This window comes from Echeneis naucrates, unplaced genomic scaffold (genome assembly GCF_900963305.1).
Source record: "Echeneis naucrates unplaced genomic scaffold, fEcheNa1.1, whole genome shotgun sequence".
Taxonomy (NCBI): domain Eukaryota; kingdom Metazoa; phylum Chordata; class Actinopteri; order Carangiformes; family Echeneidae; genus Echeneis; species Echeneis naucrates.
Genome location: NW_021780168.1, coordinates 12706 through 124824, shown reverse-complemented (window position 1 = coordinate 124824; position 112119 = coordinate 12706). Strand labels below are relative to the sequence as shown.

Below are 112119 nucleotides of genomic sequence, written 5' to 3'. Positions count from 1 at the left end.
GTCAATTTACCAGCTGAATATTATTGTGAAATATTGTGTGTGTGTTTGTCCTCTCATGTGATTGGCCTCATGGTGTGTCCATCAAAATAACCCCCCTGTCTGCACGGATTCTCTGAAGATTCGGCTCTCCTCGACTAGACTCGGCTTTTTTCGACCGAAAGAGAGAATAATAAAGTGAAAGGTAACTTTGTCATCCATAGAATAAAACCACATATACTTCTCACATTTTTTTGGTGTCATGATTTTCCGCCGCTGTTCCCTGTTGTCATCTGTTTTCATAAGAAAACATCAACGTTATCTGAATATAAAACAGTTGAAGCTGACAGTAATTCTTTAAAACGACCTGACAGACTACAGACAGCATTTCACCAAGTCACATGAGCCCTAATGAGACTTTGTATTCCCCCGTATAAAGAATAAGTGTAAAAAGCTCAGAAGTTATTCACTTCTTTTTATTCTGCCCTCCCTGAACGTGCAGTGTTTGATGGGCAGATTTCCCCAAATGAGGGAAATGTTCTTCATTCAAGCTGAAAGCCTCACTCTTAGTCTCTCCCACTCGGACTGGAAAGGTGAAAAACCAGTTCTGTTAGTTACAGTATACGGTCCACCTGGTCCGTACTCAGAATTCCTATCAGAGTTTTCTGAGTTTATATCAGAGTTAGTACTTAGTACAGATAAAATCATTATTCTGGGAGATTTCAATATACATGTTGATGTAGAAAGCGACAGCCTTAGTTCTGGGTTTCTTTCCCTACTAGACTCAATTGGCTTTTCCCAGCATGTGAATGAACCCACTCACTTTTACAATCATATCCTTGATCTTGTTCTAACTTATGGCATTGAAATTGACAAGCTAACAATTCTTCCCCAAAATTCTCTCCTGTCTGACCATTACCTTATTACATTTGAGTTTACTTTAATGGGCTCCACAGCATTGAGGAATAAATTCAGCTATAGAAGATGTTTACCTGAAGCTGCTGTGGCTAAATTTAAAGAGAACATTTGGTCATCATTCCCAACAATGCCATATCTAAATTTAAATGAGGATTTCTCCCATACGCAGGTTGATGACCTTGTGACTAGCACTATGGCCACACTGCGTTCGAATCTTGATAATGCCGCCCCTCTCAAAAAGAAAGTATTCAATCTGAGGAGGATGGCTCCCTGGTATAGTTACCAAATCCGTACCTTGAAGCAGACATCAAGGAAATTAGAAAGAAACTGGCGTTCCAGTAAGTCAGAAGAGTTTCACAGAGCCTGGAAAGACAGCCTAAAAACGTATAAAAAAGCTCTCCGCAGTGCTAGAAGTTCATATTACTCAGCACTCATAGAAGAAAACAAGAACAACCCCAGGTTTCTCTTCAGCACTGTAGCCAGGCTGACAGAGAGCCATAGCTCAGTTGAACCAGTGATCCCCTTAGCTCTAAGCAGTAATGATTTTATTAGTTTTTTTTTCAGACAAAATTCTCACGATCAGAGAAAGAATTTATCAGCTCTTGCCTACGTTAGATAAAAATCCCCTTCTGAAGACGGCAACTGCTGAATCAGCTGCGGCGCCTCTTTTACATCTGGAATCATTCTCACCTCTAAATCTCTCAGAGCTATCTTCTATAGTTTCATCATCCAGACCGTCAACCTGTCTATTAGACCCAGTACCAACTAGCCTCTTTAAAGAGATCTTTTATGTAATTGAGCCGTTCATTCTAGATTTGGTTAATCTGACTTTATTTCTGGGTTATGTACCTCAGGCACATAAGACTGCGGTCATCAAACCCCAGCTTAAAAAGCCTAATCTTGATCCAGATGTTTTGGCAAACTATAGACCCATATCGAACCTTCCATTTATTTCTAAAATCATTGAGAAAGCTGTAGCAAAACAACTACACGAGCATCTGGATGGGAACAGTTTGTTTGAAGAGTTTCAGTCAGGATTTAGAGCCCATCATAGCACAGAAACAGCGCTGGTTAAAGTCTCCAATGACATTCTAATGGCCTCAGACGATGGATCAGCCTCCATACTTCTCCTTCTAGATCTTAGTGCTGCATTCGACACCATAGATCATAATATTTTACTACAGAGACTGGAACATGAAATTGGAATTAAAGGAACTGCACTAAAGTGGTTCAAATCCTACTTATCAGATAGACATCAGTTTGTTCATGTAAACAACAGCTCCTCCTCATGTACTGTAGTCAGTCATGGAGTCCCGCAGGGTTCGGTACTTGGACCAATCCTCTTTACGCTTTATCTGCTTCCTCTAGGCAACATTATCAGGAAACACAGCATCAATTTCCACTGCTACGCAGACGATACTCAGCTGTACCTATCAATGAAGCCAAATGAAGTCAGTCAGATAGTCAGACTGCAGGCATGTCTTGAAGACATAAAAGTCTGGATGACTGGAAATTTTTTACTTCTCAACTCTGACAAAACAGAAGTTATTGTACTCGGTCCTAAGCACCTGAGAAAAATACTATCTAATCATCTCATCAGTTTGGACGGCATTACTTTGGCCTCCAGCTCCACTGTAAGAAACCTTGGAGTAATTTTTGACCAGGACATGTCCTTTGTCCCTCACATAAAACAAGTTAGTCGGGCAGCTTTCTTCCACCTGAGAAACATTAGGAAAATCAGAAACATCCTTTCTCAGGATGATGCAGAAAAACTAGTCCATGCATTTGTAACTTCTAGGCTGGACTACTGTAACTCATTACTATCTGGATGTCCAAACAAATCTCTAAAAGGCCTTCAGTTAATTCAGAACGCTGCTGCACGAATATTAACAGGAACTAGGAAAAGAGATCACATCTCTCCCGTGTTAGCTGCTCTTCATTGGCTGCCAGTAAAATATAGAGTAGAATTCAAAATCCTTCTTTTAACGTATAAAGCTCTTAATGGCCAAGCTCCATCGTATCTCAGAGAGCTCATAGTTCCTTACTGTCCTAGCAGGCCACTCCGCTCTCTAGATGGAGGTTTACTTGTGGTTCCTAGAGTCTCCAAGAGTAAATCTGGAGGCAGATCGTTTAGTTATCAGGCTCCTCTTCTATGGAACCAACTCCCAGCATCGGTCCGGGGGGCGGACTCTTTAGTAACTTTCAAGACCAGGCTTAAAACTTTCCAGTATGACAGAGCGTACAGTTAAAAAGTCCTCTACTCTTTAGGTATGCTGCTATAGGCCTAGGCTGCTGGGGGAAGTACTGAGCTTCTCTCTCTCTCTCTCTCTCTCTCTCTCTCGCTCTCTGTCTCTCCCTGTCACCCTCTCTCCCTCTTTCTCTCTAACTCCCTCCTTGCATGCGCTGATAAAAACCATCCTTCTTAAAAAAAAAAAAAAAAAAAACAGTTTCACCCAGTTCTAAGCATTTATACTGCATTTACTAACCATGCTCTGCCAAAGTCTCTGTCTCTCCCAGTTCCTCTCCTCTCTCTCCCTGTCCTCATGCTGCAGGTGGTGACTCATCTCCATCCCATGTTCCTGCAACACCTGCTGGTCCCATATAGCATGAATTCTGTATTACAGCTCAACTCCATGAACTTCATGCAACAACATTTTCCTGCCTACACCCCCCCCCCCCTCCAATGCCTGCCTGCCTGTCTCTCTCTCTCTCTCTCTCTCTCTCTCTCTCTCTCTCAACCCAACCGGTCGAGGCAGATGGCCGCCCCCCCTGAGCCTGGTTCTGCTCGAGGTTTCTGCCTCTTAAAGGAAGTTTTTCCTTGCCACTGTTGCCAAGTGCTTGCTCATCGGGGGATCTGTTGGGTCTCTTTAAATAAATTTATAAAGAGTTTGGTCTAGACCTGCTCTATATGTAAAGTGCCTTGATGTAACTTTGTTATGATTTGGCGCTATACAAATAAATCTGATTTGGTTTGTCACTCCCAGATGAAGCTTCCTGTAAAACTAACAAATAAGGATTAAAGATCATACACCATGTGCACACAAATGACTGAACACCCACATATTTAAAATAGCAAACAAAGTCATTTTAACCCAGAATTACTGCCATTATTTTATCTTAACATAAAGTCCGTTATGTCCGATTAATGCTAACATACTGTAGCGGAGTGGTGTAGATGTAAGTACTGGTTGAGACAACGCCAACGCCAAAAACCCGAGATTAACAAAAGAAGGCACAAACATATTCCTTGTTGAATAAAAAAGTACAGAGACGTGTTCTCAACAAATAATGATAATTTTTATTTAAAATAGCAGGCTTAAAAGGGAAAAAGCCTTAAAGCACGACAAAAACCAGGATGGCAGTTAAAATATATTTATGAAATTTCTTTAAAACGTTATCAAAATATTAACACTGTCAAAAGTAAATTTTAAAAAAGTAAGTAAATTACAACAAATGTAAAATAAAAAATAAAAAAAGGGGGGGGGGGGGCGGAGCTGAGGTCACTGAGGAAGGCGGTCTACAATGAGGAGTGCCACCAATACTTATCACCTTTAGTGCAGCACATCAAACAAGGCGGAATCCACACGTGCCCCTGGTGACCACACCCACCCACACACACACACACACACACACACACACACACAGAGGGTCGTGTGACTTCCAGTAACGCAGCTGAAAGTAAAAGTGTTCAGAGTTCAGCCTCCATTTTGAAGCTGTCGGAGCAGAAGCAGGGAAACTGAAGGCTGAGGCCGGTGAGTGTTCACATTATTATTATTTCACTGTCAGTTTGTCCCTGTGGACTGTGGAGGGACGAAGACTCACAGTGGACTTCTGTAACACTGAGACACTGAGACATGGAGGTCAGAGTTCACTTTGACGAACAGAGAAAAACTCCAGCTGAGCTGAGAACAGACCGTATTAACAGTCAGGGCTCTCAAGTTTTGAAGTGAGTTCAGAGTGAAATTGAGCTCTGACAAATGACGCATAAATTCATACAAATAAAGATATTTATTGAATTCAGCATTTTAGTCATTTTAGTGCAGGTGTGTTTATGTCTTTTTTTTTTTTTTGAGGCCGTCAGCACGGGGGTCAGTGGCTCCCATTTCTCAGAGTGTCTGTCTTCTTCTGTAGCATATGTGCGGAATATCAAAATCTCACCCGGATACAGCAGTAAAATTTTTTTGATTGGCTGTTCGGTAGATACACTCTCTTTGATTGACTGACAGCGGGTTTGTGATAACTGAGTGTGTTAACCCTGAGATAAGGGGAAACTGAGTTATCGGTTCCTGAAACAGGGGTATTTAAACTTTGAGACAATCACCATGGTAACAGACTCTGTGGACATCACCTGCCCGCTGGTTTTCTTTAAGAAACCCTGAGTTTCTACATGTCTCCTCCCACACAAAGACAGCTGTTGGATATGGACTGTCCATTCATTCACTGATTGTATTTTTTTTGTTGTTGTGTGTTTTAGAAGAATTAATATAATTCTATCCTGAGTAAATGTCACTGTATACGTTAATAAATCTAAAATGATAAGGATCTTTATACAAATAAACAGAAACGTGCATGATCTACATCAGTCAGATTATTATTCTGTGTGATTGGGATAGATCATCAAGTGTAGAGAGCAGCAGGGTCCCCTCTCCTCCTCCAGCAGCATCGCACACTAATGTTGTGAGCAATGTTGATGGAGGTTCCTCAGAACTGGTCAACTGGCTAAGAGGCCTCTGAACTCGGTTTGGCTTCAGTTTCCTCGGTTCATTTGTCTTCCAATACATTCAGAAACAATAAGAAACAAAGGCAGCACTTTAATATGACCAGTATGTTCAGCACAAACTGTTTGATTTCTCCACGCTGTGACTGATTTAAGGTAAAATGTTCCCACATTGTTTATCACCATCTAGTAGACGGATAGTAGAACTTCATCACATCTTGTTTGTTTCCTGTAATGAAGAAGAAAACTGTTTCAGTAACATTTATGTCAAATCTTTCCATTTTGTTCCAGAGCTAAGATGAGCCAACAATATTTTTTTGGAAAATAATTTTTATTGTTTATCATTTTAATCCATAAGAACACTGATTGAATATATGTAAAATTCAAGGTCTGTATCTCCTGAAAACATTGTCTCAGCTCTGTTGCTTATTAATAACAAAACCAAATAGCGGCACTCCTTGTTTTTATGAGTTGTTCGATCAATAAGGTTACATGAATTAAATCACAATTCCATCAACACATCCTACAGTCAGATACCACCATCTACTGGACAGACAGAAGAAGCACCATCAGATCTCAGATACATTTCTCTGAAACTTCCTGATGACTGACAGATTAGACTGATTTCTATGTGAAGTTGTGGAGACACACTATTTAAATGATGTGTCAAAGAAACAAATGTTTAAGATTTATCATATTCATCAGATGAGAGAACCACCTCCTCTGGTCTGGCAATTCCTGACAGGTCAGACTGGTTTAGTTGTAATTGTTCTTTTTGTTTTTGTGTTGTTTTTATTTTTTTACTTGGCTTCTGAAGGAAAGATTTGGCCCTCAAAAATGTATTTCATTAAAATTGTATACCCCGAAATGTGCCAAGTTATGGTGATCATAACTGTGTCAAAGATCCATAATTCTTCAACTTGCACTGTAAAAAGTAAATGGTGATCTGAGTTTGCTTGAAATAAAGTGTTAATGCCAATGTATAACATTGAAGATCGGGATTAACATGAATCAGGAATGTTCTCTGTTTATAACACAATCTGACTGAAATCAACACAGAGAGAGAAAAGTCAAACAGTTTGTTGTTGGGAGTTAAAGGCTGAAGTTATGGTGATGATTGTGTCCTCTGATGTAAATCCTGTGTTAATGAATCTTTTTGTTGTGTTTGTGTGAAGGTGGAGGCTCAGCTATGAATCAGTGTGAGGACAGAGAGGAGGGAGCCCCTCCCTCTAAAACCACTCTGTGTGGGGAACATGAGAGTCAGACCAAAGCTCAGAGGTGAGATGAGGATCTCTAACTGTCCATCTGTCAGAGCTCAGCACTCAGATCACTGTTCCATCATTATTTTGTGTATTTGAGTGTTTTAATAGGGAGGTCAGCCAGCATGTGGAGATATTATTATTATTATTATTACTATTATTATTATTATTATTATTATTATTATTCGTCTTGGACTTTTCAACTTGAAAATTCCTTTGCAGAAACTTTGAGAGTGCTTCAGGGGGCTGCTGTCAGGATGAGTTTGTGATTTATTTCCCGTGTTCAAAAGTCACCCCGATCACATTGTGGTTTGGGGAAATTTCTTGTTATATTGTTGCTATAGTGTTGCCAACGCCTCAGGAAGGAAAGTAGCTATTGGATGTCTTAAAAGTTGCTAAATGGTGCCATTGCTTAATTTGCATAATTTATTGACAATAGTGTTGTGTTTTCTGTTGATCCTTTCTTCTTTTTGCCATTGAAATAGGCCATCACTCCTCTAAATGATATCAAGACTGTAATTAATGCTGGTGGAGAGCCACATTAAAAAGGCTAAATAAATTTTTTAATGTTAGAATATAGGGAAACCAAATGTCCTTTCAAAAAATTTAGCAAATTTACATCTAGAGTGAGATCAGCGGCAGCTTTGATTCCTTTGTTGTGCAGACACTTTCTCCACTGCTGCAAAGAAAAATGACTCACCATGTTTGGATTCGATGGTGTTAGTAAGCACGTTTACATGCACAGTTAAGTCGAGATGTGGTTATAGCTCGATCAAGCCATTTCATCGGACTTCTGTCCTTGTCCCAGTATAAATGCACAGGAGTGGGATTGATTTATTTGTTCAAATCATGTAGCCTCAGACAGACGCTGTAGTTCAGTTTTTTAGGTGTCAAGTAGACGTGCTTACTGTCGTTCCAAGTATCACACTACTTACCTGCTTTACATTTAATGGTTTTGTTTTGGTCCATCTAACTGATATATACAGACATTGCTGAACACCACAATATGGAACACAACCTTGCTTTTCACAATTTCAATTCAAAAATGAAAATGGTAAGTCCAAAACTGACTCATATTTTCAACGCCCTAAAATGGCTTGAAGAATGAACAAAAATCACAACCTCTGTAATATAAAACATAACAATAACAACCAAAGAATAATGTGGCTACACTCATACAGTGGCATGCATTCAAAATTGCTCCCATATTGACTGGTACTCCGAGTTTGTCATGTTTTTTTTTTGTTGTTGCTGTTGTTGTTGTTTGTTTGGTTTTTTTTTGTTCTTTTTGGACAGGCTGTCTGATCAGCCGATCTTCTTTTGAGAATCCAGTTTCGAACACATTTCTCTGGATTCCACTGTTTACCAGGAGGCCCAACCAAAAAAAAAAAAAAGATTATGGTAACAAACACCTTTCCGATTTTTAGTTGAGCTTTATCTGCATGTGTGAAGCATAAAATAAGACAAAAAAAATGCATATTTTAAAATAGGTTTGTCATAATTGATTGTAACTGACAGACTGGACAGGGAAAATATTTAAATATTGCAGCGAGGCAGTAGTGGTGATTGACTTGCCCCCTTCTTCTTCTTTTTTTTAATCTGTTTGGTTACCTTGATATTTTCTTTGGTACCGTGCTTGGTGTACTGGAGGTGTGTGCTCTTCTAACGCATCTTTTTATCCAGGAATAATAATTTTTCCACAGCAGAAGGGCCTTTCTCTATCATGTTATTTCCCTCGTAATACTCATCTTACCTTACCTTTTGTTTGTTCTCAGTATGAAAGGCACCCCTTGATGATGTGGTGCTGTGAGTTTTATATTTAAATAAACACTGGGTCCACTTATTCTTTATTCGGTGGCAACAACTGAAAGATTCCCACACTTGGGAACTCTTTCTCAATGGCACCATTATTGAAAAGTCAGAAATTCAAAAAGTGATGGCTGTTAGTAACACACAGTTAAACAGGCTGAGTACAGCTCCAAAGTTTCAAAGTTCCACCTGTCAACTCAAACCAATCAGGTGACTCAGTCTGACTGAAGCAGTGACGTGTTCAGATATAATCAGTGACATCAGCTGAGTTAGTCTTCTGTCCACTGTGGAAGAAAAAGAGTGAATGAAGCTCTGTCCACAAAAAGACACTGAGACAGAATGAGGACAAAGAAGTGAAGTGAGGTACTTCCTGTTCTCCTCATTGACAGTTTGACCCAACATCATGGTGAGCTGGATAATACACATGAAACCAACAAAACTGACCGGTACTTTATTTTTCTGTCTGACTGCGTACTGAAGATGAAGGTCTGTGTGTGTTTGGATTTGCCTGGTATTTTTGGGTGTGTTGCTTTGGAACAAACTGTTTGTCCTGTTTCTTCTTTTGTCTTCTATCAGTCAGAAAGTGTTTCCCTCTCAGACTGTCTGCGTCCTGAAGATGATGGACTGTAAGAGCCTATAAAGATGAGAATAAAAATCTGTTCATAGATTAATATTCATGATCCTGAATCATTCGTGCAAATACAGGAAGACACTGAGATGGATCTGGAGTTTTATGACCCGAAAGTCCTACTTGTGAGTGCTTTCCTGTTTGTACCATTTCCTGCTGCACCAAAGAGGTCAACTATATTCAGGAAAGAGCATGTCTTAGATTTATTGCTCGGCCTATCAGCCAGGATTAAAAACTGTATGTAGTTTGAAGCCCACACTTTGGACACAAGGTGAAATAGAGACTCAGTAAGGCTGTGTTTTCCTGCTACTTCATCTTAAATTGGTCCTTTGGTTTGGACGCATCGTCAGCTCCAAAGAGTTACATGTCTAAAACTGAAGAAGGAAATATTAGTCAAAATTACACCCACAACAGAGGAAACACACACACTAATAGCCTTTTTCATACACCCCTTCACTTGTACACTACCTGGAAAAACTCCTTCCATAATCATTCAACACATTAGACATGCTGACCCCTCATGTTAGGGACATCCCATTAACTCAGGCTCAAGGAACCCTTCCTGAAGCACTCTTATTTATTCTCTGGTTGTAATAGATTGCCAACTATGAATCAGTGACAAAAACTCAAAATATCCAAATGGATGATTTATTTAGAAATTTAAACTAGCTGGCATTTTAACCTTTTCAGTTATTTAAGACCATCACTACCAAACTTATGATGAGATGCATCACAGTTGTATGATTTTGTGGACAACCTGAAAATGGTGTTTGCACAACCTCTGTCAATGTAAATACAAAAATTAAAAGACAGTCACATTATTCTGAAATTTTACTAAATATATGCAAGTATTGATTTTCTATGAAGTACTGAGAAAAAAGTTTTCCAGATCAGAATATGAGAAAAGAGCTTTTTCATATTTGCGGCGTGATAATAGTAATCTGTTAATACATTGAACTCTGAGTACTCAAGACAAAATATAACATTTATTTTAAACATGGCTCTCCCTGCTGCATAATTGACATATTTACACCAAACAATAAGCCCACACAAATATAATCTTGCTGTAAGTAATCAACCTCAGAGGTTTTATGGAAATATAATTTAGCTGACATTTTCCTCCCCTGTTCATCTTTAGTGTATATGCTATGTACATTGATAGCAGCACATTACACAACAGCAGAACATTGTGTGGGTACATTCCTCAGAAAAAGTAGATTAAAATGGCCAACATTATGAGCCAGAACTAGCGTACTACAGGTGACGGAGAAGAGGTTGTGTTGCTGCAGCAGCACACATATTGATATTGAGATACAAAACTCCTATGTAGGCTACATGAAGCAAAAAATAAGCGTGTAACATGACAAACTTTAAAAAACTGTATTCTTTGTGTGCTGGCGAAAATCATAGAGTGTTGAACTAACACAGAGAGTTAAGTTATACAAAAAACAAAAAGCTCTGAATGTTAGACTGAACAGAAACATGCCAAACGATTCCTGGTTGGAAATAAATGTGTTACAAATATTGAACTATCCAATTTGGTTGCTTACCTTGCTGTGAAACAACCTCCTTGACAGGTCCGGACAAAACACTAAACACCCAGTCCAATCTGCACTACTGCGTGTTTTGTGTTGTGGTGAGTGCATGAAGTATGTGTGCTTGTAGTGCGAAAGAGTGCCAAAACTGCAAAATACAAATTACAAAATAGTGTTTTGTATTCAAAATGCATGTATTAGAAATATTTCCCATTCCTGTCAGTTACATGTTCTGTCCACTGTGGAGAAAGTTGAGTCTGAATGAAGCTCTGTCCACAAAAAACAATGAGACAAAATGTGGAGACACAGTGAAGTGAAATCTGACCTGGATTTTATTTTTCTGTGTGTGTTCGTGTGTGTCAGAGATTCTGGTCTTCTGTCAGTTTCCCTCTCAGACCGACTCTGTCCTGAAGAAGAAGAAGGACTGTGTGTGTTTGGATTTTCCTGGTATTTTTTGGTGTGTAGCTTTGGAACAAACTATTTGTCCTGTTTCTTCTTTGTCTTCGGTCAGTCAGAAAGTGTTTCCCTCTCAGACCGACTCCGTCCTGAGGATGTTGGACTGTGATGAGGAAGAGGAGGCCAGACCAGAGTCTCCAGGATCAACCTGTCTGTCTCTGAAGTCTGACTGTTCCAAAGACTTAATTCCTCCACACTTCAGTAATGAACTTGCCCCCTCCGAGACAAAGTAAGAGAATGTGAAGATGAGAGAAAAAATCTGTTCACAGATTAATATTCATGATTCTGAATCATTAGTGCAGATACAGGAAGACGCTGAGATGGATCTTCTGGGTTTTATCACCAGAAACTACTGATGATTTTTTTCTGTCAAAACATTTTATTACATCAGTCAGATCATGTAAGTTATAAAGAATTTTTTTTCACAGAGACAGGAAGGGGAAAAGACATGTCTCTGAAGAGGAGCAGCCGTCCCACTGTGCTCTGTGTCAGGACGTCCTGAAGGATCCAGTCTCTACCAGCTGTGGACACTGGGTCTGCAGACAGTGCTGCACCTCACACTGGGACCAGTCTGCTTCTCCAGGAGACTCCTCCTGTCCCCAGTGTGGACAAAGATCCAGAGCCAGACCAGGTCTACAGACCAGCCCTGAGCAGAGTGAGACTGAACTTCTGACTTTTTCATCAGATCCTCAGACTCTCTGTCTTCAGTCTGACGTTGTCTCTTCTCTGTCAGCAGATCGTGTTCTACAGGAGGTTTTAGATCAACATAAGATCAGTCTGAGGACCAGATGTCAACATGTGACTGAAGGAACAGGAATAGGAAGTGGAACCCTCCTCAACAGGATCTACACTGAGCTCTACATCACAGAGGGACAGAGTGAAGAGGTTAATACCCAACATGAGGTGAGGCAGCTGGAGACAACTTCTTAGAAGAAGACCCTCCATGATGCTCCAATCAAATGTCACCACATCTTTAGAGTCTCACCTGACCAGCAGAGGCCCATCAGACTGGTTCTGACCAACGGTGTGGCTGGAGTTGGAAAAACTTTCTCTGTGCAGAAGTTCAGTCTGGACTGGGCAGAGGGCTTGGAGAACCAGGATGTCAGTCTGCTAGTTCTGCTTTCATTCAGGGAGCTGAACCTGATCAGAGATCAGCAGTACAGTCTTCTCAGGCTGCTTCATGTTTTCCATCCAACATTACAGAAGGTCACAGCAGAGCAGCTGGCTGCCTGTAAAGTTCTGTTCATCCTGGACGGCCTGGATGAAAGCAGACTTTCACTGGACTTCACCAACAGGGAGGTCGTGTCTGACGTCATACAGGAGTCATCGGTCCACCTGCTGCTGACAAACCTCATCCAGGGGAATCTGCTTCCCTCGGCTCTGGTCTGGATCACTTCCAGACCTGCAGCAGCCAGTCAGATCCCTCCTTCATGTGTTGACAGGCTAACAGAAATCCGAGGCTTCACTGACGCCCAGCAGGAGGAGTACTTCAGGAGGAGGTCCAGGGATGAAGAGCTGTCCAACAGAATCATCTCACACATCAAGAAGTCCAAGAGCCTTCACATCATGTGTCAAGTCCCAGTTTTCTGCTGGATCATCGCTACAGTTCTGGAGCACATGTTGACTACAGACCAGCAAGGAGAGCTGCCCCAGACCATGACTGACCTGTACTCACACTTCCTGCTGGTCCAGACCAGGAGGAAGAGGATCAAGTACCATGAGGGACATGAGACAAGTCCACAGGAGCTGATGGAGGCTGACAGGGAAGTTCTTCTGAAGCTGGGGAGGCTGGCGTTTGAACATCTGGAGAAAGGGAACATCATGTTCTACCAAGAAGACCTGGAGCAGTGTGGTCTTGATGTCACAGAGGCCTCGGTGTACTCAGGACTCTGTACTGAGATCTTCAAAACAGAGAGTGTGATCTTCCAGAAAACAGTCTACTGCTTTGTTCATCTGAGTGTTCAGGAGTTTCTGGCTGCAGTCTACATATTCCACTGTCACACCAACAGGAACAAGGAGGTCCTGAAGAACTTTCTGGGAAAAAAACGCCAAGTTTCAGCCCTGGAGGACTTCCTGATCACAGTCCTGGAGAAATCCCTCAAAAGTAAAAATGGTCACCTGGACCTGTTTGTCCGCTTCCTTCATGGTCTCTCTCTGCAGCCCAACCAGAGACTCTTAGGAGGTCTGCTGGGTCAGACAGAAACCAAACCAGAGACCATCCAGAGAGCCATCAATAACCTGAAGAGGATGAACAGTTATTTTACCTCTCCTGACAGAAGCATCAACATCTTCCACTGTCTGATGGAGCTGAACGATCACTCAGTTTATCAGGAGATCCGGGAGTTCCTGAAGTCGGAGACCAGATCAAAGAAGGAACTCTCCCTGATCCACTGCTCAGCTCTGGCCTACATGCTACAGATGTCAGAGGACGTTCTGGATGAGTTTGATCTGGAGAAGTACAACACATCAGAGGAGGGACGACGGAGACTGATCCCAGCTGTGATGAACTGCAGGAAGGCTCGGTGAGTCCACTCTCATTCTCATCAATCCTTCTGAAGGGAAGTGAAGATGTTTTTAAATCAAATCTGATTCAGATGGTGTTTCACTGTCAGCTGTTTGTTTTCAGATTATTCAAATGCTGCCAGAGATAAATATAGTTAGTTGTGTTTCTAGTGGAAATCCCAAAGACCGATGACATCAGCAGGTATCAGTGACTGATCATCTTCAGCTTCACTGTTCACTGATCTCAAGTCAGTGAAAATTAAATCAGTAGACAGTCAAATGTTTTCAGGTCAACATAGCCTCATGGTCCCTCAGAGGAGACAGACCTGGATCAGGTCCCTGACAGACTGAGGACCTGATGGAAGACCAACTGACCGCATTTTGTCTCTTCATCTGAAAAATTTAATCTCTGATGGTGTGAGAGAGATGAGAACAACAGTTTCACGTCAGAGAGAAAAGATCCAGTGAAAAGAGAAAATCTGAATCCACACAGGAAGTCTTGGCGTCTTTAGTCCTTGAACCCTCCAGACAAATTTGTAGTGTCGTCTTTCACAGTGACATATTGTGTAATATGTGTCATCACAGACTTGTTGGTTGTGGACTCACAAAGACAGAGTGTGATGTCGTGGCCTCAGCTCTAAAGTCCAACCCCTCCCATCTGAGAGACCTGGACCTGAGTCAGAACAACATAGAGGATTCAGGACTGAAGCTGGTGTGTGCTGGACTGGAGAGTCCAAACTGTGGACTGGAGACTCTGAGGTCAGTTCACTGACTGGACCTGCTGTAGTTTGAGTGTTGTGTTGTTGTTTGAATGATGTGTGTTGAGACATGATGATGACCCACAATAACATAAAGATCATTGAGGACATTTCTTATTGATTATTAATGATTTGATTGTCATCTTTTATTCTTTACTCAGGTTGGAGCGCTGCGGTTTGTCAGAGATCAGCTGTTCTTCTCTGGTCTCAGCTCTGAAGTCCAACCCCTCCCATCTCAGAGAACTGGACCTGAGTTGGAACCACCTGAAGGTTTCAGACCTGAAGGATCTGTGTGATCTTGTGAAGAGTCCAGACTTCAGACTGAAGACTCTGAGGTCAGTGGAGTTGGACTCAGTTCATGTTCCTTTCAGTAATATTGTTTAAATCCAGTATCAGAGCAAAGACTCAGTGTTTCCTTTGAACCTTCAAACTCCTCAGTGAAGCTGTGAGAGGAGAGCAGAAACAGATGTCATAATTAGACAGAAAGACAGAGAGAAAACAGTCAGCCAATCAGATCAGTCAGAGGACTGTTGTGATCATGTGACCATCAAATGAAGCAGATTCCAGCTGAAGAACTCAGAGATGTTCAGATTCTGGTCCTCGTCCATCAAACTGTCAGATCTGAGCTGAGTCTCTCAGTTTAAATGGACCTTCAGTAAATCATCAGTAAAGTGATGAACCTTCATGACTCAGCTCTTTATCTCCACTGTGGACTCAGAGAAATGTGCTGAGTCAGCAGACTTGAGGTCTGTGAGTTTCCAGCTCAGTGTGTTCACTCCAACACGTTAACATGAGCTGAGAGGAAGCAGCTGCTGCACATCTGGACTGAACAGGACTGAAGTCCCTGCAGGTCTTTATGCTGGATCTGCATCACTGACTGACAGCTGATGGACAGAGTCACGAAACACTGATGGATCTGCTCTCTTCTTCTCTACACAGCTGGAAGTGGAGTTGGTGAAGAGGAAGGTGTGTGTTGACGGAGGATCAGCTGCTTCATGATGATCCAGATGTTGCAGCAGCAGCTTGTCCAGACTCTGGACCATGTTCCTGGGAGGTGGAGAGGAGAGCTTCATCCAGCAGAGACTGACAGAGGAATCAGAACTGGTCTGAGAACAGAGTCCAGTCCACCATGATCCCAGAGACTCCTCAAGTCCTCCTCTCCTCTCAGCCAGCTCCTCCAAACTCCACCTGGGGTTTAGGTTCAGCTTCTTCTGGACCCTTTGGGATGCTTTGGGAACGTTTCCAGAAGCATTTTTTTTTTTTTTTTGTTCGTATGAAACATTTCCTTGTGAAACATTTAACTGTCAGTTGGCACTGATTAAACTTTTAAATTGGCCCTTTCTTCACTTCATAAAACGTAAATGTTTTTTTTAATCATTATCTCAAATAATTATTATTTTTAACATGTTCCAAAAAAATTTATCTAAATAAATAACAAAGGACACTGCAATTTTTATTTCATGTACTAAAAGACCTTTGTAAGATAAACAATGTCCTGTTTTAATCTCTGTGATGGTGGTGATGATGCGGCCTGGGTGGGGATATTGTTTATTTTTGTATTATAATGTTAAAAACGCTTTGTGCAACATTCCTATTAGTTTGAAAAGTTTTGTATGAATAAAATTCAAATGATTGATATAGTTCTCATATCAAGCTCATGTTCGCCTTCTTTCTTTCACAGGGAGAACATGAAAGAAGCTGAAGCTGAACTCAGCCTTCCAACTTTAGTGCTCTGTGTCACAGACTGATCCATTTTCTGACGTTATAGTCCACACCAGGCTGCAGCCTCTCTGTGTGACACTTTGTTCATCATTATTTTCACACTTTAGTTCCTGCTTCTTTTCATTTAGGCTCCATGTAGGCTGTTCATGATGATTTTGTTTGTGTGTGGCTGTTTTCTTCTGAATGTGGGATCTCTGTCTGAATGAAAGTTTCACAATCACTGCCTCAGACTGCATTCAGAAGGAATTGTTGAAGTCATAGAAGCTGAAGAGTTGATGATCAGAGGCTGACAGCTAAAGGAAGCTAGAATGCACACTGCTCTCTGACAGAGTCGGCCTCCCTCCACATTTAGGAGGCTTTTTCACTTCTTACAACAGCTGACAAAGGTCTCATCTGGGATTTGAACCCCGGACCTGTCACACCGTGAGCCAGAATCATCCTGATTGTTCCTGGAATGGTTTGGTTAGTCAGAGTGTGTCTGTGTGTGTTCTTGTCTCTCTGAGTGGTTGGAAATGAAAATGGAGATAGGTAGAAGCAGATGACTCTGAGGATGAATGAATGTTTCACTGACATCAACAACTGTTTACTCACCTCACAACGAGACTGTGTGACGTCACTGGAGATCAAAGACGGAAGCGTCAAAGAGTCAGACGGAACGGCGCATGCGCACAAATAAGCTCACACTTGTCTCGCGAACGAATGAAGTGAAACACAAATCAGCTGTTATTAGACAAATAAGTAGCGTTAAATTGAACTAAAACCAAATCTGTTGGTTTGTTCCGCCTTCTACTTATTAAAATGCGTCTTTTGCTGCTTTCGCTTATTATTGCAATCACAGACTGAGCGAAGCTGCGCACCTCGTCCACTGTGTGTGTGTGTGTGTGTGTGCTCTCTCTGCTGGTCTGAGTTCATTGAAATACTTTGTTGGATCTGTCTGTCTGTATCATGTCAGAAACTTTGAAACACTGAACTTCTTTAAAACACGGTGGATTTACTGATATGAAAGAGTCCAGCGGTCCATGATGGATTATTATAGAAAGATATCAACTTTAATGTAAATACATTGTTGCATATAAACACAGAAATTACAATAATCATCTGTAAAACTTGTAAAAAAATGTTGCCGTCTCACTCAGCGGAGGAACGAAGGAGGAGCTTGTGTTTGAACCTGTGTGAGAAAAACAGGAAAAAGAAGACTCTCCCTGATCGGGTTAGCTGCCACGTTATAAAATGCAGGAAGTTCTTCTGAACATGCCAGCAAGTGTTGAAGGCTGCTGACGCATGGAGATCCGTGACGTCATGGTGAAAGGTGTTAAGTAAGCATTGGTGGTTCAGTGGTAGAATTCTCGCCACACGGGAGGCTCTGGTTCGATTCCCGGCAAATACAGAGTAACTTTTTACCAACATCCAGATGTTAGAAACACAGTGCTGCTTGGAAAATACCCTGATGGACTCCAACACACTGTGACTTTGTGAAACAACCAGTGGAGCCCCCTGGTGGTCAGTAGAAGTGCAGCCCCTCTGAGCTGGTGGCAGACCAAGGCTTCAGTCTGCACACATCTTCCACATGTGATGGCACACACACTGTGTATTGTGGCAACATCCGTCCCCTCAGAGAGAATCTGCTCTTTAACCCTCCTGTCGGTTTCACCCCCCGCCCCTTACTTTAGTGTTCCTGCTCTGTTTTATACGGTGGCCGGTAAGTCCAAAACTAAATTACAAAGTGCCAAATAATTTTACAAAGCGTGAAACTAATTCACATGTTGGGAAACATGATTACATTTTATTTTTAAAAAATGACATAAGAAAAAAACTTTTACCCCGGACAAAACAAATTTCCAAAAGAAATCTTCCGGAAGGGGAATGTACCAAATGCCGGAAGCGATCCAGAAGAAGATTGACTGTGAGCTCAAAAAGTTTGTATCGGTTTGTGTGGCGGGAAAAGTTTGCAGAGTGAAAGTTTATGGCAGCATGGAGTAAATGATGTTTTGGCCGTTTTGTGGAAAAAACTTGAGCCAATTTACGCGGTTGTGTTTTCCGTGCGGACGATCTGTAGAATGTTTAACGTTGATGAACGGACCAGACTGAAGGAGCACGCGCACAGGAGACATCTAATAAACAGCCGGAAAATGCTAAACAAGCTAAGTGTAGCATCGCGCTAACTAGCTGAAGCCGCTGTCACACATGCAGTGAATTAAAGTGCGCCGTTTCATTTTGCAGCCAATCGTTGTCTTCACGGAATAGCAACGCGTTTAGTTAGTAAGTAAGTTTTTATTTTATTTTTTTTATTATAGGCTTATAGTTATGCTAAATGCACAATTGTTGCTGATTGTTTTAGCTGCTAACTTTATGTTTTGATACAGAACTCCGTTCATTCCAGCAGAACAACCATGAACATCATATAAACAATTCATGGAGGAAAGAACTGTGGGCCGAAAGGAAACAGGTCCAGGTACGTGTGTGGATATATCTGTAAAATATTGAAGTAAATATGTGTGTGTGTGAAATAAATGATATCTTTTTGTTATTTTAGCAGATAAACATGGATTGATGGCGCCACATGGAGCTGATTTAAAAGCTCAGAGAGGGAAAACACTCCCATTATATACAGATCCGGAGGTAGCAGCACCTGATCTACTGAAGCATGATGTGAAGTTTACACGGTGCAAACATCAGCCTGCGGACTCTTAAAAGGATGATTCCTCTCCAAACGCCATCAGGTTGGAACTTCGTGGACCTGGACAACTGTTTGGCTATCGGACGATGTGGCAGGTACTCAGACAAAAGTCCAATCTTCGAGTGAAGAGAGATGATGTGATTAATGAGAGAGCACGCAGAAGGTTTCTAAGAAGAAGCTGCTACTCAATGGGAGCGAACTGTATGTGGCATGCAGATGGTTCTGATAAACTGGCTCTCTCAGGACGCATGGATGGATTTTTTCACCTAAAGTGCTGACGCTCCAATGTGGACCGACAAATAACAAGAAGCCAACAGTGATCGCTGAGAATCTCCTCTCATGAGACTGAGGACTGATTGTGGCACGGAGAATGGCATTATGGCTGCCATTCAGTCTCCCCTACGCCTCCATCATGATGACTGCTGCTCTGGGCCGTCCAGCCACATGTATGGCTCATCCACGAATAAGCAGCGTGTTGAATCCTGGTGGGCCATATTTAGAAGGGGAAGGTAAGTGGCCTTCATGAAGTCATTTTATTATGACGAACCTTTCATTTGATTTTTATCTTTATTTTCTATCGCAGATGAACTCCTCTAAACATATATAATAATTGAGGCTGGGTATTTAACGCGTTCATTTCAAAGCCTTTAATGAATTAGATTTTTTTAATGGAGTCCCACTTCTACTAATAATATAAATTTACTTCTGATTCTTTCCATTTCCACAGGTCTCAGTTCTGGATGGAGTTGTTTGCTGGATACTTCAACGGGAGCCATGAGCATCAGTGCCTTCTGAGATGTTGCTATGGTGATGTTGGATGAGTGTGTGAGACTGTGGAACAGTCACAGGATTCACACTTCCAGAACAGCGTCATGTCCAATGAACTGTGCTGCTGACCACACAGGTAATATTGGTGATGATTGATATTTCCACGTTTTCTTTTATTATATTGATTGAATATAAAATAATATAAATGCTATTTGTTGTATCTAACACAGATTTGGCTCCACAGACTGGATTTGAGATTGAACCAGCTGATTTGGATGCTGTTCCAGAGGCGAGCCTGTCAATAGCTCCATGTGGGGACTCAAACATGCAGGAGGACTTTGTTATGGAGCACAAACAACTACAGAAGCCAGAGAACTGGGAGTCTGCAACAGAACTGTACATGAAGCTGAAAGAAACTGCTCAGCTGTGAGTCAGGGAGAAAGGGAATTTTCCCTTCCACATTATCAAGTGCTTACTCATTGGGGTTTCTGTCCTATTTTTTGTCCTATTTTTAATTAATTATTTTTTTAGTATACATGTCAAGTGCCATGAGATGACTGTGCTGTGATTTGGTATTAGACAAGTAACAGAATTTAATCAAATATTGCCATGACTGAAAAACATGCAATTTTTCTGTTTTAAAATAGTTTGGAAAAAACTCATAACCAATCTATCACAGATGCAATCAGAAGGAAATATTTGTAATTTTTTTATTGTTTGTCAACATAACATTTGCATTCCCATTGTTTAATTTCTTCAGATGAACAGGTACCAGAATCATTTGGAAACATCACAAGGAAAAGTGAATGACAAGCTAAGAAATCTGATTTGGAGTGGTGGACAAAGACCACTCAAAGACACAGTCCGCCCAGTCGCCCAAAGTTTGACTTTCTGTAAGTCTCCCGTTTCTTCCTGATGGACTGAGGTCAGGTTTGAAGAGTCTCAAGTTCCAGACCAGTGAGTGGCTTTTCAGAGTGGCACAGGACAGGGGCCAGCAAAGTAGGCTGTTGCTGCAGTGCAGTCAGAAACTGAAGAGCTGAAAGACCATCTTTGAATCTAAAAAGTCACCACAAACATTGTTTCACATTTAAATGACCTAAAGAAACTTCAATGTTTTCTAAAATGACTATCCACCCAAACATATAGAAATGAGTAAAAATGGTTGTGTGTTTAACATTACTGATTTAAAGAAGAACTCTGTGTCTTGCTTTGCACTTGGCAGGGTAAATGTTACTCTACACACTGCAAGAATTACGCACACAAACACAAGACTGGAATGACATAAGCACCTTTTGATTGGCATGAGACAGACATCACACAGCAATTACACTAAACTAAGGCGCACATTCTGACACACTGACTCAGAGCTAAAAAATATACATTCTTAATAAACCACAGAGGGGGATGATGAGGCATTTCAAACTAAAAGATCTTAAATACAAAAAAAAAATAAAAATCACAAATATGATCTTACCTGTCAATTACAGATGGGATGCGGTCAATAATGTACCATCGGAGGGAGTCTGACACGATTTCTTTCTTTTCTTCAACAGTAGCAACACGTCTCAGACAGCCTGTTGTCTAACATTGTGCTGCATCTCATGATGCATTCTCACAGAGCATCCACTGAAGAAACATTCTCAATCTGAGATGAAACACGTTTTTGAAAAATAGTTCAAGCAACAAAGCGTATGTCATGTGATATATAAAGTTAATGACCACTAACCATTAGTATTGTTTACATCTAACCCTGTTCATACCATTTACATTGTACACCAAGAACCGATGTCCTTCTGGTCCATCAGAAATGGGCCGGTCTTTCAGATGTTTCATCAGTAGAGTTAAAAACTCTTGTCTCGGCCCACCTGTGTCAATTCCTTCTTCCAAAACAGCATCATCTGTGAATTTTACCAGCATGTCACAGGTTTCAGAATATGTTGAACATCTTACAAATGCAAATATCTTTCCCATGTAATCAAAGTAAAATTAAAATTAAGTGAGTCGCTGTTGTTTTTTTACTTACCCGTAGCAAGTACTCCTGACTGGATTTGTTTCAGGTGGATCCAGATCCTCAGTGTCAGATATTACTATCTGAAAAACAAATGAAAATGTCTGAAACAACACACTGAAAGCAAAGAACATCAGGCTGCCATAATCTGCCTTAATATCTGTCCAGGCTGAGTTGTGGATGAATCTCTGAAACATGATAAAATTGATAAACTGATGAACTTTATGATACAGAGTATAACAGAGCTTTGAGTAACATTTAGAGGTAGAGAGGAACCATAAGTCATATGACAAATATTGAAATAAAATATTAAATATAAATATTGAACAAAGAGATCCACAAACCTCCTCTAAAGTGTGTTTCTAGGCAAATGAAAAAAGTGCCTTTCCTATTTCCTTTTTATATTCTGCCAGTTTGAATGGGCTTTCTGACCCAGGCACATGGAGCACCTCTGAACAGTCTGGATACAAAAGGTCTGCTCCTTCATCCATCTTCTTGTTAAATGTTCTCATTTCTTGGACAGCTTGCTTCAGTAGATCAGGTGCTGCTACCTCCGGATCTGTATATAATGGGAGTGTTTTCCCTCTCTGAGCTTTTAAATCAGCTCCATGTGGCGCCATCAATCCATGTTTATCAGCTAAAATAACAAAAAGATATCATTCATTTCACACACACACATATTGACTTCCATATTTTACAGATATATCCACACACGTACCTGGACCTGTTTCCTTTCGGCTCACAGTTCTTTTGACTTTGACTTTCTGTCCTCCATGAAACGGTGCACTTTAATTCACTGCATGTCTGACAGCGGCTTCAGCTAGTTAGCGCGATGCTACACTTAGCTTGTTTAGCATTTTCCGGCTGTTTATTAGATGTCTCCTGTGCGCGTGCTCCTTCCGTCTGGTCCGTCCATCAACATTAAACATTCTACAGATCGTCCGCACGGAAAACACAACCGCGTAAATTGGCTCAAGTTGTTTCCACAAAACGGCCAAAATATCATTTACTCCATGCTGCCATAAACTTCACTCAGCAAAGTTTTCCCGCCACACAAACCGATACAAACTTTTTGAGCTCACAGTCAATCTTCTTCTGGATCACTTCCGGCATTTGGTACATTCCCCTTCCGGAAGATTCTGTCGTTTGGAAATTTGTTTCGGGATTTGTCAAAGTGTTCTGCCACTTTTAAATTTGTCTTTTAAAATATAAATTTATTTTGTCTGTGGTAAGAGTGTTTTTATTGTGTAATTTTGTTGAATAAAAGAAAAAAATGTTTCCCAACATGTACATTTGTTTCGAACTTCGTAATTTTGTTTTGCACTTACCAGCCACCGTAGTTTCCGAGTTGATCTAACTAACTCGGATCTGCTGTTCTGTCTTTACATGAGACAGGCAGGAAGTTGGGCTTTCTAAAGCCAAGAGAATCCGGTTGGTTTTCGAAATAAAACTGCTGTCTGCGAGCAGGACGCCGCTGACCAGAGAGAGTTAACTTCTGTCACTGAGCTATTAAAGAAAATGCACTTTTTCTCCCCGTCGGGGAATCGAACCCCGGTCTTCCGCATGACAGGCGGAGATACTGTCCACTATACTAACGAGGAGCTAGAAAGAACGATATCACGTGGTGTAACTTCACTTCCTCCGTGGAAAAACAAAAGGAGAATAAAGTTATTTCCTCCCAGTTTCTATCCAGAATCATCATCAGCACAGCTTCTGTCAAGAACATCTGTTTGTTGCTGACAACATCTGGATTACAGATGACACATCAGACTGATATTATCTGTGTCATGGTGTTCAGAGATTTCAGCAGCTCACATCCAACACAGAGACTGAGCAGGCCCACCTGGTCTTAGACCCAGACCCAGACCTAAATCCAAACCCAGGAGACAGAGGTTGAGTGAGTCAGTGAGGAAGAAGCTGCTCGTTCTCCTTCAACAGTTTGATCTGAGGAAAAGTCACTTGCTCTTTTCAGGAATCAACTTCTACCATCTGTCCACTAGATGGAGATAACTGAGCATCAACTGAGAACTGAGTTCTTCATCATCTGGAAACAGACAGCATTGTTTTCTTCAGCTGGAGCTCTTTGTTCAAATCTACATTGAGATTCAGAGCCAAATGTTTTTCCTTTCCTGGATTTACTTCATCATTTCAGTGACTCTGTGGATTCAGCTGACAAATGCAAAACACAACCAACATTTAAACGATGATGTGTTGAAACAAAACTTTATTGATTCAGTCTGGTCAGCAGAATATAACCTGATGAAATCAGCAATATTAAACTGATGTTTCTACATGAATGCATCACTGATTCTAAAACCATAAACTGTACATGAATCCAGCACTCAGCGTTACAGCAGCACACCTCTGTTACTGTGGAGCTGTGTCTCTTTTCTACTTTATTATAGATGACAGAAAAAAACTCCAGATAAGAAGCAGCTGTACATGCAGTGACTAGTTCTCCTGCTCAGGTATCGTCTCTCAGGGCATCATGTGTTGTCTTTGTGTGTGATTCTAATCTATCTAGAGTATCTCTTCCTCAGAGAGACTGAAGAACCAGGTAAGATCAAGAACCCAGCATAGAGAGGTTCAGTGAATGTGGTGTTGAAGGTGTGGAGGTGGATCAGTGAGTCAGAGGAGACTCTGTAGAAGGAAAGAGAGCCAGCAGGACAGTCCACATACACTGCTACTCTGTGAAAGTCAGAGTCAGAGTCAGAGGAGGAGGAGAGGGATGTTTCTCTGCTGTTGTGCCAGACAGAGTAACCATCTTCAGAGCAGAACAGACTCCAGGACTGATTATTTCTTCCAAACAAACAGTCATCACTGCCTCCTTCCCTCCTGATTCTTCTGTAGCTCACTGAGATATAAACCACTCCACTCCTCTCGACCTCCCAGTAACAGCGACCAGTCAGACCATTTCTACACAGCAGCTGAGGAAAGATGTCAAATCTGTCTGGATGAGCAGGATATGACTGATACTCTCTCACACATGTCACCTTCCCTTTGTTGTCAAGACCGTTTGAGGTTTCTGTTGATTGTGTTTGTGTCCAGTTCCAGTTCACAGACATCTGATGGAGAGAACAAGAAACAACAGCTGCAGTTTATCATCTGTTCATTTATCAACAACTTTACTGAAAGTGAATCATTCAAACTTACATTTCATCACCTACGAATAATGTTTGACTACATTTAAATTAAAAGCCAATAATCCAGTTAGAACATCAACAGTTAAAGTCAAGATGTCAGCAATGTTCTGCTTTTTTTCTGCTGTGGAGTCAAAGATGACGGCTGATGGAGATCCACATCAATAAACACATGAAGTGTTGATCCTGAATGAAACTCATCTTTGGACTTCAGTCAGAAATGTAAAAATCTAGTGCAACATGAGCAGCTGAGTTTTCATGAATCAAAGTGAAAACACACTCACACTTCCTCAGACCAGGTCTCAGTCTCTGTGGTCCACCATGGTCCACTCTGGAGGAAGAAACAGAGTCAGGATCAACTTGATCCACCATCAAACATGAAGCAGAGTTCCTCAGAGCTTTCCAGACCTGAGAGTGTCCAGTCTCCAGTCTGGATCCTCCAGTCCAGCAGACAGAAGCTTCAGATGGGAGGGGTTGGAGCTGAGAGCTGAGGCCAGAGAAGAACAGCCTTCCTCTGAGAGCAGGCATCCTGACAGACTGAACACACACACACACACACACACCAAAAACATGTTATGTGTGGATGAAAATGTAAGATGAAGAAACCATTGAATAAAAATTAGCAAATACAATTCACTCTAAACTAGTCGAATATCATTTGCTGTATTTAAATTTGGTGTCCTGTTTTCCTTCTCTCCCAATCCTCTCTGAACAGGTTTTGCAACAGCAAAATGCTGCTGTTATCTTTTGCCACTGAGAAAAAAAACCACAATGGTGAAGACATGTTTATTATTAGTCAGGCAGAGAGGGGGCCAGGTTTGGGTCCTGATAGGAAGGCGTGACAGATGGCATAACCAGTGCTTCATGGCCTGTTTGGGGGCTACTCTTCCTGCAAACACTTTCACCAAATTAACCAATTTATTGAAACTTCTTAACAGATAAAATGTACCTATCAGATCGATAAAAAATTGCATAATTTTCCCCCCAAATCAATAGATATTGTGCATCCCTACAATAAACACACACTTTCTGATGACTGCAGACAGCTGATAACAAAATAATATAACCACTTTCATGAGTGCAGAAAATAACTCAGACAAATGAAGAGAAGTGATCAATAATATATAAATCAGGTATTTACACACTGAGCTGTATGAATTAAACAAAATCAAATCTTTTTAGAGAATCAGCAGAACAAAAACACTAAGAGAGAAAACAACAGCTGAACCACAAACACACTGATTAAAGTAAAGACACAGTTGCTCAAACACTGCATAGTGACGCATTGATTCTGCTCTGTGTTCAACCAGGTTCATTCATCCACAGAGCATCATGTCAGCAGTCCACTCAACCTCTGGTGTCTTTGAACCCCTTAAATATTTTCCTGAATGAGAACTCCATCAACACAACTGTGACAGATGCCAAAAGCAGCAGAAAGGTTGTGTCCACCTCCCTAAAAGTAAATGATCCTCAGTGAACATGGAAATCACCACTGGAGGATTCACCAGGAGGACGCCAGCATGACCCAGCATGCACCTGTTGGCTCAGCAACATGTGTGTTTAATTTGTTTCACTTAGTGTGTTCTCCAGGTGGTGAATCAAATCAGTGATGCATTATGGAGCATGAAGCTTTTTATACTGATGACAATCTCCCAAATCTACAAACCTCTTCAGTTCATTTTATCTAATTTAATGAAAAATCATAACTAATATATAAAAAGTCTTGACACAAACGTGAATTCTGACCTGAGAGTTTCCAGCTCACAGTGTGGACGCTTCAGTCCAACAGATAGCAGATTCACTCCTGAATCCTGCAGGTTGTTGTTACTCAGGTCCAGATCTCTCAGACTAGAGGACTGGGAGCTGAGGACTGAGGACAGAGCTTCACAGCTTCTGTCTGAGAGGTTACAGAGGCTCAGTCTGAAGTACAATTACAGAAGAAGAGGGAAATAAAAAAAAAACAACTTTATGTTGGTGATGCGTAATAAAACTGCACAAACATGTTGTCAAAACACACAATATTTAAAGATATTTCTATGAATTATTAATGCAAAACAGACATAAGCGAACCTGAGTCCTTCCAGTCTGCACTGTGGACTCTTCAGTCCAGCAGACAGCAGCTTCACTCCTGAATCCTGCAGGTTGTTGTTACTCAGGTCCAGATCTCTCAGACTCGAGGACTGGGAGCTGAGGACTGAGGACAGAGCTTCACAGCTTCTGTCTGAGAGGTTACAGCCACTCAGTCTGAAGAAGAAGCAGCAAAACGAGAGTAAGTGATTATTAGATGTTTTCTTGATCTTTAGCAATTAAAAAGATTCAGTTGATCTGGATGGATTTATTTGTACATACAGAACTTTGTTGGAGGCTTTGACCACTGGCAGCAGCCTCAGAAGAGCCTCCTCTGAAGCAGAGTATTTCTTCAGGTCAAACACGTCCAGATCTTTTTCTGATGACAGTAAGATGAAGACCAGAGCTGACCATTGAGCAGGAGACAGTTTATCTGTGGAGAGACGTCCTGATCTCAGGTACTGTTGGATCTCCTCCACCAGAGAACCATCATTCAGTTCATTCAGACAGTGAAACAGGTTGATACTTTTCTCTGGAGACAGATTCTCACTGATCTTTGTCTTGATGTACTGGACTGTTTTCTGATTGGTCTCTGAGCTACTTCCTGTCTGTGTCACCAGGCCTCGTAGGAGAGTTTGGTTGGTCTGCAGTGAAAGACCCAGAAGGAACCGGAGGAACAAGTCCAGGTGTCCATGTGGACTCTGTAAGGCCTCATCCACAGCACTCTGGTAGAGACGTGTTGTTTTAGATCCAGTTTTTATTAGTTTCGACCTCCGAGTTGTTGTTTGTTCTTCTGACATCAGATTGACTCCAGAGTTGATGAAGGTCAGATGGACATGAAGAGCAGCCAGAAACTCCTGAACACTCAGATGGACGAAGCAGAAGACCTTGTCCTGTTCCAGCCCTGTCTCCTCTTTGAAGATCTGTGTGAACACTCCTGAGTAAACTGATGCTGCTCTGATATCGATGCCACACTCTGTCAGGTCTGATTCATAGAAGATCAGCTTTCCTTTCTGCAGCTGCTCAAAAGCCACTTTTCCCAGAGACTCAATCATCTTCCTGGTCTCTGGACTCCAGTGTGGATCTGACTCAGCTCCTCCATTGTACTTGACCTTCTTCACTTTGGACTGAACCACCAGGAAGTGGATGTACATCTCAGTCAGGGTCTTGGGCAGCTCTCCTCCCTCTCTGGTCTTCAACACCTCCTCCAGAACTGTAGCAGTGATCCAGCAGAAGACTGGGATGTGGCACATGATGTGGAGGCTTCGTGAGGTCTTGATGTGGGAGATGATCCTGCTGGCCTGCTCCTCATGTCTGAACCTCTTCCTGAAGTACTCCTCCTTCTGGAGGTCATTGAACCCTCTGACCTCTGTCACCATATCAACACACTGAGGAGGGATCTGATTGGACTTTTGCAGGTCGTGTGGTTATCCAGAGGCGATCAGAGGGAAGCAGTTTCCCCCTGATGAGGTTTGTCAGCAGCACGTCCACTGAGGTGGACTCTGTAGGATCAGTCAGGACCTCAGTGTTGTGGAAGTCCAGAGGAAGTCGACACTCATCCAGACCGTCAAAGATGAACACAACCTGGAAGTGATCAAAGCATCACATTCCTGCTTCTTTGGTTTCAGTGAAGAAGAGATGAACAAGTTCCACCAAGCTGAACTTCTCTTTCAGCACATTCAGCTCTCTGAAGGTGAAGGGGAATGTGAACTCTATGTCCTGGTTGGCTTTGTCTTCAGCCCAGTCCAGAGTGAACTTCTGTGTTAAGACAGTTTTCCTAATGCCAGCCACTCCCTTTGTCATCACTGTTCTGATTGGTTGGTCTCTTCCAGGTGGGGGTTTAAAGATGTCTTCTTGTCTGATGCTTGTTTCTGCTCTGTCCTGTTTCCTGGATGCTGTTTCAATCTGTCTGACCTCATGTTCCTCATTGACCTCTCCAGTCCCTCCCTTTGTGATGTAGAGCTCTGTGTAGATCTGATTCAGAAGGGTTGGGTTTCCTGCTTTAGAGATCCCCTCAAACACACACTGGAACTTCATCTTCAGGCCAGATTTGAGTTTACACTGACAAACTTGAGCACAACTTTCTAAAAAAAAAAAAAAAAAAAAAAAAAAAAAAAAAAAAAAAAAACAAAGAACAACAAAAAAAAAAAAAGGTTTAAAAGCTTTAACTACTAGGGTTATGTATTCTTCTCCTAAGGAATAAGAATATCATATTTCTCTCTGTCTCCTCAGACTTTAGTAAATGTCTAATTCTAATTCTAATTCTGACAACACAGAGATCCTGATCATCACATGACGACCAAACTGATACAGCCCTTCAAAACATCAACTCAGGAAGTGAAAATTCAGGGTATTAACTGTGACTGTGGCTGAAGATGGATCAGACCACCTGAACTAGTTCACTGATGAATTATTCCATCTTTAAACCCTGTAGAGACAGAGTCCATGAAGGTCCAGGACTGAATCTGATTAACTTTGGTCTTTGTTATTAAGTCACAGCGGTAATGACCTGGAAAACAAATAAATAAACTTTTCTTTAAGATTAACTGCAGATGAAGAAGAAGGAGGAGAAATGTTTTGTAAAAGTCTCCAACAGACCATATTCATACAGAACATATCTGTTGAGGCTGATGGATTATTGCTCTGTGGTGAACTACAACTCCCAGTCCTCTCCCACTCTCTCCCACCCCAAACCTGTTCAATCCCAATTCAACTCCTGTCTGCCACAGAGTAAAGCTCTACTGGTCTAAAGAGTGCAGCTTCAAACTCAAGTCTTTGTTGGTGTCTGTTGTAGTCACTGGATGAACATTTACACACCATAAATATGGAGTCCAGGTCTGTGTGATGATGTTTGTCAGACTGAACTCTGAGGAGAAAAGACACAAACACACAGTTTGTTCCAGGAGTTTTCTATGAACACCAGAGAAACTGATAGACAAGCTTTGATACCTTTCATGAGTCCAACAACAACAAATGATCAGCTTTTACCTTTTGTCTTTGATAAAGTCATCCATAGACTGATCACTCTTCATGGACACACAGCTGGATACAGCAGACTGTTGTCCTCCCTTAAACATAATAGGACGATCCATAGACCAATCACTCTTCATGGACACACAGCTGGACACAGCAGACTGTTGACTTCCCTTCAAGTTCATTGGAGGACCCATTGACTGATCACTCTTCATGGAGACACAGCTCACAGGAGAATCTGGTTTCGACCTCTTGTTGCTAGTACAAACATCGCTGGAAGTAAAATGATCAACAACCAATAAACTGAACAGAAAAAGATCAGTTTAAAATAAAATACTGAAGTTAGGTTTTCATTTGTATAGCTATGAATCATTCTGTTACTTTAATTGAAATGTGCAAGACAAATACTTATGCTACAACTACGACTACTACTACTACTACTACTACGAATAATAATAATATTAATATCTACTCATGTTGGTTGAGCTCTCTATTAATACAGTAAAAAAAAAAAACCTAAGTGACAGAGAGTGAATAATGATGGAGCAGTGATCTGAGTGCTGAGCTCTGACAGATGGACAGTTAGAGATCCTCATCTCACCTCTGAGCTTTGGTCTGACTCCACCTGCTGGAAAAGTTACACAATCCTTCAGAGCCGACAGCAACAACTATGTCACCGAGTTCACCCAACAGATCAGAAATATGGATTTCTTCATGACTTTAATATCAAAGTCTAATTTTTATTTCTTACCTGAGGATAATATCCCATCATAAAGCTAATATTTACATGTAAAACATTTTGAAATTTGTTTACTAACAATTGAAACCCCGAATCAAGTCAACAGCTGAAGAAATACCATCTTCATGATTAGTTTTTTTCTGAGCCACATCCCCCACAAGTTATGTTTGTATCAACAACTGCAGTGTAGTTTTATAATCTCTAGTGTTAATATTTTACTGAAATTTTACATCTTGTAGCTTTGATGGAAAACAGATCTTGATGTTTAAAAAAAAAAAAGCCACAAAAACTTTTAATCATTATCTTTTATATATTGTATTGTATTTCATGAGAAGATCTTCCTTGAAACAAATTAAAGTGAATTGTCAGATGACATTCTGCTGGTTTAACTGATATCATGCTGATGTTTTCAGCAGCTATTTTATGAGTTCATGTCTTTATCACAAACATTTTAAGAGCTCTTGTTAAGAAGTAACCACATCATCCACAACCAACCCTCTTTATCTGGAATCTGAACAGGGAGCTGTGAGGAGTGTGATGGCTCATCATCATGATTGAAGCAACATTTAAATTAATAGACCGGTTTCCTTTAATAGTGAATATGAAACAGAACTGACCCATCTCAGTTAGTGACTCTTCTTTATATATATATAAAAGAAGGTAGCTGGTTGAAAATGATCATCATGGCCCCCAGATATGAGCATCAAACTGTCAGTTTTCAAATAAATGTATAAATGTCAATTCCTAAATAGTATATCACTGATATATCAGGAGTCAGAAGGAGTGAAGTTTTGTTGGCTTTACAATCTGTTTTTAAATCAGTTCAACATTCACTGACACAAACAGGATGAAGGCTGTTGGTTACGTTACCTGATGGTTGAACTGATCTTCATGCAGCTGATGAGTGAAGGTGAACTTTAACTGCAGCTTCCATGAAAAAAATATATATAAATGTATATCTGACAGCAGGTTTTCTAAAGTTGTTGATCCAAACACAGTCTGAGCTCTCTGTGGAAAATTGAATATGACTTAGAGAAAAATCCGATACCAGAGCAGTTCTAAACTTTGGAATGAATTGAAGTCAATCATTAACAGACAGTAATAATCCACATCAGGTAGATCACAAGGCTCCAATGACCTTTGATTTATATGATGTGGTGTACAATATGGGACAAATATATGATTTTATATTTTGATACTATAAGGCAACACTATTATACATGCCCACAGTCACAGTTATGTTTGTCTACAATATGCAGTTGAGCTATAGCATAAACAAAATGATCAGATTAGAAATGGCATACTATATCAGGGTTCTTGCACCATTTTAAGAGTAAAATGTAATGTTTTTTAAGACCTCAACAAATGAAATTTTAGACTTTTTTTTTTTTTTTTAAACTTGAAGACAATTTAAACCTGGCCCCGCTGTGGCAGGTCCCTTGCACATTGCCTCATTGTTGCTTTCAGCTGGCGCCAACCACCTCCTAAATGCACCCTCTTCCATCCATTTTTTATTAAATTTGCACTTCCCCATCTTTGCAAGTTGAACCGCTCACTTCATTTTGGAGTCTCTCATTGACTACACAGTCTTTGTACAAAGTTAATCAAACAAATACACACTATGTTTTCCAATCACTGTGCTTTCCCATTGGCATAACCCTAACCTTAACCGCCTGCAAATTTATGGTGATTTTAAGATCATTTCAGGCCACAAATACCCAGATTTTAATTTAAGACATTTTAAGACTTTTTAAGGACCCACCAGAAGCTTGTATATGTCAGCGCTTATTCACAAAGCTGGTTATCAATCAAATCCAGATTTTCCATCTAGATCTGTGCACTTTCACCGACCCCAGGGAGAGGACACAATACTGAATTTCACAACTATAAAATTAAGAAAACAAAGACTATAAATCAATAAAATGAACAAAAAGCAACAGAGTTGCAGCTCACAGAAGCTGCAAAAAATGCTGGGAAATCAATCACAGAGTCTGTCAATGAATACATTACTGGGATTATATTATTAATGCTTCAGCACATTCAATATAAACACACATTATACAGCCCTGACCACTGTTATATCCAGACTGTGCTGACTGCTGCTTTTCATGGAGAGCAGCTGTGTTTTATATGTGTTAGATATTCCAAGCAGCACTGGATGTTGGTAAGAAAATAAGAAAATAAGTTATTTAGCATTGTCTGAAAAAATGTACTGAATATGTTTTGAGCTACAAATGAACTGTCCGCCGTCTATTCTTCATTTCTTGTTTGTCACAATTCCAACCCTCCTCCTTTATCGGCGGCTTAAGACCGACAAAAGGAGGTCAAGAATTTCTACTATCACATCCTCCCCCTGAACACAGGAGCCAGCCATCCATAACCAGATGTGGACAAACCTCCTCCCCACAACATCACCCAAAAAGAAACAACCCTCATCATCACAGAGAGGGACCTTCTGCTGTCATCAGATTCAGTGACGTCTTCATCAGGGTCCTTATCCTTCCCTGGTGTGTCCAAAAGTTTGGAGGACAAAGTTTACACATCATTAACTGTCAATAATCATAATCAAACACCAAGTCAATTTCTTCTTCTCTGTATTTTCACCTAACTGTCCAGGTGTGCTCTGACTAACAGGACTTCAGCCTGCTGACCTACACTGGCTGACACTGCTCTGTTTCCTCTGAAAGAACAAATCTTTAATTCGAGTTCAAACTGAGGCCGTAACTGCAACAGCGAGAAATGTTTTTCCATGCTAACGAAGCCTAATTAGCTAATTAAGATACGTTAGCATGCTAGCTAAATTAGCAAACTTAGCTAATTTAGCAAACTTAGCTAGCTAAATTAGCAAACTTAGCTAATTTAGCTATGTTAGCATAAGGACGTAAGGACCTTAAACAAGGAGGACTCTGCTAAATATGTCTATTGAATGTTGTTTAAGAACAGTTTCACATGCAAACAGAGAAAAGACAACTTTACAGAAATTCAGCGTTAATGTTCTCATCAGAGTTCTTACCTGAACTCCGGTGAATATTTGCTACAGGTGCTGCAGGAAGACGGAAGTTTGTTTCAAAACTCAGACTGGTGAATTTACAGCATTTAGCTTGCAGCACAACTTCCTGAACTTGTTTTCGGCACTGCTCCTCTTTTCAGTTCACTTCTAAGTTTTATTTTGTTTTCAATTTTCTCACAAAATGTCGAGCTGTAGCTACTTAAACAACTTTACACAACGCGCTGTCACTCCAAATGACTGACACCACTGAGAGCCAATGACAACTGAGGGGACATGGGAGGACCAATCAGGTTTTCCGGGGAGGGAGCCTCAGCTGTGATCACGAGAGAATATTCTCATTCACTTCGACTCTTTCCTTCTCCTTATTTGTCCTAAAAAGGAACCAAGAAAGCCATCAAAGCTGAGCCACTTGGTTTTTCTTCATGCCAATCTGAACCAAAGACGAGATAAAACTGTTAGGATTTTCATTTACATCCTGTCGTATCATCCTTTATACTTGTCTATGTGGTTTAAATGTAAATAGTTCAACATTTTTAAATGATTTACATTTAATTAAAGATTAAAAATATTTTCAAACTGAGTTGGATCTTTGGGTTTTTGTGCTTTTTAATTTATTATTTGTCATTATTATTTGCCATTTATCATTCGTTCGCGAAACGAGTCATGTGCGTCTTTGTGCGCATGCGCTCATCCATCTGACACGAACGCTAGAGTGTCACGCGTGGGAGAGCGATTAAAGGCAGGTAATGCCTTTGATCTCCAGTGACGTCACACAGTGTCGTAGCTCCATGTAGGTTGGAGCTGAGGATGTGATTTGAGAATGAAGTTGTTCTGAGCACACTCAGAAAACGGACAGGAAGTGTCATTTCTCCTGACATGTAGCATGGTTTTTGTGCTGGAAGTTGTTCATCAAACATAACCAGAAGCAGCCAGTGACTAATTTAAAGAAGCATGAAACCAGAACATGCTGTGATCCATCCATTGTTCTGTAAGAGCTGAGTGAATACATGTCTGTAAGTGTTGTTGTACAGTCTGTATTACTGCCATGTTGGAGTTGGAATAAATTCACTGACGCTTTAAAATGATCGCGGTACTGATGCTAATCCCGTTAGCCGGTCTATGGCGTTTCCATTGTATGTTAGCATTAAACGGGCATAGCGGACTTTATGTTAAGATAAAATGATGGCAGTAATGCTGGTTAAAATGACCTTGAATGCTATTTTAAATTTGTGGGTCTTCAGTCATTTGTGGTCTTATTCTGTGGAAGAGAATGTTCCTCTTTCATTTTATTATTCTCTCTTTCGGTGGAAAAAAGCCGAGTCCAGTCGAGGAGAGCCGAATCTTCAGAGAATCCGTGCAGACGGGGGTTATTTTGATGGACACACCATGAGGCCAATCACATGAGAGGACAAACTGATGTTTTCACAATAATATTCAGCTGGTAAATTGACATAGATATGAAGTTTTACAGGTGACCAAGAAGAGACGTTTTCTTTGCTCTACAACGCAACTTTGTGAAAATAACATGTCTGTGGTTGTTTTCTGATCCCTCCTTCGTTTCTTCATGTCTTCTGTTTGTGTCTCTCTCTCGGAGTGATGTTGTTACTGAAGCCGACTCTGACCCCTCACTGAGCGGGTCGGTGCGGAGAAACACTCCGTTACCTCCGACAGCTGAGCGGTATCGCTTCTCGGCCTTTTGGCTAAGATCAAGTGTAGTATCTGCTCTTATCAGTTTAATATCTGATACGTCCCCTACCCGGGGACCCATGCATTCATGTAGAAACATCAGTTTAACGTTGCTGATTTCATCAGGATATATTCTGCTGACCAGACAGAATCAATAAAGTTTTGTTTCAACACATCATCTTTAAATGTTGGTTGTATTATGCATTTGTCAGCTGAATCCACAGAGTGACTGAAATGATGAAGTAAATCCAGCAAAGGAAAAACATTTGGCTCTGAATCTCAATGTAGATTTGAACAAAGAGCTCCAGCTGAGGAAAACAATGCTGTCTGTTTCCAGATGATGAAGAACTCAGTTCTCAGTTGATGCTCAGTTTTCTTCATCTAGTGGACAGATGGTAGAAGTTGATTCCTGAAAAGAGGAAGTGACTTTTCCTCAGATCAAACTTGTTCTCTTCACGTTTCCGCATTTGAGGTTTAAACCACTAAACTCTCATTATTAACTAAAGCAGTGCCCCGTGTGAGGCTCGAACTCACGACCTTCAGATTATGAGACTGACGCGCTGCCTACTGCGCCAACGAAGCCTGGAACAGGCGGAGCAACCAATGGACCTTGGGCACGTCGAAGGCACCCTGCACAGCACAGACTAACCTCAGGGTGACAACTTTCATAAATCTGACCTGCAGGGATTATCACAAAGTTCACAAGAACCAACAACAACCCAAATCAAATGTTTTTATGTATTTTATTGTATTTTATGTTGCATATGTTTACTTGTGTTGGTCTGTAGCAGCAGGGTGGGAGTGGGGGTTAGAAATTAAGGAGGAAATTAAAAGACTGAGGGATGCTTGTTACTGTAAATTACTTTGATGAGTGCTGATTTTCTCAAATAAAAATATGTTTAAAAGAAACAAACAAACCAAATCAATTAAACGGCTTTGCTTTGTCGGGATACCGTGTTTCCCACACAGGTTCAAACACAAGCTCCTCCTTTGTTCTTCCGCTGAGTGAGACGGAGCTCTGATGTCACTCCTCAGTAAGGAAAGTCGCTATTGGCTGTCCTAAAAGTCAATAGAATTCGGTTCATTTTATTTGATAATTGTTTATTCATTATTCTTTTTTTTAAATGGCTTATGGTCTACAGACGTCTCCCATGACACTGGAGCCTCAAGCCAGCGCCTTTGACCCACATCAAATCATGGACCTGTTGTTCCATCAGGTAATGGTTAGCACTCTGGACTTTGAATCCAATCTAGACTATGTAGTCTGTAGTTATTAATGAGAATTTACTGGTTGGGTCTAGAACCTGAGATGGATGGATGTTCAGTAAAAATCAGAGGGTCCTTCTGTGGAATTCATGTGCAACTGTATCATTTAATGTCCTCTTGATGTGTTACCAGTTACCAGTAAAAGAGATTTACAAAATTCACCTACTGAAAAAAATCCCCAAAACTGTCAAAGAAATGCAGCACTTGGACCGTCAGATTTAGGAGGGCAGATCTAGAAATGGAAATACTGCAGGTGGGTGCAGGTCACAGGTGAATTATGTCAACTATTGGAACTGTAACAGATTGGTTTCAGACATTTATGTGACACACAGTCAGGCCATGTCCTCTGTGTGTCTGCAGTTTTACAGATGCAAAACAAAACATGATAATGCTGCCTGTCCTGCTGATATCAAAGCTATCATTAACTTTTCTGTTTCCTCACCAGAGACTGGCAGCTGGACACACGTGTCCAGAGATGGCTCAGTGGTCTGAGGTGCCAGACTCAATATCTTTCCTGCACAAATGGGCCTTGAACATGAAAGACTCATGGTTTCATTTTTTCATAGATCAGTGTCACCTGTCACTGCTGTGGAGTCTATAATGTGGCCAGGGGTTGATCCTGCAGGTCATCTCTCTCTCTCTCTCTCTCTCTCTCTCTCTCTCTCTCTCTCTCTCTCTCTCTCTGTTTCCTGAAGGCCTCTCTGCCATTTACTAATTAAAATATACTTTTATACTAAATAAAAAGACCAACATGTTTCTATCATATGATGATGAAATCTAAAGGCTCTCTGATCATCACATTGAGAAGTTCATCTGGTTTGTGATATTTCTTCATATGATAGTGAGGTAAAATGTGTTCAGTGGGATGTGTGTGTATCCAGCAGGACTGACAGCTTCATGTGGGATTCTCACAGAGATGATTCAAACCTGATCACAGTGATCAGTATGGATATACAGTATGTTTGCTGTCAGTGGAGGAAACTCTCAGACAGGACTAATAGTCATGTTTGGGATGTTCCTGGATTTGAGTTGAATGAGTGTAAATTCTCTCTGATTTTAACACACGTTCACAAATCCACCTCTATTCAAACATGGAGTTTACATATTGTTTGGAATTCTAATGTGAATGTCACAGACAGCATTTTTTGTCAACACTTGTTCTTATTATTAATGTTAAGACCCAGAAAGCAGCATATTTGATTGACTGTTGTACCAACCTGAAGATGATCAGTGTTTATAGCTCATAACCTGATCTTTATGATACCTGATTTTTATACATCTCACTGCAGCACAATAAAGTCCTCTGTGAGTATTGTGTGTCCCACAGTGTACATGACATCTGAGCAGCAATACTTCCACCTGCTGGAGATTTATTGTTACTACAGCTGTAAAATAAATCTATCAGAACATGAACTCAGTCTGTAGAATCCAGAAGATTAATGACACACTTTGTCCTGCTGTTATGGAATCAAATCCTACTTTAGGTTTTCTATAATTTAAACTAATGGGAATTGTTGGGGATCAAACAGAAAAGGACAGAGGTATGAAAGATTTTTTTTTCTTTTAATTAAAAGAAGCAATGTCACAACAAAGAACAATTTACACCATTATGAAATATAACTCCAAAAAACTGACAAATATAGGCCCTATTTAAGAAAGGTCAACTAAGCATAAGGAGACTGAAGCTTAAACATAAATGAACAGAACATACCTGACTCCCAAATGGCACACTGACCCCAGTTTTAACCAATGGACTAATACTTCTTTAAACTCACGGGACAAGAGTGTTTCATTTAACTCGACATAAGTCAGTGAAAAAAACTATCAATCAAACTAAACAGAAGCTGAAAACCTTCTCCCTGCTCTTCCTCCACCAATGCTCTGCTCCACTTCTTGTGGGCCTTCCTCTCCATATTTAGCTTTCTGCCAGGAATTCAGAAGTGAAGGAAATATTTTAGACATCAAATAAAAAATAACATGAAACCAAGTTTCCCGGTTGGGGAGCTACAGAGGATGTTGGAGAATCTCTGTAATCTGCACATTAAAATATGACAGTGTTACAGTTGGCTTTGTTTAAAGACAGCATGTATCCTTACTCTGTACTTTTCCACTGAACCTAAGTTTCTGTTTTTCACCTGTCCACTGAGCTCCTGTTTCACAGTGTGTGTCCTTGAAGGTCCAGAATTATGAGATAACATTTATAGAACTGGTCTACAGACCAGGAGGAGGATGAAACTGTTCTATCTATTCAGCTACAGTCGGTCTGTTACAGTAGATACACACCCACAACAACACTCACACACATTGTTTAACACATTCTAAGAACAAGTCATGGACAGTGGCTGGCCTGTCCATGACCCTGGTAACTGGCCAGTTATATTCAGTTAACGCCAAGCTGGTGGGTTCATCGAAACCATCCTCTGCTGTTCTAACACACTGGATGTCCCATCATGAGGCATGAGTTTTTCAGCAGCACTGATTAACAAGAAAACATGGAGAATGTTGTCTGTCATATCTACAATATTGATGGTTGTAACCTACAGCTGATGAAAACCCAAAAGTAGTTTGTTTCTACAACATCTGACTTTAGCAACAAGGAACTGCTGGGATTTAAACACAGGCTGCTTTAACCAGCCAACATACACAACCTTTATCTGCATTGAAATCATTCAGCCTGTTACCGGCTCAAATCCACAGCACTCTACTCTGCTCTACAGTGAGTGCACAGATTCAGCTAGAAATGCATGCATACTGGAATTTATAATAGAGCTAAATGAATGCATTTTGCGATGTGATGCTAAAAAACATTTAATAAGAATTTAAACATTTAATAACATTTAATAATAGTAGTAATAATAATAATAACAATAATAATAATTATTATTATTATTATAATATTTAACGATGTGTTCATTTATAATAGCAATACATTCTCTTTTTTCTATGCTTTATTTATTTAAAGGTTTTTGTTTCTGTGGACTGCTTAGATCTGTCTGTCTAATAAATTTAACTTCCAGTACTAATAAAGAAACTATTCATGGCCTTACTCCTGATTTTCTTGTGGCTCATGACTGAAGGCTGTTTAGGCTTTAAAAACAGAAATAAATGGCTTGTTTTAAATCATCAACTGTTTGGAAAGAACACCATGAACAACTCATGGCAGACTTGGTCTGTTCTGAACTTCTGAGTGTGTTGACAGGACGCTTGGGGCTGTTTATGTCCTGAGATGTGTGATTTTGTGTGTACTGACTTGTCCATAACAGGCTCCCGTAGCTCTGACCACTCCCTGTGTTGATGCTATGGAGGAACCATCCTTTTTACCTGTTTCTGCTGAACAGGGAACTGCAGGGACTTCAGGCGCTGCGTGTACTGCAGTTCTGGAGTTGTGAGTCTTTGACATTGTGTTCTGGTTTGGCTGTCTAAGTCTGGTTTCAGGTTATAGCCCTGAATAACTGTTCCAGCCTGAAAAGGCTTCAGCCCAGCGTCTTTCACCTGGGATGAGTCGACAGATCCGCCCCCTTTCAGGCAGGTGTTTGCTAGCTTGACCTGTAGCTCCCTCAGCTGAGATACTTCACTCTTCATTTGCTCTCTTCCAACAACACTGTCTACTTTCTGCCACAAGGTGGCGTTGAAGTGCAGGTAGAGACTCCAATCCAGAGCATTCCAGCGCTTGATTTTCTCTGCAGTGTTTGGTGAAATTTGATGACGAGTTCTATTACTGCGACTGTTGAGCTTAAAGGAAACCACATCCTCCAGGGACCAGCAAAGGACGTGTTTGAGCAGGATCATGGACTCATCAAAGTATTCAGAAACAAGCATAAGATGGAAGTCCCGTTCTATGGCGGCAACAGCCCTTTTGGCTTTGTCCTCGTGGTCTTCAGCATCAGCTGTGACATTGTGGTCAAAGCCAAAGTCAAAGGCCAGGTTGTTGTGAGCCACGAAACTCCACGGTGCTGAATCTTTGAAGTTGTTGGTGTTGTCCAGGAAGTCCTCCAAACTGCGACTATTGAAGAAGGCCGGCAATTCGTTGAAGTAATTAAAGCCGGACTCCATCATGGTCACAGGATGTCTTATGATGGAGAAGTAGAAGGTGTCCTCAGGCATCACTTTAGCCACCTAGAACATAAAACATAAAAGGAGGAGAACTTTCTCAGAGATTTTTTCTCTGTCAATTAATCAGTTTTCACTGTGAAACAGAATAAACTCGTGGGGTCACAGCCTATGGCCCCTGGTGGTGCCGCCCAAGAGAGCACCCCGGCCCGGATGGTCCAGGGTCGACTCCACACAAGGTGCGAAGCCCCCCAGTCCTCCATGCCTGGATGACTTCCAGACACCAGAAACACCTCTCAGTGCGGATGGCTCCCATGAAGAAACACTGGAGCTCAAGATTAAAAGACTAAAATCAAAGTATGCTAAAATAATTAAGGAGTAAAAGAAATCAATCCAAAGCCAAACTAAAAAGGTTGGTCTCATAAAGCCTCTTTTTAAAAGCATCAAGAGTCTCTGCAGTCCTGATGTTTTCTGGCAGGCTGTTCCATAGTTTAGGGCTGTAATGTCTGAATGCAGCCTCCCCATGTGCTTTAGTTCTAACTTTTGAAACAATTAAAAGGCCGGTGCCAGAGGACCTCAGGAGCTGCGAGGGTTGATAAAAGCAGGTCAGATAAATAAGAAGGCCCAAGGCCATTAAGACAATTAAAAGCTAATCAGGAATGTTGAAACATGAGAATCTTAAAACCTAATCCGTTTCTGATTAAAAAAAAAAAAAACTCCAAAACTCAGCCGCTGCTGAAGCCTTCTACAAAATGCGATTCAAAGAGTTTGGGGTAAAACAAATGAATTTCTTGGCCGACTGGGAGGGCAAAGGTCAGGTTCCTGCTCTCTCCATAGCGATACAGGATGTTTAACACGGTGCTGCTGGCTGTTTTGTGCGTCTTGAGGAAAACAATGTGAGACTGTGGGTGGCAGGTTGCTGTGTTGGGGACATCAGCCACAGAGTTCGGATCAGGTGGAACTCCTCACCTCGCTGTGTCTGAGTGTCTGAAAAAGTTCAACATTTTATCAAGTAACTGAAAAGAGTTTCACCTCATGTTTTTACTGAAGAAACACACTTTGTCATGATTGTCATGATAAAAATAACATTTGATTTGATTTGAAACTCACTTTCACACACACGCACACACACACACACACACACACACACACACACACACACAAACACATTACAGGTAAGTCTCACCTGTAGATCACAAAAGTCCGAAGGACGAAGCAGAGAAGGAGCAGAAGGAGCAATCTCCACAGCAATTTACGTCTCTTGCGAGTTCTCACATACCTGTGGTTTACACACACACACACACACACACACAAAACAGTTGAAAATCCAGCTCAGTGACATCATTACCAACATTCACTTCAGAGCAGGTCCAGGTCTGCCTGTAGGATGTGGATCAGGTCTGCAGCCAGACTTAGAATCTGGTCTAACTTGTCAGGCTGCTCCTCACAAACACAGACACACACATTCACATACACACCACAGGGTCCAGATCTCTAATGTCGACGGTGGTCTCAGGATAGTTTGGACCTTGTGGATTTCTCAGGTCCATGGCCCCTGTCTCAGGAGTAAAAGCCCCATTTCCTGTTTACCTGGAGAAGAAACCAGAGGAGTTCCTCTGGGGACCCTGACTCTGACTGGTGAAGGTGAATGTCTCATATAGTGAATGAGCTGTCAGAGTCATGTTAGCAGCTGCATCACAACCCAGGGTTTCTTTCACAACATCTGCTTTTTAGCATCAGTAAGCAGGTGCTGAGGACACTCTGCCTTTTTGTCAAATCCTAACCTGGATGATTACCAGGTAAGGAACGTTGTCAGGAGCTGTTGATGTATGCACCACAGGCGTCTAACATCATTTGTAAATGCCTTCAGGAACTTCAAAGTCCTTTGTGTCCACATGGACCAGTCACATCTCACACCAGGTAACAACCAGGAAAATATCACACACTGCCATCTGAAGAAGGCTCTCTGTGCAACACACACCATGGACATCATGTCTTCTCTCCTCTGCCCTCTCCCATAAAACAATAAACTGTTTCTATCCAAGAGCTGTAAGTGAAAGCACCGCAGGGGGGTACGTGAGACTTTAAAGTTGAATGTTTCTCTGAGGTCATAGAAAATCCAATTTTAAGGAGGTGGAAGCACTTTAAGTACTTTAAGTTGATAATTATTTGCTGTTTCTTAGTTACAGAGTTTAACCAGTCACTGATGCACAGTTTGGCATTTTTTTATTCACCCAAAATTGCGCTGGCAAGGGGGTACATGGCTGAGAAAATATTTCACAGGGGGTACATCACTGAAAAAAGGTTGAGAACCAAAGCGTCAAACCTTACAACCACTGAATTTACAGCTTTTTGCACACATGTCCAAAATGTATAATCACCTTTTGTCTAACTTTTATGGTATTTGTATCATAAATCTTTTTCCACTATTTGTTATTCTTTGTTAATATTCCGACCTCCTGGTTTACCTGTCTGCCCTTTTTCTACTTCCATTGTGTTTGATTTCGCTGCCAGAAAAGAGCTGCCAAACTGCTTTCATTTGTGTTCAAACGATGACAATGAATCTCTCTTGGCTCATGCACTCAGTCAGTCAGACGGTCAACAGCTGGAAGAGATGATGAGGACGTTTGTTATCATTTTGGCTTGGTGTCAGTGTGTGACATCTTTGTGCCATGTGTCCACGCTGTGTGTGGTGGAAACGATGCCTGCTGGTTCATCTGGTAGTATCATAAAAGAAAAGACAGCTACAGCCACAATGTGATAAACCTTTTTATTTAATCTTATTTCTTATTTATATATATTTTTGGGGGGGAGAAATTTGGCATTTATTAGTTAGTTTATGGTTTGCATGTTGCATGGAGCTTACATGTTCTCCCTGTACCTCTGCTGCCCTGTGATGGACTGGCAACCTGTCCAGGGTGTATCCCGGCCCACGCCCATAACATTGGCTGGCATTTGAAAAGAAGTTAACACAGGAGCTCTTTCAGATGCTGTTAATATTTGTGAAGCAGTGTCCTGAATCAGCTGATGGCTTTTCAGAGATCTGTTCGTACATCCTGAGAGTAGTGAACTACAGCCGTCCTGCTCGGAGGTAACAAATGCCTGCACTAGTCTTACTGCATTCCCACGACAATGGATGTTTCTGATTTTTGAAATAGTTCACAGGTGAGAGAAGAACGCCTCGGGCTTGTTTTATGTGAGGGGGGAAAAAGACAAGCTCTGGTCAAAAATGACTCCAAGGTTCCTAACAGTGGAAGGGGAGGCCAAGGTAACGCTGTCTATAACGATAACACGATCAGATCAGACTTGTCTGAAGGACAACAACTTCAGTTTTGTTAGAATTTAGAAGTAAACAATTCCAGGTCCTCCGAGCCATTTATGCCTTTAAGACATGTCTGAAGTCTGACTGACTGATTAGCTTCGTTGATAACAGCTGGGGATCATCGTTGAAACCATGAAAATTGATGTGGTGCTTCCTGATAATATTCCCTAAAGGATGCATACAGAGCGTGAAAAGAAGTAGTACCTGTATAGAACTTTGTTTTTGCGTATTGGAAGAATCCAATCCATCCATCTGATAAATATGATTTTGTTCCTTTAATCCAAATTTCCGACTCCAGACCATGCAACACATTATGGTCAGTGTCAGAAAATGCAGTTCTCAGCTCTAACAGGATGAGTATGGAGGCCAATCTGTTGTCTGAATCCATTCAAATATGGGGAACCTTTAGCAGCACTATGCTGTACTCTAATTTCTGTCCCTTCGTCCACCTCCACTCTGTCGGACTGTTCTTTGTAACTTTCCAGCACTCTGTATAATCACCCGTATCATCTCCGCCCCAGAAAACACACCTGCCTTCTGAACCTGATCTTGTTCTTTGCCTGCTCTTTGCCTGTATTTGTCTCCACTGCTTCTGGTCATTTGCTTGGAAAAATCTGGACTTCTCTGGGTCAGGTGGTAAAGAGCTGGAATGAGATGTGTTTACCTGCTTGCTGCCACAAAGTGTCTCAGGCAAGTGGAAGCCCAATTTCTGCATTTCCCCATCATCTGTGGCACGGCTGCTTGTCAGAGAGTATAAATGTATCCTGTGTATTTTTGGTCCCTGATTCAGTGCTGTGCTGCAAATGCGTCCTGAGCTGGACACATTAAAGTGAGCAGCTCTACTCCACCTCATGAGCTCAGTCACTCCACTCATCAACCCCCTAACCAGTATATCCAGTCCCCACTTACACCTCATGAACTCAGTCAGTGCCCCCGAGCGAAAACAAAGATCCTGCCTGGCTACAGTACGAGCTGCTGGATGATAGTCAGTGTTTTCACCAGCTTTGCATACCAATCCATGTCCACACATCCTTTTACAAGAAGCACAACATCAATGAAATTATAGAACCAACAGATATTTACAAGGATTTAGTGCTTGAATTGCAGGCAAGGGGATGCGAGGTGTGCGGACTACTGGGTGCAATGTTTGTTATGTAACCCTAACCCTAACCACTGAAGGCAGGAAGGACCTGTCGTAGCGTTCCTTCACACACTTTGGGTGGAGCGGCCTCTGACTGAAGGAGTTCCCCTGTGCTGTCAGAGTGCCCCGCAGGGGGTGACCGTTGTTAGACGACATGGATGAGAGCTTCTGTTTGTGACGACTTTAACGTACCGCAATTCTAAGAACTGTAGAAAACATCACACCTGTTACATCGATTCGCTAGCTTTTTTCAGCTCTCGTGGCCTCCACCAGAGGATGGAAAGAAAGAAAGACATATCTGAGGCCTTCTCCTCTGTTGAGGGATGATTAGTTTACTTTGATTCATTGACAGTGTGGATAATGTTCATTCATAAGTCCAGCCACATGTGAGTTCCCATAACCAGTTTCATTAAAAAGTACTATGATTTTCACTCTTCCTATGTGATGGTGGTATAGATGTCAAGCATAGCTGCCTTCCAAGCAGTTGACCCGGGTTCAATTCCAGGCCCTTGTAGTTTTACTTTTGTTATCCTTCCTGAAATTTGAGGTATTATCCAAAAAAAAAAAAAAATCGCTGGTTCAAATCCGGCTCAAAGGACATAATTTTCTTCATCGGCCTAATCCTACAGGCGGGGGGTGGACAGACTGGTCGTCTGGTGTGGTCAGAACCACCTGGAGCCAAATCTGAAGACTGTGCAGATGACAATGGATTTCAGGAGGACAGGAAGTTGTTCCTTCTCTTATTTCTTGGGAAAAGGTCATCCTGCATTCAAACCCCAGCAGTGCTTCACCCTCAGTGGAGTTCCTGCTCATCACTGAAACAAACTGATGAAAACCATCAGTTCTTGATAAATGTGCTATGCAACATGACAACGGGCTTGTCCAGGATTTGAACCCGGGACCTCTCGCACCCTAAGCAAGAATTGGGCTTTGATCGTACTGAACTCTGAGTCGACTTACTCTGAGATGGGAAACTCTGAAACTATCTGGTTCCAGAACAGCTGATCTTAGTTGGTTCAATCAACTCTGAGTATGTTCACCTGGAGTTGCGCGCGTGCACAACCTCTACAAAAAGCCATTTATGGAGCCTCGTCACCATGACAACCGAGAAAAAAAGATCCAGTTATTTCAACCCAGTGGAGTTGGAGGTCTTAAAGCAGGCCCATGGAGAGGATGAGCACGTGTAACACAGCTGCAGCAGCAAAGGAGAAGATGAGCCCGTTGATAATGCTTACTTAAAAATACTTTAAACATGAGCTCTGTGTCATTCATGCAGCTTGTGTAGAAACAGTTCATTCCATCAGAATGAACCTTCACCTGTCACAGTGTGTTAGAAGCCATTGGGGCAGCTACACAGGGGATGTAACTTAGTGGTAGAGCGCATGCTTCGCATGTATGAGGCCCCGGGTTCAATCCCTGGCATCTCCAGCACTTATAGTGAAGCGTAGGAAATCATGAACTGCTCCATATTGTCCTGCTTACTCACTCAAACAAATTACTGACAACACACATACGTATGTGTGAAAGACATGCTGCTGATGGAAATAAGCTTTCCATTTTCCTTGTGGCTTAGTTGGTCAAAGCGCCTGTCTAGTAAATAGGACATCCTGGGTTCAAATCCCAGCAGTACCTATTTTAAGGTTGTTGAGATAAACTCATGTAACTCATGTAACTCAACTTATTGAAGAGCATCAGACTTTTAATCTGAGGATCCAGGGTTCAAGTCCCTGTTCTTCCCAATGGCTGTTTTTTTGTCATCACATGTACCTGTGGGTTCATGACGAGGTGGCCGAGTGGTTAAGGCGATGGACTGCTAATCCATTGTGCTCTGCATGCGTGGGTTCGAATCCCATCCTCATTGGTGTTCAGCTGCCTTTAGTCTGTCTGAGAACTCAGACAGATGTGAAAGAGTTTATTATACAGTTACAGTTTTACATATTATACAGTTTATTATATGCTAAAGAAAATCCTTTGTTATTTCTCACAGTGGACTTGGCTCATCATATTTTTCTGACTAAATGGTATTAGAGTTGTATTGGAGTTCGATGAATGTCATGCCATGTTGCAATCATAAATGCCTCACTGTTATGATTCTTAACAATTTTTGTCACCTGTGAAAAGTGGTCACCAAATTTCCTTCTGCTAAACACAAAATTAAAATGCATTTAAAATGTTCTGAGGGGGAGAAATTTTCAGTCATCAAAAATCTCACACACTACAACATTGATGGCCTAGTTGCTAGGATTTGGTGCTCTCACCGCCGCGGCCAGGATTCGGTTCCCGGTCAGGGAAAATGTATTTTTTAACAGATATTGATAACGGTATCGGGGAAAAATTTCATATCGGTGCATCAGTAGTTTGAAGGTTTGAAGTCTTCTGTGTGACAGGCAGAGATACTGTCCACTATATTAAACGATATATTTAATATATTTAACGAGGAGCAGGAAAGAGAAACATGCCTAACCCATAACCCTAACCCATCATGTGGTGTGTGACTTCACTTCCTCTGTGGAAAAACAAACAGAAAATGAAGTTCTCTAATGTTTTGGCCTCTTTTTTTAACTCACGTCAAAACTTCACAATGAAGTTACGGTCTAGTACATAATTTGATTAAAATAAGTGTCCTGAAAACCACAGTCTTCAGATTTAGCTCCAGGTGGTTCTGACCACACCAGACAACCAGTCTGTCCACCTGCTGTCTGTAGGCAGACTCATCACTGTGCTGGATGAGGCCGATGAAAAAAAATGGTCTCCTTCGAGCCGGATTTGAACCAGCAACCTAAGGATTTCAATGATGAACAACTACCGTCCGCCGCTCCACCAACTGAGCTATCGAAGGGACAAAACTCTCCGAAATGGTGCTGTGACTTATGTACTGTCCAACCTACAGACACAGGTAGATGAAGAGTCCTACATTAACACAATACAAAAATCCCAGCAGTGCTTCAGTGTTGTATAGATAATAGCTGAAACCTTCCCTGCCTGGATAGGAAGTTTCTAGAAGTGTGAGTGAAGTCCAAGTGAAGCTGCTGCTGGCTATCAGGAGGTATTTAGAAGTAAAATGTCCCCTTAAAACAGCAATTTTTAAATAGTAAAAATTTTGCATGGTGATCCACACAGAGGAAGGCAGAGAGCATCCTAAAATACTCTGACCGTCCACTACATACCATCCTAGTGGATCAGAGATCAATAATCAGCCATTGGTGGTTTTTCTGCTGCTCTTACTTCATTTCTTGTGGTTGTCCTGCAGAGTTGGTTGTCTGACTGTTCTCTGTGTTATTGATACAGTGAAAAAGCTTTGTGAGCTCTTGACGTGTTTCGAGGCTTCTTTGGTCACATTCGCTCCCTTTGTGTCTGACAGAGATCCTGAACCTTCTCATTGCTGGATGTACTGTGATGTGTGTTGGCCAATTCATTTCAAATGTTTCTAAATCTGTCAGAAGGTCATTTCACATCTGTGTTCTTTGATCTTATGGTTAGCACTGTGGACTTTGAATCCAGTCATCTGAGTTCAAATCTCAGTGGAACCTCTGCCATCTGATTCAGTGTGATAGTGATTAAGAATAACACCCAAAACAGATGCTCACCGACCTCTGTGGTTAGGTAAAGGCCCAAAGAGGATGTAGATCAGTGGTAGACGTTCATCAAAACAAAAGGCCACTCAAAGCAGAACCGCTGCTCAGTCTAACATTCAGACAACAAATTGACAACAAACATGACGAGGTGGCCGACGACTCTCTCCTTCATTGCCGATAGATACATTAATGTGAGCAGTTAACTATCCGTCTATTCACACACAGTCCAGGTCGCTGCATGCTGAGGTGGCAGAATGTTTAAGGTGATGGACTGCTAATCTGCTGTATCCTCATACATGGAGAGCACAAAATATAAAATACATTTGTCCCCAAGATACACCTTATAGCAGCAGAGGTGAAAGGAAAAGCAGCTTCCATCAGAGGTGGGATTTGAACCCACGCATCAAGGAGGAGAACGCAGAAAGATAAACATGAGCACACACTGCATGTTCCTTTACATTATGAGACATGACTTCAGCTGGAAAATGTTTTTCAAGCAGCACTGATTTACAGGAAACGACGAACATTGGATCGTGAACAGCTAGCTGTTGCTAAAAAGCTGTTAGCAGAGGATGGTTTCGAGCCATTGACCTCTGGGTTATGGGCCCAGCTGCGCCACTCAGCTGGAAACCACCCCAGATGGGACTTGAGACCACAATCCCTGGCTTGGGAGGCCAGTGCCTTATCCATTAGGCCACTGGGACACATATTGATGTTTCTGGTGAAACCAATGTAGAGGAAAAGGACAGCACAGCACAGCTGGAAACTGAAAATTTCACTTTACGGCATTCTCACACGACATGTTGATGTTAGCACAGTCGTGCTGTCCTTTTCCTCTACATTGGTTATTGGTTATAATAAACAATGCTACAGTGCTACATTTCTCAAACTGAAAATATCACTTTGAGCAATGTAGCACACTGTTATACTGTATTCAGTATAATTTGCCTAAATGCAGGCGAACAGGCCGGTTAGCTCAGCTGGTTAGAGCGTGGTGCTAATAACGCCACGTCATGTGTTCAATCCCCATACTGGCCAGCTGCAGAGTCCTTGACTCCTTGAAGGAGTCCCTGATTTAGTTTGATAGTGAAGAATAACATTCAAACACCACTCAAAAAGGAGGCTCACACATAGCCATGTGTAGAAATAGAGCTGAGGACTTAATTCCTGCAGTATTGTATGCACTGCACTGTGAAAAACAGTATGAACATTTTCCCCTGCAGGTCATTTAATGGTTATCACATTTGCCTAACACGTGTAAGGAAGGGTTAGTTCTACTACCATCCCCCAGATCTGGAAGCACAGTATGAAAGAGCACAGTATCAATAAAGACCAAAGAAACTAATCAGCTCCCTGTTTGTGTCATTAGAAAATCAATGACACGTGTAGGCTGCAACATGTTGGTGCAATTTGATGGACTGTCATGACTCTTCATGACTCTTCATGTTTGTCTCCAGCACCAACCACTAAAACACTGTTCCTCTTGTCCAGATTCTGCAGGTAAAAGGGGATTCAAAGAAAAGAGGGATTGGCATTCCTCATCTTTTTTGTCCAAATTCCAACCAGGACCAGAACCAAAGACAAAGAATTCATCAGTGTCTCTGATTGGAGTGAATCAATAGATTCTGTAACTGAAGTCATCAGTTCCATGACTTGTTGTGTTTGGTAGTTAACACAGCACCAAGAAGTATCACTATTAAATTCAAAACTCAAGTAAATGTTGAGGTTGGTTGGTTGAATTTCAATGGGACTTTCAAACAACTTTCTCAAAAGTTTCTTCCATTAATTTGTTGAATGAACTCTCTGTCGTGATTATTGTTTGAAGGAACAACTTCTGAAATCGCCAACATGACCCCAACTAATAGCACTTACTGCTCTCACAGCACAAGTCTGTGCTTCAGTTGGGGAAATGTTGATGACAATTTAGCTGATCTCACAAAATTACTAAAACTAGATGTCACTAACTAAAACTACTGGTTATAACTTTTGTCCAAATTCCAACCAGGACAACCCCAAAGAGAAGCACTTGTGCACAAATAATTCATCAGCGTTTCTGATTGAGGTGATCTGAGTTAGATTCTAAGAATCTAATGGGAAATGGGTAAAGGAAGGAAAACCTCTGAAATCACCAACTCTACCCCAACTAATAGCACTTACTGCTCTCAGAACACAAGTCTGTGCTTCAGTTGGGGAAATGTTGAGGACAAAGTTGTGAATTTAACTGATCACAATGAATCAATTTAGCAATGTTTTGTCGAATTTCAAACCAGGACAAACCCAAAGAGAAGCACTTATGGACAAGAATTCATCAGTGTCTCTGATTGGAGTGACCCGAGTTAGATCTGAAGAAAACATGGCTCCAAGACTTACTGTCGTTTTTGTGAATTAACCCTGAAAGGGGAAAAGAGAGCAAAGAGAATAGAAGTCAGATTAACCTCTAATTTTTACCTCACATGATCTCCTCCAAAGAGTCTTTGCAGCCACTTCCTTGTTGTGTCAGTTCCAATGGACTCCCGTTCAGGCTTTTACCTGAATTTATCTTATACCTGAATGAAACCACTCCCACAGCTCCCTGTCTGCTTTGTTTGGGCGGTTTCAATGGTCTTGGTAATGGTTTGTAATGAAGAACACATTTAGTCCATCAGGAACAGACAACGATCCTCTTAAATTCACGAGGAGCGTTAGCATATGATGAGAGGACAGCTAACTCTGGTGATTAATGTTGCTGCAGCTGATCTGAACAAATCTTTTCAAAATGGCTATCTTTGTTGTTGTTTTGATTCCAACCAGCACTTTCTTCTACCAAATTGTTGAATAAACTCCCTGTCCTGATTAATGCTTGGACGGAATGAACAACTTTTGAAATCACCAACTCTGCCCCAACTAATAGCACTTACTGCTCTGAAAACACAAGTCTTTGCTTCATTTGGGGAAATGTTGATGACAAATGTATGGATTTAATTGATCTCACGAAATTAATAAAACAAATGTGTCAAAATTTCAACCAGAGCAACCTCAAAGATTTAGAGTTAGAATTAAAATGCTTTTATTGTCATCATACACAATGTACAACAAACTTTAAAGACAACTCTGTGGTGCAAAATGCATTTATAAAATAAGAAAAATAAAGTGAAAAAAAAGTTTGAATAAATTTACAAAAGGAGCCAGTAAGAATATATGTACAGTTGAGAATTAGCATGACTGCAGAGAACAGTGGAAATAAATATATGTCCACTAAGAGAAGCACTGATCCACACATCAATGCTCCAGTTAAGGTAACATTTGAGACTTCAAAAAAATTCTTGAGGGGTCACAAACTTTTCCCCCAAGAAGTAGCTGACTGAATCCAACAGTCAAGGTAAGAAGAAAGAAAGGACACATTGACAGAACCACTGTGCTTCATACCAGGACACAGCAGTGTGATTCATGAATCTTCATGAATCTTCATGAATCATGACTTTCAAACTACTTTCTTCACCCCCACCCCCAAAAAAGTGATAAAACTTGCTGTCCTTGTGATTGACTTTTGAAATCACCAACTCTGCCCCAACAAATATCACTTACTGCTCTCAGAACACAGAGCTGTGCTTCACTTTGGTTAATGTTGGGGATGAATTCAGGCAGTCAGCTGATTGCACAGAAGAATCTAAATAAATGGCAATCTTTATCTCTTTCTTTTTTTTTTTTTGTTGACCATCGAACAAGAACAACTCCAAAGAGAAGCACTGATGCAGAAAATAATCATCAGTGTCGCTCACTGAATCCACCAAGTCACATAAAGCCTTTGTTTCAGATTAATCTTTGAGACTTACTTATTTTATTTTACTCACCTGACTTATCTTAAACTAAAATGATGCACCCTGTCCTCCTTCAGCAGAAAGTTTCAATTCCAACCACATCTCACATCACAAGTCTGTGTTTCAGTTCAGGAAATGCTGATGACAAATTCGTGAATTTAGCTGATCTCAAGAAACAAATAAAATATTTTGTCAAAATTCCAAACAGGACAACCCCAAAGAGAAACACTTTTGCAGAAAGGAATCAACAGTGTCTCTGACTGGTGTGATCTGAGTTAGAAGACATTGATTCTTTACTTCTTTATTGTCTTTGTCAGTTAACGCTGCCCCAACAATCAGCACTTCCTGAATTCAAAACTCAAGTCAACACTCAGGTTGGATAATAAATTGTGACTTTCTGAAAACTTTCTCTGAACCTTTTTCAAGCAGTGTGTTGAATAAATGTGTTGTCCTCCTTCAGTAGGAAGTTTCTGTTGTCTTGGTAACGGTTTGAAGAACAGAATGATCAGACAACGATCCTCTTAAATTCATGAGGACCGTTAGCATATGGTGAGAGGACTGTTAACTGCAGTGATTAGGGATCAGGGTTGTGTTGTTGCAGCTGATCCCAAGAAATCTATTTCAAATAGCAGACCATCATAATTTTTACTGAATTTCTGAGCAGAACAATCCCAAAGAGAAGCATTTATGTAGAAAGGAATACTGCAGCTGTCTGAGTTAGAGCCTCAGATATGGCTTGCTGTTGTTTTTGTCAGTTAACAAGTAGAGCTTAGTTCACACATTTCCACCAATACATTGCTAAAACATGTTATCCTGCTGACTGATTCAGAGGAAAGAACTTTTGAAATCACCAACACTACCCAACAAACAGCACTTACTGCTCCCAGAACACAACTCTGTGCTTTGGTTATGGTGATCTTAAGGACAGGAGAGAGTAATATGTACACCTTCTCGTCAAATTTTGACAGGTCCTTTGATCTTAGTTAACCCCTCCCCTTGAACGATCTGATTGGTTCTTTTTCCCCGCCCAGACGAAGAGGTAACAACCAATGAGATCATTCGAGGGCGGGGTCGAGTAAAATGGCGGCAAATTCATTTTGAGGTTGTTGGTGAAAGAGGGAGGACGTGTTTTGTTAGAGTGAAAGGACCATATTGAGTATGTATTTAAAAATGTATTTCTTTACAAAGAGGGAGTACAAAACCATGTGTTTTATTGGTGTGAAGGGGTTACTTAGTAGGGTGTAATTTTCGTCCGTTGTCATGAAAGGAGAGGAGGAGGATACAGAATGTTTCTTTTCAAAACAACCATCATGTGTTTTATCCGTGTGAAGGGGTTACTTACTAGGGTGTAATTTTTTGTCCGTTGTTCAAATTTCTGTTGTAATGAAAGGAGAGGAGGATATTCCGACAGAGTGTTTCTCTTTCTGTACTCAGGGTTGACTGGAGAGGAGGTAAGTTTTCACCCACCGATCGGTCCGTAGCCAGCCCCCCTAGTGTGTCCACACCCCTGAGGTTACAACCAATCAGATCATTCGAGGGCGGGGACGAGTAGAACGGCGCTCGATTCATTTCGAGGGTGATGGGCAAAGAGGGAGGATGTGTTTTACTAGAGTGAAAGGAGTACATTGAGTATGTATTTAAAATATATTCACAGAGTGTTTCTGTCTCTATCTCTCTACAAAGAGGCAGTACAAAACAATGCTGTTAAATCAAAGTTCTGAAGAAGCTGTCTTCACAAGATAGACAGAGTGTTTGTGAAATAAGAGTCATTTTTAGATTAATCTGAAAGTTGTTATTCTCTTGATGCAAATCTTATAAAGAACAAGTCCATCTTCTCATTCCAGGAAAGGACAGCACCCTGATTCTAAGGTGTTCACAGCTGATAAATCACAGGGGCGGTGAGTCTAGGGACAAGAAAGTTTTGCTTATCTATCAGCTTGAGTCTGGGGGGACTGTAATTTATGACATATCGTAAAAAACAGTGCGAATGAAAGGTTAAGGGACTCTGTCTTCACATTACAAGATAGACAGAGTATGTTAAATTAATCTGAAATTTGTGTTTCTCTTTAGGTAAAACTTTCAAAAACATAAAAGTAAGAGTAAAAGGTCTTGACATGACAAGATAGACAGAGTGTTTCTCTCCAAAGAAGGCAGTACAAAACAACGGTTTTAAGAATCAAAGTCCTGAAGAAGCTGTCTTCACACAACAAGATAGACAGAGTGTTTGTGGAATAAGAGTCATTTTTAGATTAATCTGAAATTTGTGTTTCTCTTGATGCAGACCTTATAAAGAACAAGTCTTTCTCATTCACACCTGATAAACACAGGGGACGCTGAGTCTAGGGACAAGAAAGTTTTGCTTATCTATCAGCTTGACTCGGGAATCTTGTTTATTACATATCTTAAAAACAGTGTGAATGAAAGGTTAAGGACTCTGTCTTCACATTAAATCAAAATCAAATCAGATTTATTTGTATAGCACCAAATAATAACAAAGTTACATCAAGACACTTTACATATAGAGCAGGTCTAGACCAAACTCCTTATAAATGTATTTATTTTGAGACCCAACAGATCCCCCGATGAGCAAGCACTGGGCAACAGTGGCAAGGAAAAACTTCCTTTAAAAGACAGAAACCTCGAGCAGAACCAGGCTCAGACAAGATAGACAGAGTGTTTGTGAAATAAGAGTCATTTTTAGATTAATCTGAAAGTTGTTATTCTCTTGATGCAAATCTTATAAAGAACAAGTCCATCTTCTCATTCCAGGAAAGGACAGCACCCTGATTCTAAGGTGTTCACAGCTGATAAATCACAGGGGCGGTGAGTCTAGGGACAAGAAAGTTTTGCTTATCTATCAGCTTGAGTCTGGGGGGACTGTAATTTATGACATATTGTAAAAAACAGTGCGAATGAAAGGTTAAGGGACTCTGTCTTCACATTACAAGATAGACAGAGTATGTTAAATTAATCTGAAATTTGTGTTTCTCTTTAGGTAAAACTTTCAAAAACATAAAAGTAAGAGTAAAAGGTCTTGACATGACAAGATAGACAGAGTGTTTCTCTCCAAAGAAGGCAGTACAAAACAACGGTTTTAAGAATCAAAGTCCTGAAGAAGCTGTCTTCACACAACAAGATAGACAGAGTGTTTGTGAAATAAGAGTCATTTTTAGATTAATCTGAAATTTGTGTTTCTCTTGATGCAGACCTTATAAAGAACAAGTCTTTCTCATTCACACCTGATAAACACAGGGGACGCTGAGTCTAGGGACAAGAAAGTTTTGCTTATCTATCAGCTTGACTCTGGAATCTTGTTTATTACATATCTTAAAAACAGTGTGAATGAAAGGTTAAGGACTCTGTCTTCACATTAAATCAAAATCAAATCAGATTTATTTGTATAGCACCAAATAATAACAAAGTTACATCAAGACACTTTACATATAGAGCAGGTCTAGACCAAACTCCTTATAAATGTATTTATTTTGAGACCCAACAGATCCCCCGATGAGCAAGCACTGGGCAACAGTGGCAAGGAAAAACTTCCTTTAAAAGACAGAAACCTCGAGCAGAACCAGGCTCAGACAAGATAGACAGAGTGTTTGTGAAATAAGAGTTGTTTTTAGATTAATCTGAAAGTTGTTATTCTCTTGATGTAAACCTATAAAGAACAAGTCAGTCTTCTCATTCCAAAAAAGGACAAGACCCCGAGTCTGATGCGTTTATTACACTTGGTAAAAAAAAAGAAAGTTTTGCTTATCTATCAGCTCGAGTCTGGAGGGACTGTAATTTGTTTGTTACATATCATAAAACAGCGTGAATGAAAGGGTAAGGGGAATCTGCGTTTACCATAAAAAAAACACTCGCTTGACCATCAATCGCGGATGATTTACAACTACTGGACAGGAAGGGGCCCTAACCCTTAAAATACCCAAGATGCATCTGGATGGCCACAACGACCACGGCCTGTTTATTGACAGAGCGACCGATTGACAAGTTGTGATCAGCTGACCGCTCGGAGCTAACAAAGAAAAGAAATGAACAACGGTAAGTGATTTAAGACAACGCAGTTAATTGATTATTTCTGAAAAGTTTTTTGTTGTGATGTGTATATTTTCTTAAAAGACTTGTTTTTACAGACGGCGTTTTAGAGAGTGAGTTGGAGTGTCTGGCTTTTGGCGATTTTCCTGAGGGTAAGTCTGGCGTCTTTATCGAGATTATATTCACAATATTATTTTTATTTTTTACAATATTTATTCCCGGTAGTTTGTGCACTAGATCTGGACGAAATCGAGAGAGCTTTCAGAGAAAGTTCTCCCGCGCCAGTGTTACACCCCTGTAGAGGGGAATAATAAATGAAAAACACAGACACGATGCCGCTTCGGTCACGTCCAATGTTATAATGAACTTTTCCACAAATACAGGGCTACACATTTATCATCAAGCATTTTCTTTACATGTCAAACATTGCACATAAACGGCACAACTTCATTTCTGAAACAGTGGCGAAGCTTCCTACAGCGCAGCTAGCAAAGAAGTTATACGGCGACGTTAGCATTAAAGTAAACAGAAATTATTAGCTCTCAAAATAGTTATAAATCACAATAACTCACTTCCTACTTACAACTTCAGACATAATAAACATTTAAAACATGGCACAAAACCGATTATGTTCACTTTTCTTACCTGTAGAGGGGAATAATAAATGAAAAACACAGACACGATGCCGCTTCGGTCACGTCCAATGTTATAATGAACGAGCGAAACATCGTTTCCCCTCTACCGCCTCAGCTCAGACATAAGCAATCGAAAACCGAACACAGAGGTGATTAGTTTTCAAGAAATAACTAATAAGAAGTGGCAGTTTAGGAAACAACATTAAACATTAATAAGAGAGCTTTCCCAAAATAACAAAGAATTAGTGAACACAGATATCCCTTTTATCTTATCAAATCTTGCTTGTTAGTCGAGAAGACCTGAGTAGCAGATAATAGATCACTCGATCAGTAGATCACAATGAATTTCTCCTTAATACACTTTTTTAACATTCAGAATGACTTATGATGTTATGTTTTTAACCATGTACTTTTCATGAATTAGAGCATTCTTTTCCTTACTGTTTTTAAAGCATTTTAGCATTTTTAACAGCACTTTTTGTACACGTTTTCTTTTTATAACCATTACACACGCCCCCTCAATAAAGATGTCGTCCTCGACATGAAATGATTAAGGCAGGTGCATAGCATACAATCAAGATATTCCAACAGTTCTTATATAGGCACTTGGAAAGTCCTTGAGTGTGTGGGTGTGTGCTGCTTCAGCAGTCCATTATCAGTGTGTTTGTGTGTATTGTCACTCTGCTTCCCTAAAAGTCCATGAGTGCATGTGTGCAAGACAGTCCATAAAATGTCTATGGGTACCCGTGCAGGAACACAGGTTGGTATGTGGGATACTGGACAGAATCTGGCCACAAGGTTCCTGGTTGATGGACTCTGTAGTGTTCTATAGGGTTCAACTTATACATGGGTCTGGCTGGAGGTCCCATACTGTAGCAAACTGGACTACCAAACTCATTATAGGTGAATAGTTTTGGCGGTCGCCGGGCTCTCCTTGGCCGTTCTTGTGCTTGTTCATTTTCACTGTGACTGTCATGAGGTGGAGGTGACAGAGGTGGCGGTACAGGGTTGTCTCCAAGAATTTCCTGTTCCTCTGACCCCTCATCTCTGTTTAGCAACTCAATCCCGCTTGGATCCTCCCTCAACTGTATCAATCTTTCCTCTGGCTCCCCTTGCTCGTGTTGTGCCCCTGTCTTTTCAGAGTCTGCTGCCTGTGGATGTGCATCCTGGGGAGGCTGTTGAGGTGGATAATAGAACCAGTCATCCTCTGAGTCTTCATCACTGTCATCCTCTTGCTGAGTATTGGTTTTCCCTTCATTTGTTTGTGTTAAGTTTTTCCTCTGTGATCTGGCGATTTTTAGGGGAACTTCCAATGGCAGATGGTCACACGGAAGCAAAAGATTGCGATGCAATATCCTGCTATCTCTCCCCTTTCCTTGTTCTGGTACCACTTCGTAAACTGGAGCATCCTTGTTTACTCGTCGAACAACCTTGTGGATAATTTCTTCCCAATGACTGCGTAGCTTTCCAGTTCCTCCTCTTGGGGTCAAGTTTCTGACCAGAACGCGGTCTCCTGGTTCCAACTCTGAGCTCCTTACTTTGCGATCATGGTTTCTTTTACCTCGTTCAGCTGACTTTCTTGCACTATTCTTTGTTATTTCATATGCCTCTTGCATCCCTTCTCGCCACTTTCGCATGTACTCTCTGTGGTCAGGCGTACCTATTTCAGGTGTCAGGCGGAAGAGTATGTCGATGGGCAGTCTTGGAGTCCTCCCAAAAAGGAGATAAAAGGGAGAAAAGCCTGTGACTTCACATCTTGTACAGTTGTATGCAAAAATCAACTTGTTCAATGAGTCCTTCCAGTTCGATTTCTCCTTTTCTGTCAGTGTCCTCAGCATTTGCATGAGTGTCCGATTGAAACGCTCGACTTGGCCATTTCCTTCGGGGTGGTATGGCGTTGTTCGCGAGCCAAGCACTCCCGAGGTCTGCTTCAGTTGTGCGAGGAGCTGGTTTTGGAATTCACCTCCCTGATCATGATGGATGCGTTGAGGGAATCCAAATTTCAAGGCGTAATCGTTGAACAGTTTGTCTGCTACCATTTTCGCTGACTTGGAGGTTGTGGCGTAAGCTTGGGCAAATCTTGAAAAATGGTCAATGATAACCAATATATACTCTTACCCGCCAGCACACATGTCAAGATGCAAAAAATCAATGGAGACTAATTCAAAGGGCTGGGTTGTGACAATGTTGGTTAGGGGTGCTCTAAGCTCTCGGCTGGGTTTCTTTTGTTTCAAACATGAACAGCCTCGGGCAACATAATGTTCAATGTCCTGTTGCATATGAGGCCAAAAGAAGCGCTCTCTTACCAATGAGGTGGTGCGGTCGACTCCTTGGTGCCCCATATCATCATGTAGCTCCTTCAAAACAGTTGTCTTGTACTTTTCTGGCAGAACAAGCTGTGTTCGTGTGGCTGTTTTTCGACGCAAGATGCCATCATCATCTAAGGTGAGTTTTTCCCATTCACGTATCAGTCTTTTACTTTGCACACTGAATGATTTTAACTGTTTGTTATCAGGTCTTTCATTTAGCTGACGACACTCAATCACTGGGCCGATATTTTTATCTTCTCTTTGAGCTTGACAAATCTCTGCTGGCAAGAGAGGCTGATGTTTTGACTTTTTTATGTCTTTACACTGAGCAGACAGAACCATGGACCATGCTGGATTAGGACTTGGATCCTCAACTGACTGTACTACTGCTTGTACTGAACGAGATGACAATTCCTCAGTGCAGTCTTTCAACATGGTGTCGATACCTACTGGCATCCTTGAAAGACTGTCGGCATCAACATTTTCCCTTCCTGGTCGGTATCTTATAGTGAGGTGAAAATCCGCTAATTCAGCAACCCACCGACATCCAGTTGCATTTAGCTTTGCCGTGGATAAAACATACGTGAGCGGATTATTATCCGTGTACATAGTGCATGATGAGCCAATCAAATAGTCTCTGAATTTTTCACACACGGCCCATTTTAGGGCCAGGAACTCCAATTTTCCAGAATGTAGATGGTAGTTCTTCTCAGATACGGTGAGGGTCCGGGACGCGTATGCTATTACTCGCATCTTTCCTTCCTGTTGTTGATATAAAACGGCCCCCAGGCCCAGGTTGGACGCATCCGTGTGAAGGACAAAGGGTTTGCTGAAGTCAGGAAAGGCGAGTATTGGTGGCTCCACTAGATGATCCAAAAGTTCCTCAAGCAAGTGCTGATGTCTTTCTGTCCACACAATGGGCTGGTTAGAGGACGCCCCATTGTGTTTCCTTTTCATGTGTCTCATTTTCGTTCCATGTTTGTCACTCTTTTGTTCAGCAGTAGGAGCTCTCATGAGGTCGTACAGAGGGGCAGCTATTTGAGAGAAATTACGAATGTACTGACGATAATAACTGAGGAGACCCATGATGGCTCTTAATTCTCCCACAGTAGTTGGTTGCTTGTCTTTTAGGGCTCTAACAGCTATGGTGTCCGCAGGGTCAATCTTACTGCCCTCTGATGAAACGACCCGTCCAAGATAGCGAACCTCTCGGCGAAACATCTCACACTTGGCCGGCTTTAATTTTATGCCATACCCTCTCAATCGTCGCAGCACAGTTCTGACATTTTCAACATGACTTTCGAATGAGAAAAAGAACCTGACTCTTCTCTTAACATTTGCTGAGCTATCTCCTTTTCAGATGGGCTGAGATGGTTCACGTCAACTGGGGGATCCCATTCACATGTTTGTTCATTTCTCACTCTCACATTATTCACCGTTACTGGGGGAGAGGCACAGGACCGTTTGAAGATTGTCGACGGATAAACTGCTTGGACTTGCTGCACTGTCCCAATAGCAGTTCTGCCAGTGAGCATGATGTCATGGTCTGTAGGATTCTGCACATCCACAATTATGAATGGTTTTGCCCCTTTTTTCAGTGTCACAAGAGTGTCAGTAAATTCAAGGCCCTCTGGCCACTGTGGGTCAACACTAGGCTCAAACATCAGTACTGTCTCAGTTTTTAAAGGTGCTGTCAGAACAAGGCAGTCTATTTTTATCGATGTGTGTTTGGGGACATGCACTCGCTCTCTGGTCGTCTTGACTACATATTCATGTGATGGTTGTTCAGCAGTAACTTGTTCTACAAAAACTTTAGCATGATCCATTTCAAAGCCAGGAAAAGCTGCTTGGACAATTTTTATTAGCTGCTGTTTTTCAGTGGCGTTGTTCTGCTGCAGCAAAGTATCAACAATCAGTCCAATAACATTTGAGCCAATAATAGGTTGTGGAAGACTGTTACCTTTGATCACTAGGGTGGGAACAACGACCTCTGTTGTGGGGACTCCATCTGCAGCTAATCTAAATGTCACCTCTATCCATCCAACATATGGCATGTCTTCCCCATTAGCAGCAACAAGGTTTAAAGTGTCATTAGCGTCAATGATTTCAGAAATGTCTCTCAATCTTACATGTGGTAAGTGCTCTGCTTTCCAGTGTTCACTCACCACAGTCACTTGTGAGCCGGAGTCCCATAAGGCTCTAACCTGACGGTCTTGGATGTGGCAGTCAATAAGATATTTTTTTCCGACCAGGGGAGCAACTTTGGTTTTTCTCTTTCGTGCTGTAGCTCGGACTGTGTTGCAAGAGGTTGTTAAACACTGATTCCTGTGAATGACCCAGTGTTCATGTTGACATGCTTTGGAACAATATAACACATTTTTACATGATGCACATTGTCTCAGTCTCATGTTGCTTCCATGTGCACCACAGTGTACACAAAGTTGGGGCGCTGTTGATGAAGCGGTCACTCCCTGCCCCGCTGGGGTAACCCTGGCCCGTTTAAAGCGCTCCCTCTGGATTGACCTGACCTGCCTATTCTGCAACCGGCTGCAAAGTGTTCATTACTGCCACATCTGAAGCAGTGAATGCAGTCTTCTACATTTTCCTGCTCGCAAGCATAACATCTCCTTCTACGGCGTGGTGTAGGTGTGGGGAAAGGGCGTTGGTTGGCAAACCATTGTCTCTGTGGTGGGCCGTGATGAACTGGTGCTGGATGGTGAGGAGTATAGTCTGGTGGTAACACTGGATCTGGGTGCTGCCTGGGTGGGTAAGAGGGCTGCTGCATGAACTCTTTGATGGAAGCTACTTCGGCTTTAAGGTCCTTTAAGAGAGACATATTAGTTTTCATCTCCTGCAGTTCTGAGAGAATATCAGTCTGATTCTTACCGTGACCCGGCTGGTTCGTTTTTTCCTTCTTTTCAGCAGGAGCGTGGTCAGACTGAGCAGAGTGAACGGCTACAGGTCGGTGTGGTGTTGTCATTTTCCTCTTATCTTGCCTCTCACTTTCATAAGCACATGCTGTATTCAATTTTTCAAACAGAAGTTCGTCAGAAACACCAGCTTGTTCCAGGTATGGCTGGAGATCTCGTTTGACATTATCATTCTGCAGGCCAGTCATCACTGAGTATAGAAACATGTTCTGTACTAGCACTGGATCATATCTTAGGCCTGACTCCGACTCTTGTGAGGCAAACAGAATCTTCTGTCTTAAATCTAGAGTACGGATGAGGAAGTTTTGAGGCGTCTCCTTTGTGCCCTGGACTTCAGATGACAGCTGTTTATATAATTCTGTAGCGCTCTTTTCTTGATAATGACAACGGAGTATCCTCCTGAGTGTTGGTAGTTTGAGGTCACGCTTCCCCTCTAAGTAACTACGTAATTGCATTCCTGGAACAATGGCTCTTATGACGGCATCAACAATCTCAGTCTCAGGAAAGCCCTTTAGGAGGCCATGCTCGATTTGCCGTGCTAAGCTGGAGAATGTGAGGCGGTCTTTTTGTCCTGGTTCCCCGATCTGTCCCGATATTTTAAACTCTCTGTGCCAGGGGGGAGGGGCCTGACCTGGACCTATAGCTGAGACTGGTGCCGTGGGGATAGTTTTGGTGACCTGAGCCTGATCTTGTCTATCTTTCTCCCCATTTGGTGTTGCTTTAAGTTTGGCTAAGTGTTCAATCATGGCTACCTCAGTGTGGAGCTCAGTTACCTTGTCTTTTACGGAGAGGAGCTCTGACATTCCCATATCTTCAAGTTCTTGTAACTCCTCCCTTTGCAGGTGATTACTTATCATTGTGATTAACGATGCTCTGTTTTTTTCTGCCACATGCTCAAATTTTTCTCCAGCAATATCGAGGAGGGCACATAAACTTTTCAGACTGTCTGCTGGCAGTGTAAACAAAAGTCCAAGTATTTCCATTTGCAATGTCTCTATCTCACTTGACTCCATTGTCCTTGTGGCAACAACTCAGTGCTTTGTAGCAGTAGTAGTTTGTGTACTAACCAATAGCAATAGCGCACCTGGTACTTGAAGTTCACCTCAGATTGCCTGTGCTCTTTATTGTAGACACCCAAACCACCACAGTAGAAGCCACTAGATGCTGCGCGCCTGGGTAAGTTGAGTCGAATGAGAGCTGGGGACATCTGTTGCTGGCAGAAGTCAAACCTCGTCTCACCCAATCCCAGCGGTGCCTCCAGAAAATGTTACACCCCTGTAGAGGGGAATAATAAATGAAAAACACAGACACGATGCCGCTTCGGTCACGTCCAATGTTATAATGAACTTTTCCACAAATACAGGGCTACACATTTATCATCAAGCATTTTCTTTACATGTCAAACATTGCACATAAACAGCACAACTTCATTTCTGAAACAGTGGTGAAGCTTCCTACAGCGCAGCTAGCAAAGAAGTTATACGGCGACGTTAGCATTAAAGTAAACAGAAATTATTAGCTCTCAAAATAGTTATAAATCACAATAACTCACTTCCTACTTACAACTTCAGACATAATAAACATTTAAAACATGGCAAAAAACCGATTATGTTCACTTTTCTTACCTGTAGAGGGGAATAATACATGAAAAACACAGACACGATGCCGCTTCGGTCACGTCCAATGTTATAATGAACGAGCGAAACATCGTTTCCCCTCTACCGCCTCAGCTCAGACATAAGCAATCGAAAACCGAACACAGAGGTGATTAGTTTTCAAGAAATAACTAATAAGAAGTGGCAGTTTAGGAAACAACATTAAACATTAATAAGAGAGCTTTCCCAAAATAACAAAGAATTAGTGAACACAGATATCCCTTTTATCTTATCAAATCTTGCTTGTTAGTCGAGAAGACCTGAGTAGCAGATAATAGATCACTCGATCAGTAGATCACAATGAATTTCTCCTTAATACACTTTTTTAACATTCAGAATGACTTATGATGTTATGTTTTTAACCATGTACTTTTCATGAATTAGAGCATTCTTTTCCTTACTGTTTTTAAAGCATTTTAGCATTTTTAACAGCACTTTTTATACACGTTTTTTTTTTATAACCATTACACCAGCAGCCGCTACAGCCGTGACCGGGCCCGTACCGGAGACAGCTCCAGAGGCCGGAGGCTCCCGGAAAGCCACGGCTGAAGAACCGCGACCATACGGGGATAAACAACTATTCCAGGCCCCGGAGGTCTCAAGAACGGAGGAAGCTCGAGGAAAATCTAGGAAAAGAGCCAAAGAGTCAAGGACCCGCTCTTCTTCTTCTTCTTCTTCTTCATCTTCCTCTGCCGCTAGCAGAAGAAAATGTAAGTTTATTTATTTATTTATTATATATATATATATATATATATATATATATATATTTTACATCAGCATGTACTTCAAACTGTAGAGCAGCATGAACAGTGAAACAGAGCGATATATTATTATTTATTTATTTTATTTATTTTTCAGACTATAGAAAGGAGAAGAGGAGGAGGAGGAATTCGCGCTCCAGAAGCAGCAGCAGGTCCCCGCTCAGGAGAGCAAGATCAACCTCATTCAGGAGACCGAGGTCCTACGAGAGAAGGAGGTCCTCCCATAGGTCAACAAGAATTAGGACGCCGTCGCCAAACTGCAGGAGGATACCGTGCCGACACCTCGACAGATTTCTGGACAGACTGTATGAGCTGGCGTATGAGGTTTGACATGGAACAAAAAGAGAATGCCGAGTGTAGGAGATTTTCAGACGACCCTTTCCTAGCCATAAACCTTGCTATAGAGGAATTGAATCGCCCTGAAACTCTGAACAACGCTGTAAACGATCTTCGTTCTATAATAAACGAATTGAACCTTGAAAATGATTCTGCGACTGTGCCCCCCGTCTCTCCTCATTTCTCTCAGGTTGATTCACCTTCTCCACCGGTTGTTTCACATGCAGAGTGTTTGAATGCTATAGACAGGGCCATACAGCTGTTAGAGGGAGGAAACGCAGGTGTACTTTCAGGGGCTGAGGAGAGGGAGGGGGAGGGGGAGGGGGAGGGGAGTAGAGAGGCAGAGCAAGAGGAGAGGGAGGGGGAGGGGAGTAGAGAGGCAGAGCAAGAGGAGAGGGAGGGGGAGGGGGGTAGAGAGGTAGAGCAAGAGGAGAGGGAGGGGGAGAGGGTTGTGATTAGAAACAGATTTAATAATATAGAAATTAGGCAATTTTTAAATTTTCCGACTCCGACGGGCATACCCGATTATGGAGAATTTTACGGTTCTGTCATGGGAGCCACTCATGATCAGTTTGAAAGAGCATTCTCGCAAGCGCAGCCTCGTGACATTGTACAGATGGAGCTGAGAGGGGACAGACTGAGCAAAACCGTGTCCTCAATAGTCAGAGCTGAGAACGCTGACGATGGTCTCTCCACTTTTCAGAATCTCCTGGACGAGCTGGTTCAGTCCAACATGTCTGTCATGACGGACGCCGGTCTTGAATTAGTGGTGCAGTTGATACGCAACCCTCGAGGCGGAGGCAAGAGAAGCGTAGATAAAATGTTGGATGAGGAGGTTTTGAAAAAGAGGAGAAGATTTTTGTACGTGGTGGAAAATCCCCGCAACAAAATGTGTTTTGCTATTAATTTGGCACACCTGCTGCATCCCCATCTCTGCGATAGAGAGGCTGAGAGAAAGGCCAGAGAGTTTCAGACGGCTGTAGGTTTTGATGATCAGACGGAGGTGACGTTTGATGATGTTTCAAAGTTTGAGAAGGCCTTGGATTGTAAAATTGTAGTGTTTTATAGAAACAAAGGCACACGAGCCCTCTCCAAATTCCTTACCCCTAACCCTAGAAAAGAAAAAACTGTGTTCATGTTTTTAAATCAGAATCACTATTACGGTATAAAAAATGTACTATCTTTTCTAGGAGCCCGTCACGTGTGCGAGCACTGTTACACAGGATACGACAGCGTTTGCAGCCACCGCTGTTCTGGGCGCTGCTCCGTGTGTTTGGACGGCTCCTGTTGTAAAGTCAGGTTCGAGCCCGTCCTTTGTGTAGATTGTAACAGAACGTGTCGGTCCGCTTACTGTCTGAGTAAACACAAGGAGCCTGTTGAGAGGGTAGGTGCTGGTTCGTACGTTAGTCAATGTGAGATGTACAAGCAGTGTGAAAAATGTCACAGACTGTGGTACATCGCCATGAACGGCAAGAGTAAACCTCATGTGTGTCAAAAATTCAAATGCAAAATTTGCGGTGAGGTCATCGGTGAGGGGGAGGAGGAGGAGGGGTCAGGGAGAGGGAAGCATCTGTGTTACATGCAGCCTTTACAGGCGGACACGGATCATAATCAAAAAATTGTCTTTTACGATTTTGAAACCTTCACGAACGAGCAGGGCATGCACGTGCCGTATCTGGTGTGCACGAAAACCTTAGACGGGGTCAGATGGAACGCCCACGGCCTGACGTGCGCTCTGGAGTTTGTCAGACATTTCAGAACGGCCTCTTATCAGAAAGCCGTCTTTATAGCGCATAATGCCAAAGGGTTTGACAGCTACTTGGTCCTCAACGCCATGATTGATCTGGGCATAAAACCCTCCTTGATCATGCAGGGTAGCAAAGTGATTTGTTTTTCAGAAACCGATTACGGCCATAAATACATAGATTCGCTGAGTTTTCTGGCTATGCCTCTCTCCGCCATGCCCAAAGCTTTAGGTTTTGCTGATAAAACCAAAGGCTATTTTCCTCATGCTTTCAGCTCTGAGCAGCGTTTGAAGTACGAAGGCCCTTATCCTCCAGCTGAAGATTACTGCACAGAGCGCATGACAGCCGCAGGGAAGAGGGACTTTGAGGCTTGGTACGACACGGTGAGGGGCGGGGTCTTTAACTTTGAAAAAGAGGCGCTGTTTTATTGTCAAAACGACGTGGACATTCTCTCTGAGGCTTGTACCGTTTTCAGAAACGGGTTCATTCAGGAAACAGGTGTAGACCCGTTCAGCAGATCAACCATAGCCTCAGCTTGCATGAAAGTATTTCTCACAAATTTTCTCAAGCCCAGAACCTTAGCCATTCCTCCGCCCGATCATTACAAACGTCAGTTTAAATCGTATTCGCACGACAGCATACAGTGGTTAGAATGGGTTTCTAACACCCGCGGCATCTTTATACAGCACGCTATGAACGCCGGGGAAAAACAGCTGGGAAAGTACTTTGTAGACGGTTACGCTGAAGCAGGAGGCGTTAAGTACATCTTTGAATATTTAGGCTGCTTCTTCCATGGATGTCGACTATGTTTCCAAGTTCAAGAACGCTCTCCTCTCACAGGGACAACATTTGAGGAGCTCTATTCTAGCACAGTGAGGAGATTAGAGAGGTTGCGTTCGGAGCACGGCGTCACGTCCATAGTCATGTGGGAACACAGGTGGGCGGAGATGAAAAACACACACCAGGGGGTGAAAGAGTTTCTCAGACGTTATGACGTTCCTGAGCCTCTGTCACCTCGCGAGGCTTTGTACGGAGGCAGGACGTGTGCCGTGAAGCTGAGGCACACGGCAGAGCCTGACGAGACCATCCGTTACGTGGATGTGACCTCCCTGTATCCCTATGTAAATTGCAGTTTCTCTTATCCTCTGGGTCACCCTGAAATAATTCTTAAAGATTTTGAACACCCCAGCAGCTACTTTGGGCTAATCAAAGCCGTAGTGTATCCGCCCAGAGGTTTGCTATTCCCCGTTCTACCGTACAGAACTCTTTCCGGTAAGCTTGTGTTTACTCTGTGCCGCGCCTGCGCGGAGATGAATTTTCAGCAGGGGGTGTGCACTCACAGTGACGAGGCCAGGGCCTTAAAGGGGGTGTGGGTTACGACAGAGTTTAACAAGGCTTTGGAGATGGGCTATCGTTTGGCCAAGATCACAGAAGTTTGGCATTTTGAGCGCAGGGACGACGCCGTCTTTCTAAAGTACATGCAGACGTTTTTGAAAGGTAAACAGGAGGCTTCGGGTTACCCGCCCGAGGTCGTAGATGAGGAGAGCAGGGAAAGATACGTCAGGGAGTATCAGACGCGTCAGGGTATTTTGCTGGACGCCTCCCAAATTAAACCAAATCCGGCAAAGAGACAAATTTCTAAATTGTGTCTCAACAGCTTCTGGGGAAAGTTTGCTCAGAGAAATAACCTCTGTCAGACGTCTCTCATCACAGAACCCGAAGAGTTTTTCTCGTTCATGTTTTCAGAAAAGCACAAAATCAAATACTTTAGCTTTATCAACGACAGAGTGGCTCTGATCCAGTGGGTGCACGGAGAGCGCTACATCGCCCCTCCCAACAAGGTAGACAATGTGTTTGTAGCCGCTTTCACCACGGCCTACGGCAGATTAAAATTGTACGGTTACTTGGAACAGATGCAGGACAGAGTTCTTTATTTTGACACAGACAGCCTCATTTACACCACTAGAGAGGGCCAAAACACACTGCCTCTGGGTAACTACCTGGGAGAATTGACCGACGAATTAGACGGGGACAGCATTCAAGAATTTGTCGCAGCCGGTCCTAAAAGCTACGCCTATCAAACTAGGAACAAGAAAAAAGCGGTGCTCAAAGTCAAAGGTATTACGCAGATGCATGACAGCTGTCAAAGAGTCAACTTTGACAGCGTCAAACGACTGGTGGAGGGGTATGTGCGACAGCGTGGTGAGAGTGGTGAGAGTGGGGAGGAGGGGGAGGGGTTCATTCAAACCCCGCAACAGAACATTGTAAGAGACAAAAGGGGATTTCTCTTAAAAAATTCTTCATTTCAGAAAAAGTTTCGCGTTGTGTTTGACAAGAGACGGTTGCTGCCTACCGGCCGTACTTTGCCTTTTGGTTTTTAAAAAGAGAAATGTCACACTTTGTTGAAGAAATTGATTTTGATCCTAGATTGGTCCTACCCTTTTCATGTCAGATTGTGGGGCCCAGCGGTTGTGGAAAAACTTTTTTTGTAAAAAATGTATTGGAAAATTGTCAACATGTGATGAACCGTGTACCTGAGAATATTGTATGGATTTATACTTCTTATCAAAGCATGTACGAAGAACTGCAGAAGAAAAATAAAAATATTAAATTTATCGAAGGACTGCCGGACTCTTTTGAAGACGCTCAATTATTTCCCCCTCAACAAAACCATCTTATTATATTAGACGATGTGTTATTACAAGCGGCGGATCATCCGGAAGTGGTAAGAACTTTCACGCAATACAGACACCATAAAAATATGAGCGTGATGCTGCTGACCCAAAATGTATTTTACAAAGGTAAATACAGTCGCACCATCAGTTTAAACAGTAATTACCTGGTGCTGTTTAAGAACCCGCGGGATAAATTGCAAATCAACGTATTGGCTCAACAAATATATCCCGGTCAAAAAGATTTTTTTATTCAAAGTTTTGAAGACGCTACTGGAGATCCTTTCGGTTATTTATTGGTGGACCTCACACCCACCTGCCCAGAAAGATTCAGACTCAGGTCGGGAATACTACCTCGCCGGTGGCCGGTGGTTTATTTACCAAAAACAAAGTGACATCATTTACATATTGGAAAAAAAAAAAACAAAAAAACTGTATGTCGGCGCGTATAAAAAGGAACGCTCCTCTACTGAGGGCCTTGAGTCGAGCCACGCCGCTGAAACGTAAAGATATTCTCCGGCACTGTTCCACAGACTTTCTTCAGTGTCTCAGCGAGCTTTGTTTAAACGTGCTGAAAGGAAAAGTGCCGCTGAACGCTTGTCAATATAAAAAACTCAATAGCAGGAAGAAAACTATCAGGCTGCTGGCGGACAAAAAAACTAGTTTGAAGAGAAAACGAGGGGCTTTGATGAAACAGACCGGAGGTTTTCTTTTGCCTCTGCTCTCTGCCGTGGTGCCCATGTTCGGTCAGCTTCTCGGCGGTCTGATTCGCAAAAACTAAATCATGAGTCAGAAAACCAGCCAGAAGATGTTTCTGCTAAACTCTCAGCAGCTGAGCCAACTGCAGCAGACGTCAGGCCCCACGGTCATTCTGGGTACAGAAACTCCGGCTCAAACCTTGAGACGTGAGGCCGAAAGTGATTTGGATGAAAAAATGAGGGCTGTATTAAACGAATCGGGACTAAGCCCTTACGAGAAAATTAAAAAATACAGCGCCCTGTTGCAAAGATATCTCACCCTCGTCAAACAAGACGACAGAGAGGGGGCGGTGAAGAGAGAACCTGCGCCCGATGCCGCTGCAGAAGAAGAAGAGGCGGAACCGTTGCCACAGCAACAACAACAACAACAACAACAGGACAACACGGTTTCTGAAGTACTGCAAAACCTCGCTCCTCGCGATCGTAAAAATGCTTCCTATATCATGAAGAAATTAAGCGAGAGCACCGGCGGGTGGACTCCAAACGGTGAATTTGTGTATGGGGGAACGGCTGTGAGAGGTTCTCATATGGTGGACCTGTTAAAACATTTGTCCTCGTCTAGAAAAATCTACAGTCCGCCGCCGAAGGGTTGGAGGTTTTTTTTAAATACTCTAAAGGAGGTTAACGTTCCCCTATCCTCCGTGAAAAACCCTCATGCTCGCAAACAATACAACCTACTCAAAACGGGGGGTGAGGTAGAGGAAGATAGCGGTGCTTTGGAAACCGCTCGGAAGAAAATCATCCTCTCCCCAAGATGGATCACGCCCCCCAAAGATAGAAGAGACGATGAGGACGGTGGAGAAACAACTCTGACGGGGGAAATATATAAAGAAATGCTGAAACATAGACACACAGACATGCAGAAACGTCAGTGGATTGACTTTTAATAAAGTTTATAGTTGAAAAATAAAAAGGTTCGAGACCATTTTCTTTTTTTGTGCGTCTTTTATTTCTTATCCATCTTGTGACAATCTTTAAACATTTGTAAAGAGCAGACGGTGTGGTGACAGTCTTTACGACTCCTCGTACAGCTTTGATATTTTTTCACAAAACGAGTCACCGTGTCATCATTTTTTATTGCCTCGTCTTCACCGCCGTACAAAGATAAAACATTTTCAAAAGTTAAACCGCAGGCTCTGTGACATAAATAATAGACACAATGCTGGCCGCAGGCCGTAGACAAGGTGTGTTGCAGCTGTCTGCCGTGATACGACACTGTTTTGCATCGTTTTTCTAAAAATGCTAAAATGTCTTTAGGGTAGTATATAAAATCAGGAGGGAATCCAAAAGAGTCGAAAAAAGTCCCCTTTCCGTCTTCTTCCAGAGTAAGGGCCAACCAGTGTTCTCCGGGCATGTGTCCCGGATGTGTGTTCACAATCATGTAAGCGGGGCGTGTAAAAGATGACGTCAGTAAAGGCAACTGATCCGAGGCCCAAACCCCGCAGAAAACATCTCCCAGTAAACGATGCATGAGACTTTCCAGCTGAAGATTATTCATTTTTGACTTTTAGTAGTAATCCACCAACACTTGTCGCTTGGAGTTGATTTCCAAAATAGATTCGTAGCAAGCGTAAACGATCAGGGTGGTGGTATGAGGTAACGGCGCCCTGAATCTCATTTCCAGCCTTAAATTTCCATTGGAAACGGGGGATAAGGCGTCGGCGTCTTCGGCGGCGTTGAGGTTAAAGACAAACAGAGAGTAGCCCTGCTCAAATTCTACCCTGTTGATGCTTAGAGGTAAATCTTTCAAATGTCTCCCCGTGGCGGTATACATGTTGTAAAACTCTCTGACGGACACGCCTCGATTAAATTCAGGTTGAAAAGCTTTGCCCGGAATTTGTCGGCCGTCGCGACACAAGGCCATGTATTCTACGTCGTTGTGGACAAAATTGAACGGAGACAGGTCTCTTCTTCCTGTGAAAGCCTCGTGGTGCACCATAGCCAAAACAACGTATTTGGGCATGGTCCCCAGAAATAGATTCTCTTGGTTACATATTCGAGAATTCTCCGGGATGGAATAAGTTTTCACGTTCACCCGGGCCAAAGGATAGAGAGCGTTTCCCTTTGCTAAGGCCGCGGCGTGTCCTAAACGCACCGCGGGGGCCACGGTGGCTTTTTCACAAACAGAGAAGCTCCCAGCACTTTTAAACGATAGGTGGCGTCACCGGCGCACATGAGGCTGAAGGCGTCGCTGGCTCTGGTGAGCTTGACTCTCAAATCCACCGCGTTCAAAAGAAGCCTCTCGCTGAAAAATATGTCGGCGTGGAGAGGTCCCAGCAGGTGGACCTCTTTGGACTCGGAGGTAAAAGCGGCCCTCTCACACAAGCCTTTGTTGGGTCCGTTGGTTACCACCACCGAGTCCATAGCACCCGCCGTGTCTTTGTAGAATAACCCGGCGCTGAACTGACTTTTTAAGGCGTCTTCCGAATAGTTTAGTAAGGTTTCTATCACGGCCCTGTAGGGATGAGTGGCGCTGGATTGCGATATCAATCTGTCTCCCAGAATAACGTCGCATTGAGTAAAAATTGTATTCAACGGGTAATTGATCAGGCCTACGCGGGCGTCGTTGGCCAAGTCCGTACCGTCCGCGTTGGTGATTTTTAACCTCAGGTGCAGCAAAGTGTCGTTCAGATCCAGATATTTGTCACCGTCTCCCGGTATAAAAAATTCTATGGGGCCGCCGTCCGTAATCGCGGACAAAGGCAAAACCTCCGTATAGAGTTTTTCATCGATAGATAGCTGGGTCATGGGGGCTGAAAATAAATTCAGCTCCGCCATACTGCATTCGCTCGATTTGTGGTGTAATAAGGCCATCCTTTATATTTATTTTCCTAATGAAATATATCTCCGGAGCGCGAGTTCCTCCCTTTAGGACGGTTTCTTCCGACTGATTTCTTCTTGGGGTCTCCTCTGCGTTTTTTTACCCTCGGCCTTCCTGAAACAACACGCTCCCCGGGAGGTCTCTTCCTAGGTCTTTTAGCCAAAACCATGATACCTCCGGCGCCCTCTTGAGATCCGGGGCTCTCTCCCCCGCCGCCGCTGGATAATTTACCCACGGTGCGGGTAAACACTTCGGAGGCTATGTTTTTGGCCGCCGTTTTGATGTGAGGTTTAGCGAACGCAAAACCCTTTCTCACCAAAGGCGCTACAAAACGAAATAACTTGCTAAATACAGAGCCTATACCTCTCCCGTACATCACGGGGGATCCGTAAAAGCCAGGCAGCGCTCCCCCTACTTGATTTTCGTAATAACTCACAAAACGTTGAGGGTCTGTTTTGAGACCCTGAATCATTTTTTTTTTTTTTATATACCGGAAAGACTTTTGACGGGCCTGAAATGTAATTTCAACACAGTCTTGCCGAAGGTGAAATCGACGGGTAGGTTTTGATCCGATTTAATCTCTATCCGAATGTTTTCAATGTGGTTCTTGGCCACGGGCAGATAGTAAGCGGGGTTGAAATATTGTGTGACTACGTCTCCGTACGTTCCCTGCACGTCGACGATTCTCAAGAGAGGAGCGTAAGCATCACCCACCACCTGGTGTTGTACCATGTCTGTGTAACAGTAGAGGTGGTACATGCACGCTTTTATATCCGCGGGATGAGGAGCCGTCTTCGATTCAAACTTGATCCATTCTCCGGGCTTTACACCCAGGATGTAAGCCACGGGCGGAAAACAACGAAGATGAAACTGACCCCCGGCGTGATATTCAAATTTCTTGTGAACGTCGTTAAAGACTAGTTTAACGTCTGATTCGATACGTCTAAGAAACGTATTGAACTCGTCCGCAAATTGCTCGGCGCTTCTGTAATAACCTTCCGTAATTCTTTGACGACGACCCACCGTCTCTTTCTTGGAAGAGCTCGCAACAGCCGCTACCTGCACGTTCTCTTTTCTCTTTATGAGAAGAACGGCCTTCACCTCTTCGTCCGCTTCCTCATCCTCTTTAGGTTTCTTTTTCCAATCAAAGTAGCCCGCGCCTTTCGGTACGTTAAACCAGGTGTGCGGGTATGAAATTTCCGTCAAGGCCACCTGCCACGGGCCCTCTAAATCAATGTGTTGAGGTAAATCCACCTGGAAAACGGAGGCCGTATTATTTTTAAAGACATCGCGGCTGGCGTTGGAGGGAAGGGTGATGTAAAAACCATCGCTAACCGCCCCGTTCATGATTTTTTGTACAATCCGTACGAGGGTTAAAGATGAAGTGCGTACACGGACGACTCGCGGGTTTTGTCTTATACGTTTTTCAGATCGTCGGCTCTGATCCAACTGTTGAATTTTTCGGGCCAGCGCACCAAGGCTTGCTTTTCACCCCCCACCAGCCTCCTGGCTAAAATTTTTTCCACTCTATAGAGCTTATCGGGAGCCGTCTTTACTTTTTGCAACTCGGCTTCGTAAAAAGTGCCCTCGATAGATTCTCCATCGTAGTCTTTCAGTTTATATACCGGCGGTAGACGCGGTATGCATTCAGACACTGTAAATAGCTCGTCGGTGAAGCTCTGTTCGTATTTTTTATCAAACTTTCCCCTCAGTCGGGATATTCTCACCGTGTCCCCCTGTTTCAAGTTCATCTTAAACCTGGCTTTATATCTGAGAGGAAAAGAACCGTACAGGTTTTGAAAAACTCGAGAGGTATTTTCCTCGGTCACCTGCTGAGGGGTCATTTTTATACTTTTATGGTAGCTGTTGTTATAGCTTTTCACCAAATCCTGTAAAACCTCCAAGTATCTACGAGTGTTTTTAGCTGTAAAATACCTCCACATTCTAGTTTTCAGCGTGCGGTTAAATCTTTCCACCACCGAAGCTTTCAGATCGCTGGCCGTGGCAAAATGTTTTACCTTGTGTTTCTTCATCAGCCTCTGGAGGTTCTTGTTGAAAAATTCTTTACCAGAGTCCGTTTGTAACTTTTCCGGGGTCCGGCTCTCTTTGAAAACAGATTCAAAAGCCTTCGCAGTCTCCGAGGCGCTTTTATTCTTTAAAACTCTCACGTAGGCCTTTTTGGAAAATACATCTATGACCGTCAAGAGATAACGATAACCGTCGTTGTGCTCGGCCAAAGCCTGCATATCGCAGAGATCGGCCTGAAATTGAACCATCGGTCGTGGCACAAACACTCTATTCCTAGGAAAATTTACTCTCACCGGCTTGTGCAGAGTATAAGCATCCTGCTCTGATAGAAATTCTTTAACTTTTTCCACATTTACTTTTTTACCCGTTTCATCTTGCAAGGCTCTGCGGAGTCTGTCCGCTCCTCCAAAGCTGCCCGGGTGAACCGGGTTATAATATGCTTTTTTCATAACGCTTTTCTCAGACATGTTCACACCAGCGCCTCTCCAGAGTTTATGGAAAAAAATCAGCGAGACTCTACTTTTTTTTATACAATTTTTTATTTTGTATAAAGCATCAGAAATACGTTGCAAATATATGATGGTTCAAAAATACATTGAAAATATATGCTGGATCAAAAATACATTGAAAATATATGATGGATCAAAAATACATTGAAAATATATGATGGATCAACACACACACACACACACACACACACACACATTATAATATTCAAACATCGAGGCTGTACAGGGCCGTCCTCAACCTCCGATGGTGGTTCTAATAACACAATGCAGCTTCAACAATTCACTCGAGACGTGTGTAGGCACACTGTTTTCTACATGTTGATTTATGACATCTACAATCAAAGCATATATCATAAACAGGTGATCCACGTTGTCATAGTTCATCTCTCTGATCAGTTCACCAAATGCTTCGGGTAATGACCGTTCGGCCGTGAATTGCGAGGCTACCGTGATGAGCAAACCCCACAAGGGTCCAGCGTGACTTCGAACCGAGTCCAGCCTCTTGCTCATTTCATTGACACAAATATCATTTGTTCTGTTTTCAATCACCCCTTCTAAAATATAGACTAACCGGCCGGTAGTCCAGTGATCCTTCAAATGCGCCGTCAGTTTTCCACAATAATCCCCCATGACTTCAACTCTTCTCCGTCGTTCCACAAGGTGAAGGCTTCTTCGATGCTTTTCAACTCCAGAGCGTTTCCTTTTTCAACCAGTTTGTCGTACAGGTCGGCAATTTTCTCCTTCACACGCCTTTTGAATTTCAGATCGTCGAGAAAGGCTTCTGCCAGACCTTGGATCCTCTCACCCGACACGTGGATGGAGCGATTTTTCAAGGCCGCGGCGATGGCGGGAACAAATTTAGCCGTCCAAAGTCTCTCGTTCACCTGCTGAAAGTACTTCAGGTAGAAGTAGTCCGGCTCATCCTCCAGACACTCGTGCTCCCTCTGACTGGGGTGGTTGGTGATACAACCGTAGCAGATTTCCGAACGAAAAATGGAGATGACGTGGTTCGGGTCCGGGTCAGATGTCTTTTCCTGCGAGGCCGCAAAGTCAGCGTCCCAGGAGGACGAGGACTCGGCGGACGGAGCGTTGTGGGTATGAAAGACATGGTTTTATCTTCTCGTTGTCCTCGTTCCTTTTAAAGTATGGATGAGAGGAGTGACTTGCACGCTGTGTTAGAATTGGTCGGGAGGAGAAGGAGGAGGAGGCCGAGGGGTTATCCGTAGACCTATGGCGTGGAAGGGGTGGGGTCTAATACACCAGAATTTTTCTCACCAGCAGAATGTCTCTGAAACTCTGACTGCTCGCAAACAGAGTCTTTTTTTTTTTTCTTACTCTCGCAAAAGAAAAAACTTTTTCCTTTCAGGGCAACACACGTTCTCCCTCTTAACCCGTCGACCTCTATATGAATCGAGCGCCGTTCTACTCGTCCCCGCCCTCGAATGATCTGATTGGTTGTAACCTCAGGGGTGTGGACACACTAGGGGGCTGGCTACGGACCGATCGGTGGGTGAAAACTTACCTCCTCTCCAGTCAACCCTGAGTACAGAAAGAGAAACACTCTGTTGGAATATCCTCCTCTCCTTTCATTACAACAGAAATTTGAACAACGGACGAAAAATTACACCCTAGTAAGTAACCCCTTCACACGGATAAAACACATGATGGTTGTTTTGAAAAGAAACACTCTGTATCCTCCTCCTCTCCTTTCATTACAACGGACGAAAATTACACCCTACTAAGTAACCCCTTCACACCAATAAAACACATGGTTTTGTACTCCCTCTTTGTAAAGAAATACATTTTTAAATACATACTCAATATGGTCCTTTCACTCTAACAAAACACTTCCTCCCTCTTTCACCAACAACCTCAAAATGAATTTGCCGCCATTTTACTCGACCCCGCCCTCGAATGATCTCATTGGTTGTTACCTCTTCGCCTGGGCGGGGAAAAAGAACCAATCAGATCGTTCAAGGGGAGGGGTTAACTAAGATCAAAGGACCTGTCAAAATTTGACGAGAAGGTGTACATATTACTCTCTGACAGGTTCATACTTTTAGCTGATCTCAACAAATCCATTCAAAATGTCAATCTGCATAGATTTAGTTGAAAATCCAACAAGGACACTCCCAAAGAGATGCACTCATTGAGGGTGAGTGCCAATTCTACATACAAATAGGAAATAAAAAAAAGTACAACTAGCCATTTGGAGGACGCTACACAAGTAAGAACCAGAGCTCAGGCTGTTGGTACACAAACAAAGAAAGGCATACTTTTGGATTCACAAGATTATATCAGGATCTGACCTTTTCCTGTTCCATCAGTAACCATCAAAGGAGATGCTGATTCTGTGATGTCACAAAGATTCTAATGACATCACAGAGATCAAAGACTCCTCCCATTTTTTCTCATGACCTCCACCATCGAGTGCTGCCTGCTGCAATGATGCTGCCTTTAATAGAAGTTTAGGAACATTTAATTAAAAAACATATTTTGATGATGATTGGAAACGGCTGTCTATTTTTTTATCACTTGTTAGGATCCCCGTTAGCTGTCACTGAGGCAGCAGCTACTGACTGCTTTTCACAGGAGGGAAAATTTGGTAAGAGTCATGATGGTCAGCTACTTATGTTGGAATATTTTAAGATCCTCTGTACATTATTGCATGTCAGAGTGGTGCTGTGGCTTAGTTGGTCAAAGCACCTGTCTAGTAAACAGGAGATCCTGGGTTCAAATCCCAGCAGCACCTGTTTCAAGGTTGTTGAGATAAACTCATGTAACTCTTTCTGTAGGAGTTCCATTAAAACTCTCTGACCAATCAGTTAACTGCAGAGTCTTCATGTCTCCCTTTGGAAAATCCTGACGTTTTGTGAAACAGGAAGAGTCATTTCCACCTCGTGCTTTGGAGCGTTATCATAGCTCTGAAGCAGCCCTCCCACACTGTTCTGTGGGTGCTCATCCCAAATTATTGTGGAAGACGTCTGCGGAGGTTCTCGGTCATCCCATTCTAATATGTCTAAGGAAGTTGAATCTAAGGCGACCAGACCAAACCCATCCTGCATTTCAACCCCAGCAGTGCTTCACTCTCAGTGGAGTTCCTGCTCATCACTGAAACAAACTGATGAAAACCGTCACTTCCATTACAGCTTTTACCTGCAGTATGTGGACAAGAGAACCAGTAATTTGGTGGTTTAAACTCAGATCACTGGATTCAGAGTCCAGAGTGCTAACCATTACACCATGGAACCACATGGAGCTGTGTGAGGTTTGCTCTCTCGTTGTGTTACTTGCAGCATCTTGACAAGCAAAACAAGCGCAACGGTAATATTGTGGTTCATGTTGTGTTGAAGACAGCATTTGGTGATTGACTGCGTTTCACAGGAGACAGCATGAGACTCCTAGTATCAGGGTCGTGGGTTTGAGGTTGGCTAGCTAAGTCAATGGAGTATAAAAAAGGAGCAGAGAGGAGGCTTCACCACACAGTTTCTCTTTTCACCTGCTGCAGTAGCTCAGAGTCTCTGTGGTTAGGTAAAGATCCAAAGAGGATGTAGCTCAGTGGTACACATTTACCAAAACAAAAGGCCACCCAAGACCACATCCACAAACATGACGAGGTGGCTGAGTGGTTAAGGCGATGGACTGCTAATCCATTGTACTCTGCATGTGTGGGTTGGAATCCCATCCTCATCAGTGTTCAGCTCACTTTAGTCTGTCTATGTTGCACCCTTCTGTTCTGTGTAGAATTATTCTAAATATCTGACATTAAGTCCTTCTTGAATGATCTCGAAATCACTCAAGTTGTTGGTACACAAAGAAATACATAATTGTGGGCTTCACAAGTCGGAACCCTGAATAAAGTAGTGCCATCTAAACGAGAAAACAAGAACAGAGAACATCCTTAAAAAAGCGTGAAGAGTCTTGAGGTAGGTCCATTGTTGTAAAGTAAATTCCCATACTGGGAGTCAAACCCAGGCCACCTGTGTGAAAACCAGGAATTCTGACCGCTAGACCATATGGGAGATGCAAGCATGCTACATCCACCTACACTACAACACATTGTAGTGTAGGTGGATGATAACATCTTCATATTAGGGCGTTTTGTCAATGACCTGTATTTTTCATGAAATAAAGCCATTTTCTCTGACTGGGAATTGAACCCGAGCTGCAGTGGTCCAAGCATTCTAATATTCATGCAACCATTTTTGTGGACTGAACTTCCATCAAAGACTAGCAGAGAAACAACAAGGTAAAGGTTTCTGCATCGTTGTTGAGTCAGTCCAACAGCAGGCTGAGTCACAGCTACAGAAAGAACAAGAGCAGTCGCACCACACAAGCATTTCAAAATAAAGCCAATTTAGATAATTTTATTTGTATCTTTAGCTCAACAAACCGCAACAATGTCATGAGGCTCTATCCCACATCGGTAACTCGAAGCGATGGTGGCCACTGGTGCAACATTGGTTTGATCCAGCCATGTGTGAGTTCCCATAACCAGTTTCATTAAAAGGGACTGTGATTTTGAGCAAGTTCGACCAAGTTTCTCATTTCCAGAGAGACACAGCATGTTTGAGAATTTTCCAGCTAAATGATGAGACATTCAGTGTGTTAGAATAGCAGAGGATGGTTTCGATGCGTCCACCTCTGGGTTATGGGCCCAGCACGCTTCTGCTGCGGCACTCTGCTCATAGCTGGCTGAGCTGTAGTCTCCTCTGATGCTGTGGGTTCAAATCCCACCCCTGACAGCCTATGCTGAGATGAGAAAAATGAGAAACATCACAGTCAGCTGGAGCTTGTGCATGTGCATGAAATCATGTAGTGTTTGGCAGGGTGCACCGAGATTTGAACTGGGGACCTCTTCATCTGCAGTCAAATGCTCTACCAGTGAGCTACACCCCCCATAAACACACACAGCCCATCACTGCAGATCAGCAGGTCTGACTGAAAACATACTGTAAAGTATGAACCACAGGGGTCAGACTGAGACTTCTGAAATGTTTCATAAATAGACTGAACAGGTGAGGGCTTTGGGACGGGGCTCACTGCAGCATCTGCTGTTGATAGCTGCAGAGTGATGTGTGCTTTCCTGTCAGTTCCTCCACAAAAGTCTCCATTAACTCCAGGAACAGTTGCTAAATTTAATTAAAAGGACACAAAGGCCACACTGTTGACACTGATCGAAGATTATGTTACAGCTTCAGCTGGTGTCTTCACTGTGACAAGTGTCTTGTCAGGATACTTCAAGTAACACAGACATCAAACTTCACACAGCTACATGTGGTTTCATGGTGTCATCATGAGCACTCTGGACTCTAAATCTGTCATTCATAACAGTTTTAGATTTAACTAAACTCTTCATGATTGTACCGCACAGCTTGGACAACTGGCAGTGGTGGGAGTCGAACCCATGCCTCTGAAGAGACTGGAACCTAAATCCAGCACCTTGGACCGCATAACCACATAACTTCACCTGTTTCACTGCAATAAGATAAAGTTGTGACTTTGGATGAAAGATACACTGTTACATGGATCAAAGGCAGCAGCTCTTCAGACTCACACATCATTCAAACCTTCAAGGAAGTGACACACTACGTTTGTCTTTGGAGCTTCATTAACAGAGTGCACTCTATTGTGGAGGTCATGAGAAAAAAGTGGGAGGAGTCTTTGATCTCTGTGATGTCATTAGAACCTTTGTGACATCACAGAATCAGCACCTCCTTTGATGGAACCGGAAAAGGTCAGACCCTGATATAATCTTGTGAACCCACAAGCTTGCCTTTTTTCTTTGTGTATTTGTGTCAGACTTTCCTTCCTTAATTGTAGATACCTAACATTCTGCCTAATGCTATACTTACAATAGTTGAACAGGGGTGCAGATTATTGGACACATTATGTGAAGGGCTCGTCCGGGACGAACCCGGGACCTCTCGCACCCAAAGCGAGAATCATACCCCTAGACCAACGAGCCCTTGACACACATGTGAGAGGTAGCTGGATCGATGCCCACATTCGTCACAAATCCATGACTGTGGTGTTATTAGCACAACGCTCTAACTTGATGAAGATTTGATACAACCATTTTGTGGACTGAACTTCCATCAAAGGCTTGCAGAGAAACAACACGGTAAAGCAAAGCACAAAAATGTCCTGAGGATCTATCCCACGTCGGTAACTCACAGTGATGGTGGCCATTGGTGCAACTTAAAGTCTTGTGGAGAATGTGGGCATCGATCCCACTACCTCTCACATGCTAAGCGAGCACTCTACCATTTGAGCTAACTCCCCTGCATTGGCATGCTAGCATGCAAGCTAAGCTTTGGGAAAAGGCCCTTTAACAACCTCTGAGTTCACCATCCTTTGACATGTCGAAATATTGCCATTCTGTCCTTGGAAAATTGAAACAACCTGGTTTTTATTCCCATTTATATTCATAACTGTAAACTACAATCTCTTAAAGGTAAATGTAAAATCAATTGAAGAGTACATCCAAACTTACACGTTGATTTGAGTAGTAAATGCTTCTAATGCTGTTTCTCCTTTGCTGCTGTGTTATATTTACGGGGAAACATGTTCTCATCCTCTCCATGGGCCTGCTTTCAGACCTCCAACTCCCCTGGGTTGAAATAACTGGATCTCCATTGATGATGGCTTTTTATAGAGGTTATGATGCTGAGCTGCTTAAAGTGTCTGTCTTATAAACAGAAGATCCCGCATTCAAACCCCCGCAGTGCTTCACTCTCGGTGGAGTTCCTGCTCATCACTTCCTGTATTACAGCTTTTGCTTGCAGTTTCTGGACAAGACAAAGTGGTTGTTGCTGTGTTGAGCAGATGGAAATGTGGTGATTGACCGCTTTTCACAGGAGACAAACTTTGTCATGATGGTCAGGCACTGATATTGGCGACATAACACTAAGGGCTTGTCTTTGAACCCAGGACCTCTCACACCCGAAGCGAGAATCATACCCCCAGGACCAACGAGCCATTAGCTGCAATGCCTTAAAGGTGCTAAAGGGCATTCTGGTCTGGACTCCTGACAGTGTTTTGTAAAATTTGTTAACCAAACTCTTCCAAAGTGGATGAAAAATCTGTATAAAATGTGAATTTGACTTTTTCACAAAAAAGGAGTTAGGACTGAAAACACTAAAGCCTGTGGCTCCCTGTGGTAGGAATGGACAGCAGTTGTTGGACTAAAGATAACTCAGCTGTTACTGAATCATCTGTAGCTCAGTCAGTGGAGCATCAGAAAGGAGCAGCTGCTTCGCTCTCAGTGGAGTTCCTCCTCATCACCTCAACAGAGCAGAAGGGTCATCTCTGCAGTTGTTCTCTGAAACTGTCTGTATCTGTATCATAGAAGAAGTAAAAACAAATGGGAAAATAACACTCAGTAACATTTATGTTTCCATTTCAACATTTTTGAAGCACTGATTTACAGGAAAACATGGAGAATGTCATTTATCGCAGAGTGGGGATCTAATCCATGACTGGGGTTATTAGCACCACACTCCAACCAGCTGAGCTAACCTAACTTTTGAGACATTAACCACTCGGACACCTCGTCATATTTGATACTTGTCCTGGAGTCTCCAGGGGAGACTGCGACCTGAACGCAGCGCCTTAGACCGCTCAGCCATTCTGACGACAGAAGCTGAAAAATAGCCAATCAAAGTGAGTCCAGTCCACATGAAATATTGTGAGGTTGAATGCTGCACGCTGACTGCTTGTGTGTCCAAATGGCTTCAAAGACATCTTTCTGCCATTCACTCCTCCAAACCTTTGGACACAGCTTTGAGCTTTCTCACAGGTGTCATTATTTCAGTGAAGATGTATGTATGGATGTATTCCCCCTGAATCCTGTGATCAGAGTTTACTGCCTTTACTGCCACTACATGTTGATGTTACCACAGTTGCATTGCCCTTTTCCTCTACTTTGTAAGGTTCAGGTAGATGCAGAGTCCTACATTAAAACAAACCACTTCACCATCAACCTGAACTGCAGTTTACACATTACACTTCCATTACCAGATTCTCTGCATGTGCATGTACATGGTGCTGTGGCTTAGCTGGTAAAAGCGCCTGTCGCGTAAACAAGAGATCCTGGGTTCAAATCCCAGCAGTGCCTTGCTCCTACTGTTAGATGTTTTTGATAGGAAGGACTTGCACATGGAAAATACAAAATACACCTTACAGCAGTAGAGGTGAAAGAAAAGCAGCTTCTGTCAGAAGTGGGATTTGAACCCACGCATCAAGGGGAGAACGCAGAAAGATGAGCACACACACACTGAATTCCTTTACATTATGAGACATCACTTTAGTTGGAAAATGTCGGGAGTTTTTCAGCAGCACTGATTTACAGGAACACATGGAGAATGTCATTTATCACTTTCTCCAGTAATGTGTACAGTTGTCACTGTGCTGCTCCTGACTCAGTGATGCTGTTGGATGCTTATGGGGCCGCCATTTTTTGCTGCTTGAAAAACTCCCTTTCCAGCTAAAGTCATGTTTCATAATGTAAAGGAATTCAGTGTGTGTGTGTGTGTGTGTGTGTGTGTAACCACTTGGCCACCTCATCATGTTTGTTGTCACCTGAAGATGTGATAGTTGTGTCTATCCTCAAGTGGGACTTGAACATAATCTCAACACTCAAGTGAGTTGATTTTGGAAATTCAGACTGTAGCTGGTTAACTGACATGTCAACTTTTCAATAGATCAAAGGAGGCAGACTCTAAAACACTAAAACACTAAAACTAAAAAGCACTAAAACAACAGTTGAAATCTGCTTTACTTCCACTGCAAAGGAAAACTGCTGGGAGTTAAAACAAGCAAGGTTAATACTGAAGTTTGTTTTCAAGACTGAAGATCTTCCCTCTTCAGCTAGTGCAGCTTCAGTATGGCATTGTTACTATTGTAATGATGTCATCTTCAAACACAACAAACTTTGTATAGTGACTGCTAAAAAGATGGTTTTGATCCATCGACCTCTGGGTTATGGGCCCAGCACGCGTCCGCACTCCGCTGTAAACCACCGCAGATGGGACTTGAACCCACAATTCCTGGCTTAGGAGGCCAGTGCCTTATCCATTAGGCCAATGGGGCAGATGTGACAATACGTGAATGGCTTCGAAGCCCACCAGGGACCTGCTTTGCTTAGTTTAGTGTTTAGTCCCGGACAACCCCTTCTGGTTCCATGGTGCATCTGACTTCAGATCAGAAGACTGAGGGTTCGAGTCCCTTTGTGGTTAGGCACCTGTGTATTACAGGTGAACGGACTAAACTGTGTCCATTTTACAGAAACCTCTGCTGCTTGATGCTGCCTTCATCCTGATGAATGTTGAAGCAATGAAATATGACAAGAACAGACAATAAACTGACAACAGGACATTAAAATGGGCCACACTCAGACCCCACATGGCCCAAAGGACAAGGTGTTTGACTTTGGATCAGAAGACCGATGGTTTGAGGCCCTGGCTGCAGTAGACAAGAGAAAATGTTAATGCTGTTGTCTTGGTGTTGTTGTCCTCTGCATGCGTGGGTTCAAATCCCATCCTTGTCAGTGTTCAGCTGGCTTTAGTCTGTCTGAGTTGTACCCTGCTGTTGAGCAGATTAAAATGTGGTGATTGCACATTTTTAACAGGAGACAAACTTTGTTAAGAGTCATCATGGTCACTACACTACAGAAACTGCATTAACTCATTCATTTGAAGCGAACGTGAAAGTGTGACGTATCCATCTGTGTCGCGTGGGGGATCAATGAAAGGCAGGAAATGCCTTTGATCTCCAGTGACGTCACACAGTCTCGTTGTGGAGTTATTAGGTGTTGATTCTGCAAAAATGGTCCAGTGCAGTGAAATGGTCCATAGAAGTCTAATATCAATGAAACATGTTAACCAGACAGTGTTCAAGGATTTGAGGTTGAAACCACTAAATTCTCATTATTAACTAAAGCTGTGTCTGTTATATCTATAACATTTAACATTACGCGCAAGGCACTGCTAGGATTTGAACGCAGGATCTCCTGTTTACAAGACAGGTGCTTTGACCAACTAAGCCACAGCACCACTCGGATGTACATGTATAGGATCTGGTGATGGAAGTGTAATGTGTATACTGCAGCTGAGGTTGATGGTAAAGTGGTTTGTTTTAATGTAGGAGTGCAGCGTTTGGATGCTCCAATCAGTCCGAGAAGGGTTTCCACATGTATGGATTCCCCAAGAACCATGAGGGCTGGAAAAGGTGGTGTGTGTGATTGTGTGTGTGTGTATACAGATACAAATGCTAATAAAGATAAGTATCTGTACCGCAAAGGGCCTCTGATATAATACAGAGATTGTCAATTGAGATTGAGGTAGTGATTTAATCATTTTACTCCTGGAGATACTTTCACTGTATATAATCATGGCTGGGGAATTAGCTCAAATGGTAGAGCGCTCGCTTAGCATGTGAGAGGTAGTGGGATCGATGCCCACATTCACCACAAGACTGTGGAGGCACAGTCTTTTGTTGGAGATACAGCAACAAGTAAACTAAACACAGCAGGTCTCTGGGTGGACTTTGGAGGCTTTTGGTAAACAGAAACAGGACTGTTGTTGTGTATGGAGCTTTCACTGTTACCTGAACACATCATAAACTTAAGCAGCTGCTCTCCTGCTCACATGTTCTTCACACCATCACAATATATCGATGGTGGGTTGGTGGACACTTTCATATCAGTAAATACACCGTGTTTTAAAGAAGTTCAGAGTGTTTCAGAGTTTCTGACATGGATACAGACAGACAGATCCAGTGTCCCAGAGAGAGAAGAGTCCCGACACTCCCTGATCTCACTGCGGGGTGGTCACATGGTTCATGTCAGCCCGCTGAACTGTCATGTTCTTCTGTGGAACAGACAGCAGAGACTGAGACATTGCATGCTAAATATAAATAAAATCACATACTCAACTACTTGTTTGGCTGTTATTGCATCATTCCATATTTGCACGTCAGTTTCACATTTGGAGTGGTAGGGTGACAACTGAAAGCTCTGTAGAAGTATTACTTAGATACGTTTTCAAGTTCTAGTGGGAAAGCAAACACATCTCTCAAGGAGTTAACCTTGAGTCTGGAGCCTTAGACCACCGACCATCCTGACATGTTCGTCCAGCTGCCAGTCTCAGAAACCAATGTAGAGGAAAGGGGCAGTGCAACTGTGCTAACATTAGCATGTAGTGTGAGGATGAAGTAAACTGTAAATCTCACTTTGAGCAACATAGAACATTGTTTATTATTTGAACAAGCACAAGTTAAAGTAGTAGTAAAGTAGTAAAGTAAACTAAAGTAGCAAAAATTATAGGATGAGTTAAAGAGGTTTTTTCGACTCTCCACTCCAGCTGTGAACATTCTTTTCAATACACACCCATCATAAAGTCAGAAACAGCAGAAATGAGCACAAGGTTTAAACTGTTTGATTTCAGAAAGTGGACAAGTTTAATAGTTGAAGATTTTGTGAACATTTTAAATTTTGAATGGAGTCTCTAGGTGAACGTATGTGGAAGTAGATCAAAGATGAAAAAGTATGAAGAGCCTTTGAAGATTTGCTCCGTTCATTAAAAATGCTTATAAAAAAAGGATAGAAAAGTTAAATATCAAAGCTCAAAGCATTAATGATTTGAAACAGCAAAAAAACATACTTAATCATATTAATAAAGATTTGAAGGAGGAATGAAAATAAAAGTGAGAAGTGGAAGGCAGCCTGCTGTGGATCTGACTGAACAATAACTAGCCCTGTGTTGGACCTTTATTTCTCCTTTATTTATTTATTTCTCCTTCCTCCCAACAGTAAACACAAACACACATTTTAAATTTAAAAATCAGAAAATAAATCCCAGAGCCCAAAGTACTGTGGGATCTGGTGGAGACGTCTGTTCTTAACTACTTAAGAAAAGAGACTTTACAGCAAAACTTTGCATGTTAATATTTCCATCCATCCTCAGAGACTTTGTGTCTTTGGCTTCATCTTAATGAGAGCTCTCTGGAAACACATGGATCCAGCTGACAGAGAGCAGCAATCAGAATTGAGCTGGCTTCTTCCCCCTTTCTTCTCACTGAGTCGATCACGTCTTTGGCTTTTTCCGGTCTGGATTTTGTTCTGGCTGACTCCATTTCTTCATCACTGATAACACCACGCTGAAGCAGTTTATCCAGAAGCTGGTTGAGAACAGTGTCAGACACTCTCTGAATGAATTCTGCCCGAACAGCACACAGCCTCTCTTCTGTTTGGAAGTTTTTGTCAGCTGGGAGGCTGCTTTGATCAGTTTCCCTTTTTGGACCTAACAGGTAACCAGATGAAAGACTTGTTTAGTAATCACCAATAACAACCAGCACTTTAAAACACTGATATAATGTCAGATTTCAGATGATTTCAGTGTAATTGTTTTATTTTAACACAGACAGGATTGTTGGGATCTTTGCAACAGCAATGATTGGGTCACTTCTTCATTTATTTTATATAGAGGAAGATGAAACCTTTACTTGGCAGAGGAATGCTGCGTTTCCACACTTCTGTTCCTTTTTCATGTTTGACCATCAAAGTCAATGTCTGTATGTTTGGAGTCAGGAAGACCTCAAATGTTGGAAAGAAATTTACCCCAAATTTTGAGTAAAAGACAGCAGACTGTGAAAGAGGAGACAAATTGCAGGAACAAAATGTTACTTAGTGACTAGATGAAGCTACCTAGTTAGCATGCTAAAGTCAACACAACAGATAGTGAATAAAAATAAGAGCAAAACAAGAATTATTTCAAACAGTGACGCAGCTTTCAGATGAATAGAAGGACATTTTTATGGTTTTGATATCTGTTAGAAGTGTATGGAGGTTTGACTCACCTCAGGCTGTATTTTAAACTTCCCTGGATCAGAGCGGACAATGTACCTTTCGCCAACTTTCAGTTTACAGGCAGAAGAGATCTTGATGTAAACAGCATCATCTTGCTGGGCAGCAACCTTCAGCAACATTATATCATTAGTGCTTAAGGAGATTAAAGTTAATTTTGAAAAACACACACAAAGATCCTGATCTAAAGCTCCATTCTGTACTGTTTCATTAAATTGGACTCATTAAGCTGCTGTTTGTGACACCTGCTGAACCGCCTGGCAGAAATTAACATGAACAGAAGACATCTAAAGGTTCACAGTTCAGATGTCAGTTTCTAGGAGTCCCAGTATGAGAAGGTTTGATAGTTAAAATCAATGACACAAAGCTTTACCTCAGACAAAGGGAGGTTGCTTGGCAGGAGAAACACATCCAGTATTTGAATGTCTCTGGCCGGAGGTCGGAGGAACAGCAGAAGTTGGCCACAAACACGTTTCTTTCTGGTGAATAACCCCCTTAGCTTCTGTCCTGCATCCCTGACGAGGCCAAAGGCAGATAGATGAGAGACTTTCACAATCACATGAGTGTCTGTGATTTCCAGAGGTTTGAGGAAGCTCATTCCATCATCAGTGATGTGGACGACAGACAGCAGACCTTCAGAGGGGAGAGCTGGGAAAACAGAGACACATTCTGTAAAACGATAGTGATGGTCTTATTCTATATCCAGGACAGGAACGTCAGGAAATTCAGTCAGCTATCAGTGTTTGTCTCTGTGATGTTCAGACTTTGTTTGTTACCGAACATCCAAGCTATTCTTCTTGATGAACCATCGGACAACATCAACTTGCTATAGAAATATCTCATCCTTTGATCTAAATCTTAGAAAACAGTTTCTTTTCCAGCATTTTGTCAGGAGAAAAATGTCACTTCTTTATTAATTATTAAATTCTTCAGAATGCCTTAATAAGGTCTGTTACTGTCAGTGGACTGTGACTGTAACATTGTCAGGCTGAGATTAAAGTCCAAAATAAAACTAACTAACTAATAAAACAAAGTCTGAATGGGAAGTGTGTCATCACAGCAGGGCTGTTAGAACAGATAACAGGACTGTTGGCTTTTAATCATCGCTCTAAAAAGCACTAATCTCTATCTCACCATCTTCTGTCTCACAGTGTGGGAGGTGGAGCTCACAGACAGCGTCCTCAGCACAGTGGATATTGAACAGCAGCCCAGCAGCCGTCTTGCCAGCTGATTGGAGGCGGCTTTCATCCCACTGGACAGTGTTGTAGAGGACCTCCGCCTCCTGATCAACAACAAACACCAGTCCAGTTAAAGAACACTGGAACATACCTGGACCAGGACACCTGAACCTGCAGGACACAGAAGGTAGAATGAGCCGACACAAACACCCTATCACTGTCTAAGAGGAGCACACTGAGCATGAAGGGGAAGAGGAGGAACCATCCATGAGACCACCAACACTGCAGAGATGACATCAGCTGAATTACCTGTATGACACTTTGGTAGATTCAGTTTTCAGTTCAGGTGTGAAGATCTGTGGAGACTATGGTCCAGAAAGAAACATCATCAGTTTGACTGGATATAACCAACATAAAGGGTCAATCTAAACTGAAGCGCAGAAGCAGCAGCCATGTTGGAAATCAGACAGTAGAACTGATCAGACAAAAATCTAACTGTTCATCTGAAAGCCAGACTGCTGATCAATCAGCTGATTGTGACCTCAAAATGATGTTTGTCTGGATTTAAAAAACTTAATGTAAGGGAATAAACTGGACTGAAACTGTATATGTCTCTGCCTTCAGTCTTATTGTGATGTAACAAAGAAACTCGTCTGTCACTCAATATAAAAAATGTAAACAATAGTTTCAGTTTCTGTCCTTTCCTCTTTCTCTGCCCAAAGAGATTAAATCATTTCCAGCTACAGGAGATATTGGTTTAATATTTGTTCTCCATTTCCTGCCATGTGCCGAGCCTCTAAATCAGTCTGGAGCATCAGGAAAGATGTTTGACCTCTCACCTTGTCCAGCTTTTTGTCCTCTGACACATCCATTGTTGTCTCTGCTGTATTTGGACTCTGTTTGACACCAGAATCACCTGGTGAGAGGAGACGACACAGCAGATAGCAGAAATCAGTGTTTGATCACATCCTCTGACTCAGATCTGATGATGGAGGAAACTGTAGAGCAGCAGCTGCAGCTCAAAACCTCCTGTCATCACTTTTCTCTCTTTCTGTTGGCTGTGTACCAATCTGAGGGGGCGGGTCCAAAAATCTGCTGAGTGGACTCAGTCTGTAGCTGCCTTTATTCAGTAAAAGTCACCAGCTGCAGCCACCTGTTGTATTTATAGACTGTCTGATAAAAAGCTGCTGTGCTGTAGAAAGTGAAATTAAAATCAATCTGGGATTAGCTCTGTGTGGATGAACAGATAAGATAACTCCATAGAACTAAATGATCTAAAAATAACCTGAATACAATATTCACGATGTTTACTGAAAGGAACCATGTTCAGCTGCTGTACAGTACAGGCCAAAAGTTTGGACATACTTTCCTATTCATTTGAATGAATGAAGGTGTGTCCAAACTTTTGGCCTGTGCTGTATATTACATGAAATGAAAAACCTCCACACGTTAAAATAAATCTGAAATAATATGGTTTTGTAACTTTTAGTTGAAATTTGCCTGAAACCTTTAATGTAAACAATTTAAATATAGAAAATGATTGAACGACATGTGGTATAATTATTTAAAAAAAATTGAAAGTAGTACCCCGTGGGCCCACCACCTGCTGGGATAACCAATGGGGTCAGGTGCACTGCCAGTTGGGTGGCAGTGAAGGTGGTGGCCTCGACAATCCAGACCTGGGTGGCAGAAGCTGGCTCTGGGGATGTGAAACCTTGCTAGGGGGAAGGAGTCGGAGCTTGTGCAGGAAGGGGAGCGCTACCAGTTGGATTTGGCCAGGCTTACTTCTACGCACAGCCTTGGTTCTGGATCCCTACTCCTGGAGCCAGGGCGGCACTTTGTCACCAATCCTGTTTGTGATTTTCATGGACAGGATATCGAGGCGTAGTCGTGGGGGAGGAAGGCTGCAGTTTGGGGGGCTGAGGGTTACATCCCTGCTTTTTGCAGATGATGTGGTCCTATTGGCTCTATTGGTCTGTGACCTCCAATGCTCACTGGACAGGTTCACAGCCGGGTGTGAAGCAGCTGGGATGAGGATCAGCACCTCTAAATCTGAGGCCATGGCGTTTCAAAATTATGTGTTTGATTGTGTTTAAAGCATCAACAGTGCCAAAGCCATCCTTATACGCAAATTGGTAGGGGTTGAAGAGATGTTGAGCTTCACCTTTCACATTCCCTATCATGATGCGTTCAAGTGCCGTCATCACAGTAGAGATAAGATAAAGCTACCAGTCTGAAGTCATTGTTCTCCTGTGGACAAGGTTTTTTCGAGCTGGGATTATAACAGCGTTTTTCCACATTTTAGAAATGATGTGTGGCAACAGACAGCTGGAACAGGGGGCTCCAGGCTGCAGTTAATTCATCAGGAAAAGTTTTAAAAGAAAAGCCGAAATGCCATCTAGTCCACAGGCTTCCCAAGTTTGCAATGACCACACCACCTGGATCAATCACAATTCTGTCTGTTGGATCACATGATGTTAATATTTTCCTGCATTCTACAGCACCTTCACCATTGCTACACTATCAAATCACTTCCAGAAACTATTGAGTTCATTTGCTTTTTCCAGTTTGTTCAGTACATTCATTTCCCCCTTTTTGGAATTCAATCCGTTCCTCTTCTCTCTGTCTAGACTAGATGGTGGTATCTGACTGTAGGATGTCTTGATGACGCTGATTTAATTCATGTCACTTTACTGATCAAACTACATGTGACAACAATAATTCAACATTAAAAACAAGGACAGCCACTCTAAACCTCCAATGGATTCACTGTATCTGGAAATACTCAGAACAGCAAGCGTTCAATTCTCTTAGACAAGTTCATCCAAGCTATCAGACCAGTTCTGACATGTTTGTTCTGTCACGCATCAACAGAAACACACTGGATAAAGGAAATCAACTCAATCATCATGAAAGTTGATAAAAAATTCTGTTTCTCTTTCGATTAACTTGTCATGCCAATTTAGATTCTTTCAAAAATTTAAATCTAGTTTAAGTCTGGTGATTTAATTTGATTTCAATTCTTGACTTTCCTCAGTAAATCTTAATTTATATTAGAACAACAATGAAGTGATGAAACTGTTCTCTACTAATTGCAGATAAAATATTGACAGAGAAGGTTGGTAATAATAATCAGGGATCGTACTGCCTGTCCCTGAGGACACACGGAAAGGAAATTGTGTTAATTGAATATCAAAATTACAAAGTCATTAGTGACAGGTCTTAATGTTTTTATTGACATGTTGCTGAAATGTTTAGATTAAAATATTTGTTTTTGACTTAAGTTGTCAATTAAATGTAGTTCAGTAGAAGAGTCCAATATTTCCTTCTGAAATGTGATGGTATTCAAGAATACCGTACCAATAAACAGAAACACTCAAATACTTTTTAAGCATTTTAAACTGTACTTAAGTAAAAATATGAATTAATTTCATATAATAATTGTTCATACAATTACTTAAGCACACATGTATTTTATTTGGTGTTCAATTACTCTACCAGTTAAAAACCCTGAATTCTTTAAACAAAACAAAAGGAGATGGTTTGATATAAAAATCAGATAAAAAGTAATCACACACACACACACACATTTACAGATTCTTAATAAACTCTGTTAACTCACACTGAAGATCAGTGCTCTGTTGATTCTATTAATGGTCATGAATACAACTGATCCTGAAATCATTGTCCTTTAACTCCAAAAATAAAACTATTAATATTATTTGTACTGAAAGCAGCCAATCAGCATCCAGAAAAGTTCTCCTGTCCAGTCAAACAGTGAAACAACACAATGTGATCACAGTGATCCTGTTCACACATTTACAGATTCTCACCTGCTGAACTCACTTGAGGGAGACTTTCTGACACTTTCCAGCTTCACGTGAAGAGAAGAAGCTGCTTGTTCTCCCTCTTCAGTCCTGGTGTCTGTTTGAGCTGAGGAAAAGTCACATCCTCATAAAGTATAAAACAGCATCGGAGTGACGTTAAAACCGCTCCAACCTGTTTTAGAAACTTGATTTGTTGTTGTACTGCTGCTATTAGTCAGCGAGGTACAACAACACATATAATGTCCTCATTAAGGACAATCTGGAACCTGACTGGAATTGAACTGAACCGGTGTATATGGATAACACGTGACATTTCAATTAAAAGGACTGCAGCACAACTAAATCCAAACTTGCTGCCAAAATAACTCTGCTCGGTGCATCTCTTGTCCCCCTCATGTAGAAAATCCTGCTCTGGCTCTCTTACCTGCAGACTCCCTCTTCCTGATGAGCTCCAGGGGGCTTTCTCTCTGCTCTTTGGACTGGAAAGCTGGTTGATCCACTGAGAGATCTTTACTCTGTCCACTTGTGCCAGAGCTGAGATCACACACAACACAGACGATGGAAGAACAAGGAATAATTTTATAACCTAAATCAAAACAACTCATTAGCATTAGACAGAATGAATTGGTAGCATCAGTAAGCATTCGCATTGGACGTAATCGATTGTTACCGTTTGTCAGAATAACCTGTTCGCGTTAGTCAGGATAACTCGTTAACATTAGACAAAAAAGAAGTCAAATGAGACGTGGGTTAGCTGACGTGCTAACAGCTAACATTGACCCTCAACGCTCGTGCCTACTTCCGGCTCCTGTCCTGTGTTGCCAGGTCTGCTTGGTAGAAGCGACATAAGTGTCCGGCAATGTACGCATGGCCTGCCGCCCCGGCAGCTGAGGTGTCTCCCGGAGCCGGTGAAAGTGAAGAACATTTCTCCAATCTCTCTTTTTAAAGGACTCAGAGGGAACAGGTAAAGACACCAAAAACAATACGCAGCCAAGACTAAGAAAACTATTAAAAACGTGAATGAATAGCAGGGTGCCTTGCTGTTGCTTCCAGTCTGTGACTTATAATACACACATTGTTTTGTCTTTCTGATTTCATTAATAAATAAGTTAATTAGTTAGTTAATACTACTATTATTAGGCCTGCACGACTACAACTAATAATAATAATACATTTTATTTATATCGCGATTTTGACAAATTGACGCTATACGGGAGGCAGCTGAAATGAATTCTGAAGCCATTACTGAATTTGTTCCAATACATTTATTTCATTTATTATTTTATTTATTAAACAATTCAACAAATTGTGGTATCAGACAATTTGAAACCCAGGAGAGCATTTCTCTGGCAGGACTGTTTTTGAAGATAAAAAGTTCATCAACGTGGCAGCAAAAATAGATTTAACAGTACTACAGCATGAAGCAGTGCTTTGATATGAATGAAAACAATGCTGGCAGAGTGAAACTTTGCCCTTAACTTCTCTGAAGGTACAAGTAAAATGGATAACGCATTACTTCTGTTAGCATGTTACCGTGGACAAGATAACTGACAAACTCCAGGTAGATGCAACACAAATCATTCCCAGTTAGTCAATAAAGCAATAAGGCTGGTTTGTCTCTAAACCTGAGTCTGTGACTTCAAATGAGAAGAGAGCAGGAAAGAAACAACCATGGATATACTTTCTGCTCAAATGTGTGGTCACAATGCTTTATAGATGCAAAATAATAAATATAAAATATCTATAATATTTTTTGTGTTGGGTGTGTTGAAATGCATTAATATGAGTTTCCTCAAGAATTTTCAGTGGCAATGAAAATCAGTTGTGTGTGTCATGAACTGAAAGCTGTTAATAATGTTAGTCTGTGTTAGTTCTGCCATGGAAAAGGTCATAAATGCACGCTATGATAGAATCATCACAAATACGTGACATTGTCACACTCCACTTCTGGTTGTCTACCTACCTGCTGCACCCACCTGATCAGTGCATTCATCTCATTCTTCTGATTTTCTGACAGATTGTCTTTAGTGTTCTTTGCTTTCATTTCCAGACTGTTTGCCTTGTTTTGATCATGCCTGTCTCTGACCTGGCAGAGTTGTGGCGGGCCAAGTGAGCCTGAGTGGAGTGAGGGAGGAGCGCTGTATGCACATTAGGACTGTGAGAGAAGCTGCACTCACACACACTCTGTGAGGAAATTCAAGTCACGTGTTTCACGTATAAAAGAGAGACTGCAACAAAAACATTATGCAAGTATCGATCCAACCTTGGTGTCAACACTGTTGTTATGTGGATCGATCTGCTCACCCCTACCTGCCAGCACTTTTCCACTCACCTGCCCAGCTCTACCCGTCTGCTGCACCCACTAATCAGTGCAACCATCTCATTCCACTCATTTTCTGGCAGATTATCTTTCGTGTCATGTTAGGGACATTTTTGTTGTTTTGTATTTGGTTTGCATCTTTAACCCTCCTATCAAAGTAATATCCTCCTATGGTACAAAATTTCAATACTAACTGACTGTAACGGGCGTTAGGTTGAAACAAGCAGCACAGACTGAGAACAAAGAAGAACAGTTCAACAGTTTATTCTGAAGCCCCTGTGGTGAGGGAATGCAGGTAAACAGGGGAGCGGTGAGGGGCCGGCAGTCAGAGGAGTCAGAGACAGACGGTGCTCAGGTTATGTTGTCAGAGACAGGCAGGGTGAAATCCAGACAAACAATCTGGCAATGAATATGAGAGAGCTTACAAGATGCTAAAGATAATCTGGTGGAATGAGATGAACGCACTGTTTAGGTGGGTGCAGCAGGTGGGTAGAGCTGAGTGACGGGGTGTTTATTTACCTGCCCTACTATCTCCTATTTCCTATTTATCTTCACTTTATTCTTGTTTTAATATAAAATAGGATTCACCGAGGAAGCTAATATACGAAATCAATAGACTTAAACTAGATTTTTTTAAGGTCTTTATATGGTCACAACAAAATAATCTTCAATGAAACAAAATTTTATCAACTTAACTTTCATGATGAAGGATAAGTTGATTTCCTTGGACTGGTATGCAGTGTTTTTGTTGAGCCATGATAGAACAAACATGTCTGAACTGGTCGGAAATGTTGGATGAACTTGGGTGAGTGAATTAAACTCGTCTTGTTGATGTTACACTCTCAGACACCAGGACTGACAAGGGAGAAGAAGCAGCTTCGTCTCTTCAGATGTTACTTCGACACATGAAGCTGTAAAGTGACTAAATCAACCTGAAGTGAGTTCAGCAGGTGAGTGAATCTGTAAATGTCTGAACAGGATCACTGTGATCACATTGTGCTCTTTGACACAGATTTTCATGTTACTTTTGGTAGCAGATTGACTCCCCTGGTCTGGGGTTTCCTGACACCATTCAGACTGGTTTAGATGCAACTGTTTTTTTTTTGTTGTTGTTTTTTTTACTTTGCTTCTGGAGAAATGATTTGGTCCTCAAAAATGCATTTTCATTAAAATTCTGGACCATTGAGGAATGTTTCTCGTAAAACTGAATCTGACTGAAATCAATACAGAGGGAGAAAATTGTTGGAATGATGTCCTGTTGTAATGAAGCTTTTTGTTGTGTTTGTGTGAAGGTGGAGGCTCAGCTATGAATCAGTGTGAGGAAAGAGAGGAGGGAGCCCCTCCCTCTAAAACCACTCTGTGTGGGGAACATGAGAGTCAGACCAAAGCTCAGAGGTGAGATGAGGATCTCTAACTTTCCAGCTGTCAGAGCTCAGCACTCAGATCACTGCTCCATCATTATGCACTCTCACTGTCACTTAGATTTTTTACTGCTGAACTTTTTCTGCTGCTGATTTGTTTTTTCTTTGTTTGGCTTCTTTTGTTTGGTTGTTTTTTGCCAATATAAAAAATATATAAAATAAAATGAATAAATAAATCACACAATAAAATGTGGTTATACAAATGAAAGCTGAATTTGATTATTTTAATTTAAACAGATCATGTTATGCTCTGTTTCTTGGTTGTTATTTATTTTCATGTAAACTGGTTTCTTCTAGCAACCAGAAGTCACGACCAGATTCTCCTGAACTGGGTTGTGTGTCCATGAAGAGTGATTGGTCTATGGATGACTTTATCAAAGAAAAAAGGTAAAAGCTGATCATTTGTTGTTGTTGGACTCATTAAAGGTATCAAAGCTTGTCTATCAGTTTCTCTGGCGTTCATAGAAAACTCCTGGAACAAACTGTGTGTTTGTGTCTTTTCTCCTCAGAGTTCAGTCTGACAAACATCATCACACAGACCTGGACTCCATATTTATGGTGTGAAAATGTTCATCCAGTGACTACAACAGACACCAACAAAGACTTGAGTTTAAGCTGCACTCTTTAGACCAGTAGAGCTTTACTCTGTGACAGAAAGGAGTTGAATTGGGATTGAACAGGTTTGGGGTGGGAGAGAGTGGGAGAGGACTGGGAGTTGTAGTTCACCACAGAGCAATAATCCATCAGCCTCAACAGATATGTACTGTATGAATATGGTCTGTTGGAGACTTTTACAAAACATTTCTGCTCCTCCTTGTTCATGTGAAAAGTGAAAAGTTTATTTAGTTGTTTTCCAGATAATTTCAGCTGTGACTTAATAACAAAGACCAAAGTTACTCAGATTCAGTCCTGGACCTCCATGGACTCTGTCTCTACAGGGTTTAAAGATGGAATAATTCATCAGTGAACTAGTTCAGGTGGTCTGATCCATCTTCAGCCACAGTCACAGTTAATACCCTGAATTTTCACTTCCTAAGTTGATGTGTTGAAGGGCTGTATCAGTTTGGTCTTCATGTGATGATCAGGATCTCTGCGTTGTCAGAATCTAAAATCAAACTTACTAAGTTACACCAGTGAAGTTAGTTTAGTGAAGTCAGTAGGTCTGAATCTTTCTGTGTAGCTCTGGAAAGAGACGTGGCAGCAGATGATACAGCAGCAGCTAAAGTTGAACTCTGCTGACTGATGATCTGATGCTTTGATCCATCAGTTTATACTGAGAGTGAACTTTACACAGGATGTTATTGTGTTCCAGCTGCTGGAGGAGAACATCGTCTGTTATGTGAAGAACGAGCTGAAGAAAATGAAAAGGAGTCTGAGTCTAGATTACCCACAATTCATGAAGAATGAGGATGATGAGGTGGATGAAGAGCAGAGGAGGAGCAGAGAGGCATTTCTGAAGATCACAGTGAACTTCCTGAGGAGGATGAAGCAGGAGGAGCTGGCTGACTGTCTGCAGAGCAGTAAGAGGATTTAATATTATGGGTCAATTAGACATTTTAAGTTAGGAGACAGAGAGACACATGATCATTCTTATTCCTTAGAAGTAAATAAATACCTTATAGTTTATTTTTTAATCATTTTTATGTTTACTCAGAAAGTCGTGCTCAAGTTTGTCGACGTAAATTCAAATCTGGCCTGAAGAAGAAGTTCCAGTGTGTGTTTGAGGAGATCTCTAGAGGAGGAAACCCAACCCTTCTGAATCAGATCTGCACAGAGCTCTACATCACAGAGGGAGGGACTGGAGAGGTCAATGAGGAACATGAGCTCAGACAGATTGAAACAGCATCCAGGAAACAGGACAGAGCAGAAACAAGCATTAGACAAGAAGACATCTTTAAACCCCCACCTGGAAGAGACCAACCAATCAGAACAGTGATGACAAAGGGAGTGGCTGGCATTGGGAAAACCGTCTTAACACAGAAGTTCACTCTGGACTGGGCTGAAGACAAAGCCAACCAGGACATAGAGTTCACATTCCCCTTCACCTTCAGAGCGCTGAATGTGCTGAAAGAGAAGAAGTTCAGCTTGGTGGAACTTGTTCATCTCTTCTTCACTGAAACCAAAGAAGCAGGAATGTGCAGCTTTGATCAGTTCCAGGTTGTGTTCATCTTTGACGGTCTGGATGAGTGTCGACTTCCTCTGGACTTCCACAACACTGAGGTCCTGACTGATCCTACAGAGTCCACCTCAGTGGACGTGCTGCTGACAAACCTCATCAGGGGGAAACTGCTTCCCTCTGCTCGCCTCTGGATAACCACACGACCTGCAGCAGACAATCAGATCCCTCCTCAGTGTGTTGACATGGTGACAGAGGTCAGAGGGTTCAATGACCCCCAGAAGGAGGAGTACTTCAGGAAGAGGTTCAGACATGAGGAGCAGGCCAGCAGGATCATCTCCCACATCAAGACCTCACGAAGCCTCCACATCATGTGCCACATCCCAGTCTTCTGCTGGATCACTGCTACAGTTCTGGAGGAGGTGTTGAAGACCAGAGAGGGAGGAGAGCTGCCCAAGACCCTGACTGAGATGTACATCCACTTCCTGGTGGTTCAGTCCAAAGTGAAGAAGGTCAAGTGCGATGGAGGAGCTGAGTCAGATCCACACTGGAGTCCAGAGACCAGGAAGATGATTGAGTCTCTGGGAAAAGTGGCTTTTGAGCAGCTGCAGAAAGGAAACCTGATCTTCTATGAATCAGACCTGACAGAGTGTGGCATCGATATCAGAGCAGCATCAGTTTACTCAGGAGTGTTCACACAGATCTTCAAAGAGGAGACAGGGCTGTACCAGGACAAGGTCTTCTGCTTCGTCCATCTGAGTGTTCAGGAGTTTCTGGCTGCTCTTCATGTCCATCTGACCTTCATCAACTCTGGAGTCAATCTGATGTCAGAAGAACAAACAACTCAAAAGTGTGAACCAATAAGCATTGGATCTAAAACAACACGTCTCTACCAGAGTGCTGTGGATGAGGCCTTACAGAGTCCACATGGACACCTGGACTTGTTCCTCCGGTTCCTTCTGGGTCTTTCACTGCAGTCCAACCAAGTTCTCCTACGAGGCCTGGTGACACAGACAGGAAGTAGCTCAAAGACCAATCAGAAAGCAGTCCAGCACATCAAGACAAAGATCAGTGAGAATCTGTCTCCAGAGAAAAGTATCAACCTGTTTCACTGTCTGAATGAACTGAATGATGGTTCTCTGGTGGAGGAGATCCAACAGTCCCTGGAATCAGGACGTCTCTCCACAGATAAACTGTCTCCTGCTCAATGGTAAGCTCTGGTCTTCATCTTACTGTCATCAGAAAAAGATCTGGACGTGTTTGACCTGAAGAAATACTCTGCTTCAGAGGAGGCTCTTCTGAGGCTGCTGCCAGTGGTCAAAGCCTCCAACAAAGTTCTGTATGTGCCAATAAATCCATCCAACTCAACTAAATCTTTTTATTTGCTGACAATCAAAAGCTGTTTTTCAGTTTCAATCATTTTCTCTTGTTTTGCTGATTCCTCTTCAGACTGAGTGGCTGTAACCTCTCAGACAGAAGCTGTGAAGCTCTTCCCTCAGTCCTCAGCTCCCAGTCCTCTAGTCTGAGAGATCTGGACCTGAGTAACAACAACCTGCAGGATTCAGGAGTGAAGCTGCTGTCTGCTGCATTAAAGAGTCCACACTGTAAACTGAAAAGACTCAAGTTAGTATATAACTGGTTTGTATCAATAACTTAAGTGTGACATTCCTGAAATACTCAGTGTGAAGTTTTTTTTTTTATGTAAATAACTTCAGACTGAGTGGCTGTAACCTCTCAGACAGAAGCTGTGAAGCTCTGTCCTCAGTCCTCAGCTCCCAGTCCTCTAGTCTGAGAGATCTGGACCTGAGTAACAACAACCTGCAGGATTCAGGAGTGAAGCTGCTGTCTGCTGGACTGGAGAGTCCACAGTGCAGAACTGAGGGGGTCAGGTTAGTTGACAACATTTTTGCATTTAAAATCCATAGACATGCTTTTTAATTTAAATATTGTGTTTCTGACAACAGTTTTAAGTTTTTGTTACCCATTAACACCACAAGATTTTTTGGTTGTACTTTTCTCTTGTAATTCTTCTTCAGACTGAGCCTCTGTAAGCTCTCAGAGAGAAGCTGTGAAGCTCTGTCCTCAGTCCTCAGCTCCCAGTCCTCTAGTCTGAGAGATCTGGACCTGAGTAACAACAATCTGCAGGATTCAGGAGTGAAGCTGCTGTCTGTTGGACTGAAGAGTCCACACTGTGAGCTGGAAACTCTCAGGTCAGAATTCATGTTTGTAGCCAGACTCCTAGTATATTTTTATGATCTTTCAATAAAATTAACTGAAGATGTTTGTAGATTTGGGAGATTGTCATCTATATAAAAAGCTTCATGTTCTGTTTATAGAAAAGGAAAGTGTTGTTGTTTTCGATTTAAGGGTCGAGTGACGTGGAGGAGATGTGTTCTACTAGTGTAGAAAGTGAACTTTATTTGCTCATTTTTATTAAAAATTTCTTTCATCTGACATCATCATATTCACATATTTTTGGTGTGTATGTTCAGTCTTTCAGGATGTCTGGTCTCAAAGGAAGGCTGTTCTTCTCTGGCCTCAGCTCTCAGCTCCAACCCCTCCCATCTGAGAGAACTGGACCTGAGCTACAATCATCCAGGAGACTCAGGAGTGAAGCTTCTGTCTGTTGGACTGGAGGATCCAGGCTGGAGACTGGACGCTCTCAGGTCTGGACAGATGGACAGACAACAGCAGCTCTTACTCTGTTTCACTAAGGGCGAGTCCCAATACACCCCCTGCCCCTGCTTTTTAGCCCTACCCCTAAATTTTGCACGTTCCCCTTGAAGGTAGTGGAGTCCCAATTCCTTTTTTAATGTAGGAGTAGTGGACATAGCAAAGGGTAGGGGCTATGAATCTAGCCCTTCAGATTGAGGGTTTCCCAATGCTGACTTCTCGAGGAAAGGCCAGTGAAAATTTCCTAAAATGCTTTAAGTCATAACCCTTACTGAATTAAACAACAATGGTGACCCCCATAGAGGGAGAGGATGTGGAGAAGTCAGAGATGAAAAACCACAAAAAAAAAATCACATGAGACAGACGTTGATGGTGTATTCTTCTCCATGTACCTCTCGGTTTATTTATCAACGGAAGCATGATGAATACTAAAAAAACCAATCACAACAGTTCGCAACCGTAGATTCCATGTTGCTACTTCTGTGTTCTATGTTATGTTATTTGAAAATTTGTAAATATTTTATATTGCTTTCTTTAAGCCAGGATAATTTCGTTATGTCCTCATGATGACAATAAAGACTCTTGATTCTGCTGGGACTATGCAGTCACTTGCATGCGCGAACGTAAACTACGCATAGCAAGTGTGCCCCAATTCCTAGGGAATGTTACAAAGCCCTTCCCCTTGTGGCTTCCTTTTGAGGGTGAAGGGGTATTGAGTAGGGTGAATATTGGGATTGGGGCTAACTGAGAAACTCTGCTTCATGTTTGATGGTGGATCAAGTTGATCCTGACTCTGTTTCTTCCTCCAGGGTGGACCATGGTGGACCACAGAGACTGAGACCTGGTCTGAGGAAGTGTGAGTGTGTTTTCACTTTGATTCATGAAAACTCAGCTGCTCATGTTACACTAGATTTTTACATTTCTGACTGAAGTACAAAGATGAGTTTCATTCAGGATCAACACTTCGTGTGTTTATTGATGTGGATCTCCATTAGCCGTCATCTTTGACTCCACAGCAGAAAAAAGCAGAACATTGCTGACATCTTGACTCTCATGTTCAGTAACTGTTGATGTTCTAACTGGATTGATGGCTTTTCATTTAAATGTAGTCAAACATTATTCACAGGTGATGAAATGTAAGTTTGAATGATTCACTTTCAGTAAAGTTGTTGATAAATGAACAGATGATAAACTGCAGCTGTTGTTTCTTGTTCTCTCCATCAGATGTCTGTGAACTGGAACTGGACACAAACACAATCCACAGAAACCTCAAACTGTCTGACAACAACAGGAAGGTGACACATGTAGCAGAGTATCAGTCATATCCTGATCATCCAGACAGATTTGATATCTGTCCTCAGCTGCTGTGTAGAAATGTTCTGACTGGTCGCTGTTACTGGGAGGTCGATTGGAGCGGAGTGGTTTATATCTCAGTGAGCTACACAGGAATCAGAAGGGAAGGATACAGTGCTGACTGTGTGTTTGGAAGAAATAATCAGTCCTGGAGTCTGATCTGTTCTGATGGTGGTTACTCTGTCTGTCACAACTACAGCGAAACATCCCTCTCTTCCTCCTCCGTCTCTCACAGAGTAGCAGTGTATGTGGACTGTCCTGCTGGCTCTCTATCCTTCTACAGAGTCTCCTCTGACTCACTGATCCACCTCCACACCTTCAACACCACATTCACTGAACCTCTCTATCCTGGGTTCTGGATCTTACCTGATTCCTCAGTGTGTCTGAGGAAGTTGTATTGACGGAGACTTGAAGTTAGAAACTGAGACACTTTACTGTTGGCTTCACTTCTCAGCTCTGGAGTCTCCGTCAGTCTGTCTAATACTCAGTGTGTTCCTGAAACTCTGACTCTGTGTTCCTTCATACTCATTACTTTTTCTTTGTTTGTTTTCTGTAACTCAGAATTTTTGCTTCAAGAGCAAAAAGGGAAGAAAACATGTAATGGCTGGACTGACAATGAGATCTGAACTTCTCTCAGCATTAATGCTGAAGCTCTTCAGAGGAAATTGTTGTCTGTGGCCTTCATTTTCTTCTTCCTGTCTCTTGTTGGACTGTCAGTTTATTTCAGTTCCACTCATCTGTTCATTAGCATGAAGTCCCCGGGACTTCAGGCTGCAGTCTGAATGAGACAAACATGGACCACAGGAACCGTTCAGTTCTTCCAAGAGAATCATCAGGAACTCAGACTTCATCATCACAGCAATCAGCTGCTGTTCAAGCCCGTCTGGTTTTTAAAGGGAGCCTGAGATGGCACTTTCCACCCAGAACTCTCCCAGGATTCATTCAGAGCCTTAATCCAACCCTTTTGGACCAGGCTGCTCCCACAGTGACTGTTTGCTCAGTCACTGAAACAGGAAAAGTCATTTCCATCTCCTGCTTTGGAGCGTTATAACAGCTCTGCAGCAAGCTGAGCTATCTGATCTGTACAGGTGAGCCATGAAGGCCGGCACGTACTTTGGCCTGTGAGCTGTGAAGCATCGGACACAAAGACACACAAAGACAACACATGATGCCCTGAGAGACGATACCTGAGCAGGAGAACTAGTCACTGCATGTACAGCTGCTTCTTATCTGGAGTTTTTTTCTGTCATCTATAATAAAGTACAAAAGAGACACAGCTCCACAGTAACAGAGGTGTGCTGCTGTAACGCTGAGTGCTGGATTCATGTACAGTTTATGGTTTTAGAATCAGTGATGCATTCATGTGGAAACATCAGTTTAATGTTGCTGATTTCATCATGAAGAACTCAGTTGATGCTCAGTTATCTCCATCTAGTGGACAGATGGTAGAAGTTGATTCCTGAAAAGAGGAAGTGACTTCTCCTCAGATCAAACTGTTGAAGGAGAACGAGCAGCTTCTTCCTCACTGACTCACTCAACCTCTGTCTCCTGGGTTTGGATTTGAGCCTCTTTCTCAGGAGCACACACAGAAAAAAATAAAATTTCTATTCCAACAATATACGTGATGTCCTCGTGTATAAATGAATGTTTCACTGATGCAGATTTTTACAGAACATCAACAACTAATAACTCCACAACGAGACTGTGTGACGTCACTAGAGCTCAAAGGCATTTCCTGTCTTTCATTGATCTCCCACGTGACACAGATGCATACACACACTCTCACGTTCACTTCAAATGGATGAGCGCATGTGCACAAAGATGCACAGAAATGTCCCTGGATGGATCACTGTAACTTTGTGTTAAGGACCATAAACTTTCTATAAAAGTGGATGTGGTGGTTTAAAAGTGCTGAGACTTCCGCCTGCAGCCTCACATATTAAAGATCCCTGGACAGAAACTGGGAGGAAACAACTTTACAACCTTTTCCTCAACTGTTTTTCCTCATGGTAAACTCACACACCACGTGATGAGTCCATTTCAATCTCGCTCTCCCCATCGGTTCGATTCACCGATGGGGAGAGCAAGTGCATTTTTCTATAATAGTTCATGAACCAGAGTGATAGAAGTTAACTCTCTCTGGATCTGTTGTATGTTTACGCTACACGAGAAACAGTTTTTTTCATATCGCCTGCTGTTCACCCGCCGGTGTGAGAGAGCAGGAGAGCTGAAGTTGAGGACAAATGTTCTCCTTGATAATCTGAATGTAGTGAGTTCCTGCTGGGAGCACCGCAGGGCAGCAAGGTGCCTTTATACTTTGTTTGGTGGGAGGTGATAACCAACTATCGGTCCTGGATGATAGTTGTTGTTACCACCTGAATTCAGAGTGGGGGAGTAAGTCTGATGTAGGTTTCTTCAGCCAATCATAAAGTACTCTGGCATCTTTACAGTTTTAAGGCTCAAAGCTCGGGGCTTTGTTGGTGTTAGACATTCCTTTGGTTCCTGTTTTCTGTTCAAGTGATATTTTTATGAGCTCTCTTTGGTACCAGAGCATCCCTGTGACCTTACTGTGACCTGTGGATCTCATTTCTGCCAGCCAGAGTCTGCTACATGTGAAAATAACATAATTTTATGAATAATAAAATCTGAAAACATTCATGGAATAGATAGAAAACTATCACAGAGTGACAAATATTTTTCGAAGTTTTGTAGCAAAGTATGTCACAATAAGTAGAAAATATGTTGAAAGACTGACGGCATCAGTCTCACATTGAGAAATGATTTAGAAAAACTCATTTTGGACTCCAAGTTTGGACGGCATTACTTTGGCCTCCAGCTCCACTGTAAGAAACCTTGGAGTAATTTTTGACCAGGACATGTCCTTTGTCCCTCACATAAAACAAGTTAGTCGGGCAGCTTTCTTCCACCTGAGAAACATTAGGAAAATCAGAAGCATCCTCTCTCAGGATGATGCAGAAAAACTAGTCCATGCATTTGTAACTTCTAGGCTGGACTACTGTAACTCATTACTATCTGCATGTCCAAACAAATCTCTAAAAGGCCTTCAGTTAATTCAGAACGCTGCTGCACGAATATTAACAGGAACTAGGAAAAGAGATCACATCTCTCCCGTGTTAGCTGCTCTTCATTGGCTGCCAGTAAAATATAGAGTAGAATTCAAAATCCTTCTTTTAACGTATAAAGCTCTTAATGGCCAAGCTCCATCGTATCTCAGAGAGCTCATAGTTCCTTACTGTCCTAGCAGGCCACTCCGCTCTCTAGATGGAGGTTTACTTGTGGTTCCTAGAGTCTCCAAGAGTAAATCTGGAGGCAGATCGTTCAGTTATCAGGCTCCTCTTCTATGGAACCAACTCCCAGCATCGGTCCGGGGGGCGGACTCTTTAGTAACTTTCAAGACCAGGCTTAAAACTTTCCTGTATGACAGAGCGTACAGTTAAAAAGTCCTCTACTCTTTAGGTATGCTGCTATAGGCCTAGGCTGCTGGGGGAAGGACTGAGCTTCTCTCTGTCTCTCTCTCTCTCTCTCTCTTTCTCTCTCTCTCTCTCTCTCTCTCTCGCTCTCTGTCTCTCCCTGTCACCCTCTCTCCCTCTTTCTCGCTAACTCCCTCCTTGCATGCGCTGATAAAAACCATCCTTCTTAAAAAAAAAAAAAAAAAACAAAACAGTTTCACCCAGTTCTAAGCATTTATACTGCATTTACTAACCATGTTCTGCCAAAGTCTCTGTCTCTCCCAGTTCCTCTCCTCTCTCTCCCTGTCCTCATCCTGCAGGTGGTGACTCATCTCCATCCCATGTTCCTGCTGGTCCCATATAGCATGAATTCTGTATTACAGCTCAACTCCATGAACTTCATGCAACAACATGTTCCTGCCTACCCCCCCCCCCTCCAATGCCTGCCTGCCTGTCTCTCTCTCTCTCTCTCTCTCTCTCTCTCTCTCTCTCTCTCTCTCTCTCTCTCTCTCTCTCTCAACCCAACCGGTCGAGGCAGATGGCCGCCCCCCCTGAGCCTGGTTCTGCTCGAGGTTTCTGCCTCTTAAAGGAAGTTTTTCCTTGCCACTGTTGCCAAGTGCTTGCTCATCGGGGGATCTGTTGGGTCTCTTTAAATAAATTTATAAAGAGTTTGGTCTAGACCTGCTCTATATGTAAAGTGCCTTGATGTAACTTTGTTATGATTTGGCGCTATACAAATAAATCTGATTTGATTTGATTTGATTTGAAAATAATCACAAAACTATAATGGATCACAGTTTAGTTCTGATAAATTATTTTGATAAAGTGAGTAAATTAAAGGTTTAATCCATGTTCAGTTTATATAGTTAATTTCGTGTCACGCCATATGAAGATTTTAGGCACTAATACAGCAAAATATCATATAATTTCTGATTCCAATTAAAAATAAAAAAAACCAACAACATATGTTTCTACAAAGATTTTTGCTCTTTCGTTTTCGTTCTGCTCTTTCGTTTAATTTTTTTCCCACAAACATCACAGCTGAAGGGTCTCTCTTCTATGTGGACTGCCATGTGCGAGTTCAGATCATCTTGTCGCTGGTCGCATGGTAGTGAGCTACCATGTGAAAACTAAGATTGCTTTTCCACAAAAATTTTTTCCCACAAACATCACAACCGTACTGTTTCTCCCCTGTGTGGGTCTTCATGTGAGTCTTCAAATACTTTTTTTTAAACATTTTCCCACAAACATGACAGCTGAAGGGTTTCTCCTCTGTGTGGATTGCCATGTGCAACTTAAGATCATCTGGTCGCTTAAATTTTTTGCCACAAAATGAGCAGCCAAACGGTCTCTCTTCTGAGTGAACTACCATGTGAGACCTAAGGCGGAACTTCTGCAAAAAATTTTCCCACAAACATGACAGCTGAAGGGTTTCTCCTCTGTGTGGACTGCCATGTGCGATTTAAGATCATCTGGTCGCTTAAATCTTTTGCCACAAAATGAGCAGCCAAACAGTCTCTCTTTTGAGTGAACTACCATGTGAGACCTAAGATGGAACTTCTGCAAAAAAATTTTCCCACAAACATCACAGCTGAAGGGTCTCTCTTCTGTGTGGACTGCCATGTGTATTTTAAGTGCTCCCTTTAGTTTAAATCTTTTGCCACAAACATCACAGCAGAACAGTCTCTCCCCTGTGTGGACTACCTTGTGATAATTAAGAGCGCCCTTAGATAAAAAAAAATTCACAACCGTGCTGTTTCTCTCCTGTGTGGGTCTTCATGTGAGTCTTGAGGAACTTTTTTTTAAATGTTTTCCCACGCTCAGAGCAGGTGATGGGTTTCTCACTGCTGTCACATTTTCTAATATTTACGTCACCTTCATCTATTTTCACATCTGACTGGGCCACTCTGGTTTCATGATAATCATCTTCACTGATTTCAGTATCAGGGGAGTCTGAGACCTCTTCCTCTGGATCTGGATCTGGACTCTGGATCACAGCTCCTGGCCAGTTCGTTCATCTCTTCATCCTCACTCTTCACCTGAAACGGCCTCACAGGGTTCCTGGTCTCCTCCAGTCCTGGTACCTGGTCCTCCTCCTGTTCCTGTTTAAGGACTGGACTCTCTGAATCCTCCGGATCTGGACTGGAGGTGAACTCAGTAGGAACCTCTTTTTTCACCATCAGCTGCTGAACATCTGGAGGAAATGATTCAATGATGAATCCTCTTTATTAGCTACAATATGAACACAGTTATTCCTCCAGCTGCTTCATTCTACATCTGCCAAATACAGTCCTCGGCCTTTCTCACTCATAAAAACAACCGACCCATTTTGTGGATCAGGACTCAGGGCTGCAGCAGCTCCAACTGGCTCCTCTGCCGGTCGATCTCCTGCCTGAAGCCTCCTCCTCATATCCGGCTACCATTCTGTCCACGGCCGCTAAGATCTCCCGGGAGGTGGCAGCAAGTCTGTCGGTGACAAAACCCTGCAGGACTTCTGCTGTGGACATTTTAGCTCCTTCACTTTTCAGCTGAGGGACAAAAGACTGTCAGTCCGGTTTGTGTGGAGCGAATATATGGATATTACGAGTATGAGACACTTTATCAAAACATTTGCTAAATTATTTTTCTAAACATTGATTCAATATGGACCATAACCTGCAATGCACCCTTTAAGGTAACATTTGTGACTTTCTAACTACTTTCTTAACCCTCCACCCTCCATATCATTGATAAAACTTGCTGACTTGTGATTGACTTCTGAAATCAGCAACACTACCCCACAAAGTAGCACTTACTTAGTGCTACTTAGTAGCACTTAAAGGAAATGTTCCTTTTCATTCTGATCTTTATTAAAGCCTTTCTTTATGAACAACAACGATCATACATTCAAAACAGCCACACACAAAGTCATCATTAACGGAGGCAAATAGTTTCAACTGCCAGCTTGTTATATCTATAGTATCTAACATTATGAAGAAGGCACTGCTGTGATTCAAATCCAGGATCTCCTGTTTACAAGACAGGGACTTTGACCAGCTAAGCCACAGCACCACTGCGACATTTACCTATATGCAGAGGATCTGGTAATGGAAATGTAATGTGTATACTGCAGCTGAGGTTAGTGGTTTGTTTTCATGTAGGACTCTGCATCTACCTGAACCTGTTTGACTGCAGATGTGCATTTTCATTTGGACCCCAGGAATTTAGAGAAACACAAGAAACTTGTGCGACAAAAAATGGACCAGACTCAGTGATCACCTTCCTAGCCACAAAATTTCACACTGCTCTGTGTTCCCTACAGATAATATCCAACTAGACCAGTGAGCGGTGATAGCTATCATGTCTATGGGGTCATCAGGTGGGAACCTCCTTTCACCGGTGTTTCGTCTAGTTAGGCCCACAACACCTCCAGAAGGCTAGACCGTGAACACTGGCGTCCCAGAGTCACCCCCCTAATGCCAGCCATCACCACTCCTCACACAAAGACAACTATCTCAAACAGCACTACTATCACCTACTCTGACCTCTCACCAACTGCACCAGTGAAAGCGGGGTAAGGATACAGACCCTGGTTCGGGTAGGGGGGAGAAATAGAAGAGGTGGAGATAAAAGTAGGGATGGGATACAGACCCTGGTTCGGGTAGGGGGCATGAAAGTATAGAGGGCGCAGGAGGTGGAGGGATTACAAGCTGCATTAGTACATTCAGCAACTAAACTCACCTAAATGGTCCTATACTCAAACAACACTCCAACACAGGCCAGCTCACCTGTACTAACTACATGGTGTCAAAGAACTATCTCAAACACCACTGTCAACTACTCTAACCTCTCACCAACTGCACCAGTGAAAGCGGGGTGGGGATACAGACCCTGGTTCGGGTAGGGGGGAGAAATAGAGGAGAGAGAAAAGTAGGGATGGGATACAGACCCTGGTTCGGGTAGGGGGCATGAGAGTATAGAGTGTGCAGGAAGTGGAGGCACTACAAGCTACGCTAGCACACCAGCAGATTCAGCAACCAAATTCACCTGAACAGCCAAAGCCAACACTCCAACACAGGCCAATTCTCCTAGGCTAACCGCATGGCGTCGAAAAGGCACAAACAAGAGTAAGAGTAGCTGCTGCCTCAGCTAACGGGGATCCTAACAAGTGATAAACAATAAACAGCCGTTTCCAATCATCATCAAAATGGATTCTTTAATTAAATGTTCCTAAACTTCTATTAAAGGCAGCATTATTGCAGCAGTCAGCACCATCGTACAGTGTTGGGGAAGTTACTTTAAAATAGAATCAGTTACAGATTACCAATCACTGTAAAAGGGATGAAACAGAATTATTTAATTCCTTCAAAAAGCTATAAGATAAATATATTCAACCACTTTTTGATTCTTGACCTGTTCCAAAATGAATTGCTTATCAAACAGCCCCAAATTTCAGGTGCGTGTGATTACAATGAAATAATATCATTTGATTTATTTCATTTTATTCCATTCAGAAAGTAAAAATAATATATTTTATAGCATTTATAGCATTACACACAGTGACATATTTCAAGTGTTTATTTCTTTTTATATTGATCATTGTGACCTACAGCTGATGAAAACCCAAAAGTAGTTTATTTCAACAACATTTGACTTTACCTACAAGGAACTGCTGGGATTTAAACACAGGCTGCTTTAACCAGCTAACATACACAACCTTTATCTGCATTGGTTGTGAAATCATTCAGCCTGTTTGAACCCAGGACCTCTTGCACCCTAAGCGAGAATCAGACCCCTAGACCAACAATCCATGTGGAGATTGCAACATTTTCAATGAGTCGATGGATCGAAAACATCCTCTGCTACCAGCTTTTTAGCACTCACTATCCAAAGTTTGTTGTATTTGAAGATGACATCATTACAATAGTAACAATGCCATACTGAAGCTGCACTAGCTGAAGAGGGAAGATCTTCAGTCTTGAAAACATACTTCAGGATTAACCTTGCTTGTTTTAACTCACTTGAGTGTTGAGATTATGTTCAAGTCCCAGCTGAGGATAGATACAACTAAGTCCTGAACACAGCGCCTTGGACTGCCCGGCCATCCTGACTGTTCGTCAAAGCAGAGGAGCCCAACAGATTGCAAAGTCAAAACAACGTCTCCTCTGGGAAGAAGAGTGACGATCAGCAGCTCATGTAGAGGCACCAAGATCAAAGG

General features: G+C 42.2%; 1 protein-coding gene, 11 non-coding genes and 1 pseudogene across 12 annotated transcripts; 6 read left to right on the top strand and 7 right to left on the bottom strand.

Moving 5' to 3' along the window:
* The first annotated feature begins 11356 nt into the window (after nucleotides 1-11356).
* On the top strand, nucleotides 11357-104657 carry LOC115038418 (NACHT, LRR and PYD domains-containing protein 12-like; annotated as a pseudogene).
* On the bottom strand, nucleotides 23263-23334 carry trnad-guc (transfer RNA aspartic acid (anticodon GUC)). The gene has a single exon. It is a non-coding gene; the product is annotated as a tRNA-Asp (tRNA).
* On the top strand, nucleotides 35343-35528 carry LOC115038429 (U2 spliceosomal RNA). The gene has a single exon (XR_003840550.1). It is a non-coding gene; the product is annotated as a U2 spliceosomal RNA (small nuclear RNA).
* On the bottom strand, nucleotides 35858-35930 carry trnam-cau (transfer RNA methionine (anticodon CAU)). The gene has a single exon. It is a non-coding gene; the product is annotated as a tRNA-Met (tRNA).
* Nucleotides 35913-94438, bottom strand: LOC115038393 (galactose-3-O-sulfotransferase 2-like). The gene is made up of 9 exons (XM_029497229.1): nucleotides 94369-94438; nucleotides 94240-94255; nucleotides 93994-94103; nucleotides 90582-90658; nucleotides 89699-89846; nucleotides 89124-89197; nucleotides 88558-88674; nucleotides 39936-40730; nucleotides 35913-35978 (listed from the first exon to the last, which is right to left on the bottom strand). Exons 1-9 carry the CDS (start codon nucleotides 94436-94438, stop codon nucleotides 35913-35915), a joined length of 1473 nt encoding a protein of 490 aa, XP_029353089.1.
* trnaa-cgc (transfer RNA alanine (anticodon CGC)) lies at nucleotides 46484-46555 on the top strand. The gene has a single exon. It is a non-coding gene; the product is annotated as a tRNA-Ala (tRNA).
* trnai-aau (transfer RNA isoleucine (anticodon AAU)) lies at nucleotides 49668-49740 on the top strand. Its single transcript has one exon. It is a non-coding gene; the product is annotated as a tRNA-Ile (tRNA).
* On the top strand, nucleotides 78378-78451 carry trnat-agu (transfer RNA threonine (anticodon AGU)). Its single transcript has one exon. It is a non-coding gene; the product is annotated as a tRNA-Thr (tRNA).
* On the bottom strand, nucleotides 79650-79721 carry trnae-uuc (transfer RNA glutamic acid (anticodon UUC)). Its single transcript has one exon. It is a non-coding gene; the product is annotated as a tRNA-Glu (tRNA).
* Nucleotides 81598-81667, bottom strand: trnap-ugg (transfer RNA proline (anticodon UGG)). The gene has a single exon. It is a non-coding gene; the product is annotated as a tRNA-Pro (tRNA).
* On the bottom strand, nucleotides 81912-81984 carry trnaa-agc (transfer RNA alanine (anticodon AGC)). Its single transcript has one exon. It is a non-coding gene; the product is annotated as a tRNA-Ala (tRNA).
* trnat-cgu (transfer RNA threonine (anticodon CGU)) lies at nucleotides 83745-83818 on the top strand. Its single transcript has one exon. It is a non-coding gene; the product is annotated as a tRNA-Thr (tRNA).
* trnat-ugu (transfer RNA threonine (anticodon UGU)) lies at nucleotides 85681-85754 on the bottom strand. The gene has a single exon. It is a non-coding gene; the product is annotated as a tRNA-Thr (tRNA).
* Nucleotides 104658-112119: the final 7462 nt, after the last annotated feature.

Coding starts and splice junctions, on each gene's coding strand:
- LOC115038393 (XM_029497229.1), bottom strand. CDS start 94,438: ATGCGTACATTGCCGGACACTTATGTCGCTTCTACCAAGCAGACCTGG. Junction 89,198..89,698: donor ACACTGTGAGACAGAAGATG/GTGAGATAGAGA, acceptor TCCCCTCTGAAG/GTCTGCTGTCTGTCGTCCAC. Junction 88,675..89,123: donor TGGAAATCACAGACACTCAT/GTGATTGTGAAA, acceptor ATGTTGCTGAAG/GTTGCTGCCCAGCAAGATGA.